Below are 124,605 nucleotides of genomic sequence, written 5' to 3'. Positions count from 1 at the left end.
ATCTTCAAAATCTCATGCATGATTTATACACTTCCACATCTATAAAATATCACATCGATTTATAAAATAACTTGTTTCTCGTGTTATATATGATTTGTAGTGTCCTGTTATATTAGTACGGATGGCCAATCCTCAAATTGAGATTGAATTACAAAATGCATATCGTCATTTTGTTTTTGTTCAATAATGGATCATTGGATTGGAGTGAAGGATATTTTTATTTTTATTTATCTATTTTTTGGGATGACCTTTCCGGAGTTCAATGGGTAAAAATGTTAATTACTATATGAGTATTGTTACGGGTCTCGAATTTGGGATTTAAAAAATATCTCGATTAATATAATTTTTTTTTATATATTTTTTTAATCATCATAAACATTTTTTAAAAAAATAAAAAATTTATAACATTATTAAAAAATATTTTTTTAATTATTCGGTAAAAAAAAACTCATTCGAGATATTTTTTAAATTTCGAATTCAAAATCTAAAGTATTTTTCTTTCTATATAAGAAGTGGACTTTTCATTAAAGAAAAAAAAAAAGTGCAAATTACAGAGAAATCCTTGATTTTGCTTTTATATATTTACGGATTTGCATAGGGAAGTGAGAAGCACGGTCCAATTAGAAAAGAGTAAACTGTCAACAACACTCGGCAGAGGCTCTCTCACACTCACAGTCAGTCACATGACATGGGATTTAGCAGCCCACCTTAAACGTGACCTTCACGCGCTGATAGTTCTTCAGAAACACATCTAATTTTTTAATTTATTTTTTTACATTTTACACTTAACGGCGGCCTGAAACTTGCTATTGACAAGAAAAGCACTTGGAACCGGTCGGTTGTCAAGTTGTTTTTTACACCAACGAATAACAATATGTCACGCATAAATTTCAATAATATTGTCAATAGAATCGCATATAGCAGATCATTACTTTTCAAGTTGATGCCCAACACCAAAACTCCTCTCTTCTCCAATTTTATCTTCTCTATCCTCCTCTCCCCCCGCCCCCGGGCGTCAGCCTCCTCCCTTGCCTCTTTCTGAAAAAAATTATCCTGTCAACTTTCAAGAATCTAAAGAATATGATGTTAGATAACTTTTTTTCAAACAATAATTTCTATTTGTTTGCTTAAAAAATGTGAAAAATAATAAGCATTTGATTCAAAATGATTCGGTAAATGTGAAATCAGAGGTTAGATAAATGTTGTTTGGTAAATGAGAAAATTGTGATTTCAAAACCCCATTTGCAAAGAAAGATTCTGATTTCGAAACCCCCTTACAAAAAAAAATATATTATTTCTATTTTCGAAGAAACCTTTTTACCACTGAGTTATACGCCATGAAAAAAATATAGCAAAAAACAATGATTAGAGAGACCAAACACAACAAGTTTTACCAGGTTGATGCAGTACACCTTAAATAAATTAAATAGAAGCATAAAAGAAGGGGAAACGTAGTGGGAAAAGTAGTCTTAGCATTGCGTGCAGACAAAAAAAATTATTTATTTGTAAAAAATAATAGCATTTACGCAGGTTCATATCTAGTTTAGAACACTCTGGTTCACAAATTACACTCAGGTTCACAGATTCGTTGCAACCGACGAGTTCCAGCTAGCCACTACCCAATCAAACAGGAAGAGCATAACGGGAAGAGCAAAAATGCGTTTCGGCTAGCCACAACGAGAAAGAAGAAACGAAAGAGCATAATGAAAAAAAAAAGAAAAGAAAAAAGAAGAAGGTAGAATCAAGGAGAGGATAAGCAGAGGAGAGGAAGAATCGGGAGGGAGAATAAGGGAGAGACATCATAATAGGGAATCGAAATGGGTGCTTCTCAAACAGGAGGGATGAAAAGTCTCGAGATGTTTTACAATAAGATTTGGTTCATTTAAGACAAATACACCTGCCACATGTTGTGTTTTTATTGGTCGGTGTGAATATAAGTTAGATACCGACCGTTTCTGAGCTTTTTTCTCTATTGACAATTTGGCATTAAACACGAAAAAAAAAAAAAAATTTGCTATAGCCACGAATGAATTGTATAAAAATAATCTTATAGATTGATGTGAATTAATGTGATCTATCGGATCTACTTTATAATAAAAATAACTTTATAATCTAACAAATCACATCAAGTCACATAAGTTTGTGATATTATTTTTGTTTAATCAATTTGTAACTAGATTATTTGTCAAAAAGAAAAAAAATGCTAAATATAGAATAACGATAAGATAAAAGAAATATCATTTTTGAATTAACCCATGGACATAGAAGGAATAAATACACTTTTGGATGTACAAATTTATTATTATTATTATTGAAAAAAACGTGGTCAACTTTTAAAAAATAAATTTGTTATCTGAATCACAGACTTACTAACTTAAAAAAAAAAAACAATAGTGCAAAATTTTTACACCTCAAAACTATATTAATCATTTCCTTAAAAACATACGTTGATCTTCATATTTTTTTCAAAGCAAAAGGAAGGATTGAATATTGAATCGTGTTAATGTAAAGATTGAAAGGCGAGGTTATGGACTTGGACTATCCCTCATCGGCTATGTGAAGAACAGACTCCCCTTGTAGCCACTATAACCAAAAAAATATGTATATATACCTCACATGAATCTAATCACTATAGTTCATTTTCTTTGGTATATACTTAGTTTTTTCTTCTTCATTTTGTGTGTGTCTATAAATAAATGTGTATGATCTAACCTGCACCTTAATGCGCTACAAAAATTTTTTTTTTGAGTATTTATGATAAATTATTTACAATAAAAATAATTATTTGTGATGATAATAGACTAATTTTAACGTGAAATAATTATTTTTATATGAAGTAATTAACAGAAAATAAGTAGTTTACTTGTAATAATGCATTAACGGTCTATCTAAGATTAAACAGTTCAAATAAAAAAAAAAAACAATTCAAATATGGCCAGGAACGGACAGATAGTGGAAGATGTAAATTAAAAGAGGTTTTTAAGTTAAAACAAAAAATGAGTGGTATGCGGAGTTTGTTCATATAGAATGTAATGCGGTGGTTCATCAATTAGCTTTAGAAGTACAGGGTGGTCAATGCTGTATAGAAGAGGTTCCTTATTCTATTAAGTATTAATGGTCTTGTGTTGAAAGACGAGCATTGTAATTTCTCATATTAATGAGCAGCGTATAACATTCATGTTTGAAAAAAAAAAAAATCAAATACATAAAGGAAATATTTGGATAGTGAATTGAGAATAGATGAATTAAAAAGAAAGTTGAAAGTTGAATAAAATAATAATATTATTTTGAAATTTGAAAAAGTTGAATTATTTATTATATTTTATATAAAAATTTAAAAAAATTATAATTATTAAATGAGATGAGTTATGAGACCTTTTGTATCCAAATCGGACCTAATAAAGTTAATTTAGATCCAATCTCATATCTGGTGACCAAAGTCAAGCGTAAATAAGCTTGGGGTCATTTTTCTTATAATTTGTGTATGAGTGGAAAGACACACGACCCGTGTTTTTGTTTTAATTTATGGGAGGAATTAAAGATTGATTAAAATTGAAGGAGACGTATTGGATTCCAAAGTGATAAGATGATGCATTCGAGTAGTCGTAATTGTTTGGAGAATATTATATAAACTACAATTTCAATGGAGTTAGAGGTATTTTTTTTAGAGCTAATTGAAAAATAATTTGTACAAATTTTAAATAGATAAAGTTCATACAAGTCTTTGTAAAAAAATGAATCTCATCTTAAAAAAATATAAAAAAAATTATTATTTATTAATAAGATCTATTATTTTATATAAAATTTATCTATTTAAAACTTATATATATAATATTACTCTATTTAATTATTCCACAATCGTGACTTGGCTATTTCTCATGCTCACTCTTCTCTGATCTCTCTAAGCAGCATGCACGTGCGTACGGTCTTTCCCCGTCAGATCTTCGATGTTGATTTCACGCTCGTTTGCAGAGATTCACACATTTTTAAATATACATATATATTTTTTTATATGTATTTTTTAATATTTTTTAAAAAACAAAAAATCACAATATTATTAAAAAATACTTATTCAATCACTAAATAAAAATAAAAATTACAACAATAAAATAAAAAATTACAACAATAAGAACAAGCGATGCACAAAGGGTGAGAGTATAATTTTCCAACTATAATCAGGAAAAATATGCATTGTTTACATTAGACGACAAATAAAAAATATTATTTATTCAACACTCCGCAGTATTTTGTTCGTTTTATTAAATAATGATATTTACACAACTATTTATGTACGACTTATTTTACAACTAACCAAAAGGACAATATCACTTCATTAAAATATAAAAAATTTATTATTCAAATTTCAAATTTTATATAAACCATCGTATATTTAAAATAAAGTTGTAAAAAAGTGTTTATTTTTATAATTACTTCTATTTTAAATCTTCTGCAAATGAAGCGTTCTTTTTTATACCTCATACGTACATATACTGATCCAAATCTTATTTAACTTTTGTGAATGAGCATTTTACGCATACTCGCATTTTTCTATTAGCATTACATTTTTCCCATTATCTGATATGTCATGGACGATCATTTGTAAGGGATGAAAAAAAAAAAAAAAACCGGTGAACTGGAAAATTGAACCGGTCCAACTCAAAACCAATTTTGTCTGATACCGGTTTCATGTTTTTAAAAACTGGTTGCAGTTTTAATTTTTTTTTTTTCTAACACCGGACAGAACTGATTCATATATATATATATAATTTTTGTTATATGATTTTTTGTATTATATATATTTTTTATATATAATATATATGACCATATATAAAATAATTTTATATTATATACTAAGTTGCCAATTAGTATAACATTAAATTTTAAAATCCTATTATTCATGTATAATAAGAATCTAATAACATAAAATTAATATAACATTTTATATAACATTATCATTAAAAAATTTAATTTTATAACATAAATTTTAATTTTTAACATGAACATTTGATCATATGTTATTAATATAAACTATATATATTAAGGATAAATACATTTTGTGGCATGATAAATTATAATATATATTTTTTCATAAATACATATATATATATTTGATCATATACACTATTATAAAAAGTGTACGTAACCATCACATTATCAATTATAATATATATTATTTTTGATAAATATATTTATATACATTTGATCATCTACACTTATATAAAAAGTGTACGTAACCATCATATTATCGCTAACATATATATGTAACCAATCATATTATTACTAACATATATATAACTAAATATAAAAATAAGTTAGACATTAACATATTATCACTAACATATCACTAACATACATAATCAAATACTATATCATCGAAAATCGAACCAACCAATAAAATCGAAAGTATTGATTTAGGGATATAACTAGTGCGATATCGGTTTTAAATCATAAGACCGTTATATATCGATTCGATTTTAAAATACGTCCAAAATCAGATTGAATCGGATTGGTTACACTTCTAAAATTTGTATGGTGAAATATATATATATGTAAATATAATATATATATGTATATATATATAGATGGCAACCATGATTTTGCCATAAAATCAGTGCAGGTTTGTCCATTAATCGTTCATACTCCAATAATAGTAAAAGAACATAGTTTTGACCAAATATTCTTTTCTTATAGAGCTATAATATTCTGACATACAAGTGGCCGTTTAGTTCATATAACTTTATTAAACAAAAAATCATGCGAAAATAATTTCAGAATAACTCAAACGGGAGATGAGGAGCTGCATGCATGCCAATTCAAAAGGAAATCGTCATGAAATGACCACATTGCAAGTGAATCCGCATCATGATCATGCAGGTCATGTGGTACTAAAGATACCATATACTTAATTCAACCAACTATCAGGGACACGTTGAATCTAAAAAATTATATAGAATCTGATATATTTTTTGCGTGGGTGTTAAGGAAGTGAAAGAAAATAGAAAATAGAACAAATCTTGGATTTTAATATATATATTTGTTTGAGAAGTATTACCGTCACAAATTAATTAATATAATTTCATATGATCATGCATCAAATATATTTTATAGTAAAAATATATTTATAATCTAAAATATCATATCTTACTTTTGTGGAATCTCTTAATTACTATTATTATTATTATTATTGTTTTTACCAATAGTAATAAGGTCTACATAGGGCCACCTGGGCGTGGGATTCCATGTATACAAAAGAGCAGCGTGCTTGGAGCCTTGGAGGCCGGTGTTTCCGACTTTTGTGTTCACATGCATGCACACCAATATTTCATTGAGGCGTCGTGTGTGTGTGTATATAAATATATAAGGGTGCAACATAACATCTCGATCGAGGAGAATCTTTAAACAACAATAATGAGACATTAGCTAGTTGAGATGTTGTTGTCGTTGTTTTTGTTTGTGTTTTTTTCGCTTTTCCTAAGCAGCCACTTGCATATTGTTGGCTACCTTATTTTTCCATATTAGTTGATTTTGGTCTTCAAAACCCAAAATCTATAAATGTGAAGAATGATTGCAAAATGTAACATGGATTTATTAGTAATTTCAAATTTATGTCGATGTCAAATACTTGACTCTAAGAACCTATTTGGATGGAAGAAAGGGAAAGGATTGGGTGGTGTTCAACAAAATTGTCCATTTTGTTGAGTGGTGAACAACAAAATTGGCAAAACGCCAACTTTTTGTATTTATTGGATACAAAACTAGCAAGACGCTAACGAACTAGTTCGGTCAATTTTTTCAATCTAAATGGTTTTTTTACACTCTTACATGAAGTGATGGGATAAGTGGTTGAGAAAATGAACAGATTGTCTCGAGCCGTATGAGCATCCGCATCTGAATCCCTAAAAATAGAGTTGTAACTAAATTATCTTTTCAAGAAATCTAGTAAAAATGTGAGTATATCCGTTCCTCAAGTCATAGGATTGAAACAATTGTTAAGGTTGTTCCTATATTTGGGGAGCAATCATAATATTCCCAAATATTTTTGCTTATGTTTATAATTCAATATCTACTCCTCACGAATAATATTAGATATAGTCACGAGTTGTGTAAATACCGTAAATTTATTTTGAAAAAGAGTTGAGTCTACTATTGAAAAATTAATTAATTTATTTAGGTAATATATTTACTCATTTTTAAAAAAAAAGAGTGTGTGGTATTTGCGTACTCTATAACTGTAAATATCATTTATCCCTCATCACATTAGACTTTTTATTCATTATATAAATAGTAAATAGTAATATTAAATGAACTGGATAACAATTAGGAGATGAGATTATAATTTCAAATTCTATTTCGTTTCGGTTAAAATTTTTCATTTCAGTGTAGTATTCGATTTACTATTCCTCATCGTTCCGCTTCGCACTAAATTTTGGCCCGTTTTGGCCATTCGGGTCAAATTCTAGCCATTCGGATTGGAATTGCCATTTCGGATCATATTCCGTTTCAGACTATTTTAATGACAATTTTGTAATTTTCTTGTGCTTGATAACATTTTTATAAATTTTAAATCTAAATAGTATTTAATTAATTCTAGAATATAAAAGATATTTATATAATGTTAATTTTTTATAACTTTAAATATGTCTCTCCATTCTCTATTTTTTAAAATATAATTATTTTTAATAATTTCTCTATTATTTTATTTTTGTCCTCTTTTTTGTATCTCAGCTCAGTTTCAATGTATATTCATTTTATAAATTGTCAATGCTTTCATATATATATACACACATATATAATACGTACTTACATATACATGTATTTATCCTATTAGTTATTAGTTTATATATACATATTTAAGTATATATAATATAGTTAATTTTGAAATGGAAGATCGGAATGTATTGATATCAAAATATCTCGATTCAAGTACTTAAACCGAAATAATCGAACGGAATTTAAAACATTGGATGAGATGTATGGTATTTTTGACAATTGATTTATCAAGATAAAATTATGGGCTTATAATTCAGCTGTCTAGTACTTAGATGTAAAGACACACCAGCAGCGATTATTCTTGATTTGTTATGGCAAATTGTATTTCGTTTATATAAAGTGAATTGGATTTATTACTATATTATATATTATTATTTATAATAATAAAGCGGGAATAAAGACTATAAAGTCTCATGTTTTCTTCGACCATGATATATTTGTACTTTGCATATTTTGACGGCAAATTTAACGCACGTTATAAAGTACAGGTATTTAAGTGCGAATGAAAAAAGTACAACTTTTTACAAAATTGGACTCAGATCGTACTAAAAGTTTGCCAAAACCAATGAATAGTTGAGTTTATTTTTGTTAAGATTAAAGACCATTTGTCCCGGTTTATGCTGACAGTAGAAGCCCAAATTGAAGATTTTTATATTATTTTTAATAATTTTATTTTAAAATTTTAAAAAATTAAATTATTTATTAAATTTATATAAAAAATTTTAAAAAATATAATAATAAAATAAAATAGAATGAAATATTTTGACCTTAAAGTATTTTGGTTATCCAATAAATAATAGTCGGGTCTTACAAAACAATTTATTTTTAGTACCCAAAAGGCAAAAGTAGTACTTCCAGTCCCCAGACTCTCTAAAAAAGTTCATTCTTTTACCCAAAAAGTTATCACTGCATATGAATTCAAAGAAAAAGTAAATTCTGTAATTAAGTGAAAAGGAGAGCTTAACATTATGATGGGAACTGTTCACAATTTATTTAATTATTTTTATGTGTTTGTGTATTTGTAAAAAAGAGAAGAAAGTAATAGAGTCAATTAGCACTTTATGACACAGGTCTGGTGTGGCTTATCTATCTAGCACTGTGAATACAAGCTCGTAGTTGGGCATTATTGATAAATTAAAATGAAAACTGGAAAAATACAAGGAGATGGCAGTGGTCCAACCGTCCAACTTCATATTTTTGGGTCTTTTCATTGGGCTCATAAGTTGGTGATAGTGTGCTCCCCCAAGGTAGTAATTATTACCTGTGCTGCATCTTCTATGCATTATTTTTTTTTGATAGTGAGGTATTATCAAATATTTTATAAATATTAGTAAAAAAAAAATAATAAAATAATAAAAGAATATTAAATAATACTGAATAATAATGAAAAATAATAATAAAATAATAAATAATAGTGAGATATCTTTCTAAATTGTTTTTTATGAGTAAATATAGAAGAAAAAATAAAGGTATATATACTCGTAAAAATTAAATCAAATTAAAGAAGAAGATTCTTGATTCTTGTTGCACTTTTTAAGTTTGTTTTTCTTTTTTTTTTCCTTTCTGAAACTAATCCTTTTTTAATGTTGTTTTTAGACAACAAAAATCAAACTAAAGGGGTGGTAAAAGTAAGTGATCTCTCTCTCTCTTTCTCTCTCTCTCTCTCTGCGTTAGAAGCAAATATCCAACTTGTGCCCTCTTCTACTATGTGTTCGTGTAGATTGTTTATTGTTTGTCTCAATTGTGGGATTGAGAATCTGGATTTAGCTCTAAACAGTACTAAATAACCTAAAAGAATATCGTTTAAATTACAGATATATAACAGAACGCTATACGTAAAGGAATTTCCTCTCTCTCTCTCTCTATGTATAATCATCCTCTTTTTTTTTTTTTAAATAAATATGTTAAGCATCACCTTTTAAATATAGCATAATTGAGAGCACTACCGAATGATTATTTATCATATACTTTAAAATACATCACTAAAATTACTTTTTTTATTTTATATACTGACTTTTAATGTCATCTATCAGTTTATCTATTTTTTTTATATGATTTAAATATTATATTTTTTAATACTTTTTATTCATTTCAAATATGTTCTCTAATTATCAATAATATCTTCATATCTTTTAATATTTGCAATACCTCCCCCATATACAATGTTATATAATTATGTCTTATTTTAAATTAATCCAAATTTATAAACTAGACCAAAATATAAATTAACTTTTTAAAAAAATATTATATAATAAAAATATTCTCTAAATATATACAATGGGATTGTTGCACGTCTATAAGGATATATAAACTGATTGGAGTCATATGCAGTTTAGTTTTTTTATTTATCTGAATTGTATGCAGCTTTTATATAGACCGAATATTGGAGTCACCCTAGTCAACACAGAGGAAAGCGTGAGAATAAGAGAGAGAGAATGGGGCGTGAAATGAAAATTGGAAATCTAGAGGAAATGGAAAAAATCAGCCACTGAAGATAAATTAATTAATTTAAAATGTTTACAGTCATGAATAGTATTTTCTACATGTAACAAAACTACTATAGCAAAAATTAAAATAAAAATGATATAAAACATCCATTGGATCTCATTTTTGTACAAATTTATTTATATTTTAAAGGTAACTGTAATTTACAACATTCATTGGAGTGCTGTCAGTCACTAATGGGCACTTCACTGTAAACTGGGATTACAGATTGACAATACAATTTTACACAGAGGTGAGCAGATGATAAAGCTACAAAGCTAGCTTGGCGTTGGGAATCCATGAGGTTTTCCACAATGGTAAAAAAATAAAAAGAAAAAGTTGGGAAAGTAGAACAAATGCAGAGTTGCTTTATTTAACGCATTCCTTTTGGGGGCATAGCCTTTTTAGCTAGGCAAGTAAAAGACACGAAGATATGCGCAAATGGGACACTGGTTTGCAGAGTAATTGCCGTATATGTTCCCTAATCGGGGAAATTTTTGGAAGAAACTTGCTCAAACTAAAGTTGAAATCACAGGTATTTTGTATGCGTGTTTCCTAGCTGACCTCTGGTATAATTATTGGTGGCACACTGGCTTGGGCTGCATTTAAAATCTGCAGAGCTTAGGTTTTGTTTGTATTTTTCTAGACTATAGGAGGGGAGGAGAGAGGTGGCTGGATTCTCGAAAGCTCCATGAAAGGCCACTTCTTGGCTAAAAGGAGGTTGTAGAAAATGCATAAAGCTACTACTTGGGAAAGTAAAGAATATCTATACATTTTGGAGAAACGTCTTTCGGTCCCTCTGCCCACTATTTGATATTGAAATCTGAGGGCCCATAGATTTTATCATGTCATTGTCCATAAATATTTATTGCAAGTAGAAGCCAAGGATTGAATAGGACCTGGGCTCTCTCTCTCTCTCTCTCTCGGTGATTCTCTGCCACTTGATAAGTTCATCTATATGTCTGAACTGAGTGAAAGAAAAAGGTGCTTGATTATAGATTGAGATGTGAGCCCTTCATTAGTAAAGAAAGAATAATTCTCAACAATTATTATTCATTATCCGCATCATATTAAAAAAAATTATCAGATAGAGTGTACAGATAAATAGTAACTGATATATAGCAAAATCCGTAAAGAAATGCATTGTGCCATTTTGCTTTTCTTAATCGTTTTGCAAACTTACAAAGTCTTGTAAGATAAATTATTATTGTATATCTGTTTATTAAAGCATCAAACATATTGTTATTAATGTGAAGAAATCTATCCCATTAATTAGCATAAAACACACTTGATTTTTGAGTTTTCTCTCTATATTTGATGTTTTTCATGGTGAACTATGTGTTTATACTCTTACTTGTAAGTAGCATAACTTCACTCATGCACTGCTTAGACTTTTTAAAGAAATATTTGGTTGTAGTTGAATTAAAAAAGAGAGATGCTATTATAATGCCTCTATACAACACACAATTCACATAATATAATTTGATTTATAAAATTTAAAATTTATATTTTTTAAATTAAATTATATTATTTGGATGATGTGTGATATAGATGTCTTAAAATAGAGTTATTGATGAAATAAACATTGCCATTTTCTAGCTTGATATAAATAAATGAAAATATCATCTGAATCTTAGAAACGTTTTTTAATGAGCCCAAGTCTAATGGGCTTAGTTAAAACCGGAGGAATGATCGTTCAAGGCCAGGAAAGCAAACTAGACCGACTCAAATTGGGCTCTAAAGATCCAGTGTAGTCTACTTCCGTTTTTATAATTTCGGAATAGCTAACGGCAACAAATCAACTTGGTCCTACGCTTGACGATTTGACGCTTTTCACCCCACCGTCAATAGATTCAAAGATTCTTCCCTCTTTGCAATTCTCGGAATTCCCGATCCTTCTTTCAGCTTTCAATATCCACACACAAGAATTTCCTCAACGGAACGAGCATGAGCGCCGATCAAACCCACCCCGCCGGTACAAACATGAGCGCCGATCAAACCCACCAGGCCACACCATCGGGGTCCGATCTCAAACACAACTCCCCACACTCCGGTGACTACGCTCCCTACCCTAAGCTGGGCCCAGAGGACGTCCAGCCCCCTCCGATTGAGGACTGGAGCGACGTGCCAATGGGTTCCCAACCGAAACCGCAACAGCAAACGCAAGCGCCGCTTGAGAATCCCGTGCACGCTGAAGCCAGGGCTCCGGTAACCGCGGACGCCGCCACCACGATGCCGCCAGAATCGAATCCCTACATCTCTGCGGCTCCGGCGCCGGAACCATCTTCCGCCGTCAAGAGTGAGTCAGATTTACGGTTCGATTATTTTATAAATTTGAGGAATTTCAAAGTTGATAATGATTCTGTGTGGGTTTTTTAAAGTAGTTGTGGAACTTTTTGTGATAAGGTTAATGATTGTCAGATAAAATGGACTCGGTGAAAGATGTGCTCGGTAAGTTGGGGAAGAAGGCGGTCGAGGCGACCAAGAAGGCCGAGGATCTCGCTGGGAACATGTGGCAGCACCGTAAGTATTACTTTGAATGCTATGAAATCTATGATCCGTGTTCCTCGTTCATGATTCATTCTGTCTAAGATGCCGTTGAAGTTATTTTTGTGCTCCAAGTAGTGAAGTATCAATACTAGGTGGTGGTTGTGATCCAAGTAGTTGTAGCATCAATGCCTTTTAGTTGTGAATTTGTGATGCATGTAACGTTAGTTAGGTACTCATGTATGCATCCTGTGTACTTAGGTTATGCCTTCTTTTCTTATAAAGAAAAAATCTTGATTACCTATATAAAAAAAAAGTTTGCGATGCATATAATGAGCTTTTCTTTGATCAGTGAAAACCGGACCTAGTTTTGCTGACGCTGCTGTCGGAAGAATTGCTCAAAGTACAAAAGTCCTGGCAGAAGGTGGTTATGAGAAGATTTTTCGACAAAATTTTGAGACTGCTCCGGAGGAGAAGCTTCTAAAGACTTATGCATGCTATCTATCCACATCTGCTGGACCAGTAATGGGAGTTCTGTATCTGTCCACAGCAAAACTTGCATTTTGTAGCGATAATCCACTCTCTTACGAAGCTGGTGAACAGACTCAGTGGAGCTATTATAAGGTATACTGTTCTTTATGCTTGTCAGCTTTTTTATTAATTGCAACCTTAAGAGCTAATAGCATCATCCTATCACGTTTTTTTTTAATGATGGCATCATCCTATCATGTATTTTTTTTTATGACTAAATGATTTTTATATCTTGATTTGTGAATTTTCGTGAACTGTTGTTCTAGGATTTCTATTATCTAATGGTTTATATACACGAACGCCCTCTTTTTATTTTGTATTGCTTGATAATTGCTGGAATTTGAGTGGAACCTTTCAAGTTCTCAAGTTTTTTAACGGTAGTTTGCCCATTTAAATTACCAAATTGCTTGATTGATGGTTAATGTTCAACATGCAATACTAGACTTCGAGCATTCTCCATAGTGGTTCTATTTGCCTCCTTTGCCCGTTCTCTTACTTGCATTAACACGTGGTGGTTCTTGAAAACTCGAGATAGTTATTATACTGCTGTGTAACGTGAATCCATTGAAGAAAATATGTTATTGTTCTGTCATGTCTCCTCCTGTGCTGTGAGGGAGTTAGGTTTATGAGTAATAATAGAGTTTAAAAGAAAGAGGTAATGCACTTTCTAATCGAAAGCTGTGAATGACTGGAGAAATTTAGTGATTAAAAAATCAGTCATCTTTTTGGATTGAATAGAGTTGTTGACTTTAGAAAGTTATGAATGACTCAAGATTTGAATTTATATTGATGTCAGTGAGAATCACCCCAAAAGAAGGGATTTCGTTGTTCCTCTGATTTATTTTGATCACAGAAGACGTACTTTTATTTATTTTGATCAGTAAATAAGAATTATATATATAGAATACTAGGCTAGCTATTTATGTTTAACAGTATAAGGAAATATCTTTAGAGATTACTTATATATAAAAAAAATATCTTTAGAGGTATATTCTTGTTTAGAGGAACGAATGGAGTAAGAGTCCCCCCTAAGTTTTTCCAGATAAATATATATATTTTAAAACGAATGAGATCAATTTTATTAAAGAGAAAAGGGATGTTATCCCTGTATACAGGAAGTATACATGAACTTACTCAACAACAAAGGGGGTTTTCCCGGAGAAAGGATTTATAAGTGGGGAGTGGGGACGGTAGAAGGCTCAAAGGCTTCTTGAAAATGCTAAAGAATGACATTACTGTCATAGATGCAAAAAAGTGACCCTGTTACACTGTAAATATGTTGGGATAACAACAAATTTTAACAAAGAAAAGAAGAGATAGAATAGCTGTATGTTAGAAAAATGCAAAATGCCACAGAAGACGTACTTTTATTTATTTTGATCAGTAAATAAGAATTATATATATAGAATGCTAGGCTAGCTATTTATGTTTAACAATATAAGGAAAAGAATGCGGATATCATCGTGAGTAAATATGTGAAACCTAGAAAGGAAATCACAGAATCTTCTCTCAATTGTAATTTAAATGTACCTCGATACACGGCTTGGAATACTTTTTTAAGAGAAAAAAGAAAGATAAGAGCAGGAGGAGATGCATCTGCTTTACCAAATATACGAAGGTTATCCAGGACATTTATGAGACCCGAGATATGTAATCTTGCTATAAAATGTTCTCTTGCAACCTGTGCCCAGCAGTAGCTAGTCAATCTGCTGCCTTTGTTGCTTTAATTACTTTTGGTCAATCTGCCCATGATTAGATATAGGACCAAGTTTTTACCTACTCTCTCTTAGTAGGCAATCGTGAATGTTTGGTTTGTTTAAGTATTTGTTTACTAGCTTTTATTCTTTGATTTTCTCTTCAGTGGATTAAAGATATTGGCGTTCATGCCTTCCCTTTTGCATAAATAGGTGGTTATTCCATTACATCAGCTGAGAGCTGTCAATCCTTCAACAAGTAAAGTCAAGGCTGGGGAAAAATACATACAGGTTATCTCTGTTGACAACCATGAATTTTGGTTTATGGGCTTTTTACACTATGATAGTGCCGTGAAAAATCTTGAAGGAGCCTTGCAGCCCCACAGCCTATGATGAACAAGGGCCAAACTTTTGAACATGTAGCAGAAGGAACAACTCATTACCAACAAGTTGATGTAGAAAAAAAAAAAGCCTGTCCAGAATATGGGATGTCTAAGCTAAAATTATGTATTTTATATGCTGCCGGGTGTTCCCTGGTGTTGGGACTCATTTATTTCGATCGTAGTTTTGGTGACATATTTGGCGTGATGAAAAAGTATAGTCCATTTGAAAATTATTGAGTTCTGAATTCTGATAAAGGTGACTCTACTATTGCAATATTGTTTAAATTCACATAAGATATTCTTCCTTTTTAATTTATATCTTATTGTTTCTTGGTTGATCATCCTCCTTTTGGCCTTTTATTTTCTTCGTAATGAGATGCAATTTGTAATCACCAGTATGTTCAGTGACATGTTCTAAAAACAGTCTGTTTGTCTTCCGCCTCCGGCTTCTGCTATGATTTTTTTTCCCAGTTAATGACATCAATCTAGTTAGCTGCAGCAATACAATACATTTAAAATGATTCACAATCGTACATAGTTTGGGTTGTCTTGGAGTGTGGCAGCTGTGGACAATTCTCGATTGGAGCTGCGGTCCAAAAAAGAGTGTCTTGGTGTTTCTGTTTGATTCTGAAATTAAACCTATAGCTTGCTTGTAATAACAAAACCGTGTTCCAATTAAATTTCAGAAAGCTTGTGAAGTACAAGTTTGAGGTTGGCTTTGTATAAACGGTGGATAAGACAAATATCACCTTACACTTGTGATTATAACTAATGAGATGACTTGATGAACTTGCGTATTTTGCACTCATATCTTAATGTATAAAAACACCTTTCCGAGCTGTTGAAAGTATTTAGAACAGAAAAGTATTGTATAAAAAAAACACCTTATTCTCAAATAATACCAATTTAGTCATTAACCCAAGTCGAAAATGGGGTGAAAAAAAGGAATTAAATAGAGCAAACGTACATGAAAAAATCCTGAACATTTTAAGTTAGGCTTGAATATTAGGAGATATGATAATAAGCTAAAACTTAAGAGGGCAGTGTTAGATATTAGATACATAGTAAAACCAATTCTGAAGTAGTATTTAAGCTATATAAGCATGTCTGGATCTTAGTTCTTAGCCAACCTAGGATGAAAATGACTGATTCGGAATTATCTTGAAATAACCTGTCAAATGCATGATAGGTTCTGGCATTTCCATATGAAAAATTCTATTTCTAAGCCTCATACACCACACACCATCATTTTTATGATTTCTTTAATTTTATTCTCTTACTAAATATGTGGTATATGGATTATGAGTAGAATAATTCAATTATTTTAAGAATAATAAAACCAAAAAAAACTTTAAAAAAATTTAAAAAAAAAAAAATTTTCGGTGTGTGGTGTATGGACTTATGAATAACAATGCTCCATCCATATTAGTCTGTCAAATCAAGCTGACCCATTTTTGGAACCTCCTCTAACAGATCAGTGAAGACGACATTTCGTCCCCTAAATTGCCCATGACTCTTGTTTTGTTGTGGATACAGTTCAGAGAATATGTCATCCAAATTCCAAGGCGTTTGATATGTTTTCCGCCCACCATGAAAAGCTTGGAAAATGCCCTCATAACTTGTTGCACCCAGACCTTAAATGCCATGGAGGAAACAAAATCATTCGACAGACAACTTCATAAGTTTGATGGGGGCTTTCTATCTAAAAAAAAAAGAGCCCTTTAGTACCGTTATTATATGGACCCCAATTCCGTTAAGTAGAGATAAAAAAATATATATATATTTATTTCTCTCAAATTTTGTTAAAATTTAACTCTAAGTATAAGAGAAATAAATATATAAAATAATTTCTACGATATTTATTAATACCTATATAGATTTTTAAAATAATATTAAATATTTAATAAATATTATATGATCTACTTCTTAAAACTTGAAGTTTAAATAAGAATTTGTAAAAAAAAAAAATTGATCCAAGACCAAGACAAACAAATCCCCTAGCATAAGCCCAAAAATGGAGTTCCCCGAGAGGGAAGACGGAGTGCTCGAATTTCAAACCTTTATGAGATCAGCTCCAATGTTCCTATAAAGAAATAGTCCTTTGGACCAATGTTGTAGTAATTGTCTGGGCCCAGCAAGATCTGAAAGACGATTTGAAAGGTGATAAGCTTCAACTCAGAACTGGCCCATATTTCTGTTTGAAATTAAGACACTGCAATATATTAAATAGAATTATAACAAAAACTAAAAGAAAAAAAAATAATAAATAAGTACCAAAATTTTAACTGCTACATCTAAATTAATATAATCAATAATATCGATAGAATTTAGAGATCATAATATCAATACATAAATATATGATCTTATATTTAAGATAAATTAATTTCTTTTATCATAATAAGATATTTTTTAATTTATAATAAATTTTTTTGTAATTTATCTTCACTAATTTTTTAAACCAAAATGATTAACTAGTTAGAAGCAAGATATGAACTTAGACTAATGATAAACTTATGACTGTTTTACAATCAGCCAATATATGAAAGCTGTATGTCACTTCATTATAAATAAATTTTAATTTTATAAAATTACTCTTTATTTAATATGAAATTATAAAATAATTATAAAAAAATCGTAACTATATAAATATTATTTTCCATGAAATTAATATGTTTTAAAAACTAATCTATCATGTAGATCTAAAAAAAAAAAAAAAGAGGTTATGAGGTTGAGATATTCATTAATATAAAAAATTAATAAAATTATTATAATTAACAGAACAGCCTCAAAAGTTAAAAAAGCACAAGTAACTAAAATCTGATAAATTTGATTAATCAGAAGAAAATCAACATGATATGACGTTGCATGCCAGAAAATTAGCTAAAATAGGAAGTATGTACGTAAGAATAGAGGCACGAAGCAGATAATGAGGATGCATTTAATGAACGTCGGTGGATTGAGGGGAGGGGAGGGGAGGGGAGCCCCACATCATCATGTAGAAAGTGCAGCAGAATAAATAAAGATAGCATGAAGGCTGAAGCCAGCCAGCCAGCCAGCCTCATGAGATAGATGGAAGCTGTAGCATTTATATATGCTGAGATATGAGAGAGTTTAGCTTTCCCGACAAGCTGCTAATTCACAACTTTCCTTTTAGATACACTAATTATATGCATTACTACTTGACTTTCTCCAACATCAACCTCTCCACTTTGCTGTTTTTCAGTTTCTGTCCACACATGTCTCTCTCTCTCTCTCTCTGCTTATCATTTTCTTAATTATCTAACTGGGACGATTAATTTGACAGCCCCCAAACCCCATTCCTCTGATCTCTTTTTATTAATATTTTTTATGGAGGGGTAGGTCAAGCTAGCTAGGTAAGGCAATTAGTACTGTTGAAGAAAATTAATTAGCAATGATTTCTTAATTCCTAAATATATATATATATATATATATATATGTGTATATGTATATATAAATACTGGTCATGGAGGTCCAAATGAAATTTGGAATATAAGTAGTGTTTGCGATGCGGGCATACCCCCACCCTTCTTGGACTGGCTGATGGGGATTGATATTGTTGATTGTTTGGTACCTATTGAGAATGGCTGTCGCAGAAAATAATAAAGATATAACTATTTTCAAAACCCTTTATACAACATTAATATTTTTAAAGAAATGATACTTTTATAAAGTAAGTTATGAAATTATCATTATTTTACAGATATAATGCATCTATATTATATATAATATGGTTGTGCGTCTATTTTATATATATATATATATATTAGTACTCAGCCCAAAATGTATTCGGGGAGAATACGTACCAACGTCCCTTGATCACCTTCCATGCATAACAACTTAAGCCAAGTGGGGCTTGGCACAAATTATGGCATCATTTGTATTTACAGTACATTTTAATTCATCTTAACTTATCTCAATTCATCTCATTATTATTTATTATTATTTAATAATTTTAATTCATAAATCTTATTATTATTTATAATTTATCTTATTACTATTCACAATCTATCTCAACTTATTTTCGAATCTAAACGACACCTTAATCTTTAGATCATGTGGGGGCCGGCTGGGGATCAGTCACGTACTACGTACGTAGTTAATTAGAAGAAAATTAGCTTCTGATCAACAATATTAATGGGCATGCATGCAGCGGGTTTTTATTCCAAACAGCTAGTTAATTTAGTATTTTAGGCGCGCACACATAGATATGGGGTTCGAAACAAAGTGGCGATCGAGACCATACATATATAAGACATACTATAAATTAGAATCCTTACAACACATCTTCACTTAATAAATATGTAATTTGTTATTTTTATTTTTTTATTTAAATATACAGTAAATATTTAAATATTAAAATAAAAGAGAAAAATAATTAATCACATATTAATTAAACGGAAATGTGTGATGTAACACTTACATATACAAATGAATTTATCTATATATATATATATGAGAGAGAGAGAAAGAGGAAAATTAGCAATTAATTGAGGACGAGGTACTGTTACAACCTAACACTGAAGAAATATAAAAGAAAGGAATGGTGTATCCCCATATATGTCCGTGGCCCAGTAGTCCAGTTTACACACTACTGGTATTTCTTATCCACCTTACCCCTCTGCTGGGTACATCTGTCTCCCTCCCGACTTAATCCGTGATTTCGAACTCCAAGCCTCCAGAACGCAAATGGAGGTTGAGGGTAATTAATGTCATAGAGAGAGAGAGAGAGAGAGAGAGTAAAAGTAAAAGCTGAAGCGGTGAAGTGGAGAGAAAGGAGGAGAAGACGACAGATGTGAATAGGGACACACAAAAATTGCAGCTTTGCATTGCATGCAACCCACGTTTTGATTCGGTTTTTGGAATTCTCTTGATTCACGATCACATTCACGATAATGATGATAACGATCTATTATGATCAAACGGTACAAAAATACAATTCGTGAGTACTGCAATTCTATATTAATCTTCTCGATCGCATGTTAGATCACTGTAGATTAAGAGGCAACTGACTCTACATGGTGCTGCGCGAAATATTCTGGATCTCCACTACGCCAACTCCATGCGCGCATTAGAGATCAAGTTAGAATTTAACCTAGTTTGAACAAAATGGCTCATCCTGAGCAGCAATATGTGTACCCAAAACACAATAAATCATCAACCATCTCCTATGCTGATCGGAACAAGAAAATTAAACTAGGAAAAAACAAAACACTATGTGTATATATAAACTAAAAACTCAAAACGAAAACGGGAATTAATAATGATCAGAAAGAACCCTAGCTATTTAGATCTCGAGTGAATTTACAGTACCATTTTCAATTCCACTCTCTCATGAACGCGGAACCAATATTCTTGAAAATTAGGGTTTCTTTCCCAGAGTGTGCTTATTGTTGTGCATCCATACCTTTAGGACATTCCGTCTCACGCCGGTGTCGGCGCAAAACTGCTCAACCGCAGCCTCATCGTGCTTCTGAATCCTCCACCCCAGGCTCTCCGCAAACGCGAGCATCTTCTCCCTCTGCTCTTGGGTAAACTTGGTCCTAAACCTCTTCTTCGACCCAGAACTCCCACCGCCACCGCCACTGCTACTAGGGTTTGACATGTCCTCTCCTTCCCTGCTGTGAGCACCCCCACCACCACCAGAAGCTGCCGGCAACGCCAACGGGTGCCTGTGATGCTGAGAAGGCGTAGTTAAGCGGAGGTGGTACCCCGTCTGTGGAGGTGGAGGTGCCGACGTCCGATAGTAGGGGGAGATTTGGTGATGGTGGTGGTACAACACAGCTTCTGATGACCCGTTCGTCTCCTTACGATGGAAATTGCGGTGGCAATTACAGGCGGCGCATTTGAGGGCGTCGAGGGTTCCTTCGTCGCCAGCGGCCAGGAACTCGCCGCAACCATCTACGGCATGCCCGCCTATGCTCACGGCGTGGTTCTTCAAGCATTCTCTGTACCTGATAGTCGTGTTCCCACCCCCGGTCCTGATCTCCTCTCCGACGCTGGACCCCATTTTTGGCCTTGCTGAGTTACTGACCGATTCGTACCCGGGCGGTGGAGTTGGAATCTCCATCATATCTTCTTCTTGTTCTTCGTGCTCGTCGAATTCCATTATCTCCTTTTCGTCTCTCTCTTCCTGATGGTGGTGGGGGAAGATCTATACTTTCCCGGTCACTGAGAAAATCGATCAGCAATAACTATCAACAAATATCACCAAAAAAACAATCGGCTTTCTCGATATTAAGACTTGTCAAATTAAAAACAATTAATTTATTTGTCAAAGCTTCTAAGCTTGGAGGAGGAGGAGATAAGAGGGGGACGAGAGTGTGGCCATCAATTTCCTGCAGGGAAGAGGTGTCTTTACTCGCAGAAAGGCTTCTAATACTTTTCATTTGTGAAAATCCATATTTATTAAGCTCTATTTTTACCCTTCTCCATCCTTCTCTTCTACTTCTTATGTTAAAAAATTGGGTTTACAGTTTATGCCTGCTGGTTATAAGTTAAACTTCTGCTTCTGCGTACGTAGTTTTCTTTTTTGTTTTTGCTTTTGTTTTTGTTTTATTTTTGTGGTAGTGGGAGGGGGGTTTTAATTTTTAGGTTTATAATGATCTTTGGCATTGCATGAAATTGCTCTTTTGGCGTTTTGCAGGTTACGCAATCACTGTTGTCTAGTACTTCTTTTTCCTCTTTTGAGCTGGAAAATTCCATTTTCACTCGCGCGCGGTGAGAATCTTACTTCTCAGTAACAGCAGACAACAAATGAAAGAGACAAATTAATAAATGACTCAAGGTGTATTTTCAGGCACAATTTTTCTTGACAGATCATTTTTTTAAAATCCACACGTACATGTTAATATTATATGATCATGTAAATGTTAAATCTCAAATATATATTTGAAAAAACAGGCGCGCGCGCGCACACACACACACACAAAAGTTCCTGCAAAAAGCTAGCTAGCTCACTTATCGCAAAGTTATATATGATCGAGAATAAACACGCGCGAATTCATCAGAGCACTTTTTAGGCCCAATCATTTGTTTCGTGTCCAAGAACATGATCAAACAGTCACAAATGTTCTCCAATTCCTATACCATACCACACATAGGACAAAGCATGGTTACAAACCGACACCTTAATCTACCGCTGCATCTCCCAACTGTTGGATCGAGCCGATCGTGAATTTCCACTATATATGGACCAACAGAAAGCTGCGCTCAATCGCTCAATCGTATCAACCCAAGTAGCATATATGAACAATGGTACGTAGAGAAGATCATGATGTGACACGAAAACAACGTCCACTGAAAACCTCAGCCCTTAATCAATTGGATTGGTGAATGATCGATCTTTCGGAATATATGTTCAAGCTTATCCTCTTCCATGCCAATTATCATATCATTTCTAGTTTTGGCCAAGAATCCATATATCGATGATCTTCTCGCTCGTGTGTATATATATATCAACTTCTCGAAAAAAAAGAAAATTAAGTCCAGTACTAGACAGTAATTAATTAGCCTAGCTACATCAGGATCGGTATTAATTTATATCTACAAATAGTACGAGCTTTCGAATTTAATATATTTTTCGACAATCAAATGGATGGATTTGGTGGACGAATTTCACTAGGTTTGCCGCCAGTTAATTAGAAATCTACAGGTCACGTGGTAGGAGGTGCAATTGATGACAAAAATGATGAGAGACAGCTGCTTCAACGTCCTGCACTGCAGCCGCAGTAAGTCATGCATACGAGAACTACAAACGAAGGACACGGATTTTACATCGGAGAAATCATGTTGTCGGCACTTCTGGGATATAGCTGACTACGTAGGCGCGTGCCCTCCATCTCCGACATTAAGTAGTCTCTGCCGTCGTCAACTGACTCAACTCCATGTCTCCATAGTCCATCCATCCAACATGGCTCAATTTACAGCTACTTTGACTTCATGTTCCGATATAAATGGATCGATCGCATTCGACCTATTTGTAAATTATATCGGTCGAATTAAACACATATATAACTTGTATACAAGAGCCACAAAGTGTTGAGTTCAAACCTGACTGCAAATTTATATATACAAAGGGAGGCCAGAATTGATCAAGTTCACCTGGATAGAACTGATCAACCCATTCTATATCTTTATTAAAAGCAAAGATCAAATAAAATAATACTTCAACGCAGTACACGTTTGAGTCTTAGCTTATATTTTCAAACTCTTTTCGATGTTTCCTAGAGGTATTTTATGGTGTACGACGTTGTGATATTAAGGTGGTAGTACTAATCCAACACACTTGAAATATTAATTATACTGATCATATATATATATATATATCATGGGTTGCATTACGTCCACACGTACAGATCAGTACTAGACGATGAGTCGCAGTGTCGTGAGATTCCCTCTCTGGAGCTGTGATCTGACCCCATCCCGGCCACAACCTAATAGCCAGGTAGGCCCAGCTCCGGCCTCCTTCTCTCAATCGGGTTAGCTAGCTAGCTACTACGGCTTCCCTCTTTTGACGCCCTGCCCTAACCCCACTGTACCTATCGTTACGTCTGTCATTTTCATGTCAGCTGGCGGGAAACCGTCTTAAGAGTGACAAACCAATTCAGCTCTCTCTCTCTCGCCGATGGAGCGTGAGAATGGGAAAGGTGGTGGTGACTATGGTCATCAGGTGTGATCCCTGTCTGTCTATGCTCTTTTTTGCGTATTCAATTTCCCCGACTAATTCGTTTGCAATTTTGTATTTTAACAGTTGAGTTTTTACTATTTTAGCTTTAGAAAGATAGTTTTTTTTTTTCAAAATTTATTGGTATGCATTGGTGAGGGGAGATAGGGATCAAGCATAAGAGGGAGAGGGAGAGGGAGAGAATTGCGGGGAAAGGGAGACAGGCGTGGCCGTGACAGTACCATAAAAGAAATCGTCAGAGGGAAGGGGGACCTAGCTTTTATTTCCATTTCGTTTGCTTTTGGCAGCCTTTTCTCGTATTAATTGTTTTTCTGGTTGTAAATATTTGCATCTTAGGTTAGGTTTTTTTTAACAGGGCAGTACTGCTACCTGAGCGCTTTTCCAAAATTTTCATTTCACATCTTATAGATGTGGGATCTAATGATTGATAAGTAGAATTTTTATTTTCATAAAAGTTTAGGGTAAATTTATTTTTAAATTTTTGAAATATTTCTTTTTAAAAAAATTATAATTCATAAAAAACATTTTTTAACAATGGCCCTTGGATGAGCCGGAGCAAATTGAATCAAAGAATTTTATTACCCATCATTCTTTTACATTATATTTATTATTTCCACGTATTATATATCATATTTTAAAAAAAAAATTATTTTTTTATTTTTAAATTTATTGAACTATTTTATTCATCATCTGTATATCATATATTTAATAAAAAAAAAAATATAACGTGTGAGAATGATCAATAATCAAAACCAAGGCATCCCATATTCCATGTAATAAAGATAACCAAGCTTGTACGACTCCCCCCGAATATTATCGGTAGAAACCAATTAGGTATTGTGAAATATTTCGTGTTTTTTACAAGAGAAAGTAACTGTAAGTATATAAGTATCGTATAATCATTTTAAAAAAAGTGAATAAATACGAGATCTATATAAAAATAAATTAATTTTTTAATAATAAATTTTATTTTTTTTAAATATTTACACGATATTTATTGTAACGCCCCAATGGAAGATCCAAACTACATAGCCTATACTCCAAAAAGACTAGTCAATAATATAATTAGAGCCCTATTAGAACCTTATAAAGAGCAAAAACTTCTCTTTCCCAAGCAATGTGGGATCTCATACACCACCAACCCTTATCCATATCATATGGGATCTCATACACCACCAACCTTTATCCATATCATATGGGGTATCATAATCTACTCCCTTAAATTCCCGACGTCCTCGTCAGGCCTGTTCATTGTTGGTAGCATGGCTCAAGTCCCGCATTTCTGGTTAGGATAGGCTCTGATACCATTTGTAACGCCCCAATGAAAGACCCAAACCACATGACCTATACTCCAAAAGGACTAGTCGATGATACAATTAGAGTCCCATTGGAATCTTATAAAGAGTAAGAACTTCTCTTTCCCAAACAATGTGGGATTCCATACACCACCAACTCTTATCCATATCATATGAGATATCACATTTATATATTTTACTATTATATCTACTTTACTTTTCTTATATACGTTGAAGAATTACTGAGACTAGCTGCTGTTAACCGAACAAAACAAAGGTGACGATATACTTTGTTCGATTTGTAGAAGACCGTTTCCGAACGGGGGAGCGTGTCGTGCCAAAACAAAACAAGAAACTGGGAAAGCCAACGAGACCCAGCCCTTTGGCAATGAATACGGACCACATATAAATATTTAACCCAATAAAAAACAAACATGCTCAGCCTGCTAATTTACTGTCCCACTGAAGTGGTCCAACTTAAATCAGGTCATGGCAGCCTTAACCTTTATTGCTCTTTGGAGCTCATCTTTTTATGATGGGGCCACAGAGTCAGGGAGAGACCAGACCACCTTTGAGATCTCCTTCAAACTAACGCCTCTGTATTTCTCTGTCCATGCCATGGTTAATAATCCAGATCATTCTAATCTTTTTTTTTATCAATTTAGATGGTCCAATATTGTAAAAATGTTCTTATAGGGTTCATTTTTTCGGAACAAAAAACCTATACAGACAACATTCGTTTGAATAATAAAATGAGATGATTTGATTTTAGATAAAGTTAAATAAAATATTATTATAATATTATTTTATTAATATTATTATTATTTTAAGATTTAAAAAAATTAAATTATTTATTATATTTTATGTAAAAATTTTAAAAATATATAATAACAAAATAAGATTAGATAGTTTTTAAATTCAAACCAGCCCTGCAAGCTTTACAAAATATGTTTATCGATCTTCAGAATTGGACCATCCAATTCAGTCAAAGAAGACCTCTATTCGTTACTGTAGCTTTTAGTTTTTCCTTTCATCAAGAATTGGGCCCAGGTAGACCCAACTCGTTCGTCATCTTTCAAGATTCGAGCTTCTAAATAGAACTCTCAGCCCAATATTATGTCACACGGCGTTTAGACCTACAGATCTGTCGAAAATTGCACGAGTTAGGCCCATTTTGTCTATGCGTAATTATCATACACGATCTAGAGTTTATATTTCTATATTCGACTGTCCGAGGATTGTCGTCTATGACCAGACATTTAGAATTCATATATATATATATATATATAATCTTTTTTTCTTTATGAAAAATACATTCCAAATATCATACTTCAATGTCATTAGTTAACCTGTTTGCTTTTCTTAAGAAACTTAGCTTCGATACCAAGTATAAGGGTCAAATTAGTCACCTATAATTTAGTATTAAGAAAAGATTGAAAATCAACCTAAGAGATAAAGTCAAGAAGAGATAAGTCAAGTTAACTCGGATTCCTAAAAGGAAAAAATTTCATAAGATAATTTGGACTCAATCACTACAAAAAAATAGACTTCTATATAAGGCGAATCTCTCCACAGAAGCTCCATATGCCAAACTTCACCACACATAGCGACTTCAAATAACTTTCTCTAAATTCATTTATTGTATTGAGAGATACGTAAGGTCATGAGATATTGTAAAATCACAAATCAAGATGGGAAGAGATGGTACGTAGAAAAACATGAATCAGAAGGATTGAAAAACAGAAAACTTAAAAGGGAAAGGACAAACCAAAACAAAGACAAAAACTAGAAAAAGATGCCGTTGTCCTGAATTGAAGTACAAGGACATGTGATAAAATAAATAATATTTGTCAACCGTTGAGAACCACCCGTTCCCTCGCACAAGAACTGCCAACTTACACATAAAACGGTAAGACTTTAATAACTGTGTGCCAAGCATCAGTGATTGCAATGCATGCAACTTACATAGAGGAAATTAATTACGTGGGACAGGAATATGGTGACGTGCCGGCATTGTTTGTCATGTGAAAAAGAAATCATCTGACTCCCTCCAAATACCTTCTATGTAGGGTTGAAAAACGATACTATAAGGCGCTTTCGGTTCAACCACATCGATAGTTTTTTAGAGTTATGATGCCGATCGAAATCGGCCGATAAGGAGGGAGAGAATTGGCTAGAATTTTATGGTCGGTGCTAATCAGTTCGATGTTCAATTCAATGGTTATTAATTCATTCTCAAATTCACATCACAAATTCAAAATAAATCAACTCAAAATTTACAAAAACAAAAATGCATAACAAATCAACTCAAAATTCACAAAAATATAAATACATAACAAATCAATTCGAAATTCACAATAAAATAGTAGACCTTGAGTCGTGGAGACCGACAATGTGTGGGTTTAACGAATAGAGGGTGGTGGCGATGTGGAGGTCTACAGGGCTGGGGATAGCGACTTCATTTTTGTCAAGGGGAAGCAAGACAGAGAAATTGAGAATCGAGAGTGAGCTGGGTGTCTGGGAGGGAAGTGGAACGACATGAAGAAGAAGAAGAAGAATGAGGGGTTATTAAACCGTACTTCGAAACAGCGTCTTTTGGCTTAACTCAAACGATGTCGTTTTGTCTTATTTTCTCATAAACTTCATGTCCAAAACGACACTGTTTCACTCAATTAAGTGAAACGACGTCGTTTCATATATAAAAAATATACATATATCTACTATCGGCAAGTTCGGTGGTTTGACATTGGTTCAAATCGGGACCGAACTGTCTAATGTCGATTTTAACAAATTCCTAATATCGGCCGGTCGATTCTCCACCGGTTTCGATCGGTTCCTGACTCAAGCAGCTACTTCTTGCCGGTGATGGTCATTCTGATCGGTTCCTATACACCCCTGCTTCTATGCATCCATTTTTTCCCAATTACTGTTAAGTAAAACAATGATGGATTTCGAGAATGCTTGTTGAAAGAATAATAAATATCTTATATCTTATAAAAGAGCTTTAGAGAAAGGAAAATGATATAATGCTCCATGATTTTACCTTATCATTTTGATCGCTCATATATTTATTTATTTATTTTTTTATTTAATGATTAAGGAAATGATTATTAGTGTATTAGTATATTTTTTTTAAAATATTAAAAAAAAAGAAAAAAAAAAGGTGGCATTTAGCCTAGGAGCACGCCCAACGCATAGTAGCAGTCCCCCAAGAGAAATAACTATCAATCGATAACTCATTAAATCTAATTCTAACAAAATCAAAGTACTCACTAAATATTTTGAATGGTTCATAAGCGTACAACTCAAAAGCAAAATGTAGGAGACAAACCCATGAAATTACACAAGCAATAAAACATGATGAAATGGTACAACATATGAGATTTTGGTCCAATATATAAATTTTTAAAAATTTTAAATATAAGTTTCATATCTTATATACCATTTAAAAAATATATGATTTTATTTTTTTATTCTCATATTTTATATTTCAATTCAATATAAAATATAAAAATAAAAAAATAAAATTACATATTTCTAATTGGTGTGTAGGAATGTGAGACTTCTGTGTAACATAACTCATAAATTTTTTGATATAAGAACTTGATGACATTATGACATATGATCTGATTTTTCAAATGAAAAATTTGATTTTGAAATCCCAATCTCTTGTATAAAAAAAATAAAATAAACCGTATAGATTTTATTTAAAAGCAAGTTGGATCGACCTCGACTCGCCTGTAAGACATGACGCGATTTGCAGTGCAACGACGTCGAGACAACTTACTCTTGTTATTACAATGAAACGAGAGATAGTTCGTATGGGAGTTGTAAATTCTGATCATCATCAATTCTTGAGTGCACTTATATTATATGGAAAGTTGAAACCATTCAACTAATGGTTTCTCGAGCATGATGTTTTCGGACTCCTCGTCCAAACCAATCACCAACTTGGACATGTCGATTCCTGTCGAAGTCTGAGGAATATTATTCCGTCCAAACTCGAACAAAAAGCCTCTACTCTTGTTGTACTGTACGAGGCGTGGTCTTTGCAAGACTCCCATGGACCTTGACTTGCTCAGCTTCACCACTGGCATTTTCACTGCCATTCCTGGCTTCGTTCTACCCGACACACGTCGATTTGCGCTCAAGTTTGAATCCGACCCCGCATTTGTTTCGCTGTAATAACCCACCGATTTCGATCTAACCATACGGTCACCGACCGAACCGGTTGGTTCAATCCCATAATCTGCACCCGGAACACTGGATACTTTCCTGTTTCTTCTGCTTCCGAGTTTCGTAACCTTCACAACATCTTCACTCCTGTCGTACGTTTCCCACTTCATCAACGACCGAGTAGTGTTGTCGACGCACGTGACTCGTTGCCTCAAGTTTTTCCAGATCGGCGGCGTGTGGACCTTCTTGGCGACGATTTTCAAGCACTCCACCACCTCCGCCATATCCGGACGTTTCTCCGCGCTTGATCGAACGCACCTGATGGCGAGCACCGCAAGATGTCGGATCACTGCTAGATCAGACGGAGAACTGATCCGGTAGTCACAGATCCCGGAGAATTCGCCGTGCTTAATCAACGGCACGGCCCAGTCGACCACCGATGGCGGACTGTAATTAACATCGATGGCGTGCCTGCCGCTGATGATCTCCAAGAGCAAGATCCCAAAGCTGAACACGTCGCTCTTGGTGCTCAGATCTCCCGGCGCTAGATAACCAGGGTCGAGGTACCCTAAAGTTCCCGCCGGAGGAGTGCACTTTATTCGCACGTCTTCCACGTGTCCCCTCAGGGCCAATCCGAAATCTCCCAACCTCGCGTTCCTGTTCTCATCGATTAAGACGTTCGAGGACTTTATATCTCGGTGAATAACCGGAGGATTCGACGAGTGAAGCGCCAGGACCGCTTTTGCTATCTGAACCGCGAACCGCACCCGCCGTGTCCAACCTGGCGGTGACCTGGAGGTCGAGTGTAAGAGATCGTAGAGGGAACCGTTGGGCATGTACTCGACGACAAGCAGTTTCCTGTTGCTGGAGTCCGAACAGAATCCCAACAGGTTCACAAGCCGAGGGTGTTGTACCCTGGAGAGTATCTCAATCTCGTTCTCTGCGGGGCTGGTACAGTTGCAACAATTGGTGCAGTTGCTGTTGTGGTACTGATGATTTTGGAATCTTGTCGTTGTTGTTGAGGGATTAAGAAGCTTCGTCCTTTTGACTGCAGCGACGAGCTTGCCATCGTCGAGGACGGCTTTATAGACACTCCCATGGCTGCCTTTGCCCAAGAAGCTCTCCGCTGAGAAGCCATCGGTGGCGGAAACTAACTCGGCGTACAAAAACTGTCTGATTTGCACCGCCTTACTGTGTTTGCGAGTTCGGGTTCTTGGTCTGTTCTTGACAGCGGAATAGTAGGAGTCGCAGATGGCTATGGCGGACTCTGCATTGCAAGAGAGATAGCCCATGCTTAATTAATTAGTTGTCTCTGGGCGGATGGCTATTGGGTATGAAGGTGGGTCTCGGAGAGACGAAAAAATACAGAAATCTATTAGAGAGTAAATAAAGAAAGAGATAGAAAGACAGGTGGTAAACGTGGCTGTGGTGGTGGAGAAGGAGGTGGTGGAAAAAGAGAGCGGCTAAAGCCATTACTACAAAGGTTGGTGGAATTGTGGTCGCTAAAGTCGCATCGCTGATTTACAGCATGGGCAAGATGTGAAATCAAAACAATCAAAGCTTTGAAATTGAAAACTTATTGGTTTTTTACATGCAAAAGCGTGCAACTTTGGGCAGGAATCCCCCCTCCTTTTTCTCTTCTCTTTCTCGGGCTTGGGTTGGTCTAAAGAGCTAATGGGGTCCATGATGCACTACACACACTGACATCGTTACTTTCAATTTCTTCTTTATTTTTTATGCCTCAATCTTCGCATTTGCGTAAAGATATTTCAGCATGGAGAATATTATGTTATATAATAAATTAGAGGCAATGATTTATGGATTATTAAGATCACTATGAGCAGTCGAGTGTCCGATCCGGTCCGAAATTTGTAGATTTGGAATTGGATTGAATTTAATCAATCCACATATTTTCCAGAATTCGATCCGGATCGAAGTTTTCAATCGGGTCAATTTTGCCAATCTAGATCTGATTATTTACAGCTTTACTTGAAGCTTTAAAAACTTTCTTAATAGCTTGACAAAATGTCCCGATAAGGCTAATTTTCTTTTTTTCATATATATATTTTATATTTTTAAATATTTTTTTAATTTATAATATTTTTAAAAATATTTACTTAATTATTAAGTAAAAAAAATATAAATAAAAATGCTCGGAATCCAAAATTGGGATCCGAGCATTTCTTTTCTGAATTTTAAGTCCAAAGTCATTTAAATTGAGAAATAATTTATATAAATTTTAAATAAATAAATAAAAATATAAAAAATTATCCATGTTAAAAAAAAAACACTTATCTATTTTCAAGTTCGTACCATTACTCATTTGGATCACCACTGATACAGTAACTCTCTCTCTCTCTCCCTCTCTCTCTCAAATGCAGACAATGGGATCCAGCAAATGGTTACAAGAACTTGGTCGATTGGATTCCATGTTTTTTCAACCAACCTATGACAATCGAGAGAGTAGATATTGATTCTATAAGTGGAGTGATGTGGGGTCCTGGGCTGGCATATATGGAGCACAGCGAATAGCATGCCTCCAAATCAATTAGTACCCCAGACTGATTCATTCGTATGCATCTGCAATAGCCTCCCATCATTTCAAATTTTGTAAACAATTCCCTCGTTGTTTTTATTGTAAAGTTTTTTGTATGCAATATCTTGAGGCAATACTTTTCTGACCCTGTTTTTCCTTCTTTTGAAATTTGACTATGAGATTCACCCTGCCCCAAAAAATGATTGTCAAATAGTTTTTGGTCTTTAGTTTGAATGATATCTCAAAGTTAAGCCATGACCACCAAATAATATGATTATATATACACAAAAAGGCATTGTTAATTACATAATTGATTAGCATGAACCCTCACCCTTTAAGACCCACCCCCTTCCCCCCAATACTTTTGCAGTCGAGCACGTTCATATTCAAAGAATCAAATGAAATGGGTGATCGTGGAGGAGAGGACACAGAATAAATAATAACCAACTCTAATCCCAGAAATGGATAGATATTAGCATTTGAAATTTCTCCGCAATCACGAGAGAAAGTGAAGTATGACCAGAATTAGGCTGCCCAATCAAAACAATTAAAAATTCAGCAAGTCGGTCCCATGCTCGCAGAAATTAAGGGGGTTTAACACTTTAGTCTTTACAGAGTACAAAATAAAATTCTGTCATATCACTTTTGAGGCAAGTTTAATTTGTCCAACTTAGTCGATCGAAGTTGTTAGTTTGGCCTTCTATTTTATACCTACCTAACGTGCTCTACTTGCGGACAACTCTTTCCGTTGTGAATGGGTTTAATATTTCTTCTATTCTCATTATTAGAGCATTGGTATTGGATTAGTCAAATGTCTTTTCATCTTCAAATTTAACAAATATCATCTATATTTGTTCCATATTGAATTAGCTAAATTGTTTTCATTCAAACTATAAGTTACAGTAAATCCATTCTTCTTTTCAAATATGAAAAGAACTATAGCAAGTCTAAAAATATTTTTTAAGATTATTATATTATAGATATGATATTTTTATTCATATAAGATTTTACTATCTATATATATATGAGATTATTATATTATAGATTGTTAGATTGTGAAAATAAAAATGAATATGATTTGTTGGAGATTATTAAAGATTATGAAAATAAAATAAAAATTAATAAATAAATATAAATAATAAAAAATAATAATATTTTATTATTATAGAGAGTGTGATGACTAATCCAATGTAGACTTCAAGTTTTGAATGATTAGCTAAAGGTGAAAAAGTTACATATTAGTCAAAATTTAAAGAATAGGATAGCCAATCCAATGCTAATGCTCTTAGTATTTAAAAAATATTTATAATTGTGAATTATGTAATTACTACATAATAATTTTAAAAAAAATAAATAAAACATAAAATTTATATAAAAAATTAATTTTTTAATAATAGATCATACTTTTTTTCAAAATAATTACGCGACATTTACGTAATTCACGATTGTATATAAAATTACTCTTTTATTAATTTATAGAGATTTAATATTGCTTTATTTGATATTGCGAATAGTATAATTGGGTCACAAACTGTATATTTCTTTTTAAATTATAAAAAATATATAGATAAAAAAATTACAGAGCGGTTTCAAAATATAAATAATAGTGAGAGGCATATGTGAAAATTAAGAATGTTTTTACTTTTTATGCCAAAAAATTGGAAACTTAGGTTTAAGTTCTGAAATTATAAAAAAAAAAAAAAAATGAAAGGGGAAAACTCGTGACGTCAAATCGATTCAAAGAATGACAACAATTTTTCTAAATTTAATGAAAATAATATTTATGGTGACGAGTGATCAGTCTATTAAAGGTGTGTTTAGATATTGAAGTGAGTTAAGTTGAATTGAGTTAAGATGATAAAATATTGTTAAAATATTATTTTTTAATATTATTATTATTTTAAAATTTAAAAAATTTGAATTGTTTATTATATTTTGTATTGAAATTTAAAAAAATTATAATGATGAATTGAGATGAGTTTGACAACCAAACTCATCCTAAGACTTATACAGGATGTAATACTAATTAATTATAACTCACAATCATCAAGTATTAATGCTCCTAATGATGATTTATTTGGGCTTATTGATTAGAAAATTTATTTATCATACTTTTTTTAACATAATTGACATATAGTTGACATAAAAATATTGATATTTTAATTTTTTTTTAAATTATAATAATCTTGCTACAAGTGATGTCCTACACATGCGTAATAAATTTTTATTTTATTAAATAATGCCAAGCCTCTTTTGAATTCAACAGCACTGAAACGATATGACCTGGATGCCAAGTGGAAGCGGCCCATTCAGCTACCCCCTCGTTCTTTGTGTCCCTGTCAGTTCTAGCTGTTTCAGCGTTGGTTTCGTTTTGATTATACATATCACATGAGATAAAAATTAAATTATTTATTATATTTTATATAAAAATTTAAAAAAATTATAATAATAAGATAAAATAATTTAATTCATTAACATGATTTTTTTTTTTTCCTTTTGATACCCACCATTTTTTTTTCTTTTTTACCTCGTTTTTTCAAAACCCAAAAGCAGAAAACTTGCAAAAAGAAGAGTGCTCTTGGAAGATTATTTTCAAGTTTCATTTGTGACAATCAAATCTGTTTCTATCTTTATTTCTCGGTACCAAATTATAAGTTGAAAGATTTGGGACAATAATTTAGCTAATCAATTTGCATAAAAAGATAAAAGATAAATGCTTTAGATATAAATGTATTACATAAAAATAAATTTATAAATTAATATAATTTTATATAATATTTTAAATTATAAAATTAATTTTATTATAAAATATATATAATAAATCACATAAAATTAAGTTAATTTATAAATATATTTTTACATAATTGTTTTATGTGTAAAGCACTTACTCATTCACGTAGAATCAGTGAGACGAAAATGATTTTTCTATTCAGGTTTGGATCTGCGACTGCAAACCACGACAAATTGGCCTTAAAAAGGCTTTTTTTTAAAAGCACAAAAATTGAATGACATTAACTTTTGTGTTTCAGATTTTTCTCTTTGTTCAATGGGATGATACTGCTTGAACCGTTGCTTTCTCTATTATTTAGGAAGGTGAACTGAAGTTTACATAATGATGGTGGGCAGTGGGCTCTACTAGCATTAAGTGGTATTTGCATGTACAACTTCATTGTCAAGATGAAATTCTTGATGTTAAAGAAAGAGCATATTATATGGTATATTATATGTTTATCATGTTGCCCAATCTCGTTTTTCATTTACCTTAATCTATCTTGTATATCTTATAAGTAGAGATAAAAGAGGCTTAAAATGAGATAAATATATAAAGTGCGTCTGTAGTATTTATTGAACTTCATTAAAGTATAAGACTTCTTGTATACATCTATCTATTTCTAAATACAGTAATGAAATTACGAATCCGAACTTGAAAAAGACAACTAAAGCCTCGTTTGAATTCGAAAATAAGTTATGAATAGTAGTGAGATTTGTAAATTAAAATTAATAAATAGTAATAAATAATAGTGAGATGAGTTGAGATAGGTCGTAAATCCAAACCGGCCTAAAAGAAAACAACACAACAGGGCCCAAACGCTGACCAGGCCTGCATGATAAGCTTGCCCAAACGTTGTCAGTTGTAGTGTCTAGGCTTTAAAGACAGCAACTTGAAAGTTTTGGGCCTTTAATCGATCTGACAATATACCCATATCTCTCTTCCTAACTTCAAAACAGAATTATCAGGGAAGGAAAGGAAAAATATTTATCTTAAATATTATTTTAATTAATATATCACACTTTAGACAATTTTTTATACTAATCATTCAAACTAGGATACACTCAAAATGCGTCATATTATTATTGAATATTATTCAAAATAACAAAATATATAAGAAAGAATAATATTGCTTAATATATATATATATAACACAAATTCGAGTGTTTTAATTAGAGTATATATATTCTTAACATATCTTAATATTCGGTAAGAATATAAGGTAAAAAAAAAAAAAAAAAAGGGATCGATGTTTGTAATTATGGAGACCTCTCTCTTTCTTTTCTCCTTTTCACTAATGATTTTTCAACATATATTGGAATACATATGGTGATAAACTTGATGAGAAAAGTAGCATGCACGTAAGTGCGGTGGGGTCCAAGCAGTAATGAGAATTTCCAATTGGTCTATGATCTCACAAAATGCTCCTAATACTCGACATTGCGTGTGGACCTATATACATTTATCATGTCCCTTTCTTCTCTTATGATCTCAATACTCAAATAGTATTAGATAGTGGATCATTTATCCCATTAATACACCAAGGACTAAGTACACTGACATTATGGGTGTGACAAGACTAGTAGATATATCCGTGTGTCAAAACAGTACCTAGAGACATGATATCTTACAATTACGTGGATTTCACTGATTATTTTGCTGATCATCCTCTTATGTCTCACTCCTTTCTTTCCATTGTGGTATTCTCCAGCTTTATGGCATTTATTTACCCTTATAAATTTCTTTCTTTTTCCCCTTTTAGTTGTTGTAATTTTATCTTAAAACCACTCAGTCAGCTTCTTTGGATTTTCAAAATAATGCTTTACAAACAAAGTCCCTAACAAACTTGTAACGTTTGGAAATTTTAAAATGGGATCAACGCAATCAAAATGGAAAAGCATGCAGCACAAACTTATTTCCAATGCTTCACATAGCAGCAAATATGTATTTCCCACTTAAAAAATCACCAGAAAAGTTATCCCAGCGACAATTAACCATGATTGAATATATATTTGTGGCGAACATTAGGACTTTTTACGGCAACACATACTTGCGAGTAAAACTCAATACTTTGTGGCTAACGAAAAAATGCCAAAAATCTGCTTACTTGGCTCAACAATTGTGGCTACGTTCTAGCAATAGGAAAACAGATAGAAAAAAGTATTTGAGGCGAATAAATGGCCTTTTTTTTTTATGATTTGTCGTTGTCGGAAAAAGTCATTTTTCTTGTAGTGCAACCAATAGGAAATTAATATGTACATGCAGGTTCTTGGAGAAACCATAGACTTTAAATAAATGTTTTAAATTCCGTTTAAGTACTAGAATGAAATATTTCGATACTGGTGCATTTTTGTGTACCGTTTCGAGATTAATTATATATTATATATAAATATTTATATATATATATATATATAAACTAACAACTAATACAATAAATACATACATATATATATAAGTGTGTATCATGTATATGTGTATATATATGGAAGAATTGAAGATTTATAAAATGAATGACACAAAAACAAAGAAAAAAATAGAGAAGTTATAAAAAAAAATAATGATATTTATAAAAAGAGAGAATGAGGGGACATTTAAAGTTACAAAAAGATTAAAATTATATAAATATATTTTATATTAATCTATAATTAATTAAATACTATTTGAATTTAAAATTTACAAAAATATCATTTAAGCACAGGAAAATTACAAAAACAATCCGAAATGAAAGAGGGATCAGAATGGCCGGATCGGACTGAAATTTGGAGCGAAAGGAAACGATGAGGTATAGTGTACTGGAAAATACACTGAAAAATTCCAACCGGAATGAAATAGAATTTAAAACTATGCTTTAAATATGGATTCTTAGCCAAGTGCAGTAAGCAAAATTTAAATATGGAATTTATAACTTTGAACTCAACTACGATAACAAAAATAGATCTTCTCCAACCATGTACGTAGGATCGACATGATCAAGATCAATTCAAAAGGAAGCAAGAAATGGAGCCACTAATTTTATACAATGTTCTATCTATCTAGGTTTTGGGATTTAAGTTAATCACAAGGAGGCCCAACTGCATTAATATATATAAAAAATATATAATGAATCTTATTTATTTATTTTTATTTATCAATTTTGTTTAAAAAGCACTAAAACTTGTAGAAGTATCTAGATGCTTGATGAGTCAAGTAGCTAGCTAGGTTCCAATAAGATAGTGGTTTGCTATTCTCGGATTAGCTAAGGATAATGACCTTTAGCCTATGAGGTTCAAGATGTTTCTTACCAATTCAACTTATTCCGCTTGAAATATCTATGGTCTTCTTGTACGTACTTTACTTATTTATTTATTTATTTCCGGTAATATTAGGCAGATTATTCAACCAACTTTTTCCCGGGAATCCGAGAAGTTTTGCAATCTATTAAAAAAGTTGGACATATTCTTGTAGCATAATAATAATAATGTTATTATATGTACTTATTTTTACTATTTTACTTATAAAGTTATTTTTTTTAAAATTTAAAATTTTAAAATTTTTAATATATCATTAAGTAGATAAATAAATTTTTTTAAATTTTTTATTTTTAAATCACGAAATTGTCCAGTGGGCTATCTCGCAATTCCCAAAACATATATAATTACCACTCTTCTTTTATTGGTCCAAATAACCACTAAACAAATAGACAAAAACATGCCCATATAATCGATCTTTAACATGCAGCAACGTGTGATTGGCTCCGGAAGGATGAATAATGCATTGCGATGATCATCATGATCATGATTCATGATGCAGACTATCATGAAAATGACGATCAGTTCAATAGTATGATTACAGGTGTTGGATACTGGAGCTTTAATTAGTCTTGTGCATAATGATGATTAGAGAAAGATCAGAAAATGCCGAAATTCGTACTTCCCCACAGCTCAAAAAAAGGAACCCCATCAATTTTGCAGAAACTAATTGGGATGACGTCGTTATCAATCTTGATCAGTACATAGAAATATCTTCACTGATTATTGGTATTAAACCAAGATTTATGGCGAATTACAGTGACATTCTATACAAAGGAGTTAAGAGAGAATGGATGAGAACACTACTGACCTGGATTTTCTGTGCAAAGGTACGAAAAAGATGACAAGCAAAACCAAAACTGTCTCTGTAACTTTATTTTAGTTTTTTTTTTTTTTAAACCAAAAAGCCATATTATTGCTCAGTAATTAGCTTGAAACCTCATCCAAAAGCTTATACCTTCTCACCTTATTCCTGAACAAAGGCCTGGTGACTCCAATTCTGTTTGATATCTCCTCCGATTTGGTTCTCTTGAGCTTCTCTTCCATACGAGCATTCGTGATGATCCTCTTTCGGGCCGACGGCGACGGCGATGGCGATGGCGATGTCGATGGCAATGGGGACGGAGACGGCGATCCATCCGGCGATCTCTGTTTCTTGATGGGAACGTTGAGTTTTAACTGCGAAGCGTCTCTTTGATCTTTTAGGTTTGCGAGACTGTCACCATTACCATTCCTTCTGTTGCTCTTGCTATCGTCTTCGCCCTGATTCTTGTTCGACGATGAAGAATTGGATGAATTCTGTGACTTTTCTTTGGCGTCCTCCTTCTGACTCAAACACCAATTGCAAATCCGATAAGACTCGGCCTTCGGATAGAGATTGCTACAGTACCTGCAGTAACGATCGAGTTGTTCAGAGGGAAAAATAACTGAACAATCAGAGACAAAATATCAAGACCCAAAAAGAATATACAGCAAAAATTAAATGCCGAGGAAAGCAATTTTGATGGGTACCTGTGCTGCGATCTGAATTCGCAAACTTTGCATTGGAAAAGCTCGTAGGAGAAACCATAATCGCCACACATGCAACACTCAAGGCCAGGTTGTGAGGCTACGGTAGTAGTATCTTTGCTTGTTGACATAGGTCCTGTTGATCTCTCAGAGAGAGAGAGAGTGAGACGATGGGGGTGGCTATGCCGACGGCCACACAACAAAAGGCCTCGAGGGTGTTTTTATTGAGTGAAATTATGAATATTTTGGTACACCATCTTACGCGTCGCCGACGCCGTGTGTCAAAAGTAATAAATCATAATTTTCCAAATATTGTTGCCAAATGTGTAAAAGAATCTATACTTGAGGTGGGGGTGGGGATGGTATTCGATAATAACACTCTTTCCAAGTCAAGTCTTTACAGAATCGTGACTTGGTAAAAAATAAAGTCTTTATAGACTTAGTGGGTCCGATATTTGTTTTAAAAAAATTGATGATTTACAGGATGCTTAACTAGAGGTAGAATTTTAGTTGGAAAACATTAATTATAAAATTAAGCACCCTGATTTGAACCGGAAGCCACCATATCTATTGCCGGAGGTTTTGTCCTCCTCCTCCTTCTAAAAAAAAAAGTTCTCTATGATCTATATATATATATATATATATAACAACTAAATTTTAAATTATTTGTGACTTCTCTTTGTATTTTTTTTTTTTATCAAATTATGATAGAAGGTGATCCAGAAAAAATCAATCTTCTTTGTCCAGATTTTGTCCCCACAATTAAGAACTCTGAAGGTCGGGTCCCAGCTTGTCAAAGAAACATGAGCTAGCATCTTAGAATTAAAAAAGTAAATGCTATTGCTGATCGTATGAATTATATTCCACATTGAGTGGATATGTATACACGAGGTAACGAGGCTAGCTAGCTATGATTATGAAAATTGAAAGTATCACTGCCTTTTGTGAATAGTAATGCTAATAGTTTTGCTTTATATATTCATATGTGACATCTTGGCATAGAGTTTTGTAGGGAAAATTGAATTGACCATTTCAGCATCACCTGATCCTTTGTAAAAATTAACCATGTTCGTCCACGGATGTTAGACCCCATATTAGAATATTAATTGTCGTGATAGAAGGAATTCCCAAATATTCGCATCTCAAAAGATATTTACATGCATTGTCAGGACTACCTCTAAAGCCGTAGTACTGATTTCTTATCCTCTTAGTACTAGAGGTGAGTCATATAATATTTATGACTATAAATTTGAGATTTTTATCTAATATCTAAAACAGGAGAGGCAGTCGCGTGAAGTGATCAGTCATATAATATTTATTAAAAATTCATTGATATTATATTTATCTATATATAGCGCCCTATTATATATGTCTCCGTCTCTATTAGTACTCCTTAAAATTCAGATAAAAATTTGAAATTATTCAAATTCAATAAATATATCAAGGAATGATCATAATATATTAAAGTTTGGCAAAACGATGGGGCTTGTTTTGGAAGAAAAGACCACGTTTTACGTTCAATTACCGCGAACCCATTATATATTAATGCTTTACAGCTTGTTAAACGCTCTTAATACGCTAGATTAATGGTCAAGAAAAATATATAATGCGTACGTTCAAACAAAGAGGAGCTCCAGCTCTGCCCATGCATACAATTTAAAAAAGACTTCTCGAACGTGACGAAACGAAATATATATAGTCAAACGTTGCTTCTAGGAAGGATAGGATAGGATTGGCTAGCTATCGATCGAATTCCCAATTTAAGGACTCGATCAAGCCCAACTTCTCGAACCTTCACCTACAATTTCACCCTACCAATGAGCAATGGCTATTTAAAGTTTGCTACGTACGTACAAGGAACAAGAAGAGTTGAAGCTGAGATTGTCGTGTCTTTTAGTTATAACTATTGTAAGTTATATATCTTTCATCGGGTGTGATCAGCTAAGATTTTTTATTTTTTTTCCTGAATAAAATAACTTAGAGCACGTACACATGTGCATGCAGTGCTCATCAGTTAGGATAGTTGTCGTGTGCAAAGGAAAATATGACAATAATTAGCATGCAGTATGATGGAAAGTTGGTTAATGTATATTGTCAAGCTTGCATACATTCATGAAAATTTCCATCATAACTTGTGTTTGATGTCTGGAGAAGGCCGCGCGTATAGGACGATACCTGTCTCTAAATCAATTACAATTTGCTCCAACAACATTAATTAAGATCATTAAGTCATGATCCTAAAAACTTTTCAAGTTCTTCCTTTAAGATCAAGTCATAATGACCATACAAATTGACCAAACGTACCCAATTCAATTAAAAACTAGCGGTCGCAAAACAAATACTGAGTTTATCGCTTTTATACCACGCGGTACTTAATTTGATTCAGGAATTTCACGAAGTGAGAATGCGTATTAGCTTTAAGAGGTCAAAGGTATCGATCCGTCACTACGTATAAAATAGGGAATTATAGACTAGAAAAAGGTTATAATTTTACGCATATATCATTTATCTTTCCTTACTTTTTATCCTCGGATATTATAACCAGGAAAGGACACTTTCCCAAGATTCCCCCATCAAAGACAACCCCAAAACACAGCTGCTTATCATTATTGCCACCGTCAGTTTTGGCATGTGGTGCATGTGGTTTCTCCGAGTTTCTTGTTGAATGAAGAATAAATCTCTTTCATTGATTTGTGAATGGACGTGTACATGTGTTTAAATAAAACGTAGAGGCTACAATTGTGCCCTATGATCTGCACTATACATGCAAAGTAAATCTGTACATCGACTAAGAAAAGAAAAGAAAAGAAAAGAAAGGGATACGTGATTTATACGAATATAGCTGCTGTAATATTTATATTCTTCCAAATAACATGGGAAGCCCGAGAATCAGCTTCTCGTTTGTCGAACATCGAGAAATGTCGTCAATCAATCACGTGTCAAGCTTCCCCCACACCGACCAAACACTAAGGCTCTTTTTTCCTGAAATTTGAAAAGAAAAAGAAAAATCATCGAGATTCTTACCGTGTCGGAGAGATGTGTACACAGTCATGCCATGCACAAGATCGATCTGTTCTGTGCAAACAAAACAAGTACATATTTGTTACTTACAGCCGGCCAGCCTATTCTAGAATACAAGTTTGTGTGAGTACACGTGAATGATTAATTACGTTTGTCTGAAATGAAAGTTCTCATTCGACGATCACTTGGTCAGAATCATACTGCGAGCAACCTTTGCATTTTTTTTTTATCGAAATGAATGCATCGAGTACTCCCCAATATTCTATTCAGGTGCGTTGGCCAAGAGTATTTTCCATTCAGACTGCAGTTCAACAAGGAATCAAGTACAAATAAATAATTAACGAAGCGAGCAATGATCAGTTTCCTTGAGAACATTTAATAATGTGAGCACAACCTTTAGATCCAGCAAATACACAAGAAACCCCACGCCAAAATATTGCTGGCATGTTTTGGGCTATGATGCAATAACTTTTTTATGCCCTGTGTGTGTGTGAGAAAGAGAAATTGAGATTCAGATCGACCCCACATATACTAGCATTATGGATATCAGAATATTTTCTCTAAATTATCTTATTCTCTTCTACTTCTGCGACATAGCATCGCTCGCATTTGTACTGGTTCACATTACAAGGAAACTTCTAGCTATACTACCTACAAGATGATCTCTTCAATCATATGCCATTCCAGAGATTTTGTTGTGGCAGCAAAGACCAAACTCGGACCATATAACTGAATTAGAGTATTCAGCATACAACAACATAGAGATCTCAGCAATTATGCTAGAACAATTGACGTACAAATGATGTAATCATTGCAGGTATGATGCAGGGAGATTCGAGACAGATGATGCTTAGATGTCAGATTGCATGTTGATGATGCAAAACTACCTCAATATGGCAGGTTAGCATAATTCAAGAAGGAAACAATGGTTTTTCCTTGATTTGGGACAGTTTTGAGCACATATCAGTGTTTTGGCTATAACTTTGGCTACATGTATCGGATTCGTACATATGACTCCAATTCAGAAAGTTCTTTTCACTGCGCATGATCGTGGTCATCCATTTACACTCGGTGTGCAATGTTTTTAAGCCCAAAATCAGTTGTTTTTCCCTTCAAATCTCTAATTTTATATACTTTTTTGCCTTTTATGTTAGAATTTCGTTTCTCGGTTTGGCCAAATTTTTGATAGATTTCTCCTTTATTCATGTATTTATTTTTTGTATGTTTATAATTAGGATTTTGCTATTTTTGATAAAATCCTAATATTTTCAAATTTATAGCTATTTCAGCCCAGCTTGTGGGTTTGGTAGGATATTATTGAGTTTTGATAATTTTCAATTGAAAAGATAGTTGTTTTCTCCATGTTTTGGATGAATCTCTTGTCTTTTTTACTTCGATTATTTGTTGAAACTAGCCGTTAGAATTAATCTAAATTATGTCTGGCGTCAAGGTGGCAACTGCAACGTGTTGTAAAGGAAGTATTTTTCTTGACACAAAATGGGAACTTTTATGCTCCTATTTTGTACACAAAACTCAACTATACAAGAAGGTTATAGATATATATTACCATATGTTAGTATTTTTAGCATTGACTAAATTCGGTTTCAAAATAATGGGTAAGGTTTGTTATTTGGTTCGCGTTGACATATTAGATTTATCTATAAGGATAATGGGTAAGAGTTGATAAGAGGATCATATTTATCTATAATGCTCTATTTGATGAGATAAATTTGAGTATTGGATGAAGATGGAGGCTTGAAGATTGTAGAACTCGAAATTTGGATAAAGACTATGCTATCTGAAATTCTGAAGAACAGTTAGTGTTCCAGTTGGAACCTGTCACCACATCTGTAGATTTTCAGGAATGCGATTTTGAAATTCAAAAAAAAGTTTGATCAACTCAAGGACCCTTTAAAGAGCACGAAATTCGTTATAAAATTACTCAATCAGATATTGATAAGTAACCCAAGTGTGCCAAGAGATAAAAAAAAGAGTTTTGAGACTTTTACAAGTAACCCAAGTGTGCCAAGAGATAAAAAAGAGTTTTGAGACTTGTACAAGAATTATCTCTCTTGGAGTTTTTGTAAACCACACATTGAAACAGGAATAGTGATAGTGTGAATTGAGTTGATGTGCGTTCAACCACTGCAGGTTCCGGGAGAAGAAGCCAAGTTTGAAAATTGTCAGAGGTTTTGGCTACTACTGCAGTAGGGACAAAAAGGTCGTTTTGTCATGGCAAGTAAAGTATTCATATTACAAAGGGTTTGTGAAAGACTTACATGTATTAATATTCAAATAGTGGAATTTGTTTCTTTAAATGGTTTCCCTTCGTCACAAAAAATCCTTGTCTTGTGGATGATTTGTTTTGTGTTATCATTCATATCTATGTCTATTCCATTGCTAATATTTGACATGAATTAAAATTAGACAATGAATTGCGACATACACCTATTCACTCCACTCTAGGTGTTATTTAGGGTCAATCTTGTAATTTCAATTAGCATTAAAGCGGGTTCACTTGGTGTTAGAATTAGTTTTTTGAGTGTGATCCTTTGACCCCATTGTCATGTCACAATCACTCTCATCACCTCCATACTTTGAACTATGCATATTGGAAAATATGCATGAGAGCGTTCCTAATGTCTTGGATGAACATGTTTGGTATTGTGTTGAAAAGGGTTGGACTAAACCCTCTACAATTCCGGATGGTTGGTCTAGAGATGACCTTGCTAATTGCAATTGGAATAGAAAGGGATTAAATTCCATTTTTATGGTTGTCTTACCTGAGGAATTCAAGCAAATTTTAATGTATGAAATTGTTAATGAGGCTTGGGACATACTGGAAGTTACATGAAGGAACCAAAACGGTAAAAATTTCTAAACTTTAATTGTTAACTTCTAGGTTTGAGGAAATAAGAATGAAAGAGGATGAGTCATTTGATGAATTCTATGCCATAGTAAATTCCAGCTTTAACCTTGGTGAGAGGAACATCTTGAGGTCACTACCTGAAAGATTTAAGGGATGTTTGGAAACAATTTTCATCTCATTCCATCTCGTCTCATCTCGTTTTATCTCATTTCATTTCTTTTTCAAATATCATTCAAATACAAACACTTTTAATAAACTAATCATTACAACTTTTCTAAATTTTCAAACAAAAACTAATTCAACTTTTTTAAATTTCAAAACAAAAATAATATTAAAAATATATATTCTAACTTTATAATATTTTTTATTCAATTTTTTTTCCTTTCATTTCCCAAGACCCAATAAATACTTAACTCAAACTATCTCACTACTATTTACAAATCATCTTACTACTATTCACAAAAGTCTCATCTCATCTCATTCCTTAGGCATCCCCTTAGACCCAAAGTGACCTCTATCGAAGAGAGTAAAGATCTTGATGGAGTCAAAGTTGAAGGAACTTGTAGATTCACTTCAAACTTATGAGCTATCGCTTCCTGAACCTAAAAGTTCTAGCCTCGTTTGTTTTGGAAAAACATATCATATTATCTAATCATTACAACTTTCCCAACTTTCAATACAAAATAAAATAAACAATTCAACTTTTTTAAATCCTAAAATAAAAATAATATTAAAAAATATACTTTAACAATATTTTATTCAACTTTTTAACTTTAATCTCATCTCATCTCATCTCCGAAAACAAATGAGGCCTAAATCTATGGCTCTAAAAACAGTAGAGAAGAACGAAATAGTTCATCTAATGAGGATTCAACAAGTGAGGAAGACATTGTGGTCCTAGTCAAGAACTTCAGAAAATTTCTTCAACTTGGAAAAGGAGATGGGGGAAGTAGAATGTCTAAGAAATCAAGAAATGAGTCCAATAAATTTTTTCAAGATAAAAAAGGAAGCGAAAAAGAAAATATAAAAATTCTCAAAACAAGTACTGTTATAAATGTTCTGGATATGGTCACATCCTAATAGAGTGTCCTAACCATATAAAATTCAAAGGAAAGGCCTTGAACGCCACACTTAGGGATGAATTTGAATCTGAATCTGAAAAATGTGACATTTTTTCTGATGATGAACATAATTTTCTTGCTTTTGGTGCATCATTTGATTCTGATTCATGCTTAGATAAACTTGAATCATCCATGGATGAATCCATATCCTATAAAAGTTAATTTAGTGATGATGAAAATGAAGAAGGTTTAGAAGACCTGCAAGATGTTTATAATGAATTGTTTGAAGAATTATCTCTAAGCTGAAAAAATTGAATAAGAAACTTTCGAAAAAGTTTAATGTTGTTGATCTCGATAAAGAAGGCTAATTGGTTGCAAAAGTGAATGAATCACATGTTTTAATTGAGAATCTTAAGACTGAAAATACTATGCTTATTGAATAAAATAAAACACTTGAGAAGAGGCTTAAAGAGTCCCTCGATAATTTAAACAAATTCTCAAGTGATAAGCTTGACAAGATGGTAAGTGTTCAAAAGTGTAATCAAGACACATAGGCTTAGGATTTGAAAATTCTGTTTTGGCCTATGCCTAATTCTTCACATATTGCTCTTAACTCTAATGCAAAAGTTTTATTTCTGAAGGCTATGGAAGTTGAGGAAGCCAATGCCAACGTGGCATGCATGAAAGAGGGCAAAGATATGTGTTTGGATGCTTGTGTGATGTCCAAGTCCATGGCTCCTCCTAAGAAACAAACTCAAGCCAAGTTTGTTCCTAAGTGTCACTATTGTGGAGTTGTTAGGTACATGAGATCAAATTGTTTCAAATTAATATCCCCTCAAATTTGGTCCAAGAAAGGTGCACCTAAAATGAAAAAACTTATTGTTGAAAATCAAGTGACAGCTTTGACTAAGCAAATTAAACTCATAGGTGCAATTAAAGTTTCATGAGTTGTCTACTTCTCTTACTCAAGGTAAGAAAATAGAAACTCAAATAATTGGTGACCGACCTAACACCACGTACACCCAAGTTCACCCAAGTTTAAGAGACTTTGGGTGAAAAAGGAGGGTTCAAGATAGAGTCCCATGGCATGCCTAGGTTGCACTTCATGCACATTCATTTTACCTAGGATATGCATTTTGCATTTTATTTTATTTTGTTTTCTAAATTATTAGGATTGTAAAAAAAATTGAAAAACTAAACGAATAAACCAACCGGACCCGGTTTTGATTCCTAGGAACCAAAATTGATTGATCATTGATTCGGTGCCGATTGTCATGTTTTGAAAGCCAATTTGGACTGAACTAAACCGAAATATACATTTTTAATTTTTTATATTATATATATTATATGCTATATATATTATGCATATTATAACACTGTTATAACATGAAATCTTAATATTATTATTTATGCTTCCTATGTATAAACTTACTCTTAAACATGAATATTAATATTAAGTTATTAATATGTTACTATTTATCCTTATATATTAAGTGACATACTTACATAGTATATGTATAAGAGTACACTTTTGATATATAAATATATATATCAAAGGATAAATATGTTTTGATAAGTACATTTTTACACATTTTTGGTATAATATAAAACCAAACCGAATTGGATTGAAACCGAAAAACCTAAAGTTCTGGTTTCCTATATGAACCAGTCTGTATCGGTTTTCATAATTCCAAAACCAACTTAGACCAGCTTGGTTTCAAAATATGTTCAAAATTGGACCGAACCGAACCAATTATACCCCTATTAATTATGTCACATGTTTATTTAAAAAAATATATAATTGAGCTGACCTGTTTACTAAATCTTTAGATGGTCTAATGTTTGAGTTACTTAGGAAGGCCATTGGAGTGTGTGCGTCATACTAGTTGGTCATATTGGATATTTTCCATTCAATTGTCCAATATCTCTTCAACTTCTATGTTTTTTTGTTTCCCATATTTATAAAAATAAAAAATTGAAGAGGATGTAAAGTCAAGTAGCACCATCTTGAAGGAGAGCAAGGAAAGATGACATTGTATGTACACTTCTTGAGTCCTCAAGTTTACTTGCATTGCATGATCATCTAGATTCTTATTCCTTGTTATCTATGTGTACATGATGCCTAAAACTCTTTTTATAAAATAGCGATGCATCCATTTCATGAGAATTGAGCGATTTAGACCATGGACTTATCTTACTTATATGCACATTAAATGATTATCATTAGTTAGCATTCCCTTCTAGAGTTAGTCCTTGATGGGTCATCGCATACGAACTTTCAATGGCATCCATCATCCATATCTCAAATTGACTAATCACTAGTTGAACCTAGGACTCAAATTCATTCATTCACCTCTATTCTAATGCCCAAACATGTTTTAAAAAAATAAAATAAAAAGAATGGGCTGAAAATCGTCACGTGTCCTTATAGAAAAAATCAAGTGTTTATTCATTATGGAAAAGGCAAACCCTTCAAATGGACAAAAACGCTTGTGCTCTTATAGAAAGTAGGGCTAGGTAGCAGGCCTCCGCATCCGGCCGGCCCTCCCTCTAAGTGTTATTTAGGGTCAATCTTTTGGTTGTCTTGTTTTGCATTATAATTCATATTTATATGTCTATTCCATTGCTAGTATTTGACATGAGTTAAAATTGGACAAAGAATTGTGACATACACCTATTCACTCCTCTAAGTGTTATTTAGGGTCAATATTATAATTTTACCGAACAAGGGGTAAAAATTTGTGAGTGAGAGAGAGAGAGAGAGAGAGAGAGAGAGAGAGGGGGGGGGGATTTCCAATTAGAGGAGCAAAAGAGCTCAAAGCTAACCAAGGATCATGTCGGCTCTCATTCAACTTCAATTTATTTTTGAAGGATTCCATGGGAGTTTACAAATTTCCTATTGCCAACAAATAGGATTGTGAATGTCTCCCATTCCATGACCTTTTTCATGTTGTAGAAACACCACCACTCAATGATACATACAAACATACAACATCTGTGTCATGGTATAGAAATACCATAAATTTTAATTTTTCTACCATTATATTTCAGAGATTAAGTACCAAAAAATAAACATTCAATATATATATATATAGAGAGAGAGAGAGAGAGATGTAACACACCCGATAGAAGGTGTTTGGATGAGCAGAAAATGCAAGAAAATGGAGTCAAATTCGAGGATGACCTTGCCTCCAAGAGAAGAAGAGAGAAACTGGAAAATCAATTGTATTAAGCCCTTGCCTCCAAGAGAAGAAGAGAGAAACTGGAAAATCAATTGTATTAAGCTTTTGGATGTTCAACACTAGGGCCCTTGGCTCGTACATAAACAGGATGCCCCTCATCTATCCATGCATGCCTAGGACCTTGTCGTAGGGCGATTTATGTTGGGGTCTTGACATTCGCGACTGTCGTCTGAGGTTAGGGAATGCCCTGCCACCACTATATGTGCGTGTCGGTGGTTGAGTTAACTTCTTTGGCAGTCTTGGTTTGTGACATTACGGATTGGGCAGTGCTCTATTTTTAGGTGGCTAAAATTGGGGTAACTTTGGTTTCTGCTTCCAACGAAGGTTGGTGATGATGGCTTAGGAAGGTGGTCTTGTGGTTTTGCTACGGCGGGGACTTACTATACGTGAGACTGTCTGGAGCTGTTGGTTTTTGGGTGCACTCGATTGGGTGGTTTGTTGGCTTGTTGTTGGCTGTGGGGAAGAACTCGAGCAAACTGAGTGGGTGGTGCTCATGCAAAGATGTTCTAAAGAGGGATGTAGGGGTCGGTTGGCATCGAATAGTAGTATCTAACGACTTGCAGTTATGCGATTGTGGTTGTCGTTTGATGGATGGATATGTTGTGTGAGATTGTGTACTTACATGTATATATAAAGGTAGTTGGAAACAATAGAGAAAGAGGAAGAAGCTACATGCATGGAATGAAACCTATACAGTATATATGGGTCTGCAACAATGCAACCAGGTTTTGGGTATAAGATTAAAAATATGCCCTACTCATCTAAGAAACATTTGTTTGGGCTTTAAATAAATTATTGGGCCTAATCTCGATTAAATGGGGATCCACTTGGTACATAAATTTTAAATTGGCTTTAACTCAATTATTAAGCCCAGTTAAAATCTCATAGTCCACCATAATAATTTTTGGGCCATGGTCTTTCCAAAATTATCCGATTAACCTCAATTGGACTTCTATAAATGTTGGCACAATAATATCCTCCAAATTCCTCAACTAAACGTTAATGGCTTTAAAATAAAATTAGGCCTATGCACCTAACTGAATTTCAGTAGATAACAACACGCAAGCTTATCCCATATGGTACATGATTACTAGCTCGAGGGTTATTCCAATACAGTCCATTAAACTTAAGTTGAACCCAATAAGATTATCCATATTTCATCCACAACAATATTGGATCGGGTCGTTACATTCTCATTCCCTTTTCTCCGAATTATAGGTTTCAAATTTGGGAAAAAAAATCCTAATGCACCATTTATTTAGCTCTCTAAAATAGGGTTTGGACTTGAGGATGCTACAGTGGATCCCCATATTTAGGGAGTCACTATGTATCCTGTTTCCTTATTTCGGTTTCTTCACTCCCAAGTTGAACTCTCTCTCGCTTCCTACTTGCTACCGAGTCTCCTTCGCGTCCTCATCTGGCAACCACTCCAATTGTCAAATCAACCCGTATGGTTATGTTATTCTGATTGTCTGATTGATCTAACATAGTTATGTTATTCCATTTGTTTACTATTCAATTATGGTAGTTGAGATTGGATCTCTGTTCGTGCTTGTCTATGGTTTCTCCAGTTGAGATTTGTTGGCTTGCTTTGATTTCTTTGATTTGTACAGCTTATGTGCTTTCATGGAAGGGTCTTTGACAGATTTTTCATGTCTTTGATTTGTGCAGCTTCTGGGATTTGTACTTTTTGTAATGTGCTACATTCTCTGGTTGTTAGTTGGCTGTGATATCTAAGATTTGTGCATGGTGTATTTTCCACTGTTGTTTGATATGTTCTTGTAAACTTATCAGTGGATTGGGGGAGCTTAGTGGGTTCTTTGGCTTTGCTGTAATATTTTGGATTTGTTGTTGTTGTGATATTTGGGATCCACAATATTGCTATGATATTTTGGCTTTCACTCTATTGTTAATTTCTTTGTTCTTGAGTTATCACTTTCTCATTTACAGCTTTTGAGGTTGATATGCATGTGTTGTCGTTAGGGCTGTATTTGTAATGTGATAAGGTTACGGTGATGGTTGGATTGCAAGTTGGGAATGTAATATCAGAAGTTACAGTGAATGGGTTGCCTCTTGTTGGTTGATGTGGTAGCTCGATGTTTGTTGATGTGGCAACCCTTTGTTGGTTAATCTGACAACCCCTTTTTGCTTTGTTGGAAGCCCTTTTTGGCAACACTTGTGGTTGAGAAAACCTACCTATTATGCATGCTTAATATCAGCACTTGTGGGTGTGCAAAATGGCAGTCCCCTTGTTGATCGATGTGGCAGTCCCTTTTTGGTTGATGTGGCAACCCCTTTTAGTGATGTGGCATACCTTGTGGTCGAAAAAACTCTCCTATTATGCATGTTGTTTTTTTGGACTTGTTGGTTGGGCATGCAAAATGGCTTGCCGCTTGGTTGATGTGGCAACCCCTTTCTGCTTTGTTGGTAGCCCCTATGGTCGAGAAAACCCTCCAATTATGCATGTTGTTTTTTTGGACTAGTTGGTTAGGTGTGCAAAATGCCTTGCCCCTTGTTGGTTGATGCGGTAGCCCCTTTTTAAAATCCTTTATGATTGAGAAAACCTTCCTATTATGCATGTTGTTTTTTATTTGGACTTGTTGGTAGGGTATGCAAAATGGTTTGCCCTTTGTTGGTTGATCTGGCAGTTGGTTGTTTGTTGATGTGGCAGCCCTTTTTTAGCAACCCTTATAGTCAAGAAAACCCACCTATTATGCTTGCATTTTTTTAGAGTTGTTGGTTGGGTGTAATGGTTCAAAATAGAAGGAAAAAAACAAGAGTGAGTAATTAAGATTGTATATGAAAGTGAAATAAAAAATAATAATAAAGAAAAAATAGGAAAATATTATTTTAATAAAATCAAAAAAAAAAATTTGGGAGTGTGATATAAGATGTTTTCGAAAGAAGAATTGTTAAAATAGGGAAAGATGATTTTGGAGTAAAATTTAGAGAAAAACTTGGTCATCCCAATGGGGATAACCCCGAACATATTACTTTTTTCTTATAAGCTTTTTTTTTTTTTTCCTTCCCTGAGAGAGACTAAAGAACAACACCTGCAAAAGCTCAGTAAATGCAATTGATCAATAAAATCTGACAGCAAATAGCATCCACCTATAAACAAATGAAGATTAGGAAATTACTTCTGCATCACCAGCTCCAGCGACTACAAGCTCATCAGAGGTTTCGGCACAAACTTTGCACAGAATATGTTTGCAGAATGCCCAGTCTCTATAGAATGAAAAAGCTTCCGACTATAATAGCTCCAGATGTTAAGCTGTACGAAAACAGGAACATCAAAAATTTCATGACACCATGTGTACAAAAAAGAGTATTGGAGGAGGGCTTAGAAAAACTAGCATCCCCAGCTGATGAGTTGATTAGCTCATTAGCACTCTCCATTGATTTATTTCAGAAAAAAGAAAAACCTTAAGTTCATAGTTTTAAGTTAAAAGATAAGGTCATTCAAGTCATGAATTATCATTTCCACACCCTGCCTCAAGTCCAACAAAGTGTATAACCAACATAAGAATAACATAAAAAATATCATAAGCGACAAACGAAGAACAAACATTTTTGAACGGTGCATTTGTGTAAGTTGTCTGCCCAAAGAAGAAAACTATAATACAAAGGCACAGACAAGACAGCTTTCATAAATCAAACAGAATGATGTGACATGATGTGATACCACATATAATAAGAATAAGGGTAAGTGGTGAATGAGATCCCCATATGATAAGGAAAATGGAAGGTAGTACATGGGATCCCACATTGCTTGGGAAGAATAAGTCCTTGCTCTTTATAAGGTTCTAATGGGGCTCCAATTGTATTTTTGACAAGGCATTTTCGAGTATAGGTCATGTGGTTTGGGCCTTCCATCAGGGCATTTACATATGAGGCACATGCTAATCACTCATAAAAGACGACCAGAGTTTATCAACAAGGTTTATCGGGGAATTTTTGACAAAATAAAGAGGAATAGAGGATGTAAGAAGCATATTTTTTAATGTATCATAGTCAAGATATTAGCACGCTTCTACGCATGCTACCTACACCATGCAAAAAAAAAAACATCACACGGTCTAATGTAGCCTAATGAGAAACAAAATTATGCCATTTACGTATCAATGGAGGGGGTTTCTAATTATAAACATAAAAGAACCATACCAGTGGTGCATATGGAGGGAAAGAATCCAGTGTATAGCTTTAGGAATTGCGAAAGATCAGTGTTGGAGTTAAAATTTTTGTCTTAAACACCTTGTATCAGTAGACAAAATCCCATTATGGTGCTCCCTTTTATATTTATAATTTTCAGGATTTTATAGCTCTTTCCCCCTTTGTTGGTTTAGTGTGTTCATTGTGAATACTTCCTGCAGGCCAGGATCAAACCTCTTCCTTTTTTACATCTTACTCAACCAAAAAAAAAAGGAATCATACCCTCGTGTCATCTGATTCAGATATCAAGAGAGACCCTTTGGAATTCCAAGCCACAGCATTAACACAATCTTGATGCCCTTGTGACAAATAGAGACAGAGAGAAAGGGAGGGGGTGATAAATACAGTTATTCTTAATATCATGGTAGGAACAAAGAGACCAACTACTTTATAACAACAAAGATACTAACTACTGTATAACACGTGATAATTCAAATTCCATGGGTCCTTCACAAGGTACATCATTTTGGTAATCACTATTCCAGGATTCTAGAAGTCATAAATTAGCAAGTGCTTTCATATAACAAATTTTTTGGGATCCTTGAAAGACAATGGTTGAACTCCAAGTGGTTGGACTTGAGCATAGAAGAACATTATGATTTAGCCTTTTTCAAAATAATAATTTTAGGCCGCCTTAAAATTTCACATTGTTTTCTAACCTTTCCTACCCCTTTTTTTTAAAAAAATAATGGGACTTGGGACCCCAGATTTTTATGCAGCGCCTTTTAGAATCTGTTATATATGTTGCCAGGATCAGACAGAAAGGTGCGAAATTCAAGATTACGATAACAGAGTACAAGGAAAAATTATCAAAAGAGACAATATGAATGTGTATAAGGCTGCATAAACCCTGTCATTTCATCATTTAATAAGAACATTATACACCAGATATCGTACTAACCTCCATTACTTTCTCAAGGGAGAGCCTCCGTATCAATGATGAGTGCATCTGTAGACTGTGATTAACATCCTATACAGAACCATAGACCGTCAATAAAGCATAATTTTTTTAGCACATAACAAATCAGAAACCATTGCATATTAAACAAAATGCCCCAGATGGCAATATGACATTAATCACTCACTTGGTTTGGTTGTCATAAATATTAAGAACTTAGATTTGAAAAAGATGGCAATTAGTGGAAGATGCTATGAACAACAACATGAAAGCCAGAAGATCTCACGAAGAGAAAACTACTTTCATCCCAGGTTTGTCTTGCAAGAAACCCTAACGAACTCAAATTAGGTACCATAAAATGCGTTCAAACATTGACCGTTGTAAAGCACATCGGTGAGGAACTCTCAACCCAAAACACAAGAGTGGTCACAACATCATATTACATCTGGTCTTGAGAGGAATATACCTGTCCTAAAATCGATAACTTTAGCGCAAAATTAAAAAAACTTCTACCTCCTTCCCTCGCCCTGTTTTCAATCTTTGCAAGAAATAAGTAGTGTTCTCCAGTTGTAAGAAACCGGGTATCTCTAAATCTTGACTAAACCCACGTTACTATATCGTAAAAATTATGTCTTCGCCACTATCACCAAGTTCACATAAAACCAACCTTTCATAAAACTGTGAGTTCCTCTCCTGAATACGATAACTAAATTATCGTCCTGGCAATTCATCAAAAGTGCGTGGCCACTTACAAAAAAAGAAGGGCAGAAAATACCATTAGCACCTTACAAATTGAAAAAATAAAACATCCAGAATTCTCATTTCAAATGAGAAAGATTTTCAAAGAACTTAAGTCACTTATTCAACCGAGGAGCACCTTATTTAGTCTTTTTCACGACAAAAACAATACCCATGGCAGTGCTAATTAGGACCGGAATTGAAACGAAAAAACAAATCCCATTAACGAAAAAACAGACATCGACGACTACATAACATTATGTTGAGAAAAAGAGAGAGAGAGAGAGAGAGAGAGAGGAGTACTTGGTGACCGTCGAAGCGACGGGTGTCGGGCAAATTGTGGATGTTGTCATCGTGAAAACCAGACGACTCCATTCTGAGAACCCACCCCCAAACCCGTAACCCGAAACCCGATCGTAACGGCTATAACCAGCTTCTGGACAAGAGTCACAAGACGATTACGATTCTTTATTTCTACTTTTTTCTCTCCCTCTCTCTCTCTCTCTCTCTCCTGGAGTCCGAATAAAGAAACACCTTCTATAGTTCACAACAAGTGAATGTAGCCGTTCGGACGCAACGAGACCACGCATGTACGTAACTTTGATCCGAATGCTGCCTTTTCGCTGCTCTACGTGAAACATCTGGCACCTTATTTTAAAGTTTATTAATGTTGCGCATTTGGGATAAGTCCATGTACCTCTCAATAACATACGAAATATGTCTACTTTAAAAAATATACCAAATACGTCCATCTCACTTTACATGTTTGGAAGACACGTCTAATATTGGAATAAAAATTAAATACATATTAGTAATATAAAAATATGGAATATATATTTAGAAACCTTATTTTGATTTTCTAAGTAAATTATGTTAGAAATACTAGATCAAAGTATATAATAAAAGCGATATTACCTCGTCAAAAATATTTTAGATCTAGTATGGTTGTTTTACGGATTCTCCGTCATCGTAGTTGTTCATCCGTAATCTCCCGTATCAATGGTGGAGTGTGCTACATGGTAAAACCAGAACAACACTCACAAATTCCACAGCCTAGATACATAGACTAGAGATAACTCGTTTTGTGATGCAAGAGACATCCACGAGGGGGAGAGGCTTTGTAAATAGCCCCTCTAAGAATAAACTCCGGCTGGCTATTAAGGGTCAGTCATTAAGGCTTGTGAAGTGGCTCTTAAGCCGCTTCATAACCCCCAAGAGAAAGAGAATGAGTGCCCACTATGAATGTTCATTTCTTACAAACTATATTAAACAATTATTGATGCTTTGACTTTTTAAAAATTATAATAGATCCAATTATAAATTAGTGGTAACACATTAAATTATGTTTAACATAACTCATAAAAATAACATAAACAACTTGGGAAAACTGAAAACTATTTGAACATTGAGATGAGATGAAAAATTTGTGAATAGTAGATAAATAGTTTGTGAATAGTAGTAAAATAATTTGAATTAAAGTGTTTTATGGAATTTTGAGAAATGAGAGAGAATAATTTGAATACAAAAATTATAATGGTAAAATATTATTAGAATATAATTTTTAAATATAATTTTTATTTTAGGATTTGAAAATGTTGAATTATTTTTTGTGTTTTGTTTAAAAGTTTAAGAAAAGTTTTACGAAAAGTTTGGGAGTGGGATAGGATGAGAATTTTGTGAAGAGAATATCTTCTTACTGGTGTCCATTATCCCTCTAATAGCAGCCATTCAATAAATATTTGATACGTAGGCTCTTCTATTTTACATCTAATGTACCTTCCTACAGCTAAAAATGCTGTGAAAAAAGCTCCCTCGTTACTCTCTGCTCTATTGTGAAATGGCAACCCAACCTCTCTCTCCTTCAATTGTTTTTCCTTGGCTTGGTTTTTATCACATAAGAGAAAGCTACCTACCCCACAATAACTCGTATCCCATTATGAGTCCCAAGGGCTCGACTCCCAAAAAGCCTCTACCAAGGTCATAGAAGACCTCTAGAACGCTCTCTACAGGGTCATCTTCTCCTTGAACAAGCAAATATCTTTTGTTAATGTGCTTTTCTTCCGTCTGTATTGGGCTTTCATTAGAAGAAAGAAAAAAATAAAAAAGGCTTGTAATGGTAGAAAAATGGAAAGTGCTGTGATTCATAGCAGTGGTCCTATTCCTTGGAATTGCTCTCACTCGTTGAAGGATAATAATGGGTAGATGAGAGTTAGCTAAGAATGCTCATGGGCGACGAAACTTCATGGGTTTTGCTATGCTTAGGCAGCTTCTGTGCTGGAACTCTTCACCGACATGAGTTCATGGGGGAGAAAGAGCTTGGTGGTTGTGACGGAGCTTGGTGGTGCGAAGGCGTTTTCTGGTTGTGGAGGCAACAAACCTAGTTTGGTGCGGTGGTGGTCTGGATTTGGTGCGGCGGCAAACTGATTTGAAGAAGAAGATTAAGTTTTATCTTTTGACTTTTCAGGTTATAGGAATTGATTTTTCTTAACATAATCAAACGAGACCAATTTTAGTGTATATAATATAAAACTTCATACGTGTCATATTTTGATTAAAGGCTCTTAAATGCCCAACATTAACCTAGCCGGTCAGAAGTGGAATTCTTTTGTAAATATTAATAAGATAGTAAATAGTAGTGAAATAATTTGAGTTAATGTTTTATGAGATTTTGTAAAATGAGAGAGAAAAATTTGAATAAAAATTATTATAAAGTTAAAATATTGTTATGATATAGTTTTTTAATATTATTTTTGTTTGGAAGTTGAAAATGTTGAATTATTTTTTATTTTTTGTTCAAAAGTTTAGAAAAATTGTAATAATTAGTTTAAAAGTTTTTTTTTCAATGATGTTTGGGAATGGGATGAGATAAGAAATTTGGGATATAAACTTGTTCCAAATAAACCCTTAATGATTAGATAAAAAAATTCAAAATTGAGAAATTAGCAATAAATGATTTAGTATAGTGATATACTTATATATTTATATTATATATATATCTTATATACTAGTATAGTTATATAGTTATATAACTAGAACTTATGTAGTTAAATTTAATTATATACAAGTATGAGCTAATTATTATAAAATAATATACTTGTATTATAAAAAAAATAAACTAATAATAGTTTAATATGTGTAAACATCATAGTATTACTACCATACATAATCAAGTATATAAATAAGTTATACAATAGTATTGAAATAAGTCTAGTATAATAAGTTAATAACACATAATATTAATCTCCTAGATTATAATAACATGTAATACTACAATATAAGCCAAGTATAGAAATAAATTAGATACTAGTATAGAAATAAGTCCAATATAATAAGTTAATAACACTTAATACTATAGTATAATAACATTTAATTAGACACTTGAAATAATATATTTTTTTAATATTATTTTTATTTTAAGATTTGAAAAAGTTAAATTATTTTTTGTATTTTGTTTGGAAGTTTAAGAAAATTTTAATGATTAATTAAATATTAGATTAAAATTTTTAAAATTTTGAAATTAAAAAATATTTATATTTGAGTAGTACGTAGATATTGAGATCAAATAAAATGAGATGGGTTAAGATAATTTCAATATTCAAACGAGGCATTAGTACTTGGTCTTTTTTATCCAAAGCCGTGCACGCGCTTGTGGATTCTGGACTGGCCCAACCTTGCTCTGGGCTCATGGAAATAACAAAGATGGGCTCCAATTACTGTTAAATCCTTTTCCATCTTGTCCTTTAATGGAATACTAAAGAGTAAAAGAGGTAATGCATTCTAGTGTTGGACACTGCATCTTTAGAGTATTTACATTAGCTTATGCATACGTATATATAAAGTCATATTTATATAATATGAGTTTAAATTCATTTACATTAGATTATACATTTCTATATTTTGCATAGTTATGAATAGTATTTATACAAATTTAGATATTTACTGTTCACTCTTCAAATGTTATTTTATTAATTATTTCTCTCTCATCTCACTCTCTCTTTTGCACAATCATTTTCTCTTCTCCCTCCAACAATACAACAAATATTTACCAGCACATTCATTTTATTATTATAATATATTATATATTTTTTTCATTACATTTGTATTATTAATGTCAAATGAATATAATGGATGCTAACTGTAATATATATATATATATATAAATTGATTTTAGAAAGAAATTAATATATTTAAGTCAATGCGAAAATTTTATTTGAATGACTAAATAGATATGCAAAGATATGATTTTGTATATACATATACATAAACTAATCCTAAAGCTCTAAAGGCCGTGAAGCAAGCAAAGTTCGAATACCAAAGTGATCAAAATATAGAACGAATATTCTGTACAACTTTGACACAAAATTTGTACAAGTAAACTCAACCTTTTCTGCAGTGCAGACGCTATATAATCGAGTAATGTTACTCATCATCTTAAATTTCATCATCTTCTCATTATTTTATGATGTGACATTAAATGATTGGAGATTATTTATTCTATTTTACTTGTGAACCTATCATTTAATATCACATTATAAAATAATGGGAAGATGATAGAAGTTAGAATGATAAATAAATTTTTTCTATATAACCGACCAGAACTACAATTTTTTTTTTTTTTTATGTTATGTGGCATTTTGACCGAAAATTGAAGTCAATATACTGACAGTGACAGAGAATTGTGTGTGTTTGTGATATTTAACGTATGAACACACACAGGTTGCGTATAATTCTCCTACTCTGTTACGGGCACCGAGGTTGGTGCTTTTCCAGTACAAAATAAATAGCGGAGCGGACGGCCTGAGAGAAAACAACCAATTTTGTGCATAGTTGTACAGACACTTTCAATGCTTGCCTCAACAGATATTATGATTGATATTTACACTTTTGAAATGTGTAAAAGTTATATATATTTTTTTTAAAAATAAATAAATATAAAATTTATATAAAAAAATTAATTTTTTATAGTAAATTTCTTACTTTTTCAAGAGAAGTACGCGTTGCATACACAATACGTGACTGTATATAACATTAATAATTTATGTTGCTCCAAACGTTTTCAGAATCTTCCTTAATTAATTGTTTCGTCATATTTAATTACGTTTACTTTAATACTTTAATCATATAAAATATTACCAATAGAGATAAATGTGATCAATGATTCCAATATCATTTATGCTATTTCAAAATAGAAAATTAATTCATTAACTAAAGGCACCGGATATTAATTTAAAAAAACAAAAGAATGAACATCATCAATTTTGTCGAGAAAAGTACGAGGACAATACATCAAAAGATTAAAGAATCTTTCAACCGAATATATGCGACCTGACTTCACTCATGATTTATGCGACCTTATCAAAAGTCGAGGCTCAGTATAGTAATAGAGAAGTTAAAGCTATAATAATGTAACTTTGATTATCTAAAACCATATTCACATTCAGGGATTTTTGTCTTGATTTCTTATTGCGAAATGGAGAAGGCATGTTGTTTAAGATGAGGAATCCGTTTACGTCACGCGGAATATATTCCTGCCTCAATCAACTTAACCATAGACCGAAATTATATTGAATATACTATCTCGATAAATTCTCAATTTTAAAATGGGACTTTAAGTTGAATATATTAATTAAAAAATCAATGTAACAAAACATTCGTAATTATACCAAAAAAGAAAATAATATATACCATGTTTAAATTCACACACAAAATATAATAAACAATTCAATTTTTTCAAATCTTAAAATAATAATAATTTTACAAATAATATTCTAACAATATTTTATTCAACTCATGTCATCTCACCTCACTATTCAATTCAAAGTAGACTTGCATACATGTAACATTACTCCTAGTGAATCACATTGTTACAAAAGCTTGCATCTAAACAAAACACCCAGAAGAATAAAAAAAATGAAGGTTTAAGGAAATGCATTTTTATGATTCGACATATGTATCCTCACACCAATAATGCAACCGGGTGGCCCCCTCACACACCATCATCCTTAGACGGAAGTTTTTGCAAAAACATCGAAGTAGCCAAGAAATAACCAGGCACATCGCTGTCTCAAATCATAAATGCGTGCATGCGACGTGAGTACAGCGGCATAAAGACAATAATAAAACCAAACAAACTAAATTACACAAAACCAAGATATCATCATTATCTCCCTACCGACCAAGCCACCACAACAAACAACAAGAAGAGCAGAGTACGTTACCACTAAACCCATGATAGACAGCACCAAGCAAAACATTATCAGTTTTCCACAAACAAACTTACAGTGCCATAAAAGAAGGGAAAATATCAAATCCCACAGAGAGTTGTACATTTAAGGGAAAAAAAAAAAAAAAAGGAAAAAGATAACAACTTTTTTTTTTGGGTTCAAGGATTAGTGGAAATGGTGAATCTAGGGCCCCCAAGCAAGTTGCTGCATGATGAAATGGATACGGCCTCTTTGCTGGTGCAGATTTCTACGTCAAGAAAAAGATAACGCCACCAACAATTAAACATTACAAGAATACAAAAAGAGTGAGAGAAAGTGAAAGTGTGAGTTGGGTCCCAAGACACCGGGGGGGTGTGCACGCTCCTCTATCTGGGCCCCGTCTGGAACAACCAGTCATCTCATCCACAATCCACGCCCAAGGATGGGTTTCACTTTCTCTAAACCCTAAGACAAGACTAATGATTCACCACCCTTTATTATGACATAATATACCGCACTTCTTCATCCTCTCTCTAGAAAGAAATTACACATACATTCTCCAAAGCCAAAGCTGCTAATTTCCAACTCGATCACTGCAGAAAGACTTTGATGTGTTCAAGCTTTTCTCTCTACTGTCTCCAGAGCTTTTGCCTCCACTGCTAAGAACTCCTGTATGCAAATTCACACCCCAATATGATATTTTGTACTCTTCTAATATACGGCAACTGATGATACCACGCACTGCTAAAGATATTGTGTCGAAAGCACCCTGCAACTTAGATAGCATTAAGTCCTAAAGCCTTGGCTTTGAGCTTCAAAGCCTTCAAGTAATGTATAGATTCATCGAGGACCACAAGTGCATCCTTGCTGCTGACACCAGGAATTATGCTTTGTAAAATGTTCAGAGTCTCACGAATCCTCTCCCTCTTCATCCTTTTGTTGCCTGATAACGAACCCATTTCTCTTGACACCACATTGTTGTCATTGGCACAACTAGATTCTGCATCATCTTCACATTCAGAGGATTTGTTGGCATTCTTAGAACTTGCCGTGTCCATCAGTGATGGTACACCACCATAAACTCCATCAATGAGTTTCCGCTTCTTAGTTGGCCCAGCAGAACTAGCAACTTCTTCAGTACTTCCTTCCAACCAATCTTTCTCATCCCGAGCTGTCATTGAACAAGGTGAATGACCTGTGCTTGTAACTTCGCCATCTTCGGTATAATCGCTATCATCATCCGAGTAGAGCAAGGCATTGAGCTCTTCAGTATCTTCATGCATTTCGCTTTGTCCATCAATTAGGGGATTTTCATTAAATTCATCAGTTAATAATGGTCCTGAGAAATTGTTCGAATCTCCCTTAATTCCAAGATCATTCCCGTTCAAGTTACAAACAGCGCTAGGTTTTGGACTCCAAGAAGTAAGACACTGGACAGGAGTCCCAATCCCAGAAGTAAAGATCAAAGTGGTTTGGTCCCTCGATTGATCAATAACAAGAAGCCTCTTCTGGGCACATTCAGACCCTGCATTGGGTGTGAAGGCCTGCCTGCAGCTTTCATAGGTGTTAGCAGGCAGTCTGCCTTCAGCAATCGAGTTGTTAAGGGCAGGGGTGAAGGGTTGGTGCAAATGAGGTCCATAATGAAACCAACCGCAAGGTTCATTAGCTTGACCTATCCAAGAATGAGGTAGTTTAGAAGATGGGTAATCCGGCACCGCCCCATTCAGTGGAGCCATATTAGTGCCAGAGTTTATAAATGCAGGCAAGGGGTTTCGCTGCCCTATTTCAAGGGGAGCACCCGAGGAATTCAAATTGGGTGATTGCCAATTAAAATGCAGCTGAGGAAGCCAGGTTCCACAGTCTCCTCCCATCCAACCAAAACAATCACCTAAAGTTCAAAAGGGAAAACACCATAAGACTTCACAATCTGTTGTTATAAAAAAAAAAAAAATACTAATAAAATACATGAACCAGACAAGGTAAACGTACCAGAATGATGCTTTCAAGAATTAGAAATAGCTGATTATTTTCTCTTTCTATTAGGAACAAGGAAACTAACTAAAAACTCCAGCTTAAAGTCTGAACACAAACTCAAAACAAATCTACGTCACAGGTTTGAGCAAATGACGGAAATATTCGGCCTGGCAAAAACACAAGAAATCGACAAAGTAAATACAACTACTAACGCGTTCCATCTCCATTTGAAACAAATCCATATATATATATGTATCAAATAAACTTTTACGAACCTGGCAGTCCTGGAGAGGTTGAAAGCAAGCAATGACTTTAACAATTATCGTCGCGCTCCCTGCAATCCCATTTTCGTGTTTCATGGCCCGAAATCTTGTTTGACTCGCTGCTTGGCACACCATAACTACTTTCTAACAATTTGATATGAGGGATGGAACTTTTCTAGAGGACAAAGAGTTCAAAACTCCGAAGAAAAAACTGAAGCCAGAGAAAGATGAATTCAACAGAAAGGTGAATCTCTATCACCGAGAAACAGAAATCCAATACAATTAACCAGGGAGAAGAATTTAAAAAATCCAATAGAGCAACTAATAGAATTATGTCGCAATGAAAACGATCCAAATGAAACTATGGGAAAAAGGTCCAGAAATATTCAGCTAATCTGGCGGACATAACAAGGAACGACGACGAGAAAGTTGGATCCCATGGAAACTAGAGAGAGATATAAAGAGAGGCGTAGAAAACTTGAGGGGTTCTGAGTAGACGGAATGGATTACAGAATTACTCTACAATAAAGATTGAGTGAGATGACTTTGCGGAAGACGTCAACAGAGAGACTCAGCCACCACCGCATGCTGTTCTAATACTCTCCAAAAGATAAAAAAGACCTCCTCGACTCTTTCACTGTTCCAGGCTCCCTGCAAACAAAATCAGACACATATCTCTTACATAACGTTATCCTCGAGATCTTGTCCTTCTAGTTATCGGCATCCATAAAAAACATGCTTTGCTAACTATGTGAGTGTGAGCGTGTGAGCGGGCGCGTGTTTGTGTATAAACTATTTTTCCCTCAATTTGAAGCTCAAGAATTTAACCCATAAAGTTTCTCAGGAACCATTCAGAGGTAAACACGTCAAAAATTGACAGAAAATGGATGCATCGAAGCAAGCATGAAAATAATAAATAACCTGGGAATCCTTAGCTAGTTGAATGAATTTTCTTACACAAAGAAAATATCGATGAGTTTATCCAAATAATTGAGAAGACTCAAAAACTAAGAATAGAAGAAGAGCCAAAAAAACTTCGAAGAAAATGAACTATAAACTAAGAGTTCAGGCAGAAATACACGAAGGGACCTTACCGACAAGATATGATGGGATAACAAAAATAACAACTTTAGTTTTGGAGGAGCCAAAGGCCCCAAATGAGAAGAATTAACAAACATTACAGGAACTATCATTCACACAATAATTCCAGAAGCTATCAGACACTAATTAGAGAGAAACGAACAACTTACGGCTGACAGTCTAATTGCAGAGCAACAGAACACAAAGTTCTCAAAGTTTTTACACCTTCCTCAAACCCCAAAGCTGTGTCTGAGACCCAGATCGAACACACAACACTTCAATCGAACGTTTTAGAGAGAGAGAGAGAGAGTAAAATCAAAGTCGGAACTCGGCGAGAGAGCACGGGGAAGATAAGGTCACAAAGAAACTAAAGTGACATATATATCCCTATTCGTTTGGGGAATCATAACGAAAATAATAATAATAATTCTTTTTTTTTTTTTTTATAAATGAAAGTGAGTTTGATACGTGCGCGAAGAGTGCACGCAAGGTATTAGTGTACAATAATGAGCGCGGCACAGTAGATAATCTCTCTCTCTCCCGAGGGAAACTTGGATGGGTTAGTTGAATCGAAACCTTGGGTTCAGGAGTGGTGAGGTTAAGGCTGGATCAGGTTTCGAAATGACTTCCATGTCCTCTTCTTGCTGTTGACCATGTGGTCGTGTCCCAACGACACCGCAGCGTCTGGTTTTGCATGGGACCAATCATATTCCTCCACTCCTCCGAATATTATCGTATCTACTTACAAAACAATATTCCCAAAATAGCCCTTACACTTTTATTAGTTATCACTTTTTTAAAGACAAAAAGAAATTAAAACATAAAATCACAACTCCGTAATGATAAGTGCGTTCCATTTTGCGGGTGACGGGGGAATTAATTGATTGAGAGTATGGAACTAATGCTACTTTTCAAATACAAACTTACTTTAATTCATCTTAAATTAATTATTTATAAACCTATTATTTTTTTAATTTTTTATAAAAAATTTAAATTCATATCAGTATATGTCGCACATTTAAACATATATTACAACATTTTAATAAGTCTCACAAAATATTATTATTCAAATATAAATTCAAATCATTTGAAATCATCTCAACATCTAAACGCAACCTAATTTTAAGTGGTGTAAGTCCCATGTAATTCTTTTTTAAAAATTACAATTTTTATGTGAGTTCTAAATTTGTCAATTTTTTAAAAAAGAAGTATACGAAACTTGCTCACTCAAAATTATATGAATCATTTCTCATATCAAATAGTGTATTTCTTGTATCAAATAATATATGTTTTCATGTATTTTACTTATTTTTTAATTAATAAAAAATACTTAAGACAGATAAATTAAATAGTGACAAGAGAGTTTGATTTAGCATAAGAATTAAGACAAATCAGATAGATCAGTCAGATGGGATTTGCTTGCTTAAGCAACTCATTATATTATTTTATTACGTGTTCAATTATCATGTAGGAAGTATGTACTTATTCAGCAAAACACACATGGATTAATAATGCAGTTGATCACATACTGAATTGAAGCCTATTCATATTGTTATGACCCTGAATAAATTATAATTTAATAACCTTCTTATTTAGATGAAGTCATGTGGCCGGCTCTAAACAATAAGACAAAACTTCTATTAATGTGCTGATCTTAGCTTTATAAATGTAGATTATTATCCTAAATTGGTGTCCCTATCAATGTGGAGCTATGCATATCAATTTTATTCTAATTGTTACTTAACCCTGATCTTGTATTTAAAAAAAAAAAAAATCTTACTGAATATGTTCTTAATTGTGTTATATATTTCGAGCAATAAGGTTATCACATTAATCATGCGTGACATTTATTATTCATACACTCAAGTTGATGGATTAAATTACATGGTAGTGGCCACATCTTATTAGAATCTTAGGTGACTTATGTTTTTTAATGATAAAATGCAAAGAAAAACATATTGGGGTAGTTGATGGGTCAGAAGTTGGTGTCTTCAGCGGAATTCAGGGAGCTAGAACTAGAACTACATCATTAAGGATTTCAAAAGAAGGCAAAAGGGAAAAGATTAAAGAATAAAAAGGATGAAAATACGTATAAATACGAGATAGAAATAAAAGAAGGGGGAAGGGAAAATGGGTATCCGATGTCTAAAAAACGAACACCAATGATTTGGAGCTTGACCATTCAAAACATGAATTTATAGAAACTTAAAAATAAAAATTGAAAAAAGGGGACCCACAGATGAGCAATGTGTGTGTAGATTATATATCTTTACAACCCCACAATCCACCTTGCAATGTTATATCTCGTTATTATTTATACACATCGATGGCCTAACCTTTTAGGAGGGCAAGAGGCCTATAGGGGGCGGGGCAATAGGGACTGACCCCCCGTGGAGTACATTAATTTACTTTTCATTGATGTGAAATATGGGACGTGTCTTAAATCAGCGAAAATAGGCATCACTACATGGACCCCACTCCAAAGAGAAGAAGACTGTGAGGTTTTGATTAAGCTTTCATTATGCATCTCATTAATTAAGGTGTCACTTCAATTTTAGGCTTCGTTTGGACAGCTCATCTCAATTCAATTCCCTTTTAAACATATTCAAACATTTAAAAACATAACTTTTAGATTATTAAATATTGATTAACTCAAAATTTTAAGATTTATAATTTTTTTTTAATTCAATATATTTTTATCGACTCACAATTCTTTTTAATATTTGATAAATATATTTAAATTTATCTTAAAATAACTTATATATATAAAAATATTTGATAAAATAATCTACATCAATATTAGGACAGAAATTAATCTGCAAATTCACTTATAACTAGAATAGCTCATATATATATATATATATAAAAGAGTACTAGCTAGTACTGCCGGGCAAGTTAGCAAGGTATGGTTCCATGCATCCGCCCCAAAACATAATTTAATATATATAAAAAGGAAGAAACATGATTTTGAACACATGAAAGAGATCTTAGGCACAGGTAAGAAGATCCGTGGCAGGTAATTAATTATATATGTATTAGACTATATTTTAATGTTATTGATAAGAATACTTTCATGCCCTATTGTTTGGAGTGGAGGGAACAATATTAACCACGCCCAATCCCAATGCCTCTACCCTCTTCGTGGCACTAAACGCTCCCCCAGCGTACACTATGAGGTGTAAAGTAAAGGATTCTTTTGCTCTCAAAAACCCAATATTTTTTTTATTTTTTATTTTTTTTGAAGATTCCTCCATACGCAATTTTGTTATTTATATGGTCACTTTACTAATTATACTTCTTTTAACTTGTAATTAGTATAACTTTGTACTTTATTCTGTCACTTAAAATATGAAAGTCTCGTAGAGGAGGGTTTTCTGATACCAAGTCGAGATAGCGTAGCTGAAGTACTTAACCAAGCTGGAAGAGTAATCTAGAATAATATTGCATGAATATATATGTCGGGTATAAAATTGGCATGTATACATAGGAGTCATGGAAAGAAGATACACTTTAATAAAAGAACGTCCGATTATTTACGACGAAAATATATTTATTATAATAAAAAATAATAATTTTTTAAAGAAATAACATGAGTTTTTTTTTTTTAAAAGTAAAAAATATGTATAAATGATAATAAAGGAGCATCAGGGAGACTAGCTTGCCTCTTTCTCGGATCTGAAATATGTAAAACTCGTTGTATGGGTGTTTTAAGGAAAAAAAAAATTAAACCTCCTCAAACGCTATAAATAGGAAAAGCAAACAATAAAAAGGAATCGTAATCAGCCGCGCGTGCTTTAGAACATTAAAGGAAAGCTAGCTGTGTGGTTGTTCGTGGGGAATACGATTTTCTATCCTATCTGCCATGACCATGATATCATGTATGGTAACAAAAACATTTATCCATTGGAACAAAAAAAGAAACAGATCTAAATGATCAGATAAACATCAAGACACGGTCCGATCCATATATAGGATGCACACAAGATGTGAGTGTGACAAAAGATAACATCAATTGACAGACGTTTTCTACTTTTCTTTTTCTTATTGTAAGAAAGAGAGAGATCAGAGAGAGGGCATGCAGGGTTTAGGTAGGGTTGGGGAGTGATGGGAGGAAGGAGCTAGCTAGAGATTTGAGGATTTTTACTTTTGTAGTGGCCATTAACTTGTAATTGAGTTTGGTGGGGAAGAGTGGGCCACGAGACCATGGAGCCATTTGGTTGTGGATTCTCCAACAAAAACATCCACGCTTGTAAAGCAAAAACATGAAAAATAAAAGTAAAAATAGAATACCCTGATCTCCACCAGACGGCACTGCACTGAATTAATTAGGATCATATGTTTTGCCTTTTTAAATATAATTAAGCTGCAACACCAACACAAAGAGCAAATTAAAGAAGGGGGCCGGGGAATCCATGTCCCTTCCTCGAATATCATTATTTATATCCAACAATCACCCGCGCGCTTTCTTAGACTTTTCTTCCACTATACTTTTTATTTATGCACATATTCCATCAAAAGAAAAAGGTCAGTTAGAAAGCGTCAACCCTCCCCCATTCTCCTTTCTTTCTTTAATGGGGTGTCTGCAAGTGTTTTTTTTTTGTTTGGTTTAAGATTAGACCATTCATATATGGGGGACGTTGGGTTTGTTTTGAAATAATTTCATCCGTCACCAAACACGTGTGACGGGCACGCTTATGATTCCGGCCATGTCTTTTATAATTCTCTCTCTATATATATACATAGCCATGCATGCATGATGATCAAATTATTTAGGGTTTTTCTTATTTCTTTTGTTTAGTATTTGATAGTTTTGAAGCAAATATCTATTTTATGTCTTGGCTTACATGAGACAACGCACACTGGCTACATGCGAGCGTGATCATATAATTGGAGCATCGATCATTCGGATCAGTTGGTGCACATTAACGTCCCTTCGATGGCAAGAAAACACAAACCTTCGCATCATAATCTGGAAGATGTGATGCTGAAGTTGATTAACCTCCCACTTCCTTTTTTTTTTTTTTTTTTTCCTTCCTATCGTGAGTGAGGCATTGAAATGTGGTGTAACAGAATTATGCGGTTTTTGACACGGTAGGAATTATAAGGAGCGCCTGATCATGGTCATGTTGATCATTTCTGGCAATTAAGATATATAGTTGGATTAATTAAGTATAACCACGTACACTAATTTGCAAGCTAACATACCATATACTATTGACATGCAGGCATGTTTCTGTCAAAACAGCTTTTCCGATATCAACAGCATGGATAATGTTCGTATTCTCCGAAACATTTGTAAGAAGTAGGAGTACCTTTTGTTATCACGGCGCGCAACAAGCTAGTAGTGTTTGACAAATACACATATATAGTCATGCACGCGCAAGTACGCGCACCATTTTTTCCAAGCCGGAAATAATAGTACTAATCAAGTATTTTTATTTTATTATTTTGTTAGCAACTAATTAATTAATTAATTTTTTCATGCATTTAACATGATTTTCAACTCATGACTCGTGCAATACAATTACTTTACGCAGTGTGGAAGGAAGCTAGCGTGACTTAATTTCATGCGTTGCTGATCCGTGCATGCATGTGTCCATTTCCAAGCGATAATTATAATAATATTAATAATAATAATTATTAGAGAATTACTAATTACACACCAACTGTTTCAAGCTTCCACATTAATCTTCTATTATTCCATGCATTAAAAAAAAAAAAAAAAGAACTTTAAAAGAGACATGATGAGTTTTGTTAATTTTTTCAACTGCATGCTCGATCTGACAAATTACCGATAATATTCGAGAGTACTAATTAAGGCTTTTTCCATTATATTGGTTAGAACCGGGGGGGCTGTCTTTTTCTTTAACTTGCACTCATGATCATTATAAGTCAAGATAATTATCCACTCAAAACAGTACTGTAATTATCATGTGGACTTGAAAAGTACTTCACTAATCCCCGTTTGCACGGAGGAGGAGTCATGGCTTAACTAGCTAACTTTATTTAGTGCATTTTATCATTATTGAGTTCAACAGTACCCAATGGTTGAATTCCTAACTACCGTTAGTTAAGAATTGATATCTGTACGTTGGTTAAGTTGGACTTGAGATTTACTTTTAGTCTAAAAAATAAAATAGTAAATCTTTATGTGAGCTCGGTAATTAATTTTAAAAAATTAAATACAAAAAAAAATTCAAAATTAAATTTACCAATTTGGGAAGACTACAATACAAATTAAAAGGCCATGTATATTACCTTGTAAACAACGAGATCATATTACTATAAAAAGGAAATAAAGAAATAAGTGGTAAGGGCTGGGGAATAAATTAAACTAGAACCATAATTTAAAGAGAAATATTTTAACTATAAAAAGATCTCGCAAAAGTAAAATTACAAACTACGTCAATTGACGTGGTACATTAAATTGCAAAATTTTTTTTATTATAAAATAAATCTAACGTATGATATAAAGTCATATTAATTTAGAGTTGTGCTATACAGAAGCCCCAAATTCAATATGAAATATGAGGATAAAAAAGTAAAATCACATATTTTTAAGTGGGTGTGCAGGGTGTGGGGCTTATGTTTAGAATTTTTCATTAATTTATGTATTTACTTTTATAGGATCTTTTGTAAATGTAACACTTATCTTATTTAAAATAAACCTTATGGAGCTTGATTATTCTAATTGTGTGGTTAATATTAAATAAGTATTCTTTGATTTTGTTCCTAGGAATTGAGTTCTAAACTTGCTCCAATAGAAAGTTGATATAGCGTAATACAATTATAAAAAGTTAAAAATTGAGTAATTTTTTTCTGCACTAAATAGATGTAATATTTATTTTTTGGTCACGGCCTATGAAGTATGAACACTTTGTCGTTACGAATTCACTCACCGGAACCCCAATAATCTCCCCCAAACCAGATCACTTTGTTCGAATTATCTGCAAGCAATCTAGATGGGAATAGTAAAGGAATTCAATATTCACAAAAAGGGTTATAACTGTAATTTTAATAACATAATAAAATGATCACAATCATATTGAGATTCAATAAAATAGTAGTACAATAAACAGGTTTTTTTATTTTTTTATTTTATTTTATGAGGAAGTCGTACGATAAAAGAGTGAGAAACAATTTTTTTTAAAAAATTGTATTCATCATCTTTAATCACCCATCATACATAATTTTTTATTTTTTTTTAATTTAATTAATTTAGGAAGAGTGAAATAGTAAAAATTATATAAAAATAAAAATAAAATATATAAAGATGATAAATAGAAAATCTATTTTATGAATCCCCGAAATTAGGCAAATTGGATAAGCGGTAAACAGAAATTAGAATGATATATCAGGTTTATCGGAGAACTATAAAACAACAGTTATTTAAAAAAATAAAAAAAGAAAAGGAAAGAAAATCTTCCGATCCCGACCACCGAATCTCCGCTACAGTATGGACCGGCAGGAAGAAAAGCAATTCACGCGGCTCCTACGACCTTTTTCAATTAACACGCCGTCTTACACTGACCGTGCGATCACCACAAATAATTTATATATTTATTTGGATGAGAGCGAGTTCAACTCCTCATGGCCGTTGGATTGCGGGGGGGCGTTGAAAATTGAACTTGTCGGGAAGCGATTTGGGGGTTGGAATTTGGATTAATTAATTAAAAGACGGATAGAAAAAGTGAATAGAGATGAGAGAGAGAGAGTAGATTCACACGTGGCGGGAATCTAAAAGCTCACACGCCTCGATAAAAGATGCAAACAAATGATGAGCGTGGTGAAGTGAAGGAAAAGGAGGGGGACTTGAGTGTGTTGTAACTGTGCGCACCGCATCACCGTAGGGATTAAGAGGCGCATGCATTCGTGCACGCTTCGGCTCGTGGATCCAGAAGAGATAGAGAGAGAAGGACAGGTTGTATTTCTCTCTCTCTCTCTGATTTTGTTTTTGGGGTAATGTGTGAGAGTGTGGTCAAACTATAGTTAAATGGTGGGGGTGGGATGCACGCGAAGACGTTGGGCCTGTCATTAAGAGTGACGTGTCTCCGGTGGGTGGACCCACCGTATCAGCTGCTCTTCTGGACGCGTAGCCGCCAGTGGCGTGCTTTCCTTTGGCGTGTTTTTAACTCTCAGTTTTTTTTTTTACTCACTTTTTGCTTACTTTGCGGTGATTTTCGGCTTTAGTGCTTCACCTTCGGCGTGTTTTGCATTCCAGCCCTCCAATTTTCAGAATCTCATTCTTTCGCACTGAGTTTTTGTTCTCATTCCTATAATTTTCTTTGCGAATTAAAAAAATATATTCATCCTCTCAATTTTTATTGTTTATCTCATAATATGATATTAAATAATAAATTTATAAATAAAATATAATAAATTATTTTTTATTACTTAATACCATATTATAAGATAATAAAAAAATAATAAAAATTAAGATAATAAATAACATTATTCTTGTAAATTTATTTATCATTGGTGCTTCCATATTGAAATATCTGGTTTAAGGATAAAGTTTTATGGGATATGTATGCAGGCGTTTGTATAGCATAAAAACCGTCTAACATACCACGTATTATGGTGAGGTAAAAACCTCCAGTGGCACGCATTTGAACCGCTGTATTATTTTCCATATCCACAATTCCATCTGCACCACACTGTAAATTTTAAAACATTTATGGGAAGTTTAAAAGATAAAAGGAAGAAACATCGTATGTTTGACGTTAAGAAACTTGCACCGGCCACATGAGTATTCCAATTAAACTCAAAATCGTAATCCAATCAAGTTCAAAGATGTACACGCTCAGTCTACTAGGAGAAAGCCGGAAACAAAAATAAAAGATAGATACTCGTGCAATCCAAGTTACAAAGGTCCATCAAGTCGTGTTGGGAAGTTTGTTGTTGATCTCCATAGACTTTTTAATCCAACATAGCCCACATTGATATGTCACGTGGATGTTAAAAGCAAACATATCAATATATAAATTAACTTCGAACGTATTCCACACAACCTAATAATAATAAAAAAAAAAATAACACATTGATCAGTTCATTGTTCCCTGCTTTACGCGTAAAACATGTCTTTCCATGATTTTTACTTTTTATACCACACGATTCTGGTGCTGTAACTGCACGAGTGCACATATATTCCAGTCGTTTCCGTCGTAATTATAACACCTTTTATTCTTGAAAATAGATCCCAAACTTCAAACGCATAATCCCCACCTTGACAATAGCAACTCAATAAATTATATTTTTAAGGTTGTCACTTTCAACGTAAGCATGAGATTATTAGTGATAAACTTGTGGACTTCTATAGTTTTGGAATGCAAATTGTTTGACAAACGAGTTCATCCTACGAAATCCTCAATAGAGGTAGGTTAGGTCCATCTATCACGCTAGACAATCGTTCGTACGCTTCCCCCACCACCAAAAATCACTTCGTGGGTAATAAAAAACTAACCCCAATGAGACGAAGAAAAAAATGACATTTTCTTAGCTCCAGCCTCTGTACATGCTGCCCCTAAAACTTGAGCTAGTAGCTAGCCAGGGCAAGTGAGTCAGGAGGCAGGTTTCAACGCAGAGGGGCTCTGGTAATCATTTAAAGCGTGTTAATTCACAGTGATGTGGTCAGTTAAAATAGTCGTAGGAGGGAAAGGAACAAGGGGTCTATTCTCTAGACTCTAGAGGTGTAGAGAGGTGGGAAACGGGAAAGAAATAGTATTATATGGAAAGTAGAGGGGTGAGTAAGCAGAATTGTGGGGAAGTTTGAGGGCATGGATTTAAATAACAATAAAAAGTTGGTGGAAGGGAGGGGAGTGACTGACTTTTTTGAAGCTGCTTTTGCGCATGGGGATGGGGTCAACGTGCCCAGTTGAGAAGTACCAGAAGTACGACTGCTAGTGTACTGCGACAGCCAGCCGAGATTGATTATAAGCCAACTTGTCCTCCATATTGTAGTTGTAAATTTGTACGACCCTATAGAAAATGATGCGGTCAATTCCAAATTGTCAATATCGCCAACGGAGAGGAATCTATATTGCACTGTCGCACGAAAACGACGCCGTCTTTGTACGATTTTATATGACGAGACTTTATTTTGTAAAAAATGGCCCAAATGGTTGGGTTACTATTGGTCCATTGATTTATTGCGCTTTTAAGCCCAATAACAAGTTGGCTGAGGATTCAGACTTTTATATGCGGAGTAATGTGGGCTCTATCGTCTCAGTCCAATGCTTTCGGAAATAAACCCATGTCAGGCACGCTTCTGTTTGGGCCGGAAGCACTGTGGTTTGCGGATACTGGAAGGCAAACTGTTGTGCCTTAATTTTATCTCAGATTTCAACCTTAATTGAACGGTTGAATTGATGAAAAATATGTATTTTAGGATTGAAAAAAAAAGTGAAAAAGAAATAGGTATATAAATTATAAAGTGTTCAAGCGAATTTCTTAATTTTAAGTATACCAACTCATTAATTTTAAATATAACTGTATAAACGTCGTGTAATTATTTAAAAAAAAAAATAAAATTTATTATTAAAAAATTAATTTTTTTAATGTAAATTTTATATTTATTAACTTTATTCAAAATAATTACACAACAATTATACAATTAATGGTTACAAATATATTTTCTCATTCTTTTGAGATTGCTCTCTCCCGCTCTCCCCCGCTCACTTTCGTATGTAGGCACCTCGGGTTTCCGCCAAGGCTCCGCTTCTATAGTTCCATACCAGCACAGAGGAGGTTGCAGTTTTTATTTCCGGTCCTGTCAAATCCATGGAAGATAAATTAGGTAATGTTATTTGGTTGATTCTTTCCCCGGGTCGCATCACCCTGACCAATTCGCTTGCCATTTGATTTTGAGCTCGTTCTTTTGTAATTTTCGATCCTCATTTTTTCTCAGGATTGCACCGCGTGGTTTTGTTCTCGTTCCTAATGCTTGCGTCTGGCTATCATTCATTTCTTGAAGGAATTTGTGGATTCTCTCCACGATTTGAGATACTTGATTTGAAGAAATCGTAGAAATTATATAGAGCACATAATTTCTGTGTTGTTTACGTTGTTAAAGCTTCCTTAATTGTTATAGCTAATTACCTTGCATTCTCTATATCTCTGTTCTTTGATTGCGCAGACAACGTTGTCTTGTCGAAATATGAACATTTGTCTGCAAGATCTTCAAGAACAATTAGCGTGCCGTAGTTTTGGTGTTAGTGCATGGAATCGTTCCCATTTTGATCGGGAATTTAGTTCGGATCGACAAGTTTTCCTGATCTGTCTATTAACATCATTGTTCAGTTGTTCCGGTGCACATAGTTTACCAACTTTGTTCCAATATATGTAGCTTCTCAACGTGAATTGCTGCTATATTTTGGCACTGTCTGCCAACCTTGTCCTCGTGCTTTTGTTGTATGTATGTTCGGTTCATGCTATAAAGTAAGAAAAATTCTACTTATCATCTTTACACTATACACCAAACATAATTTTTTTTTCTCTTATCAAATATGTGGTGTATGGATGATGAGGAGAAAAATTCAATTAGTGCTGCCTTTGTTGCATCTATTCATTCTTGTCTGTCATAAAGGCTGCTACCTAGTTGGTTGACTTTGTATACTTGAAGCATAAATTTATCCATGTCCTGAAACTGTGATCTCGTGTTCAAACAAGGTTTTCTTGATCTAGAGCTGCATTTATAGAGCTTTTGTGCAGACCTTAAATTCCTTATTTCCTTAAGACAGGTACCGGTGGTAACAATGGTAACGTTATGTCTACCAGTCCGTTTTACAAGTCAAGACCCGATCAATGACATGTTCATATACCATTTAGCTATTGCTTAGCTATGTTTAGTAAATAATCCGAACTTTGGTTGGTCAGCCAATGTTTCCATACAGAATTCGATTCTTTTTTCTCATTCTGTTTGATAGCCAAAGCTCTTTTCGTATAGTAATGACTATCATTTGATTTATCTGCTGCACATGCTTATCACCAATATGTCCATCTGCCAGTGGTTAAAACAGGGTTTTGATTTTCAGAACTCCTATTAAGGTTGTATTGGTGATCGAGATAATTCAGTGTAAGCCAGCGTTAATTATATTTGATAGCGTTCAATATCATTGTGATAAATCAATTTAAGCCATTGAATATCCCCATCATCGTGAAGCTTGATAGAAATTATAGAATGGGTTTTGGAAAAATCACTTTTGTTGGAGGGACTTTTTGGCACTTAATCGTGGTACTGAGTTGAGTTGGTTAAGGACTGAAACAAAATGCTCTAACCAATCAAATGCTTTTGGACTATTTCATGGGTGATTTAATGGCCAGTATCTCATACGTTGGATCTCTTACTGAAATAGCATCTTACATGTTCGAACTGACATCCTGAACATGGAATTGATGGCATGGGCTATGTACAGTTTCAAGACCTTTTGTTTCATATATCTGTCCATCTTTCATGAGTGAAGATAGTCTACCATCCCACTCTTACCGTTTTAGTTGACCGCTTGCATAATTTTTTTTATTTAATAATTAAAAAAGTAATTTTAAATATATAAATATATTTTTTTATTTTTTAAAAATATTTAAATATATTAAAAAAATATATAAAAAAAAAAAAATACTAAACGATACGTCATCGGTAAGAGTGAGGTGATAGTAACCTCACTCATGTTTCATATATCTGTCCATCTTTCATTCGATTAATCCGATGCTCCACTGATATGATTTGAAGGCTTTTTTTAAATCAAATATCTAGATTCAGCCATGCTTAGTAGTTAAAATCATGTCAGTTTACAACTTTACAGCACCATTGCTCAACTACCCATTAATCGATGATGAGTAACGTGAATACCCTGTAGGACCACTACGTTTTGTATATATATTTCAAACCATTCTTTGAATCACTCGAGAGTAAAAAAAAGAAAAAACGATTAGTTTATGCATGCTATATGATTGCAACTTTAAATTCCACATTAAAACCATAAATACAGTGGAGAATTATTAAAACTTTGAAGGGAAAGAACGACGTACTTTAGAGTATTGATATTGGATTAGCTATCTAAAAAGTTAAAATTTGGCTAATATGTCACTTTTTGACTTTTAACTAATCACTCAAAATTTGAACTCTATATTGGATTAGCCATTACACTCTATAATAAAAAAATATTTTTATTATTTATTATTTAAATTATTATTTATTTTTTAAAATATTTTTTTATTTTTATTTTCGCAATCTCCAATAACCGAGAACCCTTCACGCCAAAAAAGAAGGCAAAAGGAAAATAATAGTAAAAACTAAAAATGATTCAGCTTCCTCTAGACTCAGTGAAAATGGAAGGTGTGCCTACATTAAGGGTGAAAACCGAATCATTTAGTGTAGTTTTTTGACAAAACTGAAACTCAACCGAAATAGTAAAAATGTGTAAATTTCGACCGAAACCAGTCGGTGAAGAGGGAGAAAATCATTGGCATCGGTCTCAACGTAACTCCGGTCGGTTCGTCGATGTCTTCGGTGGCGACGAAGGTGGCCCTGCATGCAATGACGCTAATTTCAAACTCCGACGGCCGGTCGGAGTTGGTCTCAACCGGTTTTACGATTTCTTGTACAATCCTAACCTACGTAGTGTTTCACCCAAATTTCACACAAAGAGTTTCACCCAAGAAAATGAAAAGGCTAGCAATGGTACTTGTGTCGTATAATACTTTGTACTGTCTGCTGTATTTTCCATTGGTTTGAGATTATAGAGGAGATCATCCCCTTGGCTTGGGGATAGACAGACTGTCTTGAATTTTGAACACAAAAATTAAGAGAAAAAAAAAGTTCAAAAAATATTATTGGAGAATGGTATGGATGATTGAATGGTTTTTTTTTTTTTTTAAAGAAAGTTTCAGAACTTATTTCCTTTTGTGGGTGTTTTCTTATTCACGTAAATATTGCAAGTGTGATTTGATAAGACAAGAGTTATGAAACTTGGGCTGTGAAACTTCTAGGATGTGCCAAATAGTCACCAGTGTTGTCCATTTTAGGTCTTGGCTCTTCCTCATTTTGTACATATTTTTAACCTTGTTTGGCAAGGGAGCAAATATTGATTCGATTAGAAAGGTGATAAATAATATCTTGACAATCAATGTATATTGTTTTTCTGTGGTGTTAATAATTTTGAAACCACCACAATCAATGTAAATAATTTTTTGTGGTGTTGATAATTTCAGAAAATCCAGCATAAGCAATGATTCTATGCAATGAACCCTTGACTAGTTATTTTGCCCTTCAAAGAAGAATGGAAGAAAACGGAAGTCGGCACATCTTGAAAATGCATAATGTAGTTATATCCGAGAGAGATTGATCTATTCTTAACTATAATTTGAAGTGATAGTACCGAAACCGACCTTAAGGCTGTGTTTAGATGTTAAACTAAATTCAGTTGAATTCAGTTTTTTATAAATAGTAGTGAGTTGAGTAGTGGAGAGAGTTATGCAGGGCACATCTAAACTGAGTTTAAAGTATATTTAGATGTTAACATGTGTTTTTATAGGAAGTCGAAAAAAGTTGTAGATCCTACGTGTAAAGAGATTTTGAGTTGAGATGAGTTTAATAATTTGAGAGTTTGGTGTTTAAATGTTAGACTCAGCTTAAAATTAGACTGAGTTCAGCTGAGTCTTACAACCACATGCAGCCTAAGAGAAAGAGAGTAGAAAACTCACTTGTGAAAGTGGGCTTTGGGAAAGTGCTACCGATGAGAACAAGCTTGACCAGAACGAGCTGCCAGCGTGGACAAAGTGTCGATTATGTTGTTTATGCCTCTGAATTATTGTCTTCAATGGAGTTGTTTATGGTAACAAGGAGGAGCTGGAGGGAAAAAACATAGAGGGAGGAAGAGAATAGAGCCAAGCCGTAGGAAAGAAACAAAATAGGGTCTTTGGAAATAATAAAAAAGAGTAATCCTACTTATCATTCTAATTCTCATCATCCTATGATATGACATTAGATATGGAGAGACATAAATTAACATAACCGAAATGGCTCAAAGTATAAAAGTCTCATCATTCTATGTGTGATGAGATTTCGCGGGATAACTAGAAAGACTTTAATACCACCATAACGGCTCGCGGGGTGCTACTCTAGGCCTAGGTTAAAAGGGCCCAACAAGTCACTCAAGGCTCAAACCTCCTCCTTTAGGTTAGTTTGTTAAGAGGAACGCTCACCCGCTTATTCCAGAATCGTTAGTATATTCACTCATTCAAAACAAGTGGATAGCTCGAAGGCACTTCAAATAGTTAACAATACAGTTAGTCTAGGTGATTTTAAGAAAACAAACTCTCTATTTAAAGGATCCAAGTACGTTAATGAAAATTCTTGAACAATTGGTTCTAAATATACTTATATTAATATTGATTTAGGCATTAGATGAATCTTCTTCAACTTTCAAGTCCTCTTACTCTTTGGTTGTAAGAGATTGAGAGTGTATAGTAGTAAAACACGTCTTCAAGAAGATGATTTGAAATTATTTATTATATTTTATTTATGAGCCTATCATCTAATTCTATATCATAAGATGATGAAAAATTTGATAATGAATAGCAGTATTCTAAAAAAAAAACACATATTACTTTGCTACAATGCCAGTGATATATGAATTGGGAATGAATTGATTAGTACTGTTCACCCACATTCTGATTCGGATTTCAGATCGAACTAGAAATAAAAGAAAACAATTATAATGAACAGGATTAGAATTTACTATAATTAATATATTGGATGACTTTAATTTAACTAATGCACAAATTCTGGACGGATTAGCTATATTAATAGCTGCACTTGCCAGTGCTCTTACTACGTTAATTTGATACCTACTTTCTTCTCTGGCTTGTCAATGAATGGACGAGTGGATGTAAATTTTGCTCTGCTATCCAGTTGTTCCAAACTGTGAATCGTGAAAAGATCGGATGTTTACCATGATCATGACATCTGGAATAGAACTCTATTTACTCTGACGATCATGATACGGAGAAACAAGGCAACCATTAATTACTACCAATTCTTGTATCCAGACATCGACTGATTCACATACAGACACAAAATTAATATGGTTTTAATACTCGAACTACTACTTTAGATTCTTTAGGTGCACAGTACACTGCAATTGGCCCTCAGCTTTTAAGGGATTACGGAATCATGTCTGGAAGTTGGTCAGGTGCCCCTTTATACTTTGGGCGTGGAATGCCCCTTCTGATTTCTTTTAAACTTTGGAATGAACAGATCATTAATGCAGAAAGCATAATGACAGACCTGTCTTTGTTTGCGTTAAAAATATTGCTAAGCATCGTGTCTTCTTAGTGTAAATTAAGGGCTGTAGGAGCAACCCACATTGAAATTGATAAATAAAGCATCCAATTCAAAGCTCTCACTTCAATTTTTTATTCCTTAGATGAGGTTTGGATAATAAATTAAAGATGAGATGAAAATTAAAAATTAAAAATATTATTAAAATAATATTATTTTTATTTTAAAATTGAAAAAAATTAAATTATTTATTATATTTTATTTAAAATTTTGAAAATATAGTAATAATTAAAAAAAAGAGTTAAAATAATTTCTAAATCGAAACAAATACCTAAAAGGGTTTATTAATAGTTGTTAGGTGGTTATACAAATCATCTTTCTCTCATTTAATTATTATAATTTTTATAAATTTTTAACAAAATACAATAAATAATATAACTTTTTTAAATTTTAAAATAAAAATTATATTATAATAATATTTTATTCAATTTTTATATTTTATCTCGTTTCATTTCATCTGTCTAACTAAACAAATAGCTGCTTCATATCAATTCGGTGGAAGTAGTTGGTAAATTAATCATAGAATACAGAAATAATAAACAAACACACGAGAACTTGAAAAATTAACAATTATCTCAAATAAATATTTCTCAGGAACATTTAACTTTCAGTTTTTTAGTTTCTTTTTCAATAATGAAAACTCCAAATCTACTCAAACTGTATCTCTCAAACACGACAAATATTTTCTTCTAGTCTTTTTTTTTTTTTTTTTTTCACCGGTCTCATTTCTCTACTGTCTCTAGTCTCTAGCCGTTAAGATGTCTAATAATTAACAGCTGGCGACCTTTCTTCACGCTAAGATCATGAAATACACTGATTCCATTCCTCATCCTCCATCCTCTACCCATGACTCAACTTCTCACGTCTTCGTATGGCCTCCTCCAAAATTTTATTCCACCCTCCTTTTCCTTTTTAATCCCTCTCTTTGTCTGGCAGTATTCCTTGGGTATCTTTCAAGAGGCACCTTCATAAACAAACCAAAGTTCCTAAGGTAACAAAATCACACGTTTGTTCAGGGGTACTGAAGTGATAATCCCACATAATCTACACATTCCACGACTTTATAGCCCCACTTCAAAGGTTCTGTTTAGCTTCCTCCTTTTAGCATCCGGGCTATTATGTGAAGAACTTGCACATGAATCAACTGTAACCTCATCACTTTTATAGCTCAAGCATGCCGCATCCAACACCCCAATTGGGCTTTGGGGAACAGATGTGATTGAAACAGAACCATTATTAATTAATAAAAAATCACGGATCATCATGATACATTTGACCACTCTCTCCTGCAAGCACCATAATCATAATCAGAAGTGATATCAACATTAATTACTGTCTCCATTAAATGAAATTTTTGCAAGTAATCAATCAGTTAAGAATGATAAGAGAAAAAAGCAAAATCATCATATGCATGTCCCTTCTGGGTTGGTGGACCGACCAAGCACCTTTTCTACATGTTGACTGAGAAGAGAAGTTGCTGTCTCCGTGTCTATTGTTTGGGTTTCTTCTGCAACAGCTATTGCCACCGCTGCTGCAACCTCTGAAGGCCTGAACTCCAAGAAATCAATCCCTGCATTGAATTCCCACCCACCAAAAATTAAACTTTCTATCTCCCACGTCTATCAAAATTGTTACTATGGCAAAAGAGTTATAGCACTACATGCCGTCTGAGTCACCTTTAAGTGTGCTTAATATGAGTTGGATTGATCTCAAGATTGATGTTCTTAGTGGGGTTGGATCACCGTTGATCTTGCAAAGGAAGTAGTCTATGAATGAGAAAGGGGTAACTGCTTGCATTCTCCACCTCAAGGTACTCAGAACCAAAAGTTCCATCCTTTGAATTGTTCTTGCTTCAAACACAAATTTTGTATCACCCACCTGTTATGAGTATTGTGATCATCAGGACACGGATGAGCAGAAAAACTGAAGAATTATGCAGAAGTCTTAATTAACATGACCCTAACCTGCAAATCTAGAGATAGAGGAACTTCTGTCTCCTCCACTTTGGCAGCAAGAGATAAACATGCGACGGCCAACAATTGCATTGTCCAAGGTTTGCTCTTCTGCAAATGTGCATGCAGAGTCCATGGAATTAAAAAAATGGGCTTTATAACATGCTGTATACAGTATTGGAACTAAAAGGATCGCTTGCTTCATTTCTCAACTTACAGGAAATTCATAAGCAGAAAGGAAACGATCCAAGTAGTTTATAGCTAAATATGCACACAGAGGTCCAAAGCTGAAATGGGCATGAACCTGTTACAACAGTATATGAGCATTAGCCTTGAGCTTCAACAAATGCCAACGGAAGTAAAATAATCAAACAGTTCTTCAGCTGGTTGCTAATCAGGGGAAGGGAAGAAAAGAAAAACAGAGCATGCAAAAGGAAGAAAGGTATAAATACGATAAACGGAGGGGATGCAACAGACGATCGATGCAAAAACAATTAAAAAAAAACACCAGAAATTACAAAAACAAAGAGAATGAAAATGAGGATGATGATAATAATAATACCACAGTAAATCGAGAAATACGAATGTCATATAACTGAGGGAAGTATATATAAACATTCATTCAGGCGAGGCAAAGAGAGATCGAATGAGAAACTCTACAAACCCAAGAACATAGCCAAAAACCCACCTTCAATATCCAATCAACAGCTTTTCTTCTAGCTCCCAAGTCAAAATCTCCGCTCCGCAGCCTCTTCAAGTAATCAAGAGCAGGCAAATGTTGGCATTCCTTTCCGACCATCATAGCCAAACTCTCGTCACTCTGCAGCGGTAATCCATCGCCGTCACCATAGGCCCGGTCTTGACTATGGTTTCGACGATTCCTATAACGCCACGTGGTCTCAAACTCCTCCGCTGTTCCATAATCGTTTTCATCGAAAATGCAGTTGTCTTCCGCACAAAGAAGGCTTGAAACTGCGGAGTCGAAACTTGGTGCCATTTTTCAAGGCTTAAGAAAACTCTCTCTCTCTCTCTCTCTCTCTCTAAATAACAAGTTGCATCAGATTAGAAATGGGAGCGAAAGCGTGGGTTTTAAGTACAGATTGGTTTCAAGTATTGTGGACGAAGAGTATAGATTTTCCAAAAGAAATTTGGAAAAAACCGTGAATGTTGAGGAAACAGCGAGTGGTGTGAGAAAATAATACAGAAACTATGGAGTGAAGCGCTCTCCCTCTCTCACCCCCCTATCAAACTTTGGCTGAAAAGACTACTTCTTGATAGTGGCTTATGAAGGAAATGAGTGCCTCCTGCTAGGGAGAGAGGGCGAGAAATAGAGAGAGAGCGAGGGTCCAGGGAGCGAGAGATTAGAATCAAAAGGATTTGAGCGTGAAAAATATTTGCACCTCGATAAGGGCATACAGAGAGGCAGAGACTTTTCTTTCTCGAAAGTGAGATGTCCTGAAAATAAAATGGTTTATTTTTTTTCTTTAACTTAGCACAAAAAAGAAAAAGACATCCAAAAAACGAAGATTGAATGCCATATAAAAGAAACACGGATCAATAATTTGTTTCAGCTTCTGTGCTATTAAATGCCATCAAAATAATTACAATAATTGAAAAATAAATAAACTACTCAATCAATCAGATTATACAATTTTCCTTATGAATAACATTATATTTTTCATTACAAATCATTTTATTATTCAATTATTATTTATTTTTTATTTAGAAATGAGAATTTCGAACTCCAGACCATTATTTTAAAAATTGAGAGTTATGCTAACCAGATCGTATGCATTTAACATTTTATTATTCAATTTATTTTCTCTATAAATTATACTATTTTAGCATCAGTGTTTAGGAGATAAGATATACTAAGTAGAGGTATTAACAAAATGACTTATTCAATAAATTAAAATATTTTTCTTTTATAATTATTATTGAGTAAAAAAAAATGCATTATTTGGTGAGGTAATAAGAGGAAAGATGGGAGGATAAAAGCGTAATGTGGATATCGAGGACTGACCAATCGGCTGTGAGTCTGTCTTTATCCTCCCGTGCTGACGCGTGTTCTCTGGATGTAGCAGCGGATGACCGGAACCCGTCCGTTTCTTTCTGAAATTACGATTTTGACTATGCTTTTTTTCAGTTCTTGGCCTCGTCCACACGTACCGACTATCTTTTCCCTCGTAATACGTCATCGGTTCTTGAAAATAACCTAATCGATATAACAGGTTCTTTTTTTGGTTCATTTTAAATAATCTTTTGTACTTGTGTGCGTTATTTTTTATCCTTTTTATTGGGTTGATTTTTGTGTAATTAAAAGAAAAAGAAATTGACTTTTTTTTTAAGTAGAGAGATGGAAAGGAAATCATGAGATATTGGGTCCATCAAATTCGATATTAATTTAACGATTTAATTAAGTATCTTACAGTGCAATATTGGCTGTCGCGTTTGCTAAAAATAACATGGGTCTCGAGTCTCGAGTCTCGACTGATGTGACTATTTTTTTCTTTTGTTGTTTGTAAAATGTAAATAAGAAAATATGTTTCTTCACAAACTCGAAAATTCTTGGAGCAGGACGTAACAAATCAAAGGAATAAAGCATGAATATATTACCAAAACATGTTTTTGCCACTCGAGTAAATCAAAGGGATGTCGATAATCGATATATTGCAGTTAGTTTTATGTTGAAAGAGTAATGTTACATACAGTTGTAGAATGTGTAAATGTTATACAATCGTTTTGAAAAAGAGTGAGATTCATTCTTAAAAATTAATTTCTTTTCATGTAGATCTCATGTTTATTCACTTTTTTTAAAGCGACTGCATGGCACTTGTACACTCACAACTACAAATATCATTTCTCAATATATAAGCTATCGATCCGTGAAAATAAACGCACCAACGGATAATGGATATATAGGTCAGCAACGTCTTATATATATAGGTAGATAGATAGGTATGGATTAATATTTATGTTGGGATTTGGACATGAGAAGAGATAGGAATTAGTCCAAACAGTCCCATTCTTGTGTTAAACAATTACTTTTAATATGTAATTTGGCAGTGAAGAGCCACAAAGGCATAAATTAACCCACGTTATTCTGCTTTTGAATTAATTATATGCTTGTAGTTTGTGTATATACATATAGACACGAACATGGCTTTTAGTTTACCTGTAGATTAATGTTTTTTCTTTAGTTTAAATATATTCTCCTAGTCACATATGTTCATAAGATATATTTTATTTAAATAATAAATATATGAAACTGCTTAAAATATATCACGTTAACAAATAAGATCACAATATATAACAAAATCTAAGATCATAAAGAATAGTATTGTTCTTAGCTATAATATGTGCCAATTAGCAATCATATATTAATTTAATTTATCGATCCGTTGTCTTTTAATGCATGTTGCATGTCTCTAGACTATTTTTTTCCATGGCATGCAATGAAATTTACCATCGATTTTATCGGTTGTCTTTTAAATAGATCCAAGTTTAATTGTAATAAAATGCATAAAGTTAGTGTATTGTATTTAGTGAACCAGCACATCAAACTTGGACCAGCTTGTGTCATTTTCAGTGACCAGCAAAGATAAAACTTAATGAGGAAATGAGGAAATCTTGTCCAAATCAGCCAGAAAATAATTAAAAAATAATAATAAATCTGGTTTTGGGTTGGGGGGGGAGGAGAATTAAAGGACTTTCTCTACATAGGGCCAAAGAATTACAAAAAAAGATATGCACTTTTTTCAACTTTTGGGCGCGCTTCGTTTTGGGTTCTGCAGAAATGTGGGTCACCCATTTACAAGTACAAAATTTCTCAAGCATTCATCAATTACTGACTGATATACATTAGTGACGGTGGGTTAAAAAAAGGTGGATAATTACTGTAATTATAGTGAACAATTGATGAGTAATATCTGATGCAGAACTTGGCTTTGAAGCAATCCTTTTGCTAACTCGAGATTAATACTACTTAAGTGGAGTCTCTGATTCTGATCACAATCTAACAACACATGTCTGGTTGACTGCAGATTCACTGTTCTTTTTTTTTTAACCATTGCAATGCTTGCTGTTATTTACAGTCATTTTCTTCTTCCTTTTTTTGTGGAGGTGGGGATGATCTGCATCATGGGAACTGCAAAAGAAAGAGTAAATCTTCAAATTGAACACATTTTCTGTCAACCAAATTTTCTGCTCAACATCCTTCAGCAGATGCCCTCGACTAGGTGTTTCTTCTCAATTGACTAACGATTTCTGGCTTTGACCTTCTTTCTTCACCCTCCCCACCCTCTTTGTGTGCGTTTAACGTTCCGATGAGAAGTCCTAGATGGTCCAATAATTGTAAGTCATTGATTTATATGGCCGTACATCAGGTGTTAAATTTCCCCACTTTGAAGGCAAAAATATCATAAAGTTTACCTAGTTTACTTTCAAGACTAAAAATTCAAAATTTTAAAAAACTCTAGTTTCGTCATTATAATATTTTTAAATTTTTATATAAAATAAAATAAATAATTTAATTTTTTTAAATTTTAAAATAAAAATAATATTAAAATATATATTATAACAATATTTTATTCAACTTTTTAATTTTAATCTTAACTTTCATCTCATCTCATTTCATCTCTAAAAACAAACGAAACTAAAGCACTGCAAGATTATAGAGACTCATGGGGGTGGTTTTCTTTATATCCCTAAAGAAATACATCGAAAAACTTGACCATAATTAGTGAAATATTAATGTAAGGTAAAAACGTGGACTGAATTGGACCATAGACGACTAAGGTAACTAAAATTTTACTTAGGATGCTTGCTCTCTTGGATTCACTTTAGGCATGCTAAAATTTGGATTTCCTAAAGATACTTTAGGGGACACAAATTTCTAACCCTTTTGTCTCTGCATTCTTTCAAATGTTCTTTCTTATCTTCTTCTCTCTCTCTCTTTTTATTTTTTTGTACTCTTCGGAATTCACCCTTTTTCCCGCTTTTGCAGCTTCCCGCTCAAAAAATATCATAGCAGGGGCAGTACCAAAGTGACCACACGCTTTGGTCATATGGCTTATGTCAGTTTGTGCAAATTTCAAAGACCATATTTAATATGTATTTGATATGTATTTAATACTTTAAATATGGCTCATTATTTTAAGGTGGTGAGAAGGTGATGGTTGAGGCCTCCTCCTCCTCCTCCTCCTCCTACTAAAAGACTTCTTACTCAAATGGTCTAAAAAGAGAAGTCTTCCCTAAACTGTTTGAGATCCGAGCTTCACAGAGTGTCATTCATACCCACTGCATATTTTTTTTTAACTCATCCGTTCCCATTAATTAATTTTCCCTTTACTGTTACAAGCCCCAAGGCAATCTTGCACATATGCTTTCAGGAACGGTGCCTGTACGCTGTAGCCTTGGGTGCCCACTTTTATCATATTCTATGATTCAAGTTGTTTTTTCTTAATATATGTCTCATCCCCCCAACAAATAGTATTAGTCTCTTTTTTCTTTTTTTTTTAATTCGATATCCGCTTTTATATGTTGTAACGATGACTGTTCAAGATTACAATTTCGACTCCAACATTACAATCTCCTTCGGCTAGCCATTTATGAGGATTGAAAGAAACTTCAATAGCATAGGCCTGGATTTCGAAAATACTGGTCAAGATTACAATTGAAACTGTCAAAATAAGTTTCGCCCTCCAACAACATAGGGGTATTATATTAATGAAAAACGTATTAGCAACAAAGATATTTCACAAAAATAATTCTATAAACTAACATGATTTAACGTAATACGTACGTTACAGTGTAAAATTATTTAATATATAGTTGCACAAAATTTCAGATAACCAAGATTCTTGTTCTTGTTTATGGGATTATGTAGAATCATGGATTGAAAAAAATTCACGAGCTTAACTTATCTCATAAAATTAGTGGAATAAGAGAGGATTGATCATTTCTTATAAACATGCCAACTACCTTGTTCACAGGCAATGTGAGATTATTTCTCAACACCCTCCCTCACGTGCAGGTTAATATTTTTTTTTTGTCCTTGTCACAAGGTATGTAGTGTGGGTCCTCATTCGTCCTGTAGCAGATTCTGATGCCATGAAAAAATACTCATTTATCCCCATAAAAGACCTAATAGAAAGAATGAGATAATTCCTTATAAAAACTAGAATGAATTTGTTCTTAAGTTGTGTTAAACATCTCAATATGGATCATGACCGTAATTATCAATTTATCAAACGATTGTTTTGGGCATGAGCCAGTCACTAGCTAGCAGTTTCTGGGAAAGCGCTTTTTTTTTTTTTTTTTGATAGCTAGGAAAGCTCTTAAATATTCCTGGAATTTGTTGAGGAACATATATCAAATATTATATGAACCGTAGAGAGGAGATTCCAAGGACTATGGTATTTTTTCTTCTGGGCTTCTTCTCATCTCTAGAGAAAATGACCACTCGATAAGACAATATCAATTGCAGATTTAAGGAACCACTGATCCAGATCCCAGAATTTGGCTTCAAGGCATTGGCCAAGTTTAGATTAAAAATAACCTAAATTTCATTAACTAATAACTCTTGCAAATTAAGCAAGTCCTTGAGATTCACCACTACTATAAAGTATAAACTAACACATCCAGATCATGCTAATAAAAAAATCTAGAGTGTTTACTAGTTTTACAGATCAGGAGGAGCAAGTAAAATAAACAGAAAACATTATATAAATGAAATTAAACAACAAAAAACTTGAATAAAAAATAAATAGAGTCTTGCTCTATGCATTGAGCTTGTAACAGTTGGTCGTCGTCTAGGCATGTGAAACCAAAATGACTCCGCTGTCCGCCATCAAAATTGAGCTTCCAGAACATCCGGCGTGTCTTCTGTGTCTCCACGACAAAAATACAACTTAACATATAAATATAAATATAATGAGTCTATCTCTTCTTCTCCTTAGTGCTCAATTTTTAAAAAATAAGTTTTATTCTCATCTTAAGGCTTTATTACCTTTATTAATAGTAACCAATAAGAACGACGAGATTTACGACGGAAGCATTACTTTATTTGAAATAATCTTGTCCCACACTCGAAACTCTTAGGTTGTGTTTGGATGTTGAAATGAGTTAAGTTGAGTTGAGTTGAGATAATAAAATATTGTTAGAATATTATTTATTATTATTATTATTATTTTGAAATTTGAAAAAGTTGAATTATTTATTATATTTTATGTTGAGATTTAAAAAAGTTGTAATGATGAGTTGAGATAAGTTGAGAGGAGTTTTAGTTCCAAACGTACCCTTATTGGGTCAGTCACAAGATTCTGATAGTAGTAATTTAATTAAGGAAAATTATTTATGAAAAAATCTATTCTCCATCATCTTCAATGAAATATAATATATAATCTCTAATTATTTAATATCACATTATAAGATAATGAGAAGATGATAAGTAGCATTACTCGTTATTTTTTAAACTAGACCTTTTTTTTTTTTTTTTTTTTTAAGGAAATGCACATATTTACATTAATTAGTATTACTCTTTAAATAAAAACATGTCGTGAAAAACCAGTATGAGCTGGCAAAGTCACCTATCCTGGCTAAAGTTGTGTGTGCATCAGAAAATAGAAAAAGCCACTGCGTTTGTTTGGATATGCGTGCTTTTGTGGGTTTCCGAGTTTGGCGTTAGGGCAGTAAATGGTTGGGGTGGGAAAGTGGGGAGAAATGGGTGGGGGGTTGCTCTGTTTCTTAGTCCAATTTTGTAGTCACTATTGTCCCCATGAGGCTTAATATTAAATTGTGTGATCTCGGTTAATGTTTCCTACTGCTATTCAAATCCACTCTCATCTTTGAGATCCTAAACAACTCAGCCATTAGGATAAGAGATTTGCTAGACATCAGTCAGAAGCCGCAGCACACCTCACATATATATATATATATATATATTTTTCACTCAATACATTGAGTGTGCTGAGGCTTCCGGCTGATGCACAAATTAATTCTTAGGATAATGTAATTGCAACCGACCTGACAATAAAGTTTCTCTGCTACATTGACCAACATTAAATGACAAGTTTGTAGTTGGATGAAAAACCATGCCTTTGCTTGTTTTTTTCATTCCTTGTTTCTCGATTTTTTTTTTAATTGTTTTAATTGCTTACCCACTGGGTTTGTCTTTCCACATCATGTTATTGCAGTTTGGTTGCTAAAAAATATTTTAAAAATGAAAATTTTAGTATGGGTTTGTAAGAAATTTGACAGAATCTCACAAAATCCACATGATTTATCAGTAACTACTCTCTAACCCTAACTACATTGGCAATAGCCTAACAGGGTATCTATCTATAAAGACATTTGGAAACTCAAATGGTTGTAAACCAATTTCACAGCCAAAAGCAACCATTCAGTTGGTGGGGGTGACTGAACAGATACCAAAACTTGCTTTACTTTCCCATATGCTACAAAATAGATCGGTTTGGTCAGCATTTATGTCTCCAGGCCCAAACCAGTTAAAAATATTGTCATGTTCTAATAAAAAAAATGTGACAGTAGGTTGGTGCTACCACCAACCTTGCCCATTCATTGCAGCCATTTGCAGATGAAGAATTGCTGCACTTATTCTGCAACCAGGACTGATTTGTGGTCACCTCAATGAAGAACCCATGAATAGTCCTATTCTAGTAAACTTAATGGGCCAATAGGTCAACAAGAACAAGGCAGCAATGTCAATGGGGGCACATTAAACTCTTAAATTATGCACCTATCCCTATGAAACCTGACCACAAGGCACAAACACTTTTGTACCATTTATGAATCTGTAAACTTCTTTTCTTTTCACTGAATTTGTAAAGTGACTGAACAATAAAAGAGCTTGTTTGGGTAGACAAATTAGCTGAGAGAAGGTTCTCAAGATTCGGCCCATATAGTTTTATGGATGTCCAGCAGAGCTATTTGAAGCCCTTCCAGCATGATTTGGTTTATTCATTCTGGAGTAAAATTATATCCTCCAGGCTCTCAGTTCAAATGGCCCCCCAATGGGCCTAGAACCAGGACGCTGTCTAGCATCTTATTAGGGATTATTTGAATTCTCATTTTATTTTATCTAATTATTATAATTTTTTTAAATTTTTATATAAAATATAATAAACAACTTAATTTTCACAAACTCATTTCAATTCACTATCCAAACATCTTTATTACTTCTGTTAAATTTCAAAATTGGACTAATATAGCGTGAGATTTGGAAAAAAAAAACCTCAAATGAATATAAATAAAGCCAAATGCTAAAATCTAATTATTTCTAGTTATATTATATGACGTCATGTTTTAAATAAGAGAAATGATATTTATGATTCTTTATGTTTTTAAAATAATTTCAATTCATTATTATAAATTTTTTAAATTTTAATATAAAACATAATAAATAATTTAATTTTTTTAAATTATAAAATAATAATAATATTAAAAAATAATATTTTAATAATATTTTAACATCTCAACTAAATTCCACTTAATTTAATATTTAGAACTAACTTAATATTTAGGTTTGTAAGTACTGCTTACCTAAATGATAAAATCAATGATAAAAAAAAAAAAAAAAGTATTATTTCGCAATAAACCTATAGCAAACAGATTCAGATTCGGCACAAGCTACTCATCCAGCTGGTGACATGATCACCGTCCATTAAACTTCATCAATACGTGGCACAATCACGATAACACATCAGCAAGATGAGAAGCTTCTGGAGCTGGAATTTGCCTTTGCTCCATCCTATGGTGAGAGCATCAAGCAATGGTATCAGTACTATAAAGACCAAACCCGCCTCCCAAAATGGCATCCATGCTTTGCTGCACAGCCTCATCATCCGGGTCCATCGTCTCCGCCTCCGGACTACGACGCCGCCTGCCTCTGGTTGGGGCCTTTTGCGTGCTCAGCTTTGGTCTCTCCAATCTCTGCCTCTCCTACAACTCTCCCCTCAAGACGGGCTGTGCTCAGTCTCTCCCCTTTGCCAATCTCTTACGGTACAGCATGGAATGTTTAATGTTATTTCTTCTCATATATCTAATAAGAATTTGCTTCAATTGTGATTCTCATTTGTGTGTGAATTACATTATATGGGGATGTTGAGATTGTGTTTCAGATCGAAGTTTGTTGGCCAATCGCCTGCCAAAAGCGTCCATACTATCAGAATGGAAGGGAGTAGCAACACTGTACCCAGCATCGTCGTCTATGTCACTGTCCCCAACAAAGAACTGGGTTCGTGTTTTTCGATTTCATCACGGTTTTTGCTTATAAGGGTTTGAGATAAATTAACTAGAAATGTGATTTATGCTGACTATTATATTCATTACTAAGCTTCATGATCCTTATAATTTTAGCTTTTGAATTGCATTGATAATCAGTACTTAAAAGGACTCTTAAGTCGAGGGCAATGGTCATTTTGTCTGTTTGGTCACACACACACACACACCTGGTTCATTCGCTGGGTTCTCTTAAGCTATTATTGACAGGTTCTCTAATGTTTATTTCGGCAACCTAGCTTTTATATACCACTATACTCTGTGTATTCGCATGTTTCAGACTGCAGACTGTTAAGTCACTTATATCAGTTGTAAAAGTGTAGGCCGAAACTCCTAATTTATATTGGTAAATGCACAATCTTTGTCTAGGTAAGAAGTTGGCTGAAAGCATTGTCAGAGAAAAACTTGCTGCTTGTGTAAACCGTGTACCAGGTAAGCACTTCATAGTTCTTTCTCGTAAGTATACAACTTCGAAGTCTATGTTCCCCGCTTTAGTAATGGGAGGTTGAAAGATCAATCAAGAACATGGATTGCCAAATCAAGATTGTTTTTTCGGGAAGTACAAATTGCCTTTTTAAATGAAAATGCTGAACTCAAATTCCCAGGCAGACATTGTTTTATGCATTCAATTTATCTAAAAATAACCATAATATTAATTACACATTTGGATTATTACTACTGATCAAAAAAAAAAAAACATTTGGATTATTACTGTCATCCAGACTTTCCTGCGTCTACAAGTATTTCTCAAATGTGAACCATCATGCTTTTAGTTTCTGAAATCTCCCGACAGAAAATGGACTCGGAAAATTGGAGTTTCAGACTGTTATGGAGCTATGATTTGTATATACGTCTTTATTTCAAAGTGCTGGATGCTTGTTTTTGGATATATCCCGTTTTCTCTATTTCAAGCGGTTCTATTCTTGTTTCTTATTATTCAACACCCCAATCCCCATCCCCACCAAAAGAAAAAAAAAAAAATGGCTTCTACTTTGGATCTACATATCGTGGATGGTTAGTTGATTTTGATCATTCTTCCAGTGGATACTCTTATGAGCAACTGGCATCAAGTTGACTACCCAGGCCTTGGCTCAGGTGGTATCAGGGTGGAATTGGATTGGGGTAGCTTATAATTTTGGATCTTTGCATAACAGGGTAGAAGAAGAAAAGACGCATGAAATGCGTGTCAAATCTCTATTTCATTTAGTGGATTTTCTTGAACGATATTTATTTTGTATTTTCAGGTATTGAATCTGTGTACGAGTGGAAAGGAGAGGTAGGGGCTGCCTTTCCCACTAATGAAAATGCCATTTGAATTTACCGAAATAGACAACCACCTTACTGTTATGTTTTGGAGCTTATTTGTATTTTTCATATTGTTGGTTGACAGATCCAGACAGATAATGAGGAACTTCTTATAATCAAAACTAGGCAATCCCTTTTAGAAGCTCTCACAGAGCATGTCAAGGCAAACCATGAGTATGAGTAAGGCCAAAGCTTCTGTATTATAATTTCTACCGAAGAAAACTTGCTTAAAGAATTGAGTTGCAAGTTGAACATTGGACTAATTGAAAAACGTGGTAGACATATGCTAGTTTACATGTTATAGAAGAGACAATCCAACTTATTACCTGCATTACTTAAAAGTAGAAAAAGCCCTTTAGATGAAAATAATATTTGCTTTACTCTCTTATTCCCTTTACCTTATCTCTCTCAGTGTGCCCGAAGTAATTGCGTTGCCCATCACCGGTGGCAGTCTCCAGTATCTAGAATGGATCAAAAACAGCACAAGGGACTGACTTTCCATCTCATCAAGATGTTGATGGAGCTATGTAAGTATCCATTGAGTCACAAGCTTTACCTTTTCAAGTGTATGTGCAGATGGACTCTCTCTGGATTGGTGGGTGTGCAGGTGCTTGTGGTAGACTCTAAGGGGCTTCTCATCATAGTAATTGGCAATGCAAATGGAAGTCTGTTTTGATGTAAAAATGATTGCATTAGTGTGTGTTTGTGACTCTTTAAATAAGATAGGATATGTAAACCTGTTCTTCAAGTCTCTCGCCTTGCCTGGATTGAACTTTTCAAATTTTCCTAAAGGCATATATACTTATTCTAGGACTTGACATATCAGCAGCAGAAGTCCTCTCTCTCTCTCTCTCTCTCTCTCTCTCATTTTTTGAACAAAAAGTAGGAAAAATGATCTATGTAGCCGTGCGCCCTGCTGCTAGCCTACAGTTTGCAAGTTACATGCTATAGGGTTCTTGCAAATAGATGGTATTACAAGTTGTGTCCAAATAAACTTCAGTCTGGATGGAACTGGGGATGGCCTTGCGCAAGTGGCTGGCCTATTGGATGCTTTTAACCGCAAACCAGCTTCAGTTGAATCATACTACGCTAAATTTTGTATGGTGGGTGGTATTGATGGAGCACCCCATCATGCATACGTCTTTCCCATCACTTGTGGCAGCCTACATAAACAGGGCACCCGGGAGGATAGCTTATATCACAAGAGTTTCGTACTAAAATCATCAGGGTCGTGGGTCTCCAATGCACCATACTACAAGACTTAGGCACAGCTCTCGTAAGATGATTGTTGGCCCCCAGGGTTTCCCCAGTTCGGTTTCTATGGAAGGCCCGCTGGAGTAAAATACCGACAGTAAGAAAGAGACCAAAGTTATCGGGCTCACACTCGACCCATAAGGTACGTACCGAGAAGAATATGCCATACAGCAGCACAGCCAGCTCCAAAAATATGCCGGACATCGCCCAACCGCCATCCTTCAACCTCTTTCATTGAGGATATTGTTAGACAATTGGAGTCCATCAGGAACATCAATCGATTTGAAATATATTCATTTCACAACTGAAATGTCTTTTCTATGCTCATCAGCTTCCGTTCTTTTTTTTTTGTGTCATTTTTTTTTACACAAAAAAAATAAAAAAACAAAGGAGCAAGCTCGCATTATGGGCATATGAAGTTTTGCATGATGGATAGCAAGTCCTCTTATCAAATACTACCCTTTCCAATCCAGTTCCAGAGAACAGTTTTGGGAATATTAAGACATCACGTCATGGGTTGATGCCCAGAATCATCAATATATTGCACTCTTTTAGTCAAGCACACGGATGACATTCGAAGCCCACCTCGTCGAGAAGAAGACTAGGACCGGTCAAGCTTATAATACTCTATGGCTCATCTAGCTGGTCCTGCAGGAAGGCAAATGTAACCTATCGTTAATCCTGATCAATTGATTTCTCTAATCATGAAGGTCATGACATTTTCCTTAAAATGTAGCCTATTCCTAGAAAAAGATTGTGGGGGAAGAGACTGACCTGTGCATCAGAAGTCCAAAGAGTGAGGTTGTCCCTTAAAAGTTGCATGATGAGGGTGCTGTCCTTGTATGACTCTTCTCCTAAAGTGTCTAGCTCGGCAATGGCCTCCTCAAATGCCTTAACAAAAGGAAAAGCAATTCGTTGAATTTTTTACATTTATAAATGGAAAGCATGGGCGGAAGTTTTGCCTAAAAATGCTGAACATGGAGAGAAGCAATTGCAAAAGGATAGCAAAATCATAGTGCTAAAGCCACAATTTGTTTTATATAAGAGAGATTCTATTTGCAATCTCCAAATGGAGACTGCGTGTGCAAACCATTCATTAAATAGAAAAAGTACAGTTTTGATAAAGATATTATTGTAATTTTAAAAAAATTTAAAAATAAAATTGACTAGACTTGCAATGCAGTCTCCAAATGAGGACTGTATGTAGCATTGCTCTTTGTATAAATATGTATTTGGACCACTATAATAGCGGAGCTACCATGCAACGTGTTTAAAGCTTCGTATGCATGACTGTCAACAAGCAAGTGATTATTATTGGCATCAAATTCGGCACATTTCTCACAGAATAGTCTTATCCAACTGATTATATTTTCCAGATATACGTCAATGAAGATGAACTAAAACAATAATTCAGTTGTTATAAAAAAATAATGCAGTTAAATAAGGAAGCCATGTAGACAATAATCCATATGGGTGATTCCCTCAACTCATCATAAATGAAGCACGTGGGAAAGTTAGCAATTGACTAATAATTATGTTGCTAACCAGCATTTTTTTTCTTTTCTTTTTTCAATAGATGCTTACCAGCAGTAACGTCAACATCATCGTGGGATTCAACAATTTTGTGAATCATACAAAACACCAAGCAACAAATGAGAAAACAGATAACCACAAATCATATCACCAATCTATGAATAAACCTTCACGTTAAGTCAATAATTACTAGCCTTGTTGGCACACAAGTATAATCATAATTATAATGGGGGCCTAGTTCAAGTTCATGAGCATTCCTTCCTTTTTTTTGGGGGGAGGGGAGATAAGTTGGAGCTGTTAGTTGGCCCTGGGTCATAACTTTCGGGGGGGCCACTGCTATTTTTCTCGAAAAGCATGTGTACAAAATAACCACTTTCTAAACTTTAGTTTCAAAGTTCGTAGGACTATGGGAGTCCCAGGGCCCCTCGTCGAATCCCTACATCTAAGTTGTAAGAGCATCCCCATCCGGATGCCTAAAACACTATTATCTCTAAAATTTAGAGATGAAATTTAGAGAAACCGAGTTTGGCGCCTCTCATCCCATTCTCTAAATTAGGGATTACTTTTCGGAGATCTACAGTCGTTCCCCATATTTGGGGAACCACTGTACATCCCCAAAACGCCCGAACCCCAAATCTGTTGCCCTTAGTCCCGCGTGTTCCTCTCTTCCCCTCGATCGCCCTCGTTCGTGAAGGAGGCCCTCTCTCGCCTCGTCTGCCACCATTTACGGTGTCTTCTCTTCATCGACTCCACAGGAATGTAAGTTTTCTCTTCTCTGTGAAACTCGCGCCCTCTTCTTCTCTCCATGGATGGACTCTGTCCTCTCTCGCAGAAATTGAACAAACTGAGCCTCTTTCCATGGTGAATCTGATATATTTTCGAGTTTTATTGTTATGATCTATTGTATTTGTCAGTTTTGCCACTTGAAATCCGAGAACCCTAGATTTCAATTACTACTCTAGGGCATGAATATTCATGGATCTGTGACCCATATCACTGGATTTAGAATGCATGTATCTGCCATGGTTTGATTTTGTTCCTGGATTTATCGACTTCTTAGTGCTATTTCATCAATCGACTTGCTGTTATATACAAACACTGCATTTTATTGGGTGCTCTGCGGTTTGAATGAACAATTTTTGCTATGTATCATTCACGGCACAGTTACTTTATTGTTCTTAATGGATAAATCTCAGACATTGCTCTGCTTTGTGGAGCTTGTGTGGAGTGTTGTGCATCATTTGGCCATTAATTCCTGAAGCTGAGTGCGTATGAAAACTCCCCATTTTTGTATGGCCCGACTCTTTTTCCCTTTGAATCATTTACCATAATCCAGTTGGTTGTCATCAAACATGTCATGTTGTCCAATGAGACCAAATGGTGTTATTTTTTATTGCACTATTACTGTCATTTTGTCATTACCAGCTTTGAGCTCCCTTGTTGGTTTGTAGTATTTTTGTTAAATGATTTTTTATGAAAAATATTACTTGTATGTGTTTAGGAATTTATAATTCAACATGATACATTTCTTGTATCATTCAACATGACTATAATGAATATTTCTTGTTATATAATTTGTATTTTGTCAATGACCATATATGTTTAGGTACATATGGCTATATACCTTTGATTTGTGCTGTTTTTGCCCCCCATAATCCATATAATGGAGACAAACATGTTGTGTATTATTAAACTTTAATGGTTTATGTCCAGACAAAGCCACCCGAATGATATATGTCCTCCTCTGATCACCACACATACAAAGCCATTTTTAATGACATTAACTGATTATTGATTGTGCTTTGTGCATCAATTTTACATACAAATTTTTAATCCTATACTCTCTTCAATTTTCTGTTATTTAACACTATACTCTCTTCAATTTTCTGTTATTTAATCCTATACTCTCTTCAATTTTCTGTTCCTACACTCTCTTCAATTTTCTGTTATTTAATCCTATACTCTCTTTAATTTTCTGTTATTTAATCCTATACTCCCTAATTTTCTGTTAGCTTATACTCTCTTCAATTTTTAATCCTACCTCATACCAGTTATTTAATCTGAGTTTGTGGCATGTGTTTGCTGGTTTGAGCTACTGTTATCTCTTTAATTATTGTTCCCATGGACTAAACTCTGTTGGTTTGACAAAGATAAAATCTGTTTTTATGTTCTTATGCACTTTGCATGCTGTTTAGTATTGGAATTTCCTTCTCTAACCCCTGGCTGTGAATCTGTCTGTGCTATTGGGACCTTTGCAGTGTTTAGTACTGATGAATAATTATTACTTGTGGGGGAGGGAGGGAGGGGGCTGCATGTTTACTGTTAGGCTATGATGATGGGGTTTAGTAAGATAATTCATAAGTGTTAATGGGCCACATTGAGATGGCGGGGTAATCCTTACCCGAATGATCATACTGCAGTTTGTAATAGTTTTCACAAAAGGCACGTGGGATTTGGGTAAGGTTTTGCAGCCATTTGATGTTAGGCTCCTCTCTCACACATGATGTAAATTTTGTAACCCATTCTGAGCCACATTTAAAACACACAAGTGTTTAGGGAAGTGGATGAGAATGCTCTTATTTTTACGTTTTCAAACTAAATTTTTTATTGGATCTGAGTTGTCTTAACCCCTCGGCTGTGATGATGAGACAATCTGAACATGGTGATAGAACACTTTGGCACACACCTCCATGGCATGGTAACCCGGATGGCCGATAAATAGTGGCAACCGGTTGTTGCAACCATGCAAGGGAGGGTGCCAAGTGTGTCGTCATACGTTGCCATAGGATTCCTGAGCCGGCTACAAAAATCACTTGCAAATTTAGTTCTTAATTTTCTAACATGTGTAACACATGTTTTATGTTTACAAATTTTTAGAGATGGACTCAGGAGAGCATAGAAATATGTTCTTCACCAGCCTCCTGACTCAGGAGCCTGAACTTGACCACATTTATGTTGGTCAAGGTGAACAACATCCAGTGACTTTGGATGACTCTCCACCCCCGCCCCAAGTAGATCCTCCCCCCTCTCAAAGAAAATCAGCCAGGGGTGCAAACTTCACCCCCAAAGAAGACAAGTTACTTGTCTCCGCATGGCTGAATAGTAGCATTGATGCCATCCAAGGAACGGACCAAAAACACGCCCAACTTTGAGAAAAAGTTGGTCAATACTTCAATGATTATAAAGAAAGTACAAATGAGCGAAGTGTTGGGTCCTTAATACATCGGTGGTCTGCCATTCAAAAGGCGACGAACAAATTTTGTGCTAAACTCGCCCAAGTTGAAGGGCTGAATCAAAGTGGCATGACTGAGCAAGACAAGGTATAAGCATCCACTTTATTATTATTTATATTCATTATGTTCCCTTTATCTGCATTTTGGGTTGGTTAATTATTTGATTTTCATTTTGAATTGGAAGTTTGACAAAGCGAAGGTCATGTACCAATCGCTTGAGAAAACGGCCTTTCAGTTCGAGCATTGTTGGCAGCTATTGAAAGACCAGCCGAAATGGAATCAGCGTTGCACAAAGGACGGGACAAAGCGAAGGTCGACGATGTCCCCTACATATTCGCGTACATCAGCAGTGGCAACTAATTCACCCATTGATTCAGTGGGTGGTACAGAGGGCGAGAATATGGAAACTAATAATGTCATCGAATTGGATAGGCCAATAGGAAGAAAAGCTGAGAAAGGAAAATGTAAGGCCCAAGGCAGAGCCTCAGAAGAGCTTGTGGAGCTCAGCAAGAAAAGGTATACTCTCCTAGAGGAGTCACGTGCTCAGGAGAAAGAATTTTTCCGACTCAAGGCGGAGAAGATGGCATATGAACGAGAAATGGAGGAAAATAAAAGTAGACAAGAGGATGAGAGACTGAGGTTGGAGGCGGAGAAACTGGAAATCGCCCGGTTGGAGAGAGAGGAGCGCATAATGTTGCTCGATGTGAGTACGTTAAATGAAGTTCAGCAAGTATATTTCCAGCAACTTCAAAGAGAGATATTGGCGCGACGCAATGCATCCTCAGATTAAGGCTTTTTTTTTTTTTGTAACTAAACATTTATTCAGCACATAAATGTGATGTATATTATGAACCACTTGTTTATGGCACTTTTCTGCGTTTATTGTATTATATAATTTGTACGTTTGCAAAGTTTTATTAAGAAGATAGAAAACGTGATCGTCAAATTTAAATCATCCATGGAACGATGTTTCTTGATTACAACTCGACATTACAAATTCTTAAACTATTACAGATAATGAAAATATTACAATCTTAACCTGCATTTTCTTGAAACCAAACATGTTTTTTGGAATGAAAATTCTAGAAACTTGAAATACACCGTCGCTACTAATGATAAAATAGAGACTCCAACACAACCTTCTCTTCTATTGTTGGGAATGGAATTGCCAGTGATGTTCAATTAAATCTGCTTGTAGTTGATGATGTGCCGAGCTATCCCTAATTTCATGATGGCGCTGAATGAAGTTCATAAACTCATTTGTTGGATTGCGCGACAATTCTGGAAGAGTTGTTGAAGTACTCCGAAGGCACGCTCGACATCTTTTCTTGCAGATTCTTGTGCTGTGGCAAAGTTTTTCTTCTTATTCCCTTGGGGTGATGGAATCGTCTTCACAAACGTTGGCCACTTAGGATAAATACCATCGGCAAGGTAGTACCCCATAGTGTAGTCGTTGCCATTGATTGTGTAATTGACTGGTGGAGCACGCCATTGAGCAAGTTCCGTGAAAATAAAAGATCTCTCTAGCACATTAATATCGTTATGTGAACCGGGCATACCAAAAAATGCATGCCATATCCAAAGATCATATGAAGCAACTGCTTCTAAAATAATAGTTGGTTCACGGATGTGGCCAGAGTACATACATTTCCAGGCAGCGGGACAATTTTTTCACTTCCAATGCATGCAATCAATGCTTCCTAGCATTCCTGGGAATCCCCGTTGTTCACCAACAACAAGCAATCGAGCAATATCATTGGCATTTGGAGACCGCAAATATTCATCTGAAAAAATAGTTACGATTGTCTTGCAAAATTTTTTGAGACTCTCCATTGCGGTGCTTTCTCCAATATGTATGTATTCATCCATAAAATCTCCAGTAACCCCATAGGCCAGCATTCTAAGTGCTGCGGTTATCTTTTGCATAGAAGATAAACCAAGTCTTCCGGCATTATCTCTTCTCTGGACGAAGTACGGCTCGTAAGCCTCTACCTCATTTAAGATACGGAGAAATAAGGGACGACTCATCCGAAATCTCCTTCGAAATAGATTGGAGGGATATACTGGATTTTCTGAGAAATAGTCACGAAAAAAGCACTCATGCCCTTGAATATGATCACGCCGAATAAACTTACAACGTTGGCGATTGCCATGATGTCTCGATGACTCTCCATCAGCCTCGGCATTAATAACAGCATCCAGCTCATCATCAGATGACAAGTATGTAAGTAATTTGCGAAAGAAAGAACGAGTCATTTAATGAAGGGAGTTAGAGATAAGACTTGAATTTTTGAGAATGTGAATGCATCCGAAAATGCATATTTATAGAGAAAAAAGTTACCGTTACATATAAGACAAAAAAAGTTACCGTTAGAGAAAAGACAAAAAAAGTTACCGTTGGAGAAGAGACAAAAAATGTTACCGTTTGATAAATGACAAAGCGTGTGTACTAATCATAACGAATTAAAAATGTTACCGTTATACTATTCTGCAAAATATTTATCATCAATAAACGAAAAATGTACATATTTAAAAAAATTATTATTTTTAATATCGATATTGAATTGAAAAATAATACTGTATTTGTCAAAAAAATCATATAAGTATTTATAAAATGTGATATTTGAAAATAAGAGAATAAGACAAAATAGTTAGTAGTTAAAAATGGAAATGAAAGTGAGAGAAAAAAATAATAAAGAAAGAATAGAAGAATATTATTTTAATAGAATAGAAAAAGGATAGAGAATGGGATGTAGAAGGTTTTATGAAAATGAGTAAAATTTAGGATAAAATTATAGGAAGTGTCCTTTTTAGCTAAAATTTAGAGAAAATTTTAGGCATCCGGATGGGATGCTCTAAGCCATACAAAAACCATTTTTGAGAATAAAATGTTCACGTGAATCTTCCATGTCCTTAGCGGTCAAAAGGCAATCAAACAAAGGATATTGTAATCTTTACTTAAAAAAAAAAAATCGTTTACAAACTCGACCTAGCTCAAGAGAACCAAATACGATAATTATTATAGCTCAGTTGAATCATTTAACTCAAAATCAAGAGAAAGACAACAAAGAAAACTGATTGTCGACGCGTTTGGCGGGTTAATAGGCAATGAAGCATACCTGTTTAGCCATGCCGCACGCTTTATCCGACAGATTGAGGTTGAGTTTGGATGTTGAAGTGAGTTGAGTTAAGTTGAGTTGAAATGATAAAATATTGTTAGAATATTATTTTTTAATATTATTATTATTTTGAGAGTTGAAAAAGTTGAATTATTTATTATATTTTGTGTTGAGATTTGAAAAAATTGTAATGATGAGTTGAGATAAGTTGAAAGTAGTTGATGATCCAAACGAATGAGAATCTCGAAGTAGAACACCGAGAAATTGAGCGCTAAACCCAACCTTATCGGATGCGTTGGAGCAAGACCCGTAAGCGCAATGTCCTAAATAAACACGCATACATCAACAAGCACCACATGAGAACATCCGATTCGAAAACCGCCAAAATCGGAACTTAAAGTTCCAATCCTACGATTCTAATCAAAACCACCATGCCTTGAAAATCAATCAAACTTTTCCCACTCTGAATTAGTCATAAATCTGTTTTTGGAGGAAAATAAGTTAAATTAACCCAACACTTCATTAGCTGCATTCACTTCCAAGTTTCAAATAAAAGACAAATCAAATCGAGAATTTGACTTTTCGACAGCAACTAGAAAAAAGGGGGGGCGGGAGCGATGTTTGGGGGGGAGTTTTTTTCTTTTTTGGGGAATAGCATTCTTAAGCATTTACCGCTTACTTAGTCTGAACTCTACAAAGTTAAACATTAGTTTTACTTCAGATCCATCGTAATTTGAATCTGAATTCAAGTTCAAAGAGCAAATCCACGAAATTCTCACTTCCGTTTCGTTTTCTCACATAATCTCGAAAACCAACCAGAGTCCAAAAAATAGCTACGACAGTACCTGAGCAGCCTTGTACGCGATCATAGTATCCTCAGCCGCGGCTTTCCTCTCATCCTCGACCTTGAACTCAGCCATGTACCGATGGTAATCCCCCTTCATCTTCAGATAGAAGACCTTGGACTCGCTGGCCGAGGCGGAAGGTACGAGATTGGAATCGAGGAGCCTGAGAATGCTGTCGCAGACCTCGGAGAGTTCGGACTCGACCTTGGATCTATAGTCCTTGACTAGGACCACGTGCTCCTCATTCTTGCGCCCCTCCTCTTTCTGCTCAATCGAGGAGACGATGCGCCACGCGGCTCGGAGCGAACCGATCACGTTCTTGTAGGCCACGGAGAGCAGGTTCCGTTCTTCCACGGAGAGCTCCGAGGCCGGGGTCGAGCCGAGCACCAGCTTCTGCATGAACTGAACCATTTCCTCGTAGCGCTCGGCTTGCTCGGCCAGCTTTGCCAGGAATACATACTGGTCTCGGGATAGGTTTTCGGGAACCGTCGACGCCATTGTGACCGACTATCAGAGAGAGAGAGTATGAGGGAGGGAATCGGGAGGTCTCTGTTCTGATGGATTCATAATTCGTACATAGGCGAATAGAGATATAAGATCTGGTGCATGCGAGAGTAGTATGTGAGTGGAATTTTGGCCGTCAGATTTGATTGTTTCTGTTGATGATTACATCGAAAAATTTTGGATTTTTTTTTTCTTTTGCCTTTTAAGGAAAAACTCTGATGCAAGATACTTCGTGCACACTGCACACGAACAAATGGTGGGAGTCTACGTGGTAAATAATACGATGCGTTTTAAGAGTTTTTCTAAATCGGTGTGTTTCATCATTTGCCCGTTTCATGCTGTGAGAAACTGAAAGTTTCATCTCCCCTTCCCAGCTTCCTTCCTCACCCTCCTCCATCTGAACGAAAGACACTGGCAAGATAGATGGTGACGTTCAGACACTGGCAAGATAGATGGTGACGAACTGAACCCTAACCTCCACCATCTCCCTCCTTCGTCTCCTCTGTGTCACGACCCGTGCCATCTCCCTCCTCTGTCTCCTCCTTGAGTCTTTTTCTTTAAAGTCTGGAATTGCTCCATAAGGGTTATATGCGGGCTATTGTGTACACAAACTCCAGATATTTAATAAGTCTTTTTCTTTTAGTCTAGAGTGAGGCAGGGTGATCGAACTCATGAGTCTTTTTCTTTTAGTCTGGATTTTGTAGTTGCTGGGTTATAAATGATTGGTTTTCTGGCTACTTACTGTTATTTATGCTAACTAAGTCGATGTTATAGGATTCTTATCAATGTTAACTTCGAATATCTTGTAGCAGAGGAGTGAACTGTGAATTTGTTGCTTTTTTTGGTGAAATGATGCAATTTTGGTTTGAATAAATGTATGCAAGTTTTTTTAACTAGTTAATGTTTTTAATTACAGAAAAAATGAGCAAAAAATTAAGGCTTTTATGCCCAATCTTGTTATATTTCTTTGTTCTAAATTTGTGATTTGTTTATAATTAAAATTGACGGTTCCGATGGTTCCTTAGTTCTTTATACCAATTTATTGTGTTCAAAATGGCATTATTTTGTTGGTTTCCCTTGTTATGAGCCCAACTCTGGGATATACTTGCTTTTCCTCTTGCACATGTAAGATTTTCTAACCCTTTATTATTGGGTTGATTTGGAAGTATAGACCTTTTATCTTTACGCTTTCTAAACTTTTGTCAATAATCGTTATTCACAATTTCTGAATTGCAAAATTATATCTCAAAATAGTATACTTTCATTTTAGTTCAAGGAAGGATTTCTGTCTAAGAGTATCAGAATTACTATTGATTATGCATTTACCATTCTTCATTTTGTATTTTCCCTATATTTTGCCAGGGTAGTGCTCATTCATGTGTTGAGATGTCCGCGTGTGCTATTTCCTTTGTAGTCTTGGCATAATGAATATCTTCCTATTCACCTCTGAGTTTGTAAACGAAGGGCATCCCAATAAGCTCTGTGATATTGCCTAGGGTGTCCGTGGCCATCTCACCAAGCGGCCTGAAGAGATTGGTGCTGGCGACCAGGGTCACATGTTTGGACATGCCAGAGATAACACGCCGACGCAGATGATTGGCGAGGTGGAGGTTCTCTCCGAAATGTGTGGTGTAGAAAAATGCTAGACGTGATCGACTACAGTGTCGCGATGGAGAACTGCAATTTCCCTCCTGGTTTCTTTTTCATCTTTATTCCGTATGCTTTTTTCCATCTTTTATCTAGTTTTTTTTTCTTTTAATTCATGCTGACTTGGGCTAGTCATTGCCAAATCTAAAATTTAGCTAGAATGAGTTGTTTTGACTATAACATGAATTTATAATTAAAGTAATTCACATTGGACTAATTATCTTAAAGTTTAAATAATAATAAAATATTATTATTTTAATAATATATATATTTTTAATATTTTACAAATTTAATTAATAACTTTATTAAAGAATAAAATTATTATTTTTGAATTATTTTTTCCCTCAACCTAATTATTCAATAAATATATTTTGTAAACCATTCATCCAAAAATCACATATACAAACATACAAACATTTCTTCTATTTTTCTAAACAGTCCACTAAAATTACAAAAACAGTCCATTATTCCATCAAAACAGTCCAATAATTACAAAACAGTCCACTAAAATTACAAAAACAGTCCACTAATCCATCAAAACAGTCCAATAATTACAAAACAATCTACTAAAATTACAAAACAGTCCACCCTTTCATCAAAACAGTCCACTAATTACAAAACAGTCCACTAAAATGATAGATACAGTCCACTAATCCATAAAAACAGTCCACTAATCCATAAAAACAGTCCACTAATCCATCAAAACAGTCCAATAATTGCAAAATAGTTCATTGCCATTACAAAAACAGTCCACTAATCCATCAAAACAGTCCAATAATTACAAAATAGTCCACTAAAATTACAAAAACAGTCCATTAATCCATAAAAACAGTCCAATAATTTAGATGCTATCCAGCCACATGTTTATACATCCCACATGTGGCTAGGCAGCCACTAAATTCTCAAAAAATTAGTAGCACCAACACTAGAAGTTAGACACCTCCATAAGGTGTCAACGGAGATGTAGATGTACATCCAGAATGAGACTTCGAATCTTTAAAAATTGCAAATTGAATATTACTGAAATATTCTTGTTGCATAGCATTCATGCCACGTACATCTAGCATCATTATCTTTAGTTCAAAATTATTTTTCTCTAGTTCAAATTTTTTTTCCTCTAGTTCAAACTTCTTCTTCTTTAGTTCAAATATTTTATCATTTTTTTCATCTGCTTTCAACATAGCATTTCTCTGCTCTTCCATGGTCGTCGCTCTGTCCTAGGTCATTTTGGCTAACGTTGTTTTGATCTCTACCTCTTTGCCTTCCATCGACTTCCGCTTCCTCTCCCTTTCTTTCTCAGCTTTTTTGCCTGGAGGTCTCTCAGTAAGAACCTCCAGGTCCTCCTCGGCTAAATCAACATCAACTTCACCAACATATTTTTCTTGTAGCTTTCTCTTCTTACCAAAGGTAGATATTTGTTGCTGCCATTTTGGTTGGTGTCTCAAAAGACACCAACAATGTTCCATTGTAAAATTAGACCCTACCATCTCTTTGTACAACATCTTGGCCTTCTCAATCTATAAAGGTGAAGGAATATGTTTTAGTTCATAAATAAGTCCAGGTATGTAATTCATGATTAAAAATCCAATAATTACATACCTTGTCTTGCTCGGTTGCACCACTCGGGTGCAATGACTCTACCTGTGCTATATATGCACAGAACTTATTTGTCAATTTTTGAATCGTGGACCATCGATTCATCAATGAGCCCTCAGAACGGTCAGCAATGTTTAGTTTTTTATATTCATGATAAAATGTGATAATTCTTTCCCACATTTGAGTTGACTTTTGATCAGTACCCCTGATCGCATCGATGCTAATGTTGAGCCAAGCTAAGACGAGGAGATTATCCTCCTCTACAGTGAAAGATACACCTCTTTGAACTTTTTTTGAATGATGCCTCTTTTCACAGTTAGTTGTGGTTGCTTGGATCACAACATTAGAATGTTGCGTTGGGATGCTATTACAACCTCTTCCCCCACTTTGTAAGAGAGTGGTGAAAAATGGGTCATCCTCAAAATGTGTGTCCATCATTGAGAAATATTAAATTTTCAATGAGTCAAAAAATTGACCCAATATAAGTCCAAATCCACAAGATTCCAGCATATTCACAACATTCAGCTTGAGTTATAAGTGCACAATAGTGGTTTCAGCAATTCCAGCTCCTATAGTTATAAGTGCACAATATGTAATTCATATTTCTTATGTTTTAAAGCACTCTGAGATGAGGTGGTCCCACATACAAACTCTGACCGAAAATCAGCATCTGCATTATATATGCAGTGTGCCTAAAACTAACTCAAACTTATTAACTAACTCAGACTAACTCACTAACTCAGATTGGGTGAAGTTATACACTGACTAGGTCTGGAACAGTGACTGAAATAGCCAATATCAACACTACAGAACTCCAATGTAGCAACATATATATATTTATATATATATATATATATCTAAAGGTGAAATCCTAACTTCATAATATATATATAAAACCATATGAATCATGGAAATTGAAATATATATATATATATATATATATAATGCATATGAATAATCTAATGGGGCAGCATGCTTATCGCAACAAAACAGTCCAATATCCAAGCAGCAAACCGCCCAAAGCAACAAACTGAAATTCTAAAATATTGAGGCATGTAGTGAAACATATATCAAGTAGTGAAATTCCAAAGCAGCAAACTGAAACACTAATTTCAATATGTTTTTACAAGTTTCTTTTCCTCTTAGCAGGTAATTGTAATAAGCACATGCAATATTGAGGCAAGTAGTGAAATTTCAAAGCAGCAAACTGAAACACTAATTTCAATATGTTTTTACAAGTTTCTTTTCCTCTTGGCAGGTAATTGTAATAAGCACATGCAATAGTGAGGCAAGTACCAAAAACAGATCAAAGTCAGCAACTGTTTTGGGCTGACTAATTAATATACATGTACCAAAAACAGTTCTTGAGTTATATATATATATATGCTGTATGATTCATAAAACAAAAGTGCATCAATGGCCAGCAAAAGGGAAATATATTCATATATATATGATGTTTTGGGCTGAAAAATCTCTCTTCTTTTGTTGCTATTGTGCAGATCGAAACAAAAGGTAAAAAGAGCAGAAAACAAAAAGCACAGAAATCCACTAAAATCCAGCAAGTATCTGTCATTTTTATAGGCTTTGAAAACAAGCTATGTATGATGAATTTCCATGCTTTGAAAACAAAAATGCTATGCTTTGAAAACAAAATGCCATGCTTTGAAAACATGCAACATTACTTTGATGAATTTCCCAAAGTTGAAACAGTCCAATTTATCGGCATGTATGATGTTCCTACATTGTCAAATACTCGTTTGAGTTCATATGTACAGATCACTCACAGAATACCAATCAACATTTTTTAATAACCAACAACATTGCACACATCAATAAAACCCTCATAAATCTCCACAAATCACGGCTAATTAAACATCCCCCAAATTCTTATAAAAAAAATATATACATCCGCAAGAAAATTTTGTATAAATTGCACACTCCACAAAACAGATTAAAATTACCTAAACCTGGACGTGGGGATTGATTGCTTTCACGAGCGTGCCACACGGTCAGTGATGCAAAATTGCCTCCAAGTCTGGAATTGTAAAACCCACAAATTTAATCATGTGAAAGTAAAGAAATCTGAGTGTGTGTGTGTGCATTTGTCCAATCGGGGGTGTGAGACCCCGTGAGTAAAACAGAGAGTGAGTGACTTACCACTAGCGGAAACTTCCAGTGAGGAGAAGACGAAGAAGACCTGCTAACCACTTCGGGAGTTTCGGGAGAAGGCGGAAAAGGGCGAAGAAGAGAACTCAACAAGGGAGTTTTGGGAGAAATAAAGAAAAGGGTGAAGAAGATGAGAGAAATAAAAGGGCGGAAGAGAAGAAGAGAAGGTTCGTGAGAAAGAAAGAGAAGGGCGACGTAGAAAGGAAGAGAAGGGGTTTCGGGAGAAAGAAAGAAAAGAAAGAAAAATGGGGGTTTCGGGAAGAAAGTGAAAATCGAAGAAGAAAGGAGAGAAGGAGTTCGGGAGAAAGAAAGAAAAGAAAGAAAAATTGGGGTTTCGGGAAGAAGGAGAAAATCGAAGAAGAAAGGAGAGAAGAAGTTCGGGAGAAAAAAAAAATAAAGAGGAAATCGGTTTCAAGAAGAATACAGAAGGCCGAAGAAGAAAGGAAGAGATGAGTTTCGGGAGAGAAAAAGAAAAGAAAGAAGAAATGGTGGTTTCGGGAAGAGGCATACAAAAATCGAGGGAAAGAGTTTCGCGGGAGCAAAACAAATGATAAAATAAACGTTTGATCCGTGTGCAGTAACTCGCCAAACTTGGCGAGGGGTGAAGAGTTACTGTAGATAAAATGTTAAACTTTTGCAGTTTAGCTAGGCCAATGTAGATGATTTTTTCTATATTTACTTTTAATTTAGACTTGCATTGGCTCATGCCCGTAGCGGAATTTGGCCTTTTAATGATATAAGATGATTTGTAGATAAATTTTATATAAATTCTTATAAAAATGTAGATTTTACCTAAAAAAAAGTATAAAAAAATTAATTTTTATTAATAAAATTTACTTTTCTACAAAATGCTTATATGATGTATTTAGAATTAGGATTAACTTATTTTTATAGTTCATCTCAATTAATTTTATTTAATTATTATAATTTATTTAAATTTATACATAAAATAAAATAAAAATTTTAAAATTTTAAAATAAAAATAATATTAAAAAAATATATTTTACTAATATTATATTTAATTTTTATTTTTATTTTTATTTATTTCACCTCATCTCATATAAAAAATATAAATATACGAGAGCAATAAAACGTCCTTTCGACAAGAACCGAAAAAGGAAGAAGAGTATTTTGGACCCACTTGGACTTGGGGTCTCATAGGGCTTTTCAGGGATGTAACAGAGATGTACTCAAAACGCTGCGCTTTGGTATGAAAGTGAAGGGAAGCGTGAAAAGTCGAAACTCTCCCATGCCCAATTCCATTTCCTTTCCACGACCTGGAGATTCGAACGAGTTCGCGTAATGTTTTAGCTTTGTCGATTAATCAGCCAGCTTGTGATGAATTTCTAGTTGCTTGGTGGATGAGGGCTACGGCAAGTTGAATCGCGCGGCGTCGGGGAATGGCAAATCCTTGCCAAGCAAAACTTCTCTTCTCAGATTCGACTCCACCCCGATATCCTCCTCTTCTTCACTCTTCCCTGTGTGTACCCCTCTCTCTCTCTCTCTCTCTCTCTCTCTCTCTCTCCATATATAATGCTTATACGTTATTGGGGCGTGGGGAAGTGAATGATGATTGTTTTGTTTGAGTCGAAATGGTCATGTGATTTTCCTTTTTTTCCTCTGTTTTTCTCTTTAGTTCTGTTTATTTGGATGAGACGATGTGAAGATTATATATATATATATATATATACACATATATATATATATATATATAAAACCGAACCACATTCGAGTATTTGAGTGGCGAAGGAAATAAACATGCTTTTCGGAAAATGTTGTGGGAACTCTTTCCTGTCAGTCAGAACAAACAAAGGCATAGAAGCCAATATTGGATTTGAGGTGTGAAAGGAGTAGTTTTCAATTACTTGTCAATGCAACAATTGCTCTCTCGCATGTGGTAATCATGGTCAATTAGAGTTGGAGTTCTAAATACCATGTTTCACTGTGAAACTACTCGAAATTCCAGTTTCTGGGAAACATAGACCCGGGATTAAGACATACAATATTTACAAGAAAAAGATTGGAAAGTTTAAGTAGATTGGCAATCATGCCCCAGTGACGCTTGAATCATTGTGTTTTTTGTTATTTTTTTTGGCAAAAATATACTTTCAACTGTCCAACTAATAAGCATTTTATATTTTCTATTCCAAACTACAAAAAAATTTACTGCTTCTTCCCCAAACTACCAAAACAATACAATGTGCGCTCACTATCAAAATCATTATGCCACGTCATCTATTTTCATCTATCTTACCGGCTCAATTGGACAGGGAAGCTAATTGTTCATTTTTGGTAATTTAAGAGTGCAATGTGTTAATTTTGATAGTTTCAGATTTAAAATGTGAAACGCTGATTGGTTGAAGTGTCGAAAGTGTTCAATAGCATGAAGGTGTCTCATTTTATCGAAGATGGTTCCTAGGATTTTCCCAGTGATTCTTTGTATGTTCAAGCCTGCATTCATGCTACAGCTCAATGTTCATTTGAATGACTCTAAAATTTATATATATTTTGTTTATGGTTTTTCATGTTTCTAGTTGTTCTTGTCATGCTTAGGTTGTGAGACACTGCGTCCTCTGATTCTTCACTAAGGCTCTACATTTTACACTATTTTATGAAATTAGTTGCTACAAGAATAATGACTAATACTCTCAACTTCTTCAGATGATGAGGCCCAATGAAAACCCCAACTGTTTTCGTGAAATTTGTGGCAGTATCTTTTAACAGGCACCGGTTGTTCTCCTCTTCACCTTCTTCAGCACCGCTGTCTTCACTTCCATGGATCTCTCCTCTTCGATTGTCAAAAGCCACCTTGACCAAACCAGACCCTCCAACAGAATCTATTGCTGCCATGGTAGAATCTCACAGGAAGCACAAGTATATATCTCATGAATCTGCCATCAACTTAATCAAACGTGAGAGAGATCCACAACGTGCCCTAGAAATATTCAACACTGTGACAGAGCAAAAGGGTTTTAATCACAATAGTGCCACTTATGCAACTATCCTCGACAAGCTTGCCCGGTCCAAGAAGTTTCCGGCTGTTGATGCAGTTCTTCGTCAAATGACTTATGAAACTTGCAAATTTCATGAAGGTATATTCCTTAACCTCATGAAGCATTTTTCACAATCCTCTCTGCATGAAAGAGTGCTCGAGATGTTCCATGCAATCCAGCCAGTTGTTCGTGAAAAACCCTCTCTCAAAGCCATCAGCACATGTCTCAATCTCCTAGTTAAATCAAACCAGATTGATTTAGCACGAGAGTTTCTCTTGCATTCAAGGAAGAGGCTCAACTTGAAGCCAAATTCTTGCATTTTTAACATCTTGGTTAAACACCATTGTAAGAACAAGAATCTTAAATCTGCCTTCGAAGTTTTCAATGAAATGAAAAAATCAAAGATTTCCTACCCTAATGTGATTACGTATTCAACCCTGATGGATGGCCTTTGTGAAAGTGGAAGACTCAAAGAAGCAGTTGATCTGTTTGAGGAAATGGTCTCAAAGGAGCAGATCTTACCTGATGCCCTAACTTACAATGTTTTGATCAATGGGTTCTGTCATGCAGGAAAAGTTGATCGTGCTAAGAAGATGATGGAATTTATGAGGAAAAATGGATGCAATCCTAATGTATTCAATTACTCAACCCTGATGAATGGATTTTGTAAGGAGAAAAAACTGCTAGAGGCCAAAGAAGTTTTTGATGAGATGAAGAGCTTCGGTCTGAAACCGGATACAATTAGCTACTCGACTTTAATTAATTGCTTCTGTAGGGCTGGAAAAATCGATGAAGCTACGGAGTTGCTCAAAGAAATGAAAGAAAAAGAATGCAAAGCTGATACCGTGACCTTCAATGTGATACTTGGAGGGCTGTGCAGAGAAGGTAGGTTTGAGACGGCTCTTGATATGCTTGAGAAACTTCCCTGCGATGGTGTTTATCTAAACAAAGCTAGTTACAGGATTGTGTTGAATTTCTTGTGCCAAAAAGGTGAGTTGAACAAAGCCACGGAGTTGTTGGATCTGATGCTGGGTAGGGGCTTTCTGCCACATTATGCAACTTCAAACGAGTTACTGGTTCGTCTTTGTAAGGCTGGAATGGTGGATGATGCAGCTGTCGCAATGTTTGAATTGATGGAGATGGGTTTTAAACCAGAGCCTGACTCGTGGGCTCATGCGCTGGAATTGATTTGCAAAGAAAGAAAGTTGCTATGTACATTTGAACTGCTCGATGAATTGACTGTTAGAGAGCTTTGATTCCACAACTATCTTGTCAACTGAATACATGGGTTTTCGAAGCAAAAAAAGAACTATATATCCTTGATTTGGACCCAATTGAATCAATGATAGATTAGAAATTATCATCTATCATGGGGTGGTAGGTTTTCTGAAATTCTAAATAGTTGTGTAAGCAACGAGATACTTGTCAAAAACAAGCTAATGTAAGCAATGAGAGAAGCTTGCAGTTTTTGTGTTTCCTTTCCACTCTCCCAATCACAGGCTTCCTAGGATCTCATGAGAGATCATGTAGCCCCATCCTCTTTGCTAGCATGTTGAGAGCATCCTCCACTTCAATGTTGGAAGCCCTCTCAGACAAAGGAAATTCCATGCACATGGAGGCAAAATCAGCACCACACTTTATTCAGACCATTTTAGAGTTTTGAATCACTGTTCTTGTGTTTTAGATGCAGAATCATGGTAATGATTCCAAACATTTAGTATTAATATGCGGTGACATTCGTGAATAGATGATAGACCGAATCATGGAAGATATGACCATAGATTCACGTTGATAAGAACTAGGAGATGGTTCCATTGCCTTTATACTTGGTAGTCATTCGCGAGCATCAAATACGATGCATCCACCAAACAAAATCCCTACCATGAAAGCAATAACTGCAAAGCCACAACACCCATTTAAACAGAAACTGGGAAACCCAGCAATTTACAAAATGTCATCTTATATTATTATTATTATTATTATTATTATTATTATTATTATTATTATTATTATTTCCTCTTATATGGGTGCTACGATGATTCAATAGTGACGTTATTAGTTCGAATATATCCCGAATTAGATGCATAGGCATAAAAGCGAATAGAAGATAATCCATTCCTCCACAGAGACAGTATATAAAAAGGGTATATATAGTCAGCAGAGCTCCAAGTAGAGGTAAATGGGTAGGGAAAAGATGTTACAACATGTTGGTGAGCTTTCCATTTGTACACAAGCATAACATGATATTAACAGCCCACCCCCTTCCCCTTCTCGCCAACTATGCTCCTTGAAGTTGAAGTGTTGGCAAATATATGCAGGCACCATGAAAGTTTGTCCAAGATGTACTGAAGGATATCTGTGCATCTTGTCTCGCTTACCATATTGAATGCTTTATCCCAAGACCATTGCATGTCAATATAAGACCTTTGTAACGGTGGAGATACTCCTGCAGCCAACAAATATAAAATCACAAGGTGCATAAGCAAAGATAAAGTGAAAAGAACCATTTTTCAGAGCAGAGCAAGCGAAGAAACACTTACGATTATATTATAATCATAGGCATATAGCATTCCTTTCTGATCATATTCTCTCCTCTTGGCAGGATCACTCAAAACTGTTCAAAAAAAAACCCTAGTTAGACATAATTTGTAGCACATTGATTATTGTCACCTCTTAAGATTTTCTCTTCTTTTTTTTATTCTAATAATCAACATAAGCCCAAAAACAAAAACGACCGTAGAACTTAGTATCAGTTGGTAAATTATTATCTTAATCAGCCAAAATCATGTTAATATGCTGTTTAGCCAAGCACCCTATTTTGTGGCACAATCAAACAGTAGGATCAAACAGCTATATGGGGGGACTGAAATGCCAGGTCATGACATCTGAGTGGGCTTCGTATATATACATAAGTCAATGCTTCTTTTTTTTTTTTTTAAATAGAGTTATATAAGAAAATGAAACACACAAAATCTCAGAACTTAGCCAACTCGAAAGGCCTAATAGTAACTATTTTGGCTGCAGATACTGTTCCACATTGCATGCCTTTAAGAATTAGGGCATGTTTAGATGCTTGGAGTATCTCAAAATTTTGTAAATAGTAGTGAAATAGATTGAGTGGATGTTTTATTGGGTTTTGGGAAATTAGAGAGAAAAAGTTTAATAATGATATTATAAATTATAACATTGTTTGAATATAATTTTTTAATATAATTTTTGTTTTGAAGTTTGTAAAAGTTGTATTGATTTTTGAGTTTGAATAATGATTAGATAATAATTAGATAAAAAAGTTGAAAATTTTGAAATTAAAAAGTGTTTTGTGTTTGAGTAATGTTTCCAAACATCTTCTCTCTACAATCAAATCACAAGTGATTAGAAAGGCTCACGAGCCCTGCCTCAACTGCCTCCCTTTGGCCAGCTACTTTTCTGCAATTAAACATTTTACTAATCTTTTTACTCAAATGGGTGCCAACTAGTGATGGCTATTGAGTCCGGCCAGGCCAGTTTCTTCATTTTGATACCAACGTGCAGCTTAAAGTCTCCATCCATAGCCACCCAGATCAATCCAAGCAACTCTCATTTCTCTGAATGTGTGGTCATTGAGAAACACAATAGGGGAAACACTCACGCTTCCAAACCCCTCCCAACCTATTCTTGACTGGATTTGAACCTCAGAAGCAAGCCTTGATACTCCCTCATGCCTCTTACAAGGAGGGCGGTGCCATTAGACCAATTGGTTCATTGGCCTATGGAGTTAATATATGGATATAAGTGGCAGCCACAATCTAACTTAATTGCTCCTTTATTTCACCGGGAAGCAATTACAGGGAAAAAATGAACAGAGACAAGGTTTTAAAAATCATGAAGAGAGCTATTTTAAAAACACTGAAGGTGTGACGTTTAGAAGATTCAAAGACATAATTACAGGAAACAAATCCCCAAAAGGCACTTCCTAGAAAACTTGTTTGGCAAGGGAATGGGTCCCTTTAGATAGGGAAGTCAACTAGGAAACATGAAGGAGGTATAACATTCATATACTAATTGACAGTACCTAGAACACTAGTAAGAATTATTGAAAGTGCAGTACACAAGAAAGTTCTGCAATGTCTGTCACCATGAATTCACGTTTTCCACATAGTTCTCCTACCACTCCTCACTTGTATCTTTGTCTCTCCTTTTTCTTTTTGTCTCTCTTTCAGTTATTCCATTTTACATGTCATTTCCGAAAGATTCTTCCAGGAAAACTTACGCTTAGCATCTTGAGAAAGCAGGGCAATAGACAAAATAATGCCTCAGGAAGAATCAGATCCCAGACCATAGTTCAAGTTTGATCCTTTAGAAATCAATAATCTCCAGATAATCAACTATTACCTGGCTCAAGTGAAATAAACACCTACCATCAAGGCTTTTATTCGCAGATATCAAACTCATCTGGAAAAGCCTTTTCTTTCCCTGAATTTACAATTGGGTTTTGTCAAATTATTCCATCATCTTCAAAGGCAGTGCTTATTTAACAAAGGTAATACATATTGAATCAAGAAAAATATGCATCTCTACGGAGATTGCATTCACAAGCAAATATCCCACCAGCACAATGAATTGTGCCAAAGTGGCACTCTCGCACCAATTTTTCAAAAATAATATTCCTTCTTAAGTTCATAATCCCCTTATTAAGAAAGAGAACCACCATGTGCAAAGCTAATGCGACATATACCTACTTTGCTTTTATAGCTTCCTAAAAATACCAACATATTATACAGAACCTAATTGTTTCCACCATATATCTAAGCACCTCTCATACGGTTCGAAAGCAAAATGCCCCTCAATATACAGCGGTGAGCATGAACTAATCAGTATGATGACCAGTAAGAGTAACTAGCATAGACATACGCAGAACACATCATGATGGTAACAAATACAGAAACAAACAAAAAGCGAAGAGAAAACAAAAGAAAAGGAGCTTGAAATAGTCAAACGCTATGACTCACCCTGGTAGGCCTCGTTTATCTCTTGGAATCTGGAAGTCGCGCTGTCCTGGTCTTTTTTCTTATCTGGATGCCATTTCTGCACAAAGCAATGCGAGGGGCGAATTAATGGGTGCCTAATTGGTAAAATCGCGTTTCGATAACAATTAAAATAGCAAACTAAAACACATACCAGCGCTAGGCGAATGTAATTGGATCGAATGGCATCGTCCGTAGCATCATAATCCACCTCTAATATCTTGTAGTAATCCTGCGACCCAACTATAAATCTACAACCTAAAAGAAAAGATTAAACAAGAAACATAAAGGTGTGGAATCGCACGTATACCTTGGGCTTAGACAGCGCAGAGAGAAAATCGAAATTAAGGTGGGAATCTTGGTCGGGCTGTTCGTGATCAGTTGCATTGTCGTCCCACTCGTCCCACATCATGTTCGCGTCTGTCTTCAACAAAACGTCCCAAAAGAGAGCGTTGGAGTTCACTGATTAGCTTCGAATTCCCGCTGGGGGTATGGGGTTTGGAGACACTCCGGAGGGAGGGGAGATTATCCTTTCTTATGGTGGTCGGTGCGCTTGTGTTGTGTGCGCATTGGCGTGCCGCGTATGTCACACCTCCCGATGCTCCAGGCCATTTTATCTTTCCTTTTCAAGTGAAAAAAAAGTTGAAAAACTATAGATTAAAAAAAATAAGAGGAGGAAAATCTATATTCTAAAAGATATTTTCTTGATTTAAAAAAATATATATATTTTTTTTTAATTTTTTCAAGTCGTGATTTTCTTTTTTATTTAAAAGAGCTGCGTAACCTAGGCATTTCCTAAGTTTTTAGTTAATAATGTCATTTTTCTCTATTTTATAGCAACTTGCATCTTTAACACAGTATCATAGGTCTCTCTCTTAATTTAATTTTAATCCGATTTATATAAATATTATTTTCTTATTCTTAGTTTATCTTTTATTGATTTTTTTATACGATTTCTCAATTCATTGTACTTTTTTAAAAGTCATATTTTTAAAAAATTCATTTGAGAAAAATCTACTGTGTGAAGCAGCCCCAGCACACCTAACGTGCTGGGGTGAAAAAAACTATGCAAAATGTGTGGAGAGTGTGATGTACAGTAGAGTATGATATAGCATTACTCATATATATATATTTAACTATTTATTATATATATATAATATATTATTTTATATAGTAGTTATATAAGTTAATTATGTAATTTTCAAACGGATTATCATTAACCTTATATATAATGAAATTATTTAATATTCATTAACTTTATATAAAATATTAAAGATTTTACTTAATTTTAATTTTACTAATTTGATTAATTTTTTTGTTAATAAAATAAAAAAGAAGAAAAAATGTTAATAGATCGACTGGACCGATAACTAACGATCTCATCCAGCAAAAATGTTAGATCAAAATTTTCGATATGTAATTCCCTCATACTAAATCAGACGGATTACACTGTATTCAAATTTTAATTTTTTTTTGTTCAGAATAGTCAGATTATAATTTGAAAGCTGGTTTGAGGGTCAATATAGGCGCGCTTACGAACAAGAACATACGATAACAAATATATTTATTAAAACATTATTGAAATATAAATTATTATTTATAGGATAAAATATTATCTTATATTAATACGTCGATAAATAATATTTACAGTCATATAATATATAAGCGTTACCTTATTTTAAAAAAATTGAATAAATATAAAATTTACGTGAAAAAATTAATTTTTTAATTATAGAGTTTAATTTGTTTTAAATGAGTGTGCAAAATACATAATTGTATTTTGCATATTTTAAGTCTCGTTTAGATAGTGTAAGTATTTTATCTTATATTTATAATTTTTTTAAATTCTTACATAAAATATAATAATCAATTTAATTTTTTTAAATTTTAAAATAATAATATTAAAAAACTAATATTTTATTAAATTTTCAATTTATATTTTAATTCATTTTATTATTTTATTTCATTGCACCGAGTAGGTCGATTGCGGTGATTTTTTTATAATATTTTTTTTTTTTCGTCACTGATAACATCACATTAGTTTACACGTGGTCTTTGCTGAATACAGAAGGCAACCAGCACACGAAACACACCAATCAAAGAATAAAAAATATAATATATGATCACATTGTTAGCCATTTCAGTTGACATCAATTATTGAAGGAGGGATTGATCTTACTCTAAACATAATTGAGGGTCCTACCCATAATAAATAAATAAATAAAAAATAAATAAAAAAAAAGTAAAGAAAAATGAGTAATGTTAAATATAGATAATGTAAATTTTGTATATTAATTTTTAAAAAAAGGTTGGGTTAATCGTTAAAAAAAAGTAAATTTTTATATAAAATATATATTTGTTCTTTTTTTTAAAAATAATTGGTAAAATTTATATATCGTAAAACTTAAATATTATTTATTAAAAAATAATACAAGTTAAAGTATCTCGCTGCCATCTAAAAATAAAAAATAAAGAATTGACTGATATCTTGCAGATAAGCACTACATTAAAAATCATAAAATACTAGAGAAGTCTCTCAAAATTACTGTTTCAAATTATTGTTCGATTATTTTAATTATAGTTTTTTTTATTTAATGATTAAAAAATTAATTATTAATTAATAAAATTATATATTTTTTATTTTTTTAATAATTAAACAAATTTTAAATGCACTAACGACACGGCGGTCCGCTAGCATTACACTTAAAAGATATAATCAAATAAGAGAAATATTTTAGATCTTGAATTCAAGACTCAAAAAATGTCTCGAATGAGATTTTTCTTTTTATTGAATGATTAAAAAAAAATTTAATGATGTTATAAATTTTTTATTTTTTAAAAATGTTTATCAGGATTAAAAAAATATATGAAATAAAATAAAATAAATTATACTATTTAAAATATTTTTTTATTTTAAATTTGAAATTCGTAGCAGTACTCGTCAAAAAAATAATTAATCATGGGCATCCATACCTCACCTCACGTTCATGATTTCTTCAGAAAAAAAATAGATTTTTATTTAGCGATTCAGAATTCACTAGTGATTTACAGCCTGCATGGGAGAATAACTTGATTGCCACAAGTTTCGATGCATTCACAACCTCGAGAATTTACAGTCTTAGTACATTATACAGCATTTTGATTGAATTAGTTAAAAATTAAATTTAATATAAATTTAACTACTAAATTATAAAATATATAACTATATTCTATAGTAACTTTTAAAATAATTTTTAAATTTAAAAGATACTATTTATTCATCAAATCTATTTTATATCATTTGTTTCTCTTTCCCGAAGTCTTCATCAATGACTTTGTCCATTTCTTTTATCCATTGACCATCTGATTTCATGTAATTGTATTGTCCATTGAATATTTTTTTAAAATATGATAAAATAAATTAAATTAATAATTAAAAAAATTAAATATTTTTTTAATTATTAATTACTCATTACTATATAATAAACAACTGAATAATCTAATGTGAATATTTTATGTAAATAGTTAAAATTAAATTCATAATAAAAAAATAACTATTTTAATATAAATATTTATGTAAATGGAATAACTAAAAGTCAAATTCATCTTATATTCATAAAAAATATATTTTAACTTTAACTAATTCAATAAAAATATTCTTAACAAATACTACTACACAGTTAATTACGCAGTTGCTTCCTTCCCTTTAAGAGTATATTGATAAGATAAGAGATTCCATCCTTAGTTATCGTAGTGAGAAATCAATATATTGTCAATTGATTTAAAAGACTTTGATAGTACAGTAAACATTTAAGCTATAGAAATATTAAGATTTCTCTCCGTTCACTTTTTATTGATATTCGATCATCAATCCTGCATCACCTTATTTATTTTTATTTACCTTAATGATTAAAATTATACAAGGATGTAATGTATAAATTCCTTATTATTAAAGGTGTGATGTGTCAATTTTGATGATTTGAATACAAAAAATAGGCGTGATGCAACTGGAGGTGAGAAATATGTTTTCCATATCGTTATTATTACGAGAGATAATATACTATGATTATTATTTAATGATATTGTTTATTTACAAATAAAAATCCAACAATTATTTTTTATACAAAATCATGTTTTATATAAGAGTAATTCTACATACAACCGTGAAGTGCGTAACCGTCGTGTAATCGCTTTGAAAAAGAGTATCATCCACTATTAAAAAATTAATTTTTTTTATGTGGGTCCCATGTTTTATTCATTTTTTTCAAAGCGATTACGCATAAATTTAAAATCTCGTATGTTTCTTTAAAATAATAAAATTTATTATTAAAAAATAATTTTTTTAATGTATATTATAGATTTATATATTTATCTATTATTTATTTATTTATAAATAGAGTATATATGCTTACACCTGGAAATAAGATAATTGTAGGCATTTTAAGTTAATCAATAAATCACTAGTTCTTTATTTGAATTGAACAAGATCACCAACAAAGTGTTTAGTTAATACATATATTAATGTGTTTACAACATCTTCTATAGGTAAATCATTTTCAGTTTTAATCATTTGCATGTTTTCATCATATTTATAAGCATTTAATATCTGTGACATTTGTTTGTATGAAAGATAGTGATCCCACCGACCTTTTAATTAGCCAGTAAATCCTGTGATAATAATGTGTGCTACTTGATGATCAGTCTTTCTATTACTTTTATAGACGTTGGCAACCATAATCATTTATTGGAAATGATTTAATATTTCATACTCAAATAATTCATCTATATTCCATTCATATAATACATCTGGTGCAAAAGCAGATCTTACTATATGTTCTCTTTCCTCGAATTACATATCCGGCGGAGTGGGCCTAGGATACCAATTTCGAGTAATGGAAACATGATGTTTTAGAATCTCTAACTGAAAAACTATTAACATGATCTCCTCAAATCTTATTTATTTGTAGATCTAAATTTTTAAATTGATTTTCAATATTACTAATTTCAGAGTCAAATAATACATGTGAGTCTGTCTTACTTAATACATTAATATAAGGTTGTTTTGAGGTAGACGCATAATTAGTAATAGTTAATTTTTATAATTTATTAGAGATTTGTTTTGATAAATCATTTCTGCTTTTAGAAAAAATAGTTTTTAAATGAGATTGAATCTCGTTGGGAACAAACAAAGGGGTTTTTTTTTCTTCTTTAATAGTGGGTTTTATACGAGATATTTGAGTTTCAATTATTTCTAATTGTTTATCCATAGTTTTTAAATATAAATTGGTATAATTATTTTGTTGAATTATATTATCAAGATTTTTATCAAGATTTGTAATATTATGTCTTTTTATTGGTGAGGCTAAAATTTGAGTGTTTATTTAATTGAACTTGATAACTTCAAGAGGGAGATATTCCTAATAAATAGTTTTGTTATTTTCTCCTTTAATTCATTGGTTAGTAGTTCTGTTTATAGTAGATAATCGATTGGATTTATATATCTCAAATCATGTAAAGAAATGTATATTAGTCTGTATTTTTTCTAAATTCTCATAATATTTTTCTTGAATATAATCTCTTTCTAATTTTGTAAAAGTTGAGAAAAATATTATTCTTTTGTGACTATTTTTCTCTTTCATATAATATTGTTT

General features: G+C 33.9%; 11 protein-coding genes and 1 long non-coding RNA gene across 18 annotated transcripts; 4 read left to right on the top strand and 8 right to left on the bottom strand.

Annotated features, from left to right (window-relative positions):
* Positions 1–12,054: 12,054 nt before the first annotated feature.
* LOC108982031 (GEM-like protein 1) lies at positions 12,055–15,665 on the top strand. Its single transcript, XM_018953300.2, has 4 exons — positions 12,055–12,553; positions 12,676–12,777; positions 13,094–13,365; positions 15,180–15,665. Exons 1-4 carry the CDS (start codon positions 12,202–12,204, stop codon positions 15,357–15,359), a joined length of 906 nt encoding a protein of 301 aa, XP_018808845.1. The 5' UTR covers positions 12,055–12,201; the 3' UTR covers positions 15,360–15,665.
* Positions 15,666–20,517: 4,852 nt separating this feature from the next.
* Positions 20,518–21,750, bottom strand: LOC108982030 (zinc-finger homeodomain protein 2). Its single transcript, XM_018953299.2, has one exon. It carries the CDS (start codon positions 21,474–21,476, stop codon positions 20,730–20,732), a length of 747 nt encoding a protein of 248 aa, XP_018808844.1. The 5' UTR covers positions 21,477–21,750; the 3' UTR covers positions 20,518–20,729.
* A 7,281-nt stretch (positions 21,751–29,031) lies between these two features.
* On the bottom strand, positions 29,032–31,358 carry LOC108982029 (serine/threonine-protein kinase-like protein At3g51990). Its single transcript, XM_018953298.2, has one exon. The coding sequence runs from the start codon at positions 30,814–30,816 to the stop codon at positions 29,218–29,220; it is 1,599 nt and encodes a 532-aa protein (XP_018808843.1). The 5' UTR covers positions 30,817–31,358; the 3' UTR covers positions 29,032–29,217.
* A 7,311-nt stretch (positions 31,359–38,669) lies between these two features.
* On the bottom strand, positions 38,670–49,351 carry LOC108985097. The gene is made up of 3 exons (XM_018957263.2): positions 49,332–49,351; positions 39,630–39,777; positions 38,670–39,507 (listed from the first exon to the last, which is right to left on the bottom strand). The coding sequence occupies exons 2-3, from the start codon at positions 39,755–39,757 to the stop codon at positions 39,045–39,047; spliced, it is 591 nt and encodes a 196-aa protein (XP_018812808.2). The 5' UTR covers positions 39,758–39,777; positions 49,332–49,351; the 3' UTR covers positions 38,670–39,044.
* A 12,452-nt stretch (positions 49,352–61,803) lies between these two features.
* LOC108985096 (transcription factor bHLH145-like) lies at positions 61,804–65,543 on the bottom strand. Its single transcript, XM_035695365.1, has 4 exons — positions 65,358–65,543; positions 64,120–64,758; positions 63,860–64,011; positions 61,804–63,758 (listed from the first exon to the last, which is right to left on the bottom strand). Exon 4 carries the CDS (start codon positions 63,739–63,741, stop codon positions 62,647–62,649), a length of 1,095 nt encoding a protein of 364 aa, XP_035551258.1. The 5' UTR covers positions 63,742–63,758; positions 63,860–64,011; positions 64,120–64,758; positions 65,358–65,543; the 3' UTR covers positions 61,804–62,646.
* A 16,678-nt stretch (positions 65,544–82,221) lies between these two features.
* Positions 82,222–84,851, bottom strand: LOC108985214 (cyclin-D2-1-like). Its single transcript, XM_018957422.2, has 6 exons — positions 84,167–84,851; positions 83,696–83,782; positions 83,491–83,589; positions 83,203–83,404; positions 82,972–83,096; positions 82,222–82,812 (listed from the first exon to the last, which is right to left on the bottom strand). Exons 1-6 carry the CDS (start codon positions 84,473–84,475, stop codon positions 82,588–82,590), a joined length of 1,047 nt encoding a protein of 348 aa, XP_018812967.1. The 5' UTR covers positions 84,476–84,851; the 3' UTR covers positions 82,222–82,587.
* An 8,287-nt stretch (positions 84,852–93,138) lies between these two features.
* Positions 93,139–95,907, top strand: LOC108985216 (protein CutA, chloroplastic). 6 transcript variants are annotated; one of them, XM_018957424.2, is made up of 7 exons: positions 93,244–93,498; positions 93,606–93,733; positions 94,147–94,209; positions 95,022–95,053; positions 95,168–95,262; positions 95,495–95,609; positions 95,690–95,830. In XM_018957424.2, exons 1-6 carry the CDS (start codon positions 93,308–93,310, stop codon positions 95,574–95,576), a joined length of 591 nt encoding a protein of 196 aa, XP_018812969.1. In that variant the 5' UTR covers positions 93,244–93,307; the 3' UTR covers positions 95,577–95,609; positions 95,690–95,830. The 6 variants fall into 6 exon arrangements, with proteins under 6 accessions (XP_018812971.1, XP_035551254.1, XP_018812969.1 ...); XM_035695362.1 differs by having other exon boundaries at positions 93,246–93,498; positions 93,618–93,733; positions 95,690–95,907; XM_018957426.2 differs by having other exon boundaries at positions 93,139–93,498; positions 93,618–93,733; positions 95,495–95,907.
* A 98-nt stretch (positions 95,908–96,005) lies between these two features.
* Positions 96,006–105,571, bottom strand: LOC108985215 (14-3-3-like protein GF14 kappa). The gene is made up of 5 exons (XM_035695364.1): positions 105,067–105,571; positions 104,462–104,544; positions 104,222–104,261; positions 97,111–97,227; positions 96,006–96,984 (listed from the first exon to the last, which is right to left on the bottom strand). Exons 1-5 carry the CDS (start codon positions 105,562–105,564, stop codon positions 96,964–96,966), a joined length of 759 nt encoding a protein of 252 aa, XP_035551257.1. The 5' UTR covers positions 105,565–105,571; the 3' UTR covers positions 96,006–96,963.
* LOC118349841 lies at positions 102,150–103,358 on the bottom strand. The gene is made up of 2 exons (XM_035695568.1): positions 102,814–103,358; positions 102,150–102,600 (listed from the first exon to the last, which is right to left on the bottom strand). The coding sequence occupies exons 1-2, from the start codon at positions 103,356–103,358 to the stop codon at positions 102,351–102,353; spliced, it is 795 nt and encodes a 264-aa protein (XP_035551461.1). The 3' UTR covers positions 102,150–102,350.
* LOC108985217 lies at positions 105,567–110,237 on the top strand. Its single transcript, XR_001995154.2, has 3 exons — positions 105,567–106,025; positions 106,933–107,286; positions 109,963–110,237. It is a non-coding gene; the product is annotated as an uncharacterized LOC108985217 (long non-coding RNA).
* Positions 110,238–112,179: 1,942 nt separating this feature from the next.
* LOC108985061 (pentatricopeptide repeat-containing protein At5g18475) lies at positions 112,180–115,465 on the top strand. Of its 2 annotated transcripts, XM_018957213.2 has the most exons (3): positions 112,187–112,459; positions 113,641–114,071; positions 114,543–115,449. In XM_018957213.2, the coding sequence occupies exons 2-3, from the start codon at positions 113,654–113,656 to the stop codon at positions 115,226–115,228; spliced, it is 1,104 nt and encodes a 367-aa protein (XP_018812758.1). In that variant the 5' UTR covers positions 112,187–112,459; positions 113,641–113,653; the 3' UTR covers positions 115,229–115,449. The 2 variants fall into 2 exon arrangements, with proteins under 2 accessions (XP_018812757.1, XP_018812758.1); XM_018957212.2 differs by having other exon boundaries at positions 112,180–112,459; positions 113,641–115,465.
* Positions 115,466–116,059: 594 nt separating this feature from the next.
* LOC108985063 (chaperone protein DnaJ) lies at positions 116,060–119,583 on the bottom strand. Its single transcript, XM_018957214.2, has 5 exons — positions 119,286–119,583; positions 119,130–119,207; positions 118,961–119,036; positions 116,513–116,586; positions 116,060–116,418 (listed from the first exon to the last, which is right to left on the bottom strand). Exons 1-5 carry the CDS (start codon positions 119,385–119,387, stop codon positions 116,347–116,349), a joined length of 402 nt encoding a protein of 133 aa, XP_018812759.1. The 5' UTR covers positions 119,388–119,583; the 3' UTR covers positions 116,060–116,346.
* Between the last annotated feature and the right edge of the window lie 5,022 nt (positions 119,584–124,605).

This window comes from Juglans regia, chromosome 11 (genome assembly GCF_001411555.2).
Source record: "Juglans regia cultivar Chandler chromosome 11, Walnut 2.0, whole genome shotgun sequence".
In the NCBI taxonomy this organism is placed as follows: domain Eukaryota; kingdom Viridiplantae; phylum Streptophyta; class Magnoliopsida; order Fagales; family Juglandaceae; genus Juglans; species Juglans regia.
Note: the sequence above shows the minus strand (reverse complement) of the source record. Positions and strands in the feature narration are given on the sequence as shown.

Bases quoted from the DNA above. Each gene is read 5' to 3' on its own strand.
- LOC108982031 (XM_018953300.2), top strand. From the start codon at position 12,202: ATGAGCGCCGATCAAACCCACCCCGCCGGTACAAACATGAGCGCCGAT. The intron at 12,778-13,093 runs GTAAGTATTACT...TTCTTTGATCAG, and splicing joins TGGGAACATGTGGCAGCACC to TGAAAACCGGACCTAGTTTT. The intron at 13,366-15,179 runs GTATACTGTTCT...TTGCATAAATAG, and splicing joins CTCAGTGGAGCTATTATAAG to GTGGTTATTCCATTACATCA.
- LOC108982030 (XM_018953299.2), bottom strand. From the start codon at position 21,476: ATGGAATTCGACGAGCACGAAGAACAAGAAGAAGATATGATGGAGATT.
- LOC108982029 (XM_018953298.2), bottom strand. From the start codon at position 30,816: ATGGGCTATCTCTCTTGCAATGCAGAGTCCGCCATAGCCATCTGCGAC.
- LOC108985097 (XM_018957263.2), bottom strand. From the start codon at position 39,757: ATGTCAACAAGCAAAGATACTACTACCGTAGCCTCACAACCTGGCCTT. The intron at 39,508-39,629 runs GTACCCATCAAA...TCGTTACTGCAG, and splicing joins GAATTCAGATCGCAGCACAG to GTACTGTAGCAATCTCTATC.
- LOC108985096 (XM_035695365.1), bottom strand. From the start codon at position 63,741: ATGGGAGGAGACTGTGGAACCTGGCTTCCTCAGCTGCATTTTAATTGG.
- LOC108985214 (XM_018957422.2), bottom strand. From the start codon at position 84,475: ATGGCACCAAGTTTCGACTCCGCAGTTTCAAGCCTTCTTTGTGCGGAA. The intron at 83,405-83,490 runs GTTAGGGTCATG...TACTCATAACAG, and splicing joins CTCTATCTCTAGATTTGCAG to GTGGGTGATACAAAATTTGT. The intron at 83,097-83,202 runs GTGACTCAGACG...AATTCAATGCAG, and splicing joins CATATTAAGCACACTTAAAG to GGATTGATTTCTTGGAGTTC.
- LOC108985216 (XM_035695360.1), top strand. From the start codon at position 93,308: ATGGCATCCATGCTTTGCTGCACAGCCTCATCATCCGGGTCCATCGTC. The intron at 93,734-94,146 runs GTTCGTGTTTTT...ATCTTTGTCTAG, and splicing joins TGTCCCCAACAAAGAACTGG to GTAAGAAGTTGGCTGAAAGC. The intron at 94,210-95,021 runs GTAAGCACTTCA...TTGTATTTTCAG, and splicing joins TTGTGTAAACCGTGTACCAG to GTATTGAATCTGTGTACGAG.
- LOC118349841 (XM_035695568.1), bottom strand. From the start codon at position 103,358: ATGACTCGTTCTTTCTTTCGCAAATTACTTACATACTTGTCATCTGAT. The intron at 102,601-102,813 runs AGGAATGCTAGG...TTTCACGGAACT, and splicing joins GGTGAACAACGGGGATTCCC to TGCTCAATGGCGTGCTCCAC.
- LOC108985215 (XM_035695364.1), bottom strand. From the start codon at position 105,564: ATGGCGTCGACGGTTCCCGAAAACCTATCCCGAGACCAGTATGTATTC. The intron at 104,545-105,066 runs GTACTGTCGTAG...GTGTTTATTTAG, and splicing joins TCGCGTACAAGGCTGCTCAG to GACATTGCGCTTACGGGTCT. The intron at 96,985-97,110 runs GTCAGTCTCTTC...GCCTTCCTGCAG, and splicing joins TTTGGACTTCTGATGCACAG to GACCAGCTAGATGAGCCATA.
- LOC108985061 (XM_018957212.2), top strand. From the start codon at position 113,654: ATGAAAACCCCAACTGTTTTCGTGAAATTTGTGGCAGTATCTTTTAAC.
- LOC108985063 (XM_018957214.2), bottom strand. From the start codon at position 119,387: ATGATGTGGGACGAGTGGGACGACAATGCAACTGATCACGAACAGCCC. The intron at 119,037-119,129 runs GTATGTGTTTTA...TGCTTTGTGCAG, and splicing joins ATTACATTCGCCTAGCGCTG to AAATGGCATCCAGATAAGAA. The intron at 116,587-118,960 runs GTGAGTCATAGC...TTTTTTGAACAG, and splicing joins GATAAACGAGGCCTACCAGG to TTTTGAGTGATCCTGCCAAG.